Below are 144,179 nucleotides of genomic sequence, written 5' to 3'. Positions count from 1 at the left end.
GCTGTAAATGCTCAGCAATTTTTTCTTCACCGGTTGCTAAACCAAATTGTTTCTAAATACAATTTAAAGGTAACAAGGGATAAAGGGAACAAGAACAACTGTTAAAATTGTGGGCACAAAACCATTTTGGAAATTCCACATTTTCCCTATTCCTTCTTTCACTGCTTTAAAGTTCATAGATTTCATAACTACATGGAGAGTCAAGTTAGGAAACATATTCCTAATGGAAGCATTTTACCTGTTGTAATCTATGACACCTAATGTCACTAAAATTGAGAAAAAAGAACCAGAAAGGGGGAAAAAAGTACAGTTCCCTCCCTCCACATGTATATACATCATGGTGTTAAAATGTTTGTACCATGACCTTAAAACTTCAGCTTTTCTAGTAGAATGGATTTCTTATATAGTTAAATTTCAGGTTACATATATAAGGATAGTTGAGTGTCACCAGTGAACTGTTGGTGTCTTGCTCTTGGCTGGTGAATGTAACAGTTTCAAGACTTCTTTTATTTTTGGAACATTGACAGGTCATTGATTGCATTCCCTTCACCTAATCTGGGAAAATCCATCTTTGTTTTGTAGATGTGATAAAGGGAAAGATTTGTTTAATGTTAAGAAGCAATCTCCAAATCATTTTGGCCCTCTTTTTTTTTTTTTTCCCATGGAAAATCTGCTGGAGATGTTATGGTGTTCTGTTTTCTAGATGTCCTGTTTGTTCCACTCAGAGTGGAAGCCACCTATTCATCCGGACAGCACTTAGGAACCAGCCAGGACTGAACTTTGTTTACCCACAAACATAGGAGAATAAATTACATATAAATAGATCTAGACTGCATGGTGACAAAAAACACTCAGTATGGATTAGTTAAGAGCGAATTATGTCCAAATAAAGGATAAAGTACATTTTTGATTGTGAAGAACCTGCAGAGAGTAAATAATAAATGTACCTGGTAGGCTGAAAATAAATAAATTTCAGTGGAAGATAATGTGAAGGATGGTTTTCTATAGGCAGCCTGAGGAATGTTAGTGTCAATAAATAGTAACATATTTCCATTCTGTACCAGCTATTAATACTCCCCCAGGAAGTTAGGCACAATAGATTAACATTCCCCTTTTCTAGAAAACTCTGAGAGGAATCAGTAAAATCAGATCATCTTATTCCAGTGTCCTTTGTTACATAGTTTCTGTTTCAATTAAAGTAAAAACAATACCCAAGTCTGAATTTTCACTAAATGCATTAACACTTTCTTCAGGTGATCAGGTCACAGGAAGGATAATGGCTGAAGAAATACCATGTATATGAAAAGACACAAAAAGAGCCTGAAATGATAGTATTCTATGGCAAAAATGAACGTAATGAACCAAAACACAACAAATACAATACAGTAAATAAAAAGAAAAAAACAACTCAAAGTTTTATCACTGTTCATAATGAAAGAGTTTATTTAGAATAAAATGGGACTCTGGCTTCTTTGACCATGTATTAGTTTGGGTAATTACATACTGCCTCACCATAGCCCCTAGAATCTGTGTTCACCAGATGGTCGTTCGCTTTTGTATGGAAAAGTTGTTATGTTTTATCCTGCAGGCAGCCACATTTCACCAGGGATGACTAGTACTTGTGTATTGCTCGCAAATAATTTTGAATTTTTAAAGCTTCACAGGGCTACCTGGTCATTTGTTCCTTATAAAAGGTGCAAGGACTATCTATAAGGAAAGATATACTTTCTTTGCTCAGGGATCACATGGGAAATGTCCCTTCCTCAATGACCACTGCTATATAATGGTAAAATAACAAGTTAGTTTTTCATTCTTATAAAGGACTGATGTTAAAGCTGCCAGTTAAATTCTAAAATCCCCCAAATTGGAAAGATTTGGAAACTGTCCAATGTTCTTTGCTTTTTAAAATCATTTCCTCCAACAATCTTGCTAATATAACTTGTGGTAAATTAATACAAATAACAGCCTTAGGACTGCAGTAGTTGCATAACAAACAGTCCATGCCACGTCAGATCACCTGCAGCAAGAGCAAACACATCATCGCAATTTTCTTTTTTACATAAGCCCTTTCTGTTCAACAACAAAAACAGCAAAAAGTTTGCTGTCCTGTTTGCAGAAAGACTGCATTCTGATGCTCTGAGTCCTGCCAAGAGCTCCTTCCTGCACAAACACTGACCCTGACTTAAATGTGGCTATGCAAATCCTTGAACCAGCAGGCAAACTCCGACACTGGCATGTAAAGGAACCCCACTCAAGCTGACTGCTGTTCTTAAAAGCAAGCACAGGCAAAAATTGCTGTTGAATTTTGCTTAAGATGATAGTCAGGACTGAAGAAATTCATTAGAATTTTATTCAGAAGAATATAACCAGCCAGAAGGAAAAAAAAAACCCCACAACCTACTGTTTAACTGTGTTTAAGTTTGATGATGAATAATTTGCTATCCAAAGACAACGCACCTGTGTCTGGTTCTGACAAGACACAATAATATAGATATGAAACCCATTCCCCATCTCTTAACTACCCTTTGAAAATATCACTGTCATTCCAAATTTAAATACTTTCACAAGTTCTACAATGTAATTCTTCTGGAGATAATAGCTCTGGAGGGGAAAACAATAAAATAAAAAACTATGGAGTCTTCCAAAGACTGTTAGTGTAAGTAAGACCACTTGAGCAATGCATTGCTCATACATAATTAATACTTATGCAAAACTCAGGAAAAGTACATGAAAGTAAACAAAGTCTTTGTCTCAAAGGCTATAGAACATGCAAGCTAAAAACTGTATAATTTTATATTAGCAGAATTTCCTTGTGCTCCAGATTTCCCTTATGAACGTGGCATGGTTGATTTATAACTAGTATTTTCATGGAAAATAGGATGAAGCAAGTGCACCCTCCCTTTCAGGCAGGTGCAATGGAAAGGTACACACACACATACACACACACACACCCTCGATCAGGGCAGCCTTCATGCCACTGCAGAATGAGAAGGCAGCCTCAGAGAATGTTCTGACTGACCTCAGGCTGAAGAAGCCAGTCTGAAAACATTTCCAAGGTGGGTGGGTCTACCTTTGTAAAAATTGAAAAGAATAGGCAGCAACAGTAGTCAGTATTTTTATAAGCCAATGTTCTTTTGGTAGCATGATTTTTTTTTTTGAGAGAGAAACACTGCCTTTTTGCCACAGAGGGGGATGGTTAATAAGTCTCAAGAGCTCCACAAGCCCCAGTCTTCCTTGCTTTGCTCAGTGCAGAATAGCCCGTATCTGCCAAATGCTGCCACAGGGAATGCAAGAGAGAAATCACAGGCTTGGTGGCCACTTGCAGTGTCCCAGGGCACAGTGCGACATGAGGCAGGAGAAATTCAGCCCCTACATTTCTGGTTAAGTCCCAAAAGAGGCACTTCCAACTACAGCATCTTTTAAAATGAAGCTATCCCATCCTCTGGCCTTGAGACCTAGCCCAATGGCTTTTGCTTCCCTGCAGTCAGAGCACCCAGCTTCTTATCCCCTTCATGCCTTAAATGCTCCCCCAGCAAACAGCATATACCAAAGGGTCCTTAAGTTCCACAATGCCTGTACTAGCGGCAATACCACAATCAAAGATGATAGTATATGTACTTTGTTTCTGAATCACACATTGTTTCTTTCTCTGAGCTTTGACCTTCAGGCTCCCCATTAAAACTGTTGCTTTTGGCAGAAGCAAAAGCTCTTGACCACAAATTAAGGAGGAGGAGGGAGGGGAGGGAGCAGTGATGAAATGGAAAAAAATCAGGCATCTGACCAGAATTTAGACAGTTGGAAGAATAACATTTCCAAGTTATTTTTCCCACCAGAAATAAGGGAGAGAAAGGCCATGATAGGTTTTGAAACTGTGAACTGCTGGAATGGTGGGATTTGTGGTAAAAAAATAAAACTCGGTGGTATTCATAGTGTGTCCAAAGGTCTCTAAACTTTGCATAAAACAGAGAAGTGTTGCCATTCCCTTGGGGATACTGAGGGGATGAAGTGGTATCATGAAACAAGTCTGCTAGGCATTCCTTTATGCCTTCCCCTTCCTCTCCTTGTCCTGCCGCCCACGTCCAGCTCTTGTCACAGCCAGGTGAACACTTCCAAATCGCACAGAGCCAGCCCAGGTCCCTTCCCCCTGCCTGGTGCCTTCCCTGCTCACCAGGGTTTCCCCTAGCAGGAGGGCCTTCATCTGCAAATAAAATACATAGCTCTAGGTAATGCCTTATTCCACCCTTGTCACTTCCTGACTGCATCTGATTGAACGACAAGCGTCTCAAGGATGATGCTGTAAAGACTGAGTTTTACCTATCGCGGCCCCAATACAAAGGTGGACATCAGTCAGCACCTTGTTATAGTCACAGGGGTTTGTATCAGAGGAGAAAGTCAGGAAAGAGGAAGGGAGGGGGAGAATAGAAGTGTGATTTGAAAAGATGGCTGGTTTACTGCAGCAGTCGTTAGTCTGTTTTGCTCACCTCCTTTGGCTGCTGCTGCTGCTGCCTCGCAGGCAGCTCTGCTCTGGTGCCACCCAGCAGTGCACACCCACAGCTGGGGATGAGGTGTCTGCACGTGTGCGCACCCGTAGCTTCGCCCTTTGCACCATCGGGGCGAGGCACCGCGGCAGAAATCTGTTCTCTCATTTTCAACTGGTGTGGGGCTGGGATACATAGCAAAAAATAATAATAATAAAAAAAAAAAATTAAAAGAAATACTACCAGCTAAGGAGGAGCATCAGAAAGATGCTTTGGAAAGGAACAGGCCACACGCTTCTTTGAGTCTGAAACTGCCTGAAGTTAACAGCTCACATAAGAAGAATAGACTGGCAGTGCTGTAATTGAATTTTTATGGAAATAAACAGGTGGCAGATTTACTATGGCTGCAGGGATAGCAGGGGGTGAAATGCTGCAGCCACATTAACCTGTTTAATTTAATAGCCTCTCTACTCCAAGAGGAAAAAAGAAAAAAAAAAAAAAAAAAAAAAAAGAGAGATACTGTGCAGTTAGTTCAGTCAGCTGGATGCCAAATGTAAATAACTACAATTACCCTACTATGCCCTGTGCTGGATGGGAAAGGGGCTTTGTGCCAACTCTCACTTAGTTGTCATGTATATTAATTAAGCTCCAGGAAATTTAAAACCCCAAAAGTTTTCATGAAAAAAATCCCGACACACAGGAGGAACATGTATATGGCAGCAAGCGCAGGGTTTACCTGGGTCCTCTTTGTAGGGTCTGCCACCCGAACCCAGCCCCGCAGCCCCGCTGTCAGACATGTCACCCGGTCAGTAGCTTCGTGCCAGGCTACCGCCTACTGGGCTATTGAAAACTGGCCAGCATTTAATAGCAACCTTTAATGCTTACAGGGAACCTGCATCAAATTGGCATGGGGAATCCAAAGCCATTATGTACTTATAATCAAGATAATTGTATGGGGAGGGCTCGAAATACTAGATTTAGCTTCTTTCCCCTTAGCTGCTGATGTGAAACAAAAATAGGCTGAAGCATTAGGAGCGCTGTATTTGCATCCTGGCATGTTAGAGGTATACGAAAGAAATGCTGCAATAATATCCAAAGAGGGCTCCGGGGCAGCCCTATAAACTTACACATTAAGGGAATAGGGAAGCTGCACGGTTAGGCAGCCACCAGCCAAAAATCGTTTGCAGGGCCCTGCCTCTTATACATAAGGGTGATGATATAGTCTTTTAAGTGTATGATCAGTCTTTAATGTTGAGATATAATAGCAACACACCTCCTGGCGCCCTGCTCTCACTAAGTTTGTGTAACCTCCTACACCTGTAGGTAAGTAGCCATTAAAATACTTCATACATATTGCTTCTTTTAATTCAAGCAAGTGAATGTACTTCTCCAGAAAATTGCTTTGTTCAAGAAAGGGAGTCACATTCTCTGTTCATGTACAGTGGCGTTGGCTTTAATAAAGCTACAGCGATTTATATGCATTGAAGATCTGGTCCAAGTGATCATGTAATTAAAAACTGCAATGCAATTGCATCTCATTACTGTGGTTGAGGTAAAGCTTTAATTTTGTCACCACCTGCCTTCTGAGCAAAATATCTGGGTTTTTACCATGTTCTCACTGTTAGTCTTCAAGTAATTTCCTGGGTATCTTAAGAAGACTATGACTGAAAACAAGAAGATCCCAGAATCTGAAACACTTCAGCAAGACACGACTGGAAAAACGCACATTGACCCATGTTTCATTCGCTATGCTCTGTGCAATATCAACTGCACTCACAAGAATCCTTCCTTATTCCTCACTAATTGTCAGTAAATTATTGTTGTTTCTCAATCATTCATGGACAAAAAAACTTGCTGTCCCCTTTGACCATTGAACAGTTGCTGCTTAACTTACAGACATATTCAAACCCCCCCCATCACACTGCTTTGCTATACCTGCGGCTTTAAATGACCTAAAAAGGTCAGGCAGATGGCAAACACGGAAAGGAGTTTTTTGAAGAAAAAAGTATTTTAAAACACAACAGGCAACATTTGGTTTGGGAATACCAAAAGAACATCTTGGTTTCTACCACTCGGATGTTTGGGAATAAAAAAACATTTTTCTATTGTTCTAGGTATTCTCTCAATCCCAAGAAGGAAAACAGGAGCTTGCCCTCCTGGCTCCATTTTAAAATTTCACTTTCTGAAAGAATACTGATTTTGAGTAGTTATGGTGATAAAAGTATAAAATGAATGCTGAGCAAGGGCCAGGTTTTCTGTCCCCAGTGACGCATCTAAGAAAACAGTAAATTAGACAAGGGTAAGGGTTGCGTGTTGCAAACTGTAACCGCTAAAATACGGCTTACTCCAAGACGTTATTAATGACCCTCCTCTTAGCTGTAATCTGTCTTAAATATTGCAATGCACAAGCAAGGTATGCAAAAGATACAAGGTAATGAATCTGTAAACTGAGGGTAAAAAAAAATAATCTGTTAGAGGGATCGATCCTTCTTCTACCCTTTAGTTCTCTCAAGTCTGATCTGCGTGAAGTCTCCGCGTGCACATCCCTAGTCCTGGAGCCCGTTCGCCCCCTAATGAATGTCGGGATGACATGTGGGGGGGGACCCCTCCCCAGAAGCATCACGCAGCACGGCAGCACAGGCGGAACAGCCGGTGGCTCCCGCGGAAGGGCCGGGCGCCGCGGCGGGGTCCCCGTGGGCCGGGCTCGGTCTGCGCCCGGGTCGCTGCTGCCACCCAGCGGGTACCGTGGGGACACCGGGCCCGCGCCGGGGGGCGGCCGCAGCCGGTACCCGGGGATGCGCAAACCATTGCAGCTCTCCCGCAAGCCTGCGATCTGACTGAAACCGCAGCGACAAGGCTTAAAATAATAATAATAATAATAATAATAATAATAATAATAATAATAATAATAATAATAATAATAATAATAATAATAATAAATAATAATAATAATAAAAAGGTTACAGGCTAGAAGTCCCCTGGTGGTTGCTCGTTCTCAGGGAGGTGTTCAACGCAGCGGTGAGACTGGCTGGGAAATGTTTTCTTTGAGCAAAAAGCAAGTCAGGACCCTTTCAAAGCAGTCAGGATTCTGTCATCCAGTGATTGCAAAGGATGAGCCACGCTCTGTGTCTTTGGGCTGTGAGAAACAGCCCCAAGCCTGCAAATAGAAAACTCGGTACTTATTAGTATTGAAGATAATCTTCTGTTGCAAAATAAAAGAAGAAAAATAAAAAGCCAATCTACAGATCTGAAACATTATCACTACAATTGCAAATGAAAACAATACAAACTCACTTTATCGTCATCAAATCCGATTTTTAAAATATATATAAATAAATGAATGTTTCTTTTGCTTTTTTCCAGAAGTTCTGTTAAACTTCAGGGGGGTTGCTCTTACTGGAAGAAATATTCCCAGGCTTCCCGGTCCCCCCACAACACCAGGATCCAGCATACAGGGAGAAGACATTTTTATAGGCAAAACATGCAAAACATTGCACTGATGGGGGCCTTCTTCCTCGGAAACCTGTGTCTAAACTGGCCACTATGTGCCATAAATGCAGGAAAATTATGTTGCTCCTCACAGTGGTATAGGATAATGAAAGTGTTGAAACTAGAAAAATATGATACAGGTATATAAGTGTCTTGGGACTCTGAAGATATCATAAACCACTCAAGCTTTTCTCTTTTTACTATCAGAGCCCCGTAATGCCTATATAGTGTTTTATCACCAGTTTTTGCTCAGTTGGTTCTTTATATGTAATGGATACAAATAACTCTTATAGGCAGTGGTGAAGTATTCATTTATGTAGCACTGTAACCTAAATATTCTGATTTTATTTCTTCTTCAGTGGAACTGTTTTTTTAATCCAGGTTACTCCTCAGCACACATGCATGAGAAGTTAATATTCCTCTGAATGAACAAAAAACTTAAAGTAAACCAAATAGCAACTAAAATAAATTTGGAAGGACTTCACCCTGACAGGATGATAAATATTCCAGGGAACCCAGTTCTATATATGTACAGGAATTTTACAGCTGTTCTTAAATGCATTCAACAATGTAAGTGTAAAAACCACTGTGAAAACCAAGGCCAAAGAATTTTTTTTTTTGTATATCTGCTTATCAATGTCCCCAAATCTTTTTACATCTGTTATGCTGTTGTCTTATCTTTTTCTGGATTTTTGTTGTTGTGGTTTCTGTATTTGGTTATTGTCACTCAAGCATCTCATCTTTATTTCCCAGAGCAGTATTTTCAGTCCAGTACAATGTATGCAACTTGTAGTCAGAGCTCCTGATACTGATTGTTGGATTTGGTGTTTTGTTTTTTATTTTGTACTTCTACAATGGCTTCTTTACAGCATTATGCATCAAAACATGCCACAATCTCACTTTCAAAAATACATCATCTTGTTTACAATTTTATAGGTGCATGAGCTCCATAGAATATTCTTCATTATTCCATTGCAGGTGTGCTAAAGTCTGTGCTTTTGGCTTCACAGAGTTTTGGTTTAGTTTCATGGAGTTGTATGTAAAATATTGCTTCAACTCTAATCTGAATAGGTGCGATATCCTTGAATTTTGTTGCTCCCAAACACATAAGGGATCTGAGCCTAATGAAATTCTATCTGAACTTGAGTTTAATCTGAATTCACATTACCTCCATCCAAACTCCATTATTATGTTTTTTCAGATTAGTAGTCCAAATAATAAATCAAGTCAACTCACAGCCAACCTAAAATCAGTGCACAGTCATCTGAAATGTTTGGGAAGCTCTTATAGTGGTGAAACAAGCACAACTTCACTTATACCTGTAAGCTGTATGATAACTTGAACAACCAGCCAGAATAAGTCCCATGGCTCTGAAACTTATTTCACAGTCCAAGTCTGAACCGTCGCAATTGAAGCACCAGTGCAATTTGCATGTTCCCATTTGTTTGCAAATAAATCACATCACTTTTCTATTAAACCAACCCAGGTGTGTGAGTACAGACATGTTAACTCGAAGGGACCAGAATCCCTGCTTATGCAAATCAGTTGACGTTGGTGCAATTGGTTAATTTACCCCCTTTACCATCTGGCCCTCTGGCATTTTCTATCGAATACAACTAGAATAACAGCTGAGTAGCTAAGCATAAACCAACAGATAGTGAATGTATACAAAACAGTTGTGTATTTTGTAACTGGAGAGTAAAGAATAGATTTTCCAGATGAGACTTAGCTCTCAGTCTGGCACTGAAAGTGCCCTCACCTGAAATTTAGATGCTGGAAGTACTGAGCTATAATCTGCCTGTTGGTAATGCACAGAAATATTGCAGGACACACGGAGCTGCCCAGCATCTGTGCCATGCAAACCCCCTGGAGCGCTCACCAGCAGGCATTTCCCTCACCACCTGGGGACATGCGGAATTTCTCCTGCTGCAGTGGCTCCACTTGCAAAAATTGATGGGATATTAAATTGATGAGGAGGCCCAGCCCTATGCTCAGGGAGGCAGCATTTCTCTTTCTCGCAGTAGCGGTAGAAACCAAAGCCCCCCAAGCCCTCGGAGAGCTTGGAGCAACAGTGGTGGCCTCTCCAATGTTTGTTGGACTGTTCTGTTCATTTGCTTGTTTGGAGGGGGGAGGCACTGACCAGCCTTCGCCCTTCCCTCCTAGCCAGCCATCACAGCTCTGCACCCTGGACACGCACAGAGACCTTTCCCTCCCTCATTTCTAAGGCACCTAAACCCTCCTCTTCCTTTCTGCTGGTCAGGATAAACGGTTCCCTACTCAACATGCTTTTATACATCCCTGCCATAGTCCTTTAAGATAAGTCTACAAAGCCGGGCCGTGGTGTCCAGGTCACCTTGGGTAGCAGAAAGCCCCGGCTACGTTAGCACAGCACCCATCGGTAGCTGGGCTGGGCACCGTGTGCCAGGGAGGCTGCTGACCTGGCGCAGCCCAGCTCCCTCCGCTCCTCCATCCAGCCGCCCCAGCAATGCAACCCGCCGCTCCCTCTGCTCCGTCACTGGGCCGGCAAGTCTCACATCGCAGCGCTAAGCTTACTTGGCAATCTAGTCATGGGGGTTTTTCCATGGCTAGAACAGCCTTATTTGCCTCTTGATGTGGCAGTAGGAAAACTGGAATTGTTCTGTTTTGGGGATCCGAATCCAGACCTAAAACCCTTCCTCACACTCCTATCATGCTCCCTAAAATCCATTCCACGTGTCTGCCGAAGCTATTTGCTGTTTGTCTCTGCTTCAGCAATCACACCAAAATAATATGGTCATTGCCCAAGTGCCAGGCGCTGCCATCTTCTCAGTAGGAAAAAAGGGATCTTTGATCTGAGCTAGTTATTCATCCTGCCCCACACCTACTACCACTGTTAAAAAACATAACACACTGGAGGGAGATTGTGCTATATTTCATGAACATTCATTGCTGGCGCTAAGGGACATACCCATCTGTTATTTGCTCTCAGCTTTGCTTACTGATAAAACAGGAAAGACAGCTTGCTGATGGGCACTTTGAAGCAAAAGGCTTCTCTCTTTTTTACAATTAAAGTCTATAAATTATTTTTCAGTAGACAGTATGCAGCCTAGCTCAAATCAAAATTACTTCTACTAAATTGAAATTAAATATTCTGTACTTTTTTTTTTTTTTTGTATCACATGACTTTGATGGAACCTTGCAGCAGCATGATCTCTTTAAAATATATTGAATTGGACTTTTTCCCAGTACAATCTGGCTTTCTGTTATCTGGGTTTCAAACATACGCTCTAGTGTGTTTTTCAGCAACACTGTCATATAAAAATGTGTGAGGGAGTTAGTGCATTCTGGCTGAAGGACCCAAGAGGCAATTAAGGGCAGAGGGCAGGCAGGAGGATGTAGCTGCCTGTAGGATGGAGGCTATGACAGATACCGGGATTCTTTCAGCTCCTTTTTACGGCCAACACAGATCCCAGGAACACCCCAGTGCTGAAGGCAGACAGCCTACTAGCACACTTGGAGTGACCGTAGCTACCCGAGACACCACAGAGACCCCTCGCAGTGGTTACTCCATCCACCAGAACCACCGGGAGTCGTCCACTTACAGGGCAGCCAGGGGCACCGGGACAGAGAAGCTCCTGTTAAAGCAGGTCCGTGCAGGGACTCGGGTCTTGTCACGATGAGCAGGCATGCCTATCCGATCATTTCTAGGTATCTTGCTGACCTTTTCCATGCCACGTTTCTGCTCGAGATCTGCTCAAGATAGTGTAGATCTCTACTGTGCAAAAAGCAAACATAAAGGCATAAAATTGATGCCAGGAACACACCTCCCAAAAAAACCCCACAACCTCCACCCTTGTTTTTGTTGTGCTTCTGCTCTGCACATGCTCAGACACTTCAGTAACCTCACGGTTTTTCAAAAAGGCGATATCTGAAGATTTCAGCTTCTAAACAGGGATGGTTTTTACCTCCAGGAAGATGTAATCAGGGATAAAGCACACCTTATGCAGACAGCAGTTGTGTTTTCAGTGAGAACTGGTCCCTCCTTTGTGTTACTCAGAGCAATCATCACATTGCCAACCATCATCAATCAGTGCCTCAGCTCAGATTTAATACCAAAAGATAATAAAATCCTCTAGAAAGTTTCCAGTTTTGCCAAACAAACCTACAACCTAGCAGCGACCCATCTAACACACAGTACCTGTGCCACCCTTCAAGCCCCACCACTGGGCCACTGGCCAGGCACCGGGTTCCTCTTTGTTCAGCACAGGAACATTTAACAATGACAATCCTGAGGAACAGGAGCTGCTCAATGAAAAGGGACATCAGCAACAGATGATATACAGTTGCTTTTGATGTATAGTTCAAAGCAACATTTAAAGCTTTCTGTGGAAAGTTAATTTTCTGACATTATAATGCCTGCTGGTGTTATACAACTGGGAAGCACAGAGAGCAACCCTCAGTGATTCATAGCCAATGAGTTCTGAGCTTTCCGGATTTAGATGCACTATCTAACCAAATGCAACAGTTAGCAGCATACTCTGTGCACTTTTCAAGATATTTGAGAACAACTCATTGTTCTGACAAGGTCGTTTCTACTGCTCGGACCAATTAAACCTCTTAAAGAGATAAAAATAGATTGTCTGTCAGCACAGAAAATTCAGCTTTAGATTCAAGATATTTCAAAGTGCCTGCATAGTTCAGAATAAATAAACATATAACAGCGGAACACATTTGCTAACACAAACACCTCTGCACAACCATTTTCATTTTGCTAAATGTGGTCAACGTACAGAATGCCTATTGGAGTCCTATGGGTGCGCAACCTCTACAAGATACCCAAGAAAACTAGACCAGCAATGTATCCCCCCATTGTTCACAGCGATATCTCCAACAAAGGAGTAAAATCTGAGGAGGAGTGTTGACTGGTGAATCCCTATTGCTTTGAAGGGTGGGGGTCTGCATAAGCTGTCACTGTGCCACAGGTGTCATCTTGAAATATCCTAGGAAAACATTCAGGAAAGAATACCAGTACTCTCTGGTTTTATTGCTCTTCTACCTTTCCTATACTGACAAGCCCGCAGAGAACGCTGATGACTACTATCTTACTAACACCAGTTGAGCGTTTTGAGACTCTCAATGAAAAACATTGCTGAAGTGCAAGACTTACCAGCAGCGAGAGGTCTGAGCCCCTGGAGGTTGGCCAGCAGAGCAGAGGAGCAAGCACAGCCAGGAAAGCTGGAGCTTGCTGAGGAGCTTTGCTGTGGTTCGTGGAGGGGCAGGTGTCACAACTACAGCACACAGGTTCACCTGGTTTATGCTTAAAAGGTGATTTAAGACAGAAGGCAAATGCAGGCAAAAGGCCATGCCAAGCGGAACCACCCACTCCCTTGTGCACCTCTGGCTACTGGGATCAGTTTACCTGGAACACACTGTACCGGTGGGTCACCTGGGCTCCACTGGACTTTGGGAGATGCATCGATAAGTACAAAGTCAGGGTAATCTTGCAGTGGAAAAATCTCACTGTGTTACTGCTTTGCCTGCAGCAATCATTGTTATCTCTCCTGTAAGCATATCTGTCATTGTTGCAGCTGAACATAATTACAATAGCAATTTGTCTACACTTCCAAAAAACGTGTAGTTTGTAACGGTGTGACCCCGCTGTCATGGACTGCCTTGGGTCTGTTGTTCTCCTTCGTACAGCATGTTTGCCACATCTTTCTTTGGTGTTTTTTGTTGTTGTTGTTGTTTGTTTGATTTGGGGTGAGGTGTGTGTTTGTTTGTTTGTTTTCTGTTGGGCAGACTAAACAAAAAAAGTGTGCAACAAAACCTCCCCCAGCCCCGAGGTTCTTAATCTTTACCCAGGCAAACATGCTATTACAGCTCAGTGGCTATCTGCCTCCAGAGGGACTGGCTCCAAAAGGGCAAACCTGGTTTCTCCCTGTAGACTTCCCTGCTCAGGCCAGCCCTGGACAACGGCCCTCATCTGGGAGCACTGGAAGAAGAGCACAGGTACACTCGCTGGTTATGAAGATGACTGTCACCACTGACCAGGAGCTCTCCTTTCATGCTCCAGGCAATGCGGACCCTCCTCTGGAGAGGTTTTGGGGCCACGGTACACTGCTCCTCCCCCCGGAGACAGAAAGGGCCGCCTTTCTCTCACAGTCCCACAGCATTTCCAAGGAACCGGAGCAGGAATAGGGCTTAGGTAGCATCAGGTCACGAAATCTTGTGTCATGTGGAAAGGGCAATCTCCTATGCCCTTTCCCTTGCTTAAGAAAATTAAAGGAGGGAAAGAAGGAAAGACATGCACATGCATGGTAGAAGTAAAAAAAAAACCAAAACAACAACAAAAAAACCCCACGTAGATAAAAAGTAGGCAGAAATTCCTATGGTTGAGCATTATTTATAATAGATTAAAAAATTCTTTTCATCTCTGGTCATCTAATACATCCAATCCTTGACATATACCTATATGTGTGTGTACATATACATACATACACATATATCTATTTCCTGGTGTAATTAGTACATTTGCTAGCCTGTTTTTATGCTGTCAAGACCCTTCTGGGAGAAATACTAGGGATTTCATGGATAGTCTGAACTTCTCATTCCTTCCTTTCAAACAAGGTCTATGGATTATTTATCTGTTCCCTTCAAGTGTGAACACATTCTGTCATACATTATTGCATGAACCTCCTTAGGGACTACATAATGCAATTAGATCCCTTCTGTCACCTTCTTTCTAGGCCTGGAGATACTGTACTCTCCAAACCTCTTCTCATACATAACACATTCATTCAATTCCCCGCAGTATGCTTTTTGCCCTTCTCTGCACTTCCTACAGTATTTAAGTACCATCTTCAAACTTTTGTTATGAGACTAGCCAACAAAACAGCACACAGGAATTAGTCCAATTTTTGGAGATGCTGTAGAGATGTTTTCTTTTCTTTGACTCATAACAGTGCTCTTCCTGGTCTTCTGGCAGCTCAATCCTTTGAGAAAAGGAGCCTCAAAACCTAGCCATTTCTAAAAGAGAGCTGTAGCTTGCTGCTTTCCCTGGTGCACTTCAGTCATTTTCAGGGCTGTACTGAGTATCCTGGATTATATGATTTCCTTTTGCTCAAGCAGGTCATCAGCATCTCGATTCTGTACTGGTAGTATCACAGTCAGCAGACAAACAGTGCAAGCAATGAATTTCAGAATAGATATTCTGGGAGCTAAAGGGCATTTTCTTCGTTTTCAAAGTGTTGTCACAAAGTGCTAAAACCTTGAATACCTATCAGAAAGAATGAAACATCTGCTTAGGAAAGGAAGGATATAATTTGTAACAGTAAGAGTTTCTATTATAAAAAGAAAAAGAAAAAGAAAAAAAAAAAACCTCAGGGAACAAAATATCAGTCCCTCATCAGGCAGCCCTCTGGAGAAATCAGCTATCTCCTTACAAGCAATACTACTTAGGAGTGAAGCATTCTCCACTTTTCTTGCTCAAATGAATTTTGCGCTCAATAAAAGCATGAACATATGATTACATTATGCTTCTTACAGTTTCCAGTGCCTAACTATATTTTGCCTGCTTCTAAACCCTCTCAAGTTTACATTTTCCCTATTGTTAAACAGACTATTTTGTGCAGCTTCTTTCTTCTGCATAATAATGAGCAGACTGGCATGTGTCACTCCCGTACTGTCATTAAGAGTGGACTGAAACGAGGCCATGCCTTGCTGGAGCAAAGCCAGACCAGAGAATTGTCTTAATAAATGCCAAAAGTTGTCCAAGAGAATACCCCAAATAGAGCGAGTCATAAATTGCCAGCAAAATAATTTTTCATTGAAATGCATCAGGTTCCCTAAAACAAAATGATATTTTTTTAAAAAAATAATAATAATTATCCAAAGCTGTAGGGCTTCTGAATACCTCAAGAGTGTGAAAAGAAATCTCTGCTTTCCACTAGCTCTGTTATCTAATACTGACTTCTTCAAAGAGCTCATAGTAAGTTTGAAATGTCCGTCTACACAGTGCAGCACTTGGGGAGAGCACAGGCTTTAAAACCTAACTGCCTTGGTTTCCCCACGGGTAGAGGAAAAATACACCAATAATGGTGCAGTGTTGCCCACCCTGATGTGTTTCTCATCTTTCTTTCTCTTTTGGTGGAATACACTATATTTCAAATTTTTCACTGGAGTCATCAGCAACACTGTACGGCAAGTAGGCTCCTTGAAGAGTTAGCTTGGACTTAATGGTGGGTTTAATGGTCTAGCTAGCGTGCTTCTCTTCTTAATCTGAGTGTCATTACAACTCGCCTGTGTGAAATGACATGAAGATCCCAACCAGATGAATCGGTACTACATCTGCAAAATGAGTATAGCATTGAACTCTGGTCTTCTCACTAGTGCAGTCCAGCGCAACTGTAGACATGACTTATGAGGCAATTCCTCTGTATTAATTTAGATGACATGCTCTCCCCCTCAAAAATAACTTAGGCATTCTTCTGCTCGCGCTGCAAGTACATTCTGCTGAGTCAGCCTTTAGCTAGCTCTTTATTTCAATGTCATAAATTTCAACAACTGGTGATAAAATATATACTTCTTGCTTAGGAGCACCAGAAGTTTAAGGTCTGCATCACACTAACGCTAGAGCTGGGTTTGCTCATTACAGGGGTGCCTGGGAGTGAAAGTAATTAGCTGTTCCCGACTAATACTTTCCCGTAAAAACAACTAACCTTTTGTATACATAACTATACATGTGTCTGTCTCAGAAAAAAGCTCTTAAGCCAAAAATTCAAGATATGTGAAAATTTCCCTTATAGTCGGGGGCAGGGGTGGTGGTGTTGACAGCCATATTTACAAATAAAACTACACATTCTTTTGGTTTTAAGTTCCAAATTTGCCTTAATGATTCCATCAGCACCTGTGTTTCTTTAGAAGATCACTTATACATGTCAAATCCTGTAAGTAAGTTTTTATTTTACTATTATCCTGAGTCTGATAGGGGCCTGGGTTGCTATTGCTGCCATTTTAATCCTCTTATTTGCTGGCCACGTTTGCCTGGCATGGTGGTGTAATGCCACGTAGCGAGAGGGGTTTGCTTTCCCCTGGAGCACTGCAAACGCTGTCTAAAGGTTCACAGACTCTTAGTGGTAATAATTTCCCCAGCTCCCTGTCCTACTCACACGCCCGATACCAGCCTCTAAGCCAGATTTCATGTCTAGACAGATTTTGTATCCTGTTGGCTTGGCAAGGACAAAATGATGGAGGCTTGGGCTCTCTGTTGGCTGGAGTAAAAAGTGATGCCCAGGCTCAGATGGGTGTTCTGCCTGGTCAAATGCTGTGCCATAGGGACACAGGACACTGGTGTTCATGTACATATATACATACAGACACATATACATAGGACCTAATCTCCATCTTCCTCTGTTTTTACCTCTGGTTTCCCTCCAGTGCTGCTTTCTATAGTCCAGTCCATTATTATTTTTGCCTTTGGTTTACTTAACACAAGTCTTATGTTGATTTTGTGTACCAGAGTGATTTGCTACCTGTGGAGGCTGGTGATGAGTGGAATAGATGTTCTGTAGTCCCTTTTAACCCAGACATCAATAGTACTGTTGTCTGTGATAGTGATCAGATGAGTCCCACATTTCTAACATATTTGAGGAAATGTTAAGTGCATCCTGCCCCTTCCTTCCCTTTGTTCTTCCTCTTAATATGTCACTGGCAGAGTTAGACTTGTAAGACAGAAAAATATCTGAAAATATCTGATTTAAGGCTGAATTTGCCTTTGCTCATTAATATCTACCCTGCAGAGGAAAGGATTGCAGCACCTTGGAGGAAACACTGTAGTGCCTTGGAGGAAAGAGTGAGAATCAAACCACACATTTTGAAGAAGCTACATACCCAGTTTCACATATCTGAAGATGTGGATGAGCATGTTGAATCTTACATTTAACTTCAGGGGGAGACATTATCTTGGTTTTGTCTGTAAATATAAGGAAGGATGGAGCTCAAAGACACTGATTCAGCTCAAAGGTTGCAAACACCCCTCTATGTTGCATCTCAAGCCCTGTAGGTGAGGTTGCTTGCTTGTTCTGAACCCCACTACTGGAAGTATCCCCTAAGAGTAGAAGTCTAGAGTTGGTGTCTAAAGTTAATCTTTATGACTATTCCAAGGTTTCAGCCTGAAGTAGAAGCTTCAAACAATTGCAGATGACTGAAATTAGGATGTTGTACTGGAAACCATTCCTTCATTCAGCATAATGTTTCTTTCTCTCTATTAGTTCCAATTTAATTTATCTCTAAAGTATTCACTTCTCTTCCAGTGTGAGTTATCAGTATGTTCTTGTGGCGATGAAGGTTGACCACAAACTGGGCTGTACTGGTAAGACTGGAGGCAGCAACTCAAGGAGGTAGTTGTTCTCCTCTTTATAGCACTTCTGAGGCCACATCTGGAGTAGCATGCCCACTTTTGGCTCCCCAATGCCAGCAGGACACAGACATACTGCAGCAAGTCCATCAAAGGCCTGTGAAGATGGCTGGGGGTCTGTGAGGAGGGGCTGCGGGAGCCATTCAGCGCGGAGAAGGCAGTGAGTTCTCAGCTGCCCAGTGAGAAGTTTTACAGAAGAGAAAGCCAGAAGCTTCCTGGAGGAAGAACAGTGAAAAGACAAGAGATAAAAGAGACCAGTTGAGCCAAGGAAGAGAATTTCACCACGAGGGTGGTCAACAACTGGAGTAGGCTTGTAGTCCCTTCTGACCTTCTAAGCCCAGAAAGGCTGTGCCATCTCCAGTCTTGGAGGCATTCAGAACTGTACTGGGCATGGCCCTGAGCAGCCTGGTCCACCACTGTAGAAGTTGTCCAGCTTAGATAAGGAGGCTGGACCAAACAACCTGTAGAGGTCCCTTCCAACCCAATTTATTTCTGTGATTCCAATCTACAAATTTAAAAGCCCTACAACAAAATGGAGCAATGTGTGAGCCAACAGGCAGAGGTCTAAGGAAAGGGAGGAAACCAGGGCGGTTTTAATACTGAGATTAATTCCTCTGCCATTTGAGATGGCAAATTATTTTATAAACATCACTAGGAAAATGTCCAGTTCCTAGGCCCATTTATAAAATGCACGGACATTGAAAGAAGTCTTCCAGAGCAACATCCTTCCCCCGCTCGCAAAATGTGCTCGAATTTTTGATGACATTTTGCAGAGGGACAACCAGCCCCGAGAGACCTGATTAATTCCACTCCCTGTTCACTGGGGGTAAGTTAAAAGCTGGAATGCAGGCATCTAACCTAGCAATACCAATTATAATAGTGAGATGACTAATGAAATGAGTAATGAAGGATACCATGGCTTAAAATTTCACCTTTCCCAGAGATGAAAGGTTGAAAGACATAGTTGCATTTATACGCTAATTCCTCCCATATAGGGACCAGATGGCTTTTAGAATTGATTCCATTGATTTTCCTTTTTTTTTTCTTTTTTATTTGACATTCCAGCAAAAGAGCTCTTCTTTCATAGCAGCTGTGTGACTTATCTTTGCATAGTCCTACAACAGTTCTTTCTTCTCTTTCCTTTTCCTAATCTGTGCTTTTTTTGATAATCAAAAAGCCAATTTTGCAAAGTTTAAATGTAGCAGCAGCGCAAGACAGAAACATTATTCTTTTGCTTAACGTGATTTGTCACTTATGCTAAACAAAAATTCCTCCCTCAGAAAAAAAGGTTACACACAAGAGAGATAAATGGTGGTTTACTGCTATAGCATGTTAAAATATTTTACCTCCCACTAGGTCCACAGTCTGTCTGATATTGTCCCTCTAAGTCACACCTGGAAAAGCACTTCAGCGCATACCTACTTGTAGGTGGAAGAAGTAGTTTCCTAACTAGGAATGGACTGCTCAGCTGGGAACTGCATTTGCAAATTGCATATTTATCAGCAAATCTGAGTAGGTATTGTAAGAGGAACCACCTGCATAGCATGCATACAGTGCAGAAATTGCCATACCACCAGAAAGGAAGTATACAGGGTGGTAATGACAGTCACTATTATTAGTATTTTAATCAATGGAATTGATGAGTAACTAGTAATAATGCACCTCCCAGTGTTTGGATTTGAAAGAATTTTCTTAGATTAGGAGTTTCAGAAAAGTTTGCACTCTAAAGGGCAGTATTTCGAGACAGAAGGCAGGCTTAAAGCTGTGTTTTAAAGAGCTCTGAACATCAGGATATTTGAGCAGTTGAGGCTCATCTACGCATGATTTTGCAGGGCATTACGAGGTGGCACTGCTGGATCCCATGCCAAGAGGTCTCCTGCTCCCTGTGAATCCCTGGCTGGTCCTTGCAGCAGTATTGGTTGTGTTCAGGTCTGCTAAGGGTCTTTCCAAGTGGAATGAGGGTGCTGGACAAGCAAGATATTTCACACTCTGCTTTAGGCTCTTCATCTATTGACAGCTATTGAGGGAAAAAGTAGCTTCCAAAGAATTTAGCATCTGTGTCAGCACCAGGGTCTCCTGAAAAAGCAGTATGCTGTTTTACAAGCTTTGCAGCAGAAATTATGCTAATAAACCAGTTTCTTTCACAAGGAAACTCTGGACTTTATATGCCCAGCTTCTCTCTGACAAGAAGACAGCTTGCAAGACTGCAACATCTGCTGCCTTTTAGAAATAGGACAATGGCATTAGCTCAGCTGTATTGCACAGGCAGGATACTTGCATCCATGGAAATGTTGAGATCTGACCACAGGGAGTGCACTGACCTCCTGAGCCACTCAGAAACTTCTGAGAGTCTTGCACGTCGGCTCAGACCCACCGTCTTCTTTTGCCTCAGTGGAAACCGTGACAAACGTGTTCAGTTTTCACTTGACAAAGTGAGACACTGCATGGGGAGTGCCCGTTGTCTTTGCTAGGTGACTCAGAGTCTTCAAATCTCTGTCCAAGAGGTCTATCAGTTTGGAAGGGCTTTTTTATGTTTTCAATTTATTACTCTGAGTTACTTTCAGTTGAATGGGAGACACTCAGTTTAATGACTTGAATTTATAGGCCTTCTGCTAATAATTTCATCTGACTATGGAGTGCAAACAACAATGGTAAAGGCACAGCAAAAGAGCTTTTGAAAAATTGAAGTTGAATTTATGCTAATATAGCTATAAATAAATGGAACTAGTCTATGACATCTCTACAGAGAAAAAATAACACAGCGGGGGTACTTCTTACAGCCTTTCTCACACCTCTTTTTGTGATTATTCAATGACTTCAACTCCATGCACTTCAGAGAGGAAGTGCAGTGATGTCTAGTTGCCATGGCAGTGCTAAAAAACTTTCAAATTCACCACAAGTGTAGTCTGTTGCCCATACCATTTCTTTCTTCTGATATTGTTGACCACGAGAGCCACAGTCCTGATCCATGCATTGCTGATGGGAAATGGGGAGTATTTAACTGGTGTGATTGCAAGGTGTGAAAGCTCATCTAGGCCAAGATCTTGTCTCTATTCCACACCTCCAGGAGCCATTTCTGTTTTCCCTGGTGTGAGGCAGACAGAAAACCACTGGCAGATACTTTGGTGAAAGGGGCTTTTCTCACCGCCCTTCCCTCCCTCCCTGCTTCCATCCACTTACAGGCATTGCTAAAGGCACCTGATTAAAAAACATCATAGAATCACATAACATAGTTTGAGTTGGAAGGGACCTTTAAAGGTCATCTAGTCCAACCCCCTGCAGTGAACAGGGCCATCTTCAAGCAGATCAGGTTGCTCAGAGCCCAGTCCAACCTGACCTTGAATGTTTCCCGAGATGGGACAACCGCAGCCTCCCTGAGCAACCGGTTCCAGCGTTTCACCACTCTCATTGTTGTCACAGCACTCTCAAAGCTAGCCAGCTGCAACAAGGCTTTTACCACCCCATACCAGGTTAGCTTCAATAAGTAGTTCCCACACCTTGCCCCGGCACAGCCACCAATCCCCAACAAGGTTTCAACCGTTCATCTGTCTGTGCTGTTTCTTCATCCTCTTCAGGCCAGTCCACCCTACTTCTTGCCTCTGCTGCATCTGGATTCTTTCTTCTCCGGGCTCCTCTTCCAGCCAGGCTCACCTCATCCCTGCCCTCTGCTTCTCCAAAGCCCTCTCTTTCTCTCCTCCCTCTGCTTCTTCTGGGTCTCTCTTTATCCAGTGCTCTCTTTCCATACCCCTTAGAGCTATTTAACTACTTAGCAGGAACCAGCCACAGCTGCACATTATCCACATCAGCCAACCCACCGCCCCTGAAGCCAGCCCACAGCTGTATATTATCAATGTTAGTTAACCTGCCTTCAGTCCTCTATAATTCTTCTACACATTGTAAAAAACCTTCTTCCTTATCTCTACTCTAAATCTACCCTCTTTTAGTTTAAAACCACTATCCTTTGTCCTGTTGCTACAGACCCTACCAAAAAGTCTGTTCCCATCTTTCCTACAAGCCCCCTTTACGTACTGGAAGGCTGCAATGAGGTCTTCCCAGAACCTTCTCTTCTCCGGGCTGAATAACCCCAACTCTTTCAGCCTGTCTTCATGGGAGTGGTGCTCCATTCCTTTGATCATTTTTGTACAGCAAAGAAGAAAGCACCTTCCTTCCTGACAGAAATTATTTGCAGTTGACATTTATCCTGTCACACCCAGCTATTGCCTTCTTTAGCCGCCTTCCACCCTTTTCTGGAAGCATGAAGCCTTTCTCTTGTATGGCCCTTTCTGACTTGTGGGTGGATGGAGCTTAGACAGCAGCTGAACTTAGAACTAAGTCTCTGTTACCCGTTAACTTTCTCTTTCCATAGCTAGACTGCAGTGCAGCCAACCAAAGTCTGATCCAACTACAGTATCAGGAACTGAAGAACCAAGAGTGTAAATTCAAAGCATCACACAGGCAGCTTCACTGCATAAACATGGACGTGTGTCTGTGGGCACATGTGAGGCGGTACGCGTGCGCACACACCCACACCCCGATTGCTAAATTACATTTTTTTCATAACTTCAGTTTGAAACAAATGAAATCACCCCCAAAAAAATAATGAAAGCCAAATTGATCTCCTAAGTGGATCAATAGAAGCTTAACTGAAATAGATAGAGGAGTTTATCAGACCTGATGTAGTAAAACACTAATAAGATCACTTCCAATTCACACATATAGGACTAAATTTTCTGCACAAATTGATCTCATTGCCAAGGATGAATGGGAACCTTTAGCAATGGATTAGGGCTGTAAAGCATTCTTTTTCTATACAAACAGTAGATTTTCCTCTTATCCTTACTGATTGCATGTTTTTGATGCTGCCTTTCTTCTGCACAAAAAAGTAGATTTCTCTCTGAAGTGTTTATTTGTTTCAGAAAACAATTGGTTCATCAGCTGCACCATTTTGCACTGAACAGTGCCTGAGACAAAGAGTATGGGAGTAAAAATCACTTATGGCCACGAATGCACAAGCGTTCCTCTTAGAGCCCTTGCTGCTACCCCTGCCTGCAGTGACCACACAAGGGGTTTGGATGAAGTGGAGCAACCTCAGAAGGGATGGAGAGAGTCCTCAGCAGCACTGCAGAGAGGGAAGATCTCAACTGCAGGCCCCCATTGCTGGCACTGGCCACTGGGTATTTGGCACTTTCTGCTTTAAATTTTGGGGTTTGAGGTTGTCTGCAAGAAAGAAAAAACCTACTTTTTCCATAACTCCTTGAATATGAAATCTGCAAAAGGCAGGTCACTCCCTCTGTCCCAGTGACAGGCACCAAGACACTTTCTGGAGTGGGGCTGAAGCACCCCTTTCTTTGCAGTCCCCCCAGCTAGTGAGATGCTTTCCTCCCTCAGCACGTTATCCTGGCTGCTTACCCAGGCACATGTACCGCTAGTTGGATGGATAATCTCATTGGGCTTACCACTACTACTTCCAAGAGTGGGATTTACCTCATTTATTTTCATCTGCCCTAAAGTCCGACATGTAGCTTATGTTCTTCCACAGCCTAAGGCTCTTTTCACTGACAAGGGGGGAAAACAGACTCCTCCAGAGGGAGTGATGAGAAACCCCACCACACTCCAACGACTGTGAGCTGAGATGTGTCAGAGGATCGGTGTGAAAGGCAGCAAAGCCCAACAGTACTGGAGAGACAAGAAAGTAGAACTCCATTAAAAGCAGAAGGCAGGCAGATAGAAATTCATCCCGCACACGCCAGAACAGCTCACATCACCTCCTGGCAGGACCAGTTTCTCTCCAGTGACTACAGAGATCTTCAACACTTGCACTGACTAAATGCGTAGTTTTCAGATGGTTAGAGGCAAGTGAAACGAATACAGCTTTGAAGATCCAGCATCCACGGCTGTGAAGTTAGCTCTTAATCTTAAGATCCTATTTTTTCTGGAAGGCTGTTCATTCAGCTGGAATATAACTTGCTTGCTGTAGGTTGATCCATTTAAAGAGGAAAGAAAATATGAAGAGCCAGAGAAAGCACTCCCTTTCCCATTTTTAGTTATGTACCTGTAAATAAATGTATTCAAAGAGGCGACAGCCCTTGCACAACTATACCTTTCTCTGACTCCCAAAATATAAAGAGATAAAATGAAAAAACAAACCTGAGTTTTGACTATGTAAACTGTTGGTCAGTTGAGAGGTACTCTGTGCACCAGCAATTTCGGACCCCGTGCACATAGGATACAGAGCTTTGTTGCAGCCCAGTCTGAAGCTAGTGTGCCGCCTGTGAAGTGATACCAGTCGTTTCAGGCACAGACATTCAGTAAGAAGTTTGGTATGCTCTGGGATTAGAGGATCCGGAAGATTTTCAGCACCACAGAGAGAAGGTGACTGAATATTTATATCCTGAGGTATCACATTTACAACAACTGACAGGAAAAGTAAGGATGAAGTTATAACACAGCACAACAACAGGCCTTTCCTAATGTTTTTGGTTGGGTTTTTTTTTTCATAAAGTGATATTTAACAGGATCGTTCATGCTTTTTAATTGTAGAACCAGCTACATATCTTTAAGAAAATGGAATTCATAGATAAATAAATCTATAAAAGTCTGCTACTGAGGTAATAATCTCTTTGTAAGAAAAACCTGAAGCACTGTACAAGAATGAATGCTGTCTATCAAGGAAAGCAGAACAGCACTGAAGATTTCTGACAGTAAGACAACTGGACAGCAAATGGAGCACCTTTGGCATTACCAATTACAAATAAACTTCATGAAAACCAGACAGAAATGAAGAAAGGTAAGATTTCCTGGACTAGAACTTCTGAACATGAATTGTTGCCTGAAAGAAGCACGCTGAATATGGCATATTATAATAGATGGGGAAACCAACTGAAGTGGAGTTACAATCAATTTTTGAAATAACAGAAACATAAATAAAAGAGCAGCAGTATCATGATACCCATCGGACCTCTATTTTGTTAATGAGGAGTAAAGGATTTCTGCAAAATAGGCTGTTAGTGTAAAATCCATAACTCTGCCTAGACTTCAGCTAGCTGCCTCTGGAATGATAGCTCCTGGTCTGCTCCTAGCATTACCAAGGATACGAGAGCATAAACTGTATCCAGAGCACAGACAACAAAAACAAAACCTTTTTTTTCTTCTTTTTTTTTTTTTTTTTTTAATGAACAAAATCTCGTAGTAATAGACTTGAATTGCAGGCTTTTCAGGCAAATCTTTCGAAGCACTTTTGAGCCCAATGGACAGTATGCACACTGTTCTGAGAAAAAAATTAAATAAATTTACTATTCTAAATTAAGACTCTGGAAGTTCCTCCTAAGTCTGAAAATTAAGCCTAAAATATATCAAATCAGATGCTCCAAAATGCAGACAACCAAAATTTGTTGCTGTCTTTTATATTTTTTATTTTAATATAATATATATATTGTATTTTTTAATTACTTCAAAAGCGCAGTTGTAACTGAAACACTTTGTGCATGTCCTTTCCATTATCATTTGATCTGAAATGTCTGGACTAGGTGCCCTAGCAGAACAGAAACAATATTACATGCCTGCCTTAACCGATCACAATTATTTTATGGATATAATTCCTCAGCTGTAGACTCGAGAATTCAAAACAAGATTTCCCAAATACTCTTGAATATCAGACAACTTCAGGGAACCACAGTTTGTTGACTGATGCGATATTAGCAGAAAAAGGAGATGCAACTGTCAAAACGATCATTAGAAAACGCACTGCCCATGTATTAGTAAGAAACCACATCAAGAAATTAATTTGTATTAGATACATGTGCATTGAGGGCAGAATGGGGAACCACAAATCTCACAAGACTAAATCTTTGTGGTAAGGAAGGGCAGGACAGAAGCAACTTTAAAAAAGCAGTGCTGCAGGGAGATGCACCCCACCAGGGAAGGTGTTTTTAGCAGCGAGGAGAGGCGGTCTGTGCACCGCTTCAGAAGAACCCACAGAGGGATACGGTGGGTGCCTGACCGGCGAACAGCCCGTCCTGGGCTGCGTGTCACCTTTGTCACCTGAACTCAGTGGGATTTGTGTCAGTACCTGCTGAAGGCTCATTTCCACATTGCTTTTTCGTTCACCTCTTGCCTCAATGTTTCACAGAACGAAGCAACTGACTGGTCACGGCTGTGAGCAGAGGGACCTGTTGCTGACAGACATTATGTTTAAGTCCATCTCAGCCATTTCAGAGTCTGAAAAGGAACATTTTGGTGGAAAGATTTCTGTGGGAACTCATTAACTCTTGGTTATTTCTTTAAAGTGCTTTGCATATGGCACAGCTATCCGTGAGGCGTCTCTCCCTTAACCAGGGCCAAAATAGCATCTGTTACACAACTCATTAAAAAAACATTGCTGTCTTTCATGAAACTTGGGAATATGTGGTTTGTCCTAACGATTAGTTCTGACCTGGAAGAAAATTAAAGAAACCAAAACAGAAAAAAAAAAAAACAAACCAACAACCAAAAACCAAAAAAAAACAACCCAAAAAAACAACAAACTCAACAAAAGAATGCAAAACCCCAATCAAGTATTCTTTATATTACAGAGTAACAGCATAAACAAAAAATGGCTTTCTTCCTAGATAGGTTCCAAAAGGGAGAGAAAGCACCCATTTTTTGAGGCTGCGTACCTCCCAGCTATTAAATGCCCTAATCTAGATGCAGTTGCTGGTTCATGGAGTCCTTCTCCCCCAGCTGCACGCCAGGGAAGCGATCTCTGTCCCTTTTCCTGAGACTTTTTTGTTCTCAGAAAAAAAGCCACTGGCAGGGACAGGACACTAGATTACACAGAACTTTGCTGTCAGCCAGTTAGCAACTTTTATATCAACCATTTACACTATATTTTTTTTTTAAAAAAAAGTTAGATTGCACAGAATACAGAGAAACACCTGGGTCTGCATTTCCTGCTTGTTTCAGTCCCATCAGGTGGCTAGAGGCTCTTGGGACAGACACACAGAGCACCCAACGATGCCCCCTAGTAGAGTAGAAGTTACCCATACTCAAATATGTTTGTTGCCTGAACATAAATATGGGAAAAAATACAGAAGGCAAATCAGAAAACTTGAAAGGTTTTTCTGAATGTTCATTCTGTATTTGTACAAATGAATGCCACAACAGCTTGGGCCTCTTTCCATCTCAGTCCTAGCCAATATAACTTGTCCCTGACATCTCTTACCTGCCCTCAGGTTTCATCCATCAGCCATCGGTTTTCTCTGGCAAGGAGAGATAGGTCTGTCTCTCTGACATCCTCCTTTAAGAGGACTTTAAGCCTGTAGTCGGCTTTTCAAGTCACCATGACTTGAAATTTGTGAAGACAAAACTCTGCCCATTCTTTCTTACAGGTGATGACTCTGTCAGTGTATTGCCCTGATCCTCAGTTTAGTCTGTCTCCCTACTGCTAAACTTTCTTTTATCTAGTCTCCTAAAACAAGCCAGCTTTTGCAACTGCCCTCAGGAAATGAGACCTTGTTTGTTTGTTTGTTTGTTTGTTTGTTTGTTTGTTTTTGAGGTGTGCTTGCCTCTCAAGGGAGTTGAATTAATTATCCCTCACGGAGACAGGAGCACAGAAATACTCACAACACTGGCAGCCCTGATACGTTCACTTTTGGGGTCTATTTCTTTCACACAGTCTATTATAGCTCAGCGTAAGAGACTTTACGGATCGCAAGCTTCCAGTAGCTTACATTTGTCACAAACACAGGTTCCTGGGTGGGCTCCCCAAAGCCACCTGTTGTCCCCCAGACTTTGGTCTCGTTAAATTCACCAGCCCCCCAAGTACGGCAAGAGGGGGAACCAAGCAGTGTGGGTCACGGGCCACCACCGCAGGGGGGCTGATGGCTTTCCCAGGTGCCTTGCTCCTGCTGATGCTCTGCTTCCCATTTCTTCCGCGCAGCCAGGGAAAAAACACTCCAGCCAAATTTCTCCACAGTGGCAGGACCTGAAAGGCTGGTGCTGGGGGTGCTCAGGAGGAGAGTTGTGAAGATTGGAGCAGCATCCCAAAATTGCGGCAGCACAGCTCCTTCCCCCCAGCTGGTGGCCGACAGCTCGGTGTTGGTACACAGAGCGTTGCTCTTGTGCACTGCTTCCACCAGAAATGCTTTATTCTCTCTCTCACGCACACAGATACACACCCCCCTATCCACTTTTATTAAAGCAAAAATGTTTTATATATGTCTGGAGGATTGGATTTTATTTTTAAAATGTTTGCAGTAGTACTTCTGAAGCATCCCTATCATCTGGCAAAAAAGGGAATTTAATGCAAAACCATATTTCAGTCTCTCTCCCAACACTGCTGCTTCCCTTACAGAAATTGTTTTATTGAATCTGATCTTTTTGAAATGAATTTGGTATTCATGAAAGAGCTCAGATTGATAGCTCGGAAAGCGATGGCCAGATTTCCACGCAGAACCCAGGTAGCAAAACTGATTTCAGACCCACTGCAATGACTGCTTGAAGCAGCTCAGTTTTTAAAGGGGTTCAGCTGGGGTTGTGGTTGTAATCTGCACAGAAATGTTTCAACCGTGTGCACAGCCTCATGGCAGGCAGTGTTCCCGCTGGCACCCAGACTTCTTCCCAGGCTTGTCACCTGGATTGGGCTCTGTCAGATCGCAGGATCCACGTTTGGTGCCTTTGGGAGGCAGCGCAATGACAGACAGTGACCAATAATACGGTCAGTGATTCAAACAACAGATCCAACATCAAAAAGCTGATTTATTACCTGACAGATTCAATCTTCTCTTTCATCAGTTTAGTTAGAAAGAAACAAAATGGTTGTATTTTAAGAGCAATGTTGAAAAATATGGTACGGATGAAATGCGAAACAGAAAACTTCTCCTTTCCTAGAGTATCGGAAAAGACTGCCCAAAACCTTACACTAGTGGTTACAACCTCCAAAGGCCTTCAAAGTTTACAGCAGCATTTGTGTCTGCCTAAGAGCTATGTTCACATGACCCAAAAATGCACAGCCACTTTAATATGAGTAAACACAGGTGCAGATTTGCATCAATCAAAAAAAAAAAAAAAATCTGTTGTTTTTCCAGTAGCTCCTTTTTATTATCTTTTTCCATTTCCATCTAGCTTTGTTCCAAGCTCAAAAAAACCCAAGCCTTCGCTTCATGCACAGTTGTAGTGTTTGGCAGCCCGGGGGCTGGTGTGATACCTTACCTACAAAGATGTTTCGTGCATAAGGAAAAGAGGGTCCATCTTATTTTGTCTCATCTGTATTGGGGAAAAATAGATTCTGAAGCACTGTAGATTTATAACAGAAAGCTTGAAAGGGCCTCCTAATTGTTATTCACTGCTTTATAGATCATTGTTAAAAGTGTTAATTTCAATTATCTAAATGTTTTTCTGGCTTGTATGTCATCTGCAATAAAATTACTAGGGCCAGATTTACTGGTGTACACCATTTGCTGTGTGCAATTCCAACCTCGGGTTTACGACTGCTTTGTGTTGCTGGAGTAGTGCACTGAGCTTTCTAATGATTCTGGCTTATTGCCTTTTCCCCACACATTCTATATCAATTTATTATTCCATGGTGGATGGTTATACGCTTTCTGCAATTTACTTTAGAAATAGTATTAAAAATGAAGTTGACATGCATTAAATAATACTTTATTGATTTCCTTAAACTTGCAACACAGGAATGCACCTCTGCATCGCTGGCTCTAAATCATACATACATACATATATATGTATATACTGAAAACCACATGGATAATATAAGAGAAAGCCAGATGAAAGCCATACAAGTCGAACATAAATACATCTCAAATGACATCTTGAAAAATTGTGAGGAAGAAAAACCCACCCATCACACTGCACCAGTCTGCGTTTTTTATGCAGGCACATTCATAACATGAATGAAATACAATTTCTCCAAGAGCACAGCTTCCAAACGAGCCACCCTGTTACAATGGCTACACAAACTGCTTGCCAAGAAGCCCAGGTAGGGGAGACAGCCACGTGGCTCTCCCCTCGCCCCCTCTGCCCAGGGAAGCGGTTGGGTTTCAGACTGTGTTTCAAGCACACAGCTCTGGGGCAGACATCCATCGTCAAGAGCCAAACAGCAACAAACCGAACGTGAAGCTGTACGACTAGCTTATTTCTGATACCCAATTAGACAGGGTTTCTTTCTAAAGCAGGATTAAGGGGAGTGTTTGAGTGACCACCTAACCTTTTGACTAACATATAATGATTTCATTTCTAAAAGTAGCAACTCTAAGTGAGCGCGGAGACTAGGTATTTTATTACCCACATGTGTCTGCTTTAGATAAAGGCTTTACATCTCCATTTTGGAAAGGATTTTGAAAACATTTTTTGTTTAAAATATGGGTAAAGGAATAAAAATGGGTCAAGGTGGATTCAACACAAGAGATAATTATTAGCATGAGCTACAGCCTGAAGCATTTTAGAATACACATGCCACTAGATAAATATGACACTGATGCAGCACTGTATGCTATCTTCTAAGCTAGCGTGCTTTTCATCATCCAGATGCCTTTGTATGATCTAAAGTAGGGCTGCATGAGACTTGCAGTCAAATGTAGTGCTGTCAGAAAGGTATGATCAATCATCTCTGCCAAGCTGACAGTACAGAATCTGATTTATCCTGCCGCTGACTTATATATTTATTATAAAATCAAAGGTAGCTAGGGTTTAGCATCAGCACAAAGTGCTGGAGTTTTGTCCAATAGTGAGCTGCTGCACGTGGAACAAGCATCAAATCTCCTGGCATTTAATGATTCATTTTAAATATATCTGGCACATGAATTAGCAAACAGAGCTGTGAAATACTAACAGCAGCCAAAAGTAATTTATGAATATTGAATTGCACTGTGCAGTATGTCAAGTAAAAATACAGCAAGAACTCCCTTGAAAGCTTCTTTGCCTGTCCCAGCTTCCTGGTAATCAGAACACCTGAGAGCCCTGTGCTGAGTGTAATGCTCCAAACCTCCAAATAAAATAAAATATTACCAAAAAAAAGAAAAAAGAAAAAAGAAAAAAGAAAACAAACCCAGGAAAACTGAACTGTTCCCCTAGAAATGGATAACAGATATTTCTTAATGAAGCTGTTGGTAACTGAAAATATGCAAGTAATTAAGTATACATAGATGGGTAATCATAAAATTCACTGCTGTGCACATAGTCTTTCAGTTTGTCCAAATCTATCAATAACCCCACAGAGTTTTCATAATCTCTAGCAGGGTTTGTCGTGTGTCCAGATTTTCTAACACAAGTTGCCCGTGTCGGGACCTCTGATGGGGTGTTGGAATGCAAGTGCAAGGATTCTACTGAAACACTGCAGCACCCCAGAGAGAGTGAGTATTTGATGTGATAAGCTTTAAGATCCCCTGGCTGCAATCTGCAAACAAAACTATACGAGCCTGTAAGGGAGGAGCTGCTTGGAAAGGCTTTAGACACTAATGTGACCGTAAGTCATGATCATGTTACTTTTTAAAGGTACTGTTACAGCCTGAAAAGCTGGTTTTCTATGACAAGACAGTTTTCAGATGAGGAAAAACATGAGGCTTAAAAAAATCCAAAAGTGGATGGGCAAGGATAGCGCCCAGCTTAAAATTAAATACAGTTGTCTCAAAAAGATGGCTTGCAAAGGAGATACTGAAAGGAAATGCTTTCAGTGAAAAGTTATTTGTAACCTTCAGTCAGGGTGAATGTAGCAGAAAGCACGGGGGGAATGGCAAGAATCATCATCTGCCTAGGAGTTCATATTTATACCTCTAAGATTTTCCTCATTTTCTCCCAGGAATTTTGCCAAGTGTGGCAGAACGCACAGATATATCCACAGTCTAAAAAACCTCAGGGTCTGCACACACTGTGTCCTGGGCTGTGTCACAAGCCCTTTGGAAAGCACCCATCCACTCGCTTCAAGCCAGAGATCCTACCTTGATGCTTTTAAACAGCTTGATACATAGGTACCATGAAAGCTCAAGTTCTTGCAAAGACTTTACTCCTCTGTACAAGTCTGACCATGACGCTATGCATAGGCATAGATTAGTAACCTTAGAAATCAGCTAGATGTCGTAATTAAGACAAGCCAGCATTGCTAGCTGTAAATTATTGTGTACCTTAGGTCCAATTACACCGTAATGACTGAGTGGCAAAGAGATACTGGCAGCTAAAACTGCATCAAATGGCGTTCGTGGGGCAGAGCCAACAGCAGGGGCTCTGTCCCATAACAACTGATCTGCTTATAATAAATGCGGGCAGGGTGGGGGCATGGAGACCCACCAAAATTCCTTGGTAACAATTTTATGAAACTTAAGTACGAGTGGTGCTGGCCAAAGCTACTCTATAAAACCTGGGACTCCAGCTTCCCTGGAACAGAACAAGCCCTGGGCTCAGCGAGGCGCCTGTCTGCAGCTGCTGTCACTTGTTAACATCCACAGCACCGACCACAGGTGATGGGGAAGGGATGGTATATCCCTTTCAAAGGAGATCTAGCTGAATTCCTGGGAGCTGAAAAAGGCCTGCAGAAAAGCTTAGCAGTGGGAAAGTTTTGTAGCTTGCGTTGTGAGAAGAGAATGAGCTACAGAAGCATAAAACTGACTGCAGCCACGGTGCTTTTATAACCATGTTGGATCATCATCAGTATCGTATTTAGAGAATATGAAAGCTTTGGTTCAGATCACAACACTGTAGACATTCCTGTTACAGGGAATGTAAAGAGGATCCAAACTCTCTCTCATGATAAAGTCAAGCCTTTGTTGAATGAAGCGTCTTATCCATTTGGGTCTTCGCACTTCAAGGAAAAAATTATTTCAAAAGTTTCTTTGAATAAAAAGGAAACGAGAAAGCAAATGTAAACAGAATAGGTGCATCAATTGTAGAGATGCTCCCCAGAAGTTCCTTGGCAAAAAGACAGTAACAGAAATTAAATTAAACGTGGACTAACATGCAAGAAAAATATAGAGGATTCCGAAGGCAAGCGGGAAATCCACCATCCGTTTGCCAAGTCTCAGTGAGTCACCAGTAGGTGTTTAAGGCAAGGAGATGTCCCTGAGGTACTCGGGACTCATCAGCACAGAGACTGGAGGAAAGAGTGCCGGGGGCATTGTCCAAGTGGGAAAAAAATCACAGCTGCCATTTTCTGCAGACAAGAGCTGTCTGGGCCTGGGGATATCTCCGCCCCACCATCTCCCTTTGGCAACACCAGCCTTCCCTGGGGACTGATCCTGCCAGAGGAGAGAGCCAAGCTGAGTGGGAGTCCACAGCACCTTAGGCAGGATACAAACTGCCATGGGCAGAAGCACACCTTCTGAGGATGGTTGTCCTCTCTACTGCTATGAGGCTTACACAAAAACGCTTTTACAGACTATATATCGAATGTGAGTAAGTTTAGGAGTGCAAGCCGGTTCAGATGGCTAAAGGTCCAGTGATGTTCCTGAACAGGCATTTGTTACTGGCAACACTGGAGTCACTGCAGAAAAGACTCCAGTCTTAGGAAGCAGCCCTATAACCAAAATGGGGTTAACACATTGTCCTGCACATCCCCCAACCGCTTCTTCCTGGGTTCAAAATGCCAGACTTAGTCATTCGCATCTTCCCAGACATAAATATACTTTTTGCACTGGACTTCAGGGTGTTCCCCGCTGCAGGGTCTGCTATACTAGCCATCCGTGCTCTGCTAGTCACTAAACTTGATGTTTGATAGGTAAGTTGGAAAAATGAGAGAACTTCTTCCTCCTGAAGAAAGATCAACATTCAGTTTTCTAAGACCTATATGGATTAAAATCTTTCTGGATCCTCATATACGTCTGATACTTGAATGAAAAATTCTGGAGGTACTGAATGTTGTGGAAGGTCCTTTTCATGCTGTTGCATCAATACAATTAGCTACCTGCCTTGTGGATGTAGGTAACATCTATCTTTTACTGTAGCATAATATTTGGAAAACATTCTTAAATTAAAGGCTGATTTTCCACTGAAAATCAAAAAGCAGGAACATACACATTCATCCAAAGAGTTATTTTCATATATGCATAGTCAAAGGCAGATGAAATTCTGCAAGCAGTTTTTTCATTTGCTTTTCATTCAAATTGGAAAATCTGGAAAATGTAGTGTGTCCTAGTCAGAAGAACCCTCTATTGCAATTCGAATTGAAAATAATTTGTAGGTGTTAATTATGATCCTCAGTACCAATCAGTTGAGAACATTGGGGCTTTTAGCAATTTTATTATACTGGCTGCAACAACTTAAGATTCATTTCACTCCTGCTCAGCTATCCAACATGTTAGGCATGCCTAGACCAGTCATCCCACCTCCTCCTTCAAGAAAAACAGAGCTATGAGCAATTCCAGAGATCGGTTCGTCTCACCTACCTTAAATACCTCTCTTAGCATGGGATGCATTATATCCTGGGGCAGCTCAGTTTTCTCACGCTTGTCTTTTCTCTAAGCCAGCTTGGCTCTTAGCTTATGATGTCAATCAGTTGTATATTTACATCAAATCAGATTAAATGCCTTTGTTACCATACACTAGCATTAAAAGACAACTTCAGAAATGCACAAGTGAAAGTAAAAACAAGCAAGAATTTCTGTATTAAGTAGAAAAATGTGCCAACAGATGAAAAATATGGCATAAAAGTTATGACAGTTGCTTCATTTTGAATGGCGTTTCCAAAAGTACTTAAAGTTATCTCATAAAAATGTAACTTGAACACATGTTATGGCAATATATACAAATACAGATATAGACACCCTCGTATGAGATACTAGGTATTTAGCTGCTGAAGCCACAGCTCTGATCTACCTGCCTCTCTCCACTGTGGAGAGGCTCTAGAGGCAGCTCCTACGACACCGTGATTGATGGCGCAGTATTTCAAGGCAGACCAAAATCAATGCAGGTTACCTTAAAACATTACATGGCAAGCTGCTGCAGCCTGGGACGCGATTGACAGGGCTGGGGACAGGCATCAAGCGTCTCTGCTCCTCGGGCACAGCCAGAGGCCATGGTGTCCCCAGGAAGGTGCTGCCCATCAGCAGCGTGTTGGTACTACTGCTTTGCAAAACCCACACCATCGTGACAAAAAACACCCCTACAACTTTGCAGCTGCCAGTCATATCAATCACTTCAGTGTATTTTGTCTTGTACCAAAAATGTCCACGCACAATGACGCAAAAAGGGCACAGTACCTCTGAAAAGCTCTACAGAGTGGATCTGGGAAGTATTTCACACGACATACACAATCCAGATTTTATCTGGCTGCAGGCACTTAATTTTAAAAATGAGATTCTGTCTCACCTGCTTTGACTCCTGTGTAGAAAAGAGATTGTCTGGAGTAAAAGAAATTGATCATGACATGGAATGTTTTGCTGATGTAGGGAAGGAAGAGGAGACCCTCTGGCTCCCACCCGATCGCCCCTCAAAAGGCACGGCAGGCTCCTGGGCTGGAACCCAGAACGTGGCACCAAAGAAAGTGTCAGCCACGCTGTGCCCATGCAGAGCTGGGAGCAGGCTTCAAAAATCAAAGCATGCCCCTCTGATAAAATTATGCCTTAGGCCACATAGCAGGCTAGATCAGGAGGTGTAAAGATAGGTCAGCATCTTTGGAGCCTTCGGACGCTGAACTGTTTCTCTTAAGAGGCGTTGTACCAAACCTCATCAGTATTTGCTACTCACATAAAATGTTCATTTCTGTTGCCTTTGGTGAAATTTCTGCCTGTACCCCAGAAAAGCAGCAAAACCAAATGAGAAAAACAGCAGCACCCACCTAAAAAAAGAAAGAAATGTTCTCACAGAGACCAATTGATAAAAAGGTGCAAAGGGCAAATTAAAAAAATAATAATAAAAAAAATTAAGGATCACTAAAGTTCTCCACAGAGGTAGTCTCATTGGCCTGACCACCTCAGGCCCTAAAAAAAAAAATTACATATAAATTTTATCCTTTGTTCTAGAGTACTTCTTTTATAAGTCTGAAGACAATAATTTTTTAAAAAGGCTTAAAAATAATTTGATGCTTTAAAAAATTTGTGAGGATATGCTTCACATCCAAGTGTAATAGAAGACCTTAATACTGACTTTTATAACACAGTGGAAACCCAGTTACAATACTCTGTGTTGTGATTGTGTGCACTAAAGAAAATAAACCTAAAATCAGGATCCCTATGCATTTTCAAAAAAAATAGGTTTTTATTTTGCAGTTAATTATTTTTTCTTCCTAAAATATACAACCTCACAATCAATGAGTGACAGGATTTCCCTTGGGACAAATTAACCTCTTACACGAGATAAACCTAGTAAACTGTGGTCATTGAATCAGACTTCAGAAACATTTCTAAAGTCCATGATGGGAAAATAAAGCACCATACAGTCATATTTACAGAGCCCATTTATTTCTACAGGTTAACGCTGGCCTACATTTAAGCTTTCAAGTCATGTGGCACAATAGGAGTGAATACGTGGAAGAAATGACACCGAAAACCTGGCATCCACACTATCGATGTTCAGGTGGTTTTGCTTTGGGTTAGCGCTCGTGGGATCCCATGCACTCAGCAACCATCAGCGGACGAGTCCGTTAGGTGTGCTGCTGGAGGGCATCAGGCAGTTTATTTTTATCAGACAGAAATGCAGTTTGCGTGCCCTGAAGATGCTCCATGATGACACAGACCAAACCCCGGAGAACTAGGATGGCAGCAGATGGCTTCAAAAGCAGGATCCTGACCCAAATGTCAATACTAATTAAACACGTGCACTGCCAACACAAAAATCTCTCTCAAAACATTTGCCTAAAAAAGTTTTGAATAACACTTTAAGTTACTGTAAAGAGAAAACATTTAAAGAAAAAAAAGCGTTTCCAAAGTGTTTTCTGTATCTTAAATTACTACTCTTCTACATAATCATTTACTCTCATTTCCCTACTTCTATGAAATTCCACCATAGAAATACAAGAAAGAAAAACATGTACAAATTCAAGACATTTTACTGTACACCCTTAAAACAGTAGTTGTTCTGGATATATACAATAACATATACAATACACAGTCTCCCTTTACTGTAGTGGTCTGGCTACTAGTTGTGCTTTTCTCCCGATTTAGGAAGCTTAATGTTACTTAGTTCCATAAAAGTTTTCATGAAACATATGACTTGCTGATAGCAAACAGCTAAAAAGTAGTGCATTCAATATTTAAGCATTATATTCTTATCATAGTGATAACAAACCTTAATCTTAAGGTTGAGTAGTCTTCAACTAACAATATAAAACTGAATTTCTAAGGATTAAAAAATTTCTTTATCTACAACTATCTTTCAAAAAAAGGGCAAAACTTCAGCTCACATTGGAGCCAAATCTCAGCTCAAACGTCATTCTCAGGATGCATTTCATTTGATTTTATCAGTTTTGCTGGCCTTTCCCTGTTTCTGCCGAGATAAAACTGGGAAGACAACACTGGCATAGCACCGGTTCCTTGGTGTTTCAAAGCACAGTCAATTGATGAGTGTGCTTGAATGAAAAGCCCACAGATTAGGTGCATATCCTACTCAAATCAACAAATCTGTTGTAGCTTGCCTTACACCTTACAAAAAAGCATTGCTCTTATTGCCATGTCATACATATACAGTATTCCCACCAGTGACTATTCTTTATTTCTCCAACTATTTATTTCACCAACAATAATTTAAAACTTTAAAATCAAGTTTGGCTGACTGAAAACTGCAGGTCCATATGCTTCCAGATAGAAAATACTCATACAGCAACGTAGGCTGCATTCAAATGTTTTGACTCATACGATTACTCATCTGCTGTATTGTCAATACATATGTACACAGAGACACTGGTAAAAACAGTGATCATTTCCAGACTGGTAGAAACTTTAACATGTATGAAATTACTGTCTCCAGGCTAAAATCTTCCTGCCCCACTGGCAGAATGATTAATTCTGGGAAGATGGTCCTATTGGCTAGAGTATAACAACTCTGGAATGAAGAAACCTTGAAAATGCCACCACAAAGGTGTAGAAACCGCTGTGCTTCTGCATCAGTCAGTGTGCTGGTGCTCCCAGCAAGCCCGAAGAAGTCGAATCAGGCTGCCAGACGGCGTGACGGGATGAACATTAGTAAGTGAAACTCAGCAGCTTTATCTCACCCTTTGGTGAGAGTTGGGTTCTTCAGAGACAACAAACAGGATACATTCGTCACCATATACCTGACTATTACTTACACATTGCTTAAGCCTATTTTCAGTGACAATGCAACCAAAATCCTAGTTTGACGAACCTACGGTTTGTTAAAATATGACACTGTAATAAAAGAAAGAGATGAGCACTCTCATCGGATAAGTTCTTGCTTTCTACATATAAACCAACCACATTAAAAAAATGTTGCAACATTCTAAAATACAGTTCTGGTAACCGACTCGCTCGGTATCCATCTCATCTGTAACTTGCTCCTCCAGTTTGCAGAACGTTGGGTAGGGGGACAGATCTCCCTTCCCTCTTCCTCAGGTTGAAATGAAACACCAAGCCAAAAGCCCAAAAGCCGTATATGAAGATCATGATTTCTGGTCTTCCTCTGATGGGACAACTTCCAAGAGGATTTGCAGTGTTACAGTTACCTTGTCTGCAAAGATAAAAGCATACACATGGGAAATTTTTGTGGGGATGGAGAAGGCAGAAGCAGCCAGGAAAATTGTCTTAGCTGCTCTGCAGCCTACTTACACATACAGTGTACAGTGGTTATATATACCAGGTGCCAATATCATTTAAATATCTGATTCAAATTTTTCTTTTTTTAATGTTTTCATTGCCTCTGATCTGAGGCTATGCATATACACTAATAATGGAAGAGTACGGAGGTATAAACTTCTTCACTGCAGAGTTGCATGCATTTAAAGGCTATCTTAAAGCCTAATCACTCTGCACGAGTGCTTAGTTTTAACAAAGTTGTAAAGTTGAAATAAAAAGAGTGATCAAACAAGTTCAGCTGTGCCAAGATCTGCCTAAGCAAAAAAGAAAAAATAATGCAAAATGAAGGAAAACAATGATCACAAAGCTTCATAGGTCTAAGAATGTCACACACCCAAAGCAACCTGACGCCGTCTTTTTGTCACTCTGGAATTCTATTTCTGTCTGGTGTTTTTAGCGGTTTTGTTTTGAGGGTGCAGATTCGTAAATGGCAGTTAATTTACATACAGAACAGTAAAATGGCATTCTTTTACCACTCCTTTCATTTGCCATACTTTTTTAGTAACTCATTTTAAACAAGCAGGAGTTGTTGTAAGAGAAAGTTCTGACTGTCCTTGTCTAGCGGGACATGTCAGCATTTACACCAGCGTGAAGTGAGGCGAGTAAAACAGCTCAACTCACAGAAGATATGACCCAAAACCACTTTGTTCCTCTCCTGTGTAAGGCAGACTCTACCATCTTTTGCTCATCTCTCTGGAGGTCACCAGTTCAGTGCAAAGCCAGGTTGCCCTTGGACTATAAACTGATGGGGTCAGAGAGGCCGAGAGTCGACAAAACTGCATTTTCCTCCCATCTCAGTCCTTTACCTGCACTGGGGACTTCAGAGCCGGGCTGAGCATGGCCAGGGTGAATGGCAGGAGGAAAGCCAGCAGCAGGAAGCCTGCAGGGCTTCGCCCCTGCCATCCCACCCCTTCCAGGCTTGAGGCTGAGCAAAGGAAGGAAGAGCAAAATGGACTTTCTGTCAAGCTGAGCTATGGTGTAACAGCTCGTGGAAAAGGGCATGGCAGCAGAGGGAAATCCTGGGCATCTCGAGAGCTGGCTCTGACTTTGATATCCTGTTTGACAAACTGGGCAGAGCTACCTGCAGCAAGACCTTGTCCTCGCTGTGGCAGGAGGCACCTGCCACAGTTTTGCCCTGTGCTGGGATGGAGCTGTGGAGGAGCAATCAGACAATTATGGAGCACTGTGGTGCTTGCTTGGTTTTTTGATTGCATTAGACTCAGGAAAAGATGGCATAAGGAGTAGTTTCCCCCCCAAAAATGTTCCAATCTGTCTCCAGTCATTATCTCTGTATTGTATGCTTTGAGCAGTGCCTAAGTTACAGGACCAATTTCACATTTGTAACAAGGCAACTTAAAGTACTATGACAGTAAAGACAACTTCCCCCCCAAATTTTAACCCTGATTTTCCCCTTCAAGAGCAGAATTCACTGTAAATGGGTCCCAGGGGACAACCTCTATAAGAAACCTAGACCTGGTATCTACATAAGCACCACGTAAAGCTTGGGTGAGGGAAGAACGCAGTAATTTACTGCATATGTATAAGACTGGATATGAAATCTGCAACAGCACAGTGCCAAGATGATTTCCTGCGGATCCCAACATCATAAACTCGACAAAGAGAAGGAAACTGAGCATATAACACTATGTCCTGAGTGAGCAAGTGTCATCCTCTGGTTATTGTAAATAACCCTGAAAGAGACATTTTGCTATAATCTCAGATCTCTTTTCCAGCATGGGCTCAGGCTGTGAAGAAAGCTGGGTTCATCTTTTAAACTCCCCACCGTTCAACCCACTGTAAATTAACAGGTGTTTGAAATGTGAGTCTAGGGTTGGGTTTTCAACTGAGGAAGTCCAAACAGAAGCATTCTTGTGCTGGTGCTGCATCCTTTTACACACTGATCTGCTTTTGTAGGATTTGCTAGGCTTGACTTCTCTCATTTTCACATTAGTTCTACAAAACGCAAGAAAGCAGAGGTTAAATGAAGCCTGTACTAGCTGAAAATTATTTGTCCCAGCACATCTGGCGCTACAGCAAAATTTCTTTGGAAGAATAGAGAACAAAATGTTATTCTCGCTGCAGAATACCACCAGACCCTATGAAAAACGCTGACTGTGAAGCTACCTTTTATTCAGTATGGTAATTTGGGAAGGAGAACGGGCAATGTAAATGCCATTAAGGACAGTCAAAACACACAGAACAAAGACATTCAGCCTCTGAGAGGACTTCTTGGGTCATCCATTCGAGGGCTCTGCTACTGTAACCAGCCTGAAACCCCTTGCGTAAATATACTCATCTTCAGGCTGGGTCTTATCCCACTACTCATTCTGGCAGTTCAACATCCCTCTCTTCTGAGGGAATATTCTGAATATTTAGTCTAATCTTACATGGGGCGGGTCTGTACCCATGTGTTTTTGCACCGTCGCTTCAAGAGCACATGTTCCACACAGGGTTTGTGAGCAGCAGTCACCTCTCATCTCCAAAGTACATCTGGGTTGTTGAACAAGTCAAGTTCCCCAACAAGGTGACTTTGCGAATGGGTGAAGAGAGCCCACCCCTGCCCCCCCTCAGCCCGCTCACGCGCTGAGCGGTGCAGATGAAGCAGCCTGAGAACAGCCTGGTTAGCAGGGTGCTGCGTTCAGACTAGCAGGCTCTGCCTGCCCCTGTCGTACTAACCAAAATGCTTCGTCGAAGTCTGAGGAGACCGTACCTACCACATTCGCTTTGTCTAGAAAAATCAGTTATATTCTCAGAGAAAGTTACCCAGCTAATCTGCAAAAATCTTCCTCCTAAATGACAATGCCATTTTTTCACTTTGTCCCTTACCTCATGTCTGGAATTAGTCTTTCATGCCTATGTACCCCTAATGTATATTGTTTCAAGGTTAGAATATCAAGCTTGCAGCTGCCCAAAGACTTTTCTATATCTCACAGAGGTACCTTAAGTGAATTTATCCTCATCCAATGCCTGTGAAAAATGCTCTCAGGCTATACAACGGAGCTCCCCGCAACACTCACAAAATAATGCCAGTTTAATGACTCCACACAGGAGGTTTATTGTTTCTTCCGAGTCAAAGAAAAAAACCCCAATCTTTTTATTTAACAAGTAAATCTCCACTCTGCTCCACCCCAAAACTGTCAGCATCAGTTTTCTGTCATTACTGTTGTTATTCTGAGAATAATAATTGCAAAGCAAACAAGCTGTTTCACCCACTGACGGGCATTTGCTGATTTGGCCCCTGAGCCAGCGCACCATGTCCATCCATAGGTATTACACAGGCACCAAGCTTGCTTTCTAGGGGAAGTTTGTGTTATCTGAAAAGCTAGAAGATTCACCTTCATTGTCACAGCTGGCAGAAAAAGCGTCACATCTACCCAGTCTACCTTAAAGAGAATATTTTTTCTCTCACCCATGTAATGTAGTTCAACACTGGCATCCTGTGGCCAGAGATTCAAGTAACTGTATTCCAAAACCTCTGAGACTTCACAGAAAATGCTGAAAATCTCCTGAGTTTGATAAGGGAAAATTTCCTAGTCCCTAAATGTCAAGGCTGAGAAATTATAAACAGATGAAAGCCCATCTATTTAACAGAATGTCCTTTTGCATACAACTGTTTTCATTTTCCCGGGAGCTTTCTACTCATTCCCAGGACATTGCAAGTCATTTATAACTTTTTGGATATAAAATTAAGCAGACCAGAGTGTGCCAGCCTTAAACTAACATCTTTTTCTGTAAATACTTTCTGCCCTACTGTTACGGACTTCCCAGCATGAATTGAGAGGAAAATTCATAGATCCTACAACAGATAGGGTATATCTACATAACCTATATTTATATAGAGAAAATACGTCAGAAAGGTTACAGTATAATAACATATATATAAACCCCCCATTCTTCTATTGTGGGCTAATCCTTTTGAATCATCCCTTAAGTCTGAAGCACAGAAGACAATATGCATTTTTGATTCAGAACCTATACAAATAAACTAATTTTAGTTAAAATCTTTCATGGGTTGAGTTTTTCTTTTGCAGCAGAAGAGATTTTCTTTCCATTTTGCTTAATAAATTATCCATCATGCATCGAACATTTTGCCTATGTTCTTGTTTCATGTTTTGAAAATTACCTCCATTTGGGAAAATTATCATGCTGAGTAACAAAAAAAAAAAAAAGAACAATGGGGAGCTGTAATAAATGATACTGACTTCTCTCTAATTGAAATGCTCCAAATGCTTCTGCAAGACATCAGAACTTCCACAGATGCTTTCAAAAATTTTCAGAAATGCTATTGAAATGATTCTCGGTGTATTTCAGGTGTGAAATACTACAGCCAAGTCACACAGAAGTCATTTTCCATGAAGCACGGACACAATTTCCACAGAGGTTTGTCAGGCATGGTATATTTTGCCATCATTTTGTCGGGAGCCACCGCTAAGGACAATATTCCTATGCCAAGCCTGCCTGAGCCTGTCCCATTCCAAATACTGCTCAGTAGTCCACAGACACATGGTCTCAGCAGGAAGCACCAAGCCCATCCTATCATTACAAGTCCGATGTTTAAGTTTCCAAACCGATTCCCCTAGGAGAGTAACACCGTCTCTATTAGCATAGGCCAACAGCCAGCGCAGGGAGATGGGTGATTTAAAAGGAATCAGATGGTTGTAGGGGAGGGAGGGGAGAAGGCGACTGGGGGAGAGGCATCCAGTCATTTAAAGTCAATCACCAGCTGAAGAATAGGCTTGCTGTACATCTCCTTAGTTAGCGGACATTGATTGTAACCGGCAAAGCAACGCTATAGCATGTGCCGAGCAGAACCTTGCATTGTCAACCCCCGCTCGCAGCAGCTGAGAGGATTGATTGGAAGGATTTCACAATACGGGGAGCCCTGAAGAAATTCCCAGAGTCAGCAGAAAGGACAGAAGCCTCACCAGCACTTACCTAGAAGTTTTCTGAACCATTTTGGCTTCTTGTCCCATACAATAAAGAGGTAGTAGGCAGGAACTCCCGTCAGGGTTATTACAAACCCGATCCCAGTATTCACTGGATCAGAGTAAAGTGACAGTGCAACCATGAAGAGGCAGGTGAAGGAAAACAGCGCTGGAATAAAGAGAGGCACCTGAAACATAACCACACAGAGAACCATTACTTTACATTGACCTTGTTATTGAATGACTATGGCATTTAATGTTCCATGAAATGTAAATTGGATAAAACCCAGCAGTACAGGATAGTTCTGGAGAAATATGGGTACCTAGAACATGCACACAAAATGTCAGGGACTGCAGAAACCAATCTAGGCAGAATGCTGTGCAGTGAGTACTATAGAAGTCCTTTAATTATACACTAAAACACTGTGATGGTTTTTGTCCTTTAAAACATAAGGGCTGTAACTAAGTTACATCGCAAAAGCCCTTTCCCTAATCCCCCAGCAGATAAGCAAGCAGCTCTAACTGCAGTAAAGATTTCCTCTTTGATAATTACCTATTAGAAAACATTTTAAAACACAACCAGGAGTTCAAGTCACCTTTTAAAACTATTAAGAACATATTGATTTTTTTCCTAAGGTAAAAATCAAAATCTAGCAGGAAGAGAGCAAATTAAACACCAATTTGACTAGTAATAAAGATACTTGATAGCATTATGCAACTGCAGCTACTGAAAAAGCACTTTCTGACTGTATGACTGATAGCATTATCAATGTCACTGTTGAAAGTACAAAAAATAGCAATATCAAATTAATTCTCTCAATTTCCAAGAACGCTACAATCGCTATGTTAGCACCTCTCTGAAGGAAATGCCTACAGGCATGGCTTGTGAGATGTTCGGTGTAACGGAGAATTGGAGAATTCCCTGGAGATTATTCTCTTCCTTTCATTCCTTGAAGCATTACTGTTCCTCTTTTGTGCACTGTCAAAGCCTTTTTTTTTAATCAAAGCAAAATAGGTTGTGCTGTTGACCTTCTTACTTAGAGATATACCTACAAGAATGCAACAGCACACATTCTTAGCTTTTCACAAAATAGGCTTCTTGGCGATATATAAATAAGGATAGATTCCTCCAATTTTTTCATGATGGACGTTATCTTTCCAAATACACAATGCGACAACTTATTTTGTAAGATGTTATTTAAAATAAGCAGGAAGAATGGCAGAAACAAGGCCAAAGTCGCTACTGTCCAATGGGCCAGACTATTAGCATTTTCTTCCCGGGTTCACAATAACTTTGTCTGCAAATCCATTGCGAGTCATAAATTCACAACTTATTTGCATATCAAATTGGCAATGAAATAAATGTTTAATATTAATGCTTATGCTTGACATGAATGCTGGTGGCAAAATTATTCAGGCTTTTATCAAAGGAGACGTTAGAGGACTGGCTGAAAATCAGGTGGGCACAGGTAACCCCAATATTTGTAGTTCGAACCCTACGTGACTACACGGGACTAGAGGCATTTTCACACAACTTGCATCACGTTGCCTCAATGCAACAGACTGGCAAAACCCAGCAAACGCCATTGCTTTGGCACAGCAGCTTCAGCCCCCCCGCCCCCAGGCACCGGGGAATAGGCAAGAACTGTCATTCAGGAGGGAACACAGAACTTGCAGGAAAACACTCAGAGACCTTTCAGTGCAAAAGGCTATTTTCTATTAACTGTTTTTTCTCAAAAAAGAGGTTGGCTTTCGACAGAAGAAAATGCTGCTTTACTGTCTGACTGTACAATGGATAAGAGGGAGAAGGATTCACGTAAAACAGTAGAGAGCGGAGGTTACCTTGAACGGACGAGGCATATCAGGACGTTTATATCTGAGATAAATCAACCCAGCAACTACTAGTCCAATAAAAAGCCACCTGGCAAAACTGAGGAAATTCAGGAGGCTGTAGAGATCCCCGTTGAATAACATTATCATTGTGAGAGGATGCTGCAAAAGAAATACAGAGCAAAAAAAGGGTTTAGTGGCTTGATCTATTATTTTACAGCAGCGATGTCAAATTTTTCCACAGGGAGAAGCAGCACAGCCTTTTGCAGACACCCGAGAGCCACAGACTTCGGGACTGCCTTTGTCATACAATCAGGTGTGTGATCAATACCTAGCTGTCCCCTGAGATCACGTTTATCAATATACATCTGTCCCCAGTAGCCACATGCGATAATATATATCTGTCCCCTGTGACGCAGGCAAACACGCAGGCACACAGCCCACTGCATCACCAAACTGCTCGAGCATTGTGGGCACCGTTCTCACAGGACCTGACAAATATATTGGCCCACGGGGGTTTTCCTCACTCATCACTGATGCAAATGGTAAGAGCAGTTAAATTTTGGTCACATCTAATCATATGAAAGCGGAGGTTGCTAGGTGTCTTGTGGAAGGAAAAAGTCTTACAGTCCTCCCGGCTGCAACAAGGGGACTCGGTGAAGAGGGCATGGAAAGGGGTAGCGGCACACCACGGGATGCCAGCTGGGCACACTGGGGTGCCGCCAGCTTGTCTTTGCAGCATGCCTTTCAGGCTTGCAGGGTGTAGACTTATTGCACATCGGAAATGCAAACATTTCAAAGCAGAGAGAAGCATTTAGCTGTCACTCAGGCAGCTACTGAAGAGCAAGGAGAGGGGACGCCAGAATAAATACATTTCCTCATTAAAAGGTTGTTCTGAGGTACAAGGTTTCTGTGAGGCAGGCAAAAGCTTATGTACAAACGAGAGCGTTGTGCCTTGGGTTAGATGATCAGTGTAGACTGAAGGGTAATGCCTGGACAAAAGCAGAATATTTGTAGCTTGGATCAACTCCGCAGGGTAGTCTGCACTTGCCATGTGAGACACCCTACGCCCACAATGACACAGTCCTTGCATTTGGGAATGAAGGAATGAATCAAATGCATTATAGCCTTTGCTGTTCAGCAAGAGGGAAGATCCTGGCAGCGATGGCCTCTCTAGGTTTACAATAAAGCAACAGGTGAAATCAACTGCAGATGCAGTAAAACACCGGGCTAAATCTTTACATAAGGAAAACTAACTTGTATGAGTTATCTAGATTCACAGCCTCTCTCTCCTTTTTTTTTTTCCTTTGTTTTCTTTCTTTTTTTTTTTGTTTTGTTTTGTTGTTTGTTTTTTTTTTCCTCTTTTGAGCAGCGAAGACAGCATGGATTTGAACCAGAAGGATCAGTATTTCAAATGTGGGTCTCTGGCTTCCAACCTCCGATGACTTACAAAGTGGCTCTTCCCACACAGATGTTAAGCAAACTCCTTCTCTGTAAAGGTCAAAGGAAATTTTTTTTCGCCACTGAATTGTATTTTGAGCAAGATCTCTTCTATATAGACTCAGCCCCTAAAAGTTTAAAATCCCAGTTGTAAGCATGACAATGCAAGAAAGGGCCATGGACAGTGAAGGAGAACTACCAAGAGGGAAAAAAAAGTAGGGTTACAATCAGATTGCATGATTTCTTGGACTTCCTACACACACATCTATGAAATGCCAAGATATAAATACATAAAGAGATTTCTTAAATCCTAAAAATATGTTTTTATTTAACAGGCCTCAAACACTGAACATGCTCATTTTTGCAGTTGATCGTCAAGAGCTCTTTCCTTTTTTACAGTGTGCAGACTTTGGCAGGAGAAATAAAATAGGAAAATGTTAAAATGCAGGCTATTGATGCAGAATATATCCTGCAACTACTCCATTTCAAATAAGGCAAGAAAAAAAATTACAGTCTCTGAAGGAAAGCCATCTTCATATGAGAATCTGACTTTTTCAAAGGAAATCAATGTACTGGTGTAACAGGACCAGATGCAATAGCAGAAAACGTCTTTCAGAAAAAATATAATATGTTAATACATTTTGTGCATTTCAGTCCGCAGAAAACCATCAATGCAGTTTACCCAGAAGGTATGAGTACTACACCTGAAGAAATAAAATGCAAAGTAAATGCTTATGTAAAATGAATTCCATTAACTTTTTACTATAAACACATCGCCTAATTTTCAAAATTTGGAAGGCTAAAAATTCAACATTTCAGCTGGCACTTCAGAAGCAAGCTTTTAGGCATCTATGGCAAAAAAAACCCTGATTTAAATTCCAGTACAAGCATCCATTTTTACTAGCGCAGACTCACAGATGCACACGCATCCTCTGCTGTGGCTAGAACTCCCCACAAATGCAGAGGTCTGTCAAGGTACATAATAGTCATCGGTGCCGAAAGATGGGCTGAACACCCATGAATGATATGAAGACTGCAAGTGAAGTGAAAATCTTCCTGGCACTATGCAAACCGAGGTTTGAGGTCACTATTTTGACATTTTGTCCTAACATCTTACCATGCAAATTAGCCTGCAATGGAAACACATGGCCAACATTTAGCTCTGCTGCTATTTTAAAAGGCAGTAATAGGATTTCCACTATAGTACTGGTGGTTTTCCTTAGACAATTCACAGGCTATTGCCCAGGCACACGTTCTCTCATTTTTTAATCACCACTACACTGCACTGCCGAGGGTTCCCCTTCCATTATCTTAGTGTATAATTGTTTGCATTTTTCACTATAAGGTGGTATAATGAGCCTTTAGGGTGCTCCCAGATGCTGGTGTTTAGCTGCACTTTCAGTTAAATGAATCCCTTTTTTGCTTGTTTGTTTAACTGGAATTTGTTTCTCTGAAAGGGAACTAGCTCATCGCTAGCAGGTCCTTAGAAATAAAGGGCAATAAGACATGAATTAGGTTGCAGCAATAGGCAGTCAAGTGCTACCAACAAGATAGCAAGGAGATGATAGAATAAGAACAACTCCCAAATCTCATTCCTCTCTTTGCTGTCCTCTGCCCTGCCCAAAGCCCACGTACACATTAATAAATGGGACTCAAGCAGTGCCCAAATTCTGTTCGAATCCTCCAGAGCAAGCCTGTAATATGAATTCTTTTGCAGGAACATTTGTTTGTATGATTTACCAAAACAATGACAGCTGGCAGAGGAGTGTGCTTGCGGACATGAATCATGGAGAGAATTTCCGGAAGGTGACCCTCGCGGGATGCAACGAAGAACATCCTGGTGGGAAATAAATGTGGACAGACTTTAAATGTGCTCATTACTGTGACTAGGCAAAGCGGCTCATGAAAGTCACAGAGCCCAGCTGCACTTCTTAGGCTTGTTTGAGGGATTCTGAATGAAAAGACTGGCAGGAGAAGCCCATACACAGAAATCAAAGTCATCTCTGAAGGTGTCCTCTCCTTACCTTACACGATGATCAGTGCTTGGATTTAGTTAATATTTTCCCTCCTTCACATGAAACAAAGCAGCCATTAATTAAGGGCTATGCTCAGAGGGATCCCTTTCCAAACCATTCAGAGGGTTTTAACAATAAGGTACAAAACTCAACAGGAACAAAGTGAGAAAAAGCCTCGTGCCTGGTAAACATTTGGTTTTCATTTCCTGCTGAAGGAACAAATCCTACCCTCCCTTCTCCTTGCTTCCTTACTTTCAGTGCATATCCCATGCCCATCACCCCCAGTAATATTAGCAGCGCTCACCTGGAGACTGCAAAAATGCCGCCATTCATAGAGCCAAAGCAGGAGAGAGCAACAAATACTGGTACAGCTAAAGAAAAGTTTCCCATTAGTCGTTCGGCAAAGGTCTGTTAGAGGACAGAGAAACATACAGTGATTTTTCATAAAATGTGAAAGTCATTTTGCTCTATTAACAAATTATTAAGTAAGGTAAGTTTTATTTCATTTAAACCCCTTGTCTGCGTCCCTCACTGAAAGTTGTGCTATGCATTTGTTACCTCTTCTTTTGTGACACCAATGGTACTGCAGATGAGCTCTCCCACCCTTACTCCTGACTGCGTGTGGAAGACTGCCAGTTGAGGCAATGCCGAAGAGGTCGAATCAGGCCCTGATTTATGTCCATTTAGACCATTATGACACCAAAAAAGAAGACCCAGTCTGAATGGATCTGGGTTTGATCTGTACACCCCTTTTTTTTTTTTTTTTTTTCTACAGCCTTCATTTTACTTAGCTGATGCTACCCAGCGGTGTAGTCCATCCACTCACACTATATTGTTCTAGGTTACCAGAAGAGCCTTAACTGGAGTTTGGGGCACCACAGGAGACATGCACACTGTTCTTCAGGTTTGCAAAATGTTTTGTTTCTAAATCTCACATGAGCTACAGAATTTGGTCATTTTTTAAGTGCCGTGTCAATTGAAATAGCCATAGGCAGTGACACTACTGGAAAGTAAACGAAAAATTTTATTTCCTCATTGTGAGTCAGATACCACCAATATAAAAATCAGTGTCATCACCACAATTCAGCAAGAACAATCAAAGCAGTACTTCCAAGCAAGGTTGCCTTGCAACTCCTTCCCAAATGAACTCCAGTATTCAGAGCCACCCCCTTCCTAAATTCTTGGGACGCATGTTGTGCACAGACAGTGTTACTGCTTCTTGCTACAAACAGAATCGTTCAGAGCTCCCCCTTCCACCCTTATCTGTGTTCCCTGCTTCCCAGGAGCTCAGCCTACAATTTAGCACAGAATTTTTCAAGCATGTACTTGGCTATAAAATTTAAGTCCTATTGACTTTGTTATATCAGGTAAATAAATACACTCTAACATTACATTACAAATGCTATCGATGGCCTTAAGTGCAATCCCACTCATCACTCAAAAATCAGATTAATTTCACGGGGATGCTAGTATGTGGTGTAAAAGAGGAGCCATAGAAAAGCCTGACTGGATGTGTCCTCCCAATTTTTTCCCCCTGGAAATAAGAATATATCAACAAACACAACTGCAGCAGGGATACAGCTTTGTGGTTTTTCTTCTGTAACTTACCACTGCTACAGCTTTTGAAAGCAGCAATTCCCCAGCACTGATTGTAGTGAAATAAGCCACGTTTGTTAACACATAGCCAACTGTGACGATAATCATTGAAATGCATATTGCGAGGGGTATGTTTCTGAAATACACAAGGTAGCTCATTATTTTGCAATCTGGTTGCTATTCCCTGAACATGAAACAAATAACATGAGAAGAAGCCACTAATGATGGTGAATGCACATTTGGTGATCCCGAAATATCATAATTAGAAACTACCAGTAAAAAATAACACATTGAAACAAAACCATCTAGACAAAATAAATAGGTTTATAATGGAGAGGTGAGAAACCATTTGAAGGAGGAATCCTTTGGGGATGCCAAGAGGTTGTGGTCCCTGTGCTTCCCACACAGGACTTGTGGCCCATTTGAGCTGCCTACCCACACTGACTTTCAAGCTGAGCCCAACAAGTAGGCAGCAGGCATCAGTGCTTGAACCAGCAATAAGGCAGGTGACAGAGGCAGGTGATCCAGCTCTCTATCAGGAGAGCAATCACAGTGACATCTCCAACACACCTACTGGCACTTGATGACTGCCCACCTGGAGGCTGTTCGACACCTTCCCCTGGATGCCAAAATATGTAGCATGTGATATTCTGCCCTTTCCTCCTCTGTGCAATTCTTCCCTCGCACACCGCACCATATCCCAATTATCTCTCTTGCTATTCAGGGATACATCAGGGCAGGGTATGACACAGAAATAGGAACAGCACAAATTTGTACCGTTAGCACAGCACAAATAGCACTGAACAGTACAAAACCCCTGACAGCTAAAAGACAGCTATAACACACAAATAAACAACAACACCGAACTTTTGTATAGCATGTCCTCCCAGGCAGCAGAGCAGAAAAGCAGAACTACTTCTATTTTAAAGAAGAGGAACAGAGGCACAGTGAATTAGTCGGAAGCCACGCTGCAGGCAAATGTTCTAGTTAGAAAACCCCCTAGATGTTTCAAGCATTATTCTAGTCTCTTTCCACTTGATATCATTCTTGATATCACTGATATCTGCATAACACCAAGAAGAGACTCAGATCTGAAAGGAATATTTGGTCCTTTAATTCCAAGGCTGAGAGTTACAGTTGGGAAGACATGGTACATGCACTCCCTCTGAGGAGAGCTGGGAGCTCCTGCTTCACCACCAGTTCCTTCCAGCGGTCTAAACTGAGATTGCTTTTGAAAAGATGGAAGGGTTGCCATATTTAGAGAACTCTGTTGTGAAGATCACATCATCAGGTGGGAGAGAGGCAGAATGAGGAATTCTGGTTTTCCAGAAGGGACCACAAGCATAGTCCTAAAGGACTATTGCAAAAAAAAAAAAAAGGAAAAGGTGTTTTGAAAGCCAAGACAAAGAACCATTATTATCTGATATTTCTCTCAAACACAAACAGCTGGGACAGAATTTAAGGATCCTCTTCACTACCAGTCCTTATTTCTCAAATAAATCCTTGACATCAGTACGCCTGTATTGAGCTGAAAACAAGCGCTAAACTGATACTTAATGAATAAATAAATAAAGTGGAACGGTATCACTGTTGCGTATCTTGCCCACCTTAGTAGCCATGATGTCAAATATTATCATTAACTCAGACACACAGGCAGGTAGGTGAGAAGATCATGCTGTATTGCAGCACCAACTCTGGGTAGGCTTGACAACACTGCATTAACCCACTACCACCTCACGCACACAGCCTCAGGTCAAAAAGCTGGAAGGAGGGAAGCCGGTCATCTTATAGGATGTGCTTGGTGATGGAGAAGGCAACGGTAAGGACCGTTGAGCAAATAGCACAAAACAGAAGTGCTGTATTGCTGAAAAAAACCTCAAAGGTACTGACTCAAGAAATACTGAAGAACTGTATGTTGATATGTCTGTGCAAAAAATGGTTTTGTAGGTCAGTTGCCAGATATTTTGCATCCGGTTTGGCTAATGTTCTTACCTGACCTGGGTGTAAATTGAATTCAATCCACCTAGCATCTGATTCAAGGTACAGATACATGGTTTCAAAGCCTCTCAGAACAGATATTTTAATTATATCTCCTAGGTCATAGCTGAATGCTTCAACCACCAAGCTATTGGATAAATCAGCACTTACTCCAACCTTAAAAAAAATATTTTCAGCCAAAGATAGCAAATTCATACTGTTTTCACAAACACCATTTGAACGACTGAAACCACACTCTTAAACTTAACAAACTGCCTTTGTTCATTCTAACTCTTACCAAATATCTGCTTGCTGTATTCACTTCTAATTTAAATCCAAATCTAAAACAAAATGGTAGTTCAAAACTAAGGGGAACAAAAAAAAACAAAAACCCAACCAACCAAACATACAAATCATGCTTCCAAACATGACCCTTTTCTTTTCTTAGCACTGCGGGTCCTTCCTTGTTACACTGAAGAGCACTAACCCCCTCCAACAGTAATACCAAGAACAACAACAACAACAAAAAAAAAAACAAAAAACAAACTCAGGAGAAGAATAAAACCCCAAACCCAAGCCAGAACTAGTCAGCAAGCACTATTCATTAAAAAGCCTGCAGATTATAACTCATGCCTGGAGCAGCACAAGGGATGCTGTGACTTCTAAGCTCCCGAGTGCCAGCCTTCTGAGCGAAGCCAGCGCGGAGGTTGGACCTCCGTTTGCCTGCCGGCAGGAGCAACCCTTCAGAGGGCTGCTGCGCGCTCGCACACGGCCCCTCCGAGGGCTGCTTATTAGCTGCTGCATTCAGTGACAGATTTAGACAAAAATGAAAGGCCGGTTTCAAGATTTCAGGGATGAGTAATACAGTATGGTTCATTTCTCACTGACACCTCGGTTCAGATTTACACTCAGTCCTGGAATCACCTGAAAGCACAGACAGACAGGTACGAACCATATGTAAAACCCTAAGTGAGAGCTTTAATCGCGTCTTTTCTATCCATCCAATTTAAGAGGCAGCTCCTGATTTGCAACAGGAACCCATTATCAAACTCTCTGCTACGAACTACAGTCATTGCACTGGAATAAAAGCCGTAATACCATTACCAATAAAGATCACCTCCTTTCCTTGGAGGATCACTGTACCAATTTTCTTGTAATTTAGATATTCTCCTAGACTTCCAAATCTTCTCTCCAAATCAGGAAAAATCACACCTGAGCTCTGTTCTCCATTAAATTGCCTCTGTCGATGCAGATATCACCTTTTCCCTTCTGCATCCCACAAATCAAACGCAACACAGGGTGCTAGCACAGCAGTAAGACATTTCTGATATATTGCAAATTCACAGCTGCCCCACAGCTGGCGGGGGACATTCCGGAGAACAGAGTTACTCTGTGCAATTGGTACCTTTCTAGGTCTCTCAAGTTTTAGCCAAGAGAGTGTGCTGATTCACTTTTTAGGAAAGCCTGCTGGAAAGGGTATTGAAAACATTTGAGAAGTTAATAAATTCTATTGCCCTTCCCAGCACACTTGTAATGCAGTGTGACCCTTTAAAGTCAGCTGGTCACAGAAGACCCCTTTTATGAACTGTAACCAATTATAATCCAAACCAGTGAAGTCAAACACCAGAAAGCAAGCAAGTAATTAGGCACAGCAGCAGCTCTTTTCTTCCCTTGCTAGGTGATACAAAGCAAGCAGGTTTTTAAATGCAGGCTGTCGCCCGATTCCTCGCCCTGTTATGCCAGCATCTTGCTGCTGTCTCTCTGCACGTGTCAGAGGTACAGAACCAATGCATCAAAATGGAGAAGGGATTCCTTTAATGCTCGCTGCAGCAGTAACAGCCATGGAGCATGCGGTGGGGTAAATGACAGCATGGCTTCATAGCTAGTCTTTCCTCTTTTTCATTTCTCCCCTGGAAAATCACAATCAAAAGAAGATGAGAAGAAGTCACGTAATTTAATAGTGTCTGAGCTGCAAGCCCACAAAGAGCAGCTCCAGTCTGGAATATAAAGCTGGAACATATTGGGAAGGATTGAAGGGGGAGAAGCTGTGATCTGCTGAGGAGAAACTTTGCTACAATAAACGAGACAATACTAGCTCATTGCCAAAGTCAGTCATTGCTGAGACACATATAAGTATTTACAAATATGTGTATTTGAAAGGTGCTGTGATGGTTCCCATCCCTTTTGCCTCTCTGTTTTTATTCTGTGTTTTATTCTGTCCTGGGGGGTGGCCTGCTCTTAAATTTTGCATCCTCTTCTCCTAACAGATGGGTGATACTGTAATTTTTTCACACGTTGACTTGGCGAGAACCATTTGATCCCTTCAGTGCAACGGGCTGTCTTGTAGGCTGCTTTCTGCATGAAAAACAGACATCACAGATAAGCAAGTTTATATCAAAACATACTGCTTTGCTCTTCAGGGTTGGGGACTGCCACAGCTCACCTGGGAACAGCAAGAGATATAGGTCAGGCTCCGGAACACAGCACTTAGTAAGCCAAGCCTATATGTCATCAGGTCTTGCACCAAAGTCCTGGGAATATTAAATTCCCAGAACTCTCCCGCTGCTTTCTGTATTGGATTTGGTTATTTTTTCCAATGTCAGGTTATTGGGATAAATTTTGCACTTGTGACTTCTTCTGCCAAGCTTTGGCCCTATGGACAGTGCAATGGATGATTAGGTATTTTTTAAGGGTGCCAAAATCTGGAAACAGTTCATTTGGAAAATTGCTTAACAGATTGCAAATGGTGAATGTTATCATCACACAAGCGAACTTTTGAAAAGGATCTTGAAATGCCCGTGGTGGTAAGTTTTCAACTAAAGAAATACAGCATATACAGGTTCATGCACATGAAAACTAAGCAAATCCTTGCCTGGAAACCGTGTGAAGGAATTCGGACTTTTCCTCTCTCCTTTCTTTTTTTTTTAGTTTTATTTATTTATTTAAATGTAGCAGGGAGTTCCATAGCACACTAAAGGCATGGTTCATCCCACCTAACCTTACCAGTTAATGAACTGATTTGTTTTGTTTCCCGGCTGTGTCCCACTGGAGCAGCTTTTTCCAGGACAGCCAACTCAGACCGAACATTGCAAAACCTGGCTTTAAAACAGAAGCAAGGAAATTATTTTGGCATGGCCTCTAAACAGCAAAGGCCATGGCGACAGTGTCTTTCGTACTTGTGAACTCAGCAGACTCAGTGGGGCATATTTGACTGTGCTTGTTGTTTCACAGAAAGAACAGCCTGCAAATGGTCACAGCCTTTAGTGTTTGCTGTTTGTCATTATAAAAGTTATCATTAAACTGGGATATGAGCTGTAGACTCTGGGAAGGTTCCTCAGCTGATTTACTGTTGTTGTTCCTCTTATGCCCAGGTTCTCTCTCTGGCTTTCTTTCTCTTCTCCCCCACCCCCACTCCCATATTCAGTCTACTCTGTGTTTTTCCTCTCAAAAATATTTGCAGGAGGTACAGCAGTACCAGTGCAGATTATCAGATCTATGATTCTGCAACACCAAAGGTCACATCCAACACCCAGTGGATATCCTGATTAACTGAACCCCATGGTCTAGCTCCGGGGCTCTTTACAGGCTCTAGAAGGAGAAAAATTTCTCTGAAGCCATATACAGTATAGCTTGGCAATGCATTTCAGCCCTGTACAGCCACAGGGTGGACTAGCTGTACTGCTAATGCTGAATTTCTCTGGGATGGCAGACTCCTCATTGACTCTTTCTGGGAAGCCCAAGGTAATTGTGCTTTTTGTGTCAGCTGTTGTGGTTCTCCATCATAATTGCTTTGTCTATAGGGCAGAAGGGGGAAGTCCTGGTTTTGAAGAGCAGCTAGGGATGGGTAAATGTTAAAACACAGATACTCAATTCAATTTTAATCAACATTCAGATGTTTAGAAGCTACACTAATTGTCTCTCATCTGATTTTTTTTTTTTTTTTTACATTTTTTGATTACATTGTTAATATTTTCCTGATTCAGGTTTCCTCAGATTTATTTTTTTTTCTTTTTGATACTGATTTTCTTCAAAGTTCTGAGAGAAAAGATGAATATCGCAAAAGACTTTCCTGGAAGCAGCTTCCGCTTCTACCTGAGGAACAGCCTGCTTGAATATCACCTTGGCAGTAATACACAAGACATTTCCAAACCACTATATAGGTTTGGCACTAATGTCAGCACCTCAAGGTCTACTCAGAAAAACAGCTGATTTGAAAAGGATTTTTCTTGATTTTGAGATCTGTTGAGGTTTCACTCTGAGATGAAATGCAAAAGGAAAGCATTGCCCTGCAGTAACCAGTAGCCATTTCAACGCAAGTTGAAGTCCTGAGCCTACTTCAAGCAAATAAAGCGTTGCAGTCTCCTGTATCTGAGCACACACAATACTATGGTTTTTAAGCCATTGGCCATTCTTAGGTCTTCACCAGATGGACAAGATTTCTGTCTTGGTTCTAAGATATATTTTTTTCCTAAGAAACTTCATACTGAAATGGTCAAGTTTCCCATCAGAAGTTTCAACTTCAATGAATCAAAATCTTAAAGTGGAAAATATCTTTTTCTCAGATTTCCTGACTTGCTCTAGTCCAAAACTCTCTCCTTCTAGGCAAACCCTCCCAGCTGAAGTCCCAAACAGAAGCAGATCCGTTAACAGCCCTTGAGAGACTGAGGATAATTATTATGCTTACAAGGTCATTTGCTTTATTCTAATAGCGATTCAAACCTGGCTGCAGCCACATCATGCACTGATTCAGGCTGGCAAGCCAAACCTTCACCAGAGTGCCATTTTCACTTATGGCATGGCCCGAGCCCTAACTCAACAAGCCAATGCCTTTTATGAAACAGCTTTCTCTGAAAGGCAGAAGGGATTCCTCTGAAACTTGGACTGCTGGCTAGAGAGCCCTCTCATGTTCAAGCAGGATCCTCAATCTTTTTGCATGGAGTAGATAACATCCCTGGCACTCCCAAAGAGAACTAAGCCAACAGAGCAGATATGAAAGGTGACACAAAAGACGTTCAAGGTTACAACACTCATTGTTAGCCACACCGTCTTTGCTTAGTCATGCACATTTCTCATACAGCAAGCGCATTAAATACTGTTAGCAGCCAGAAAGCAAGCACAGAGCTGAAACAATATGAAATGCAAGTAACATAGGGGCTTAATTTTTAAAAAAATCTCTTTAAAAAACAAAATGGAACACAGATTTGAAACATACAATATATATCATCCCCTGTGACTTCTCAGTCAACTCTTGGATAAACCATTTCCACATGTCCATCAAGTGCCAGTATTCAACATCTTCACTTTACCTCATCTGCAAACTTCCTGTACAAAGCTTATGACCATCTCCAAAAGATATATGAATAATCAAACCTGGTTTTTATTTTGCACTGTAACAAGACCCTGAGCCACACCACTCCCGAGGACTTAAATGTCCCAAGGACCTAAGCTGGCTTTTCTTTCCCATTGTTAATGGTCAGGCCCAGGCACCCCTGCACTGAGCTAGGCTTGCCCTGGGGGCTCAGGTCTGCTTGTTATCAGAGAGTTTGGGGGGTTAACTAGGGAACGGTCAGGTGTCTGGAAATGTGGGCAGCAGCTGAGCAGGATCTCTAGAAAACAATCTGCATTAAGCATTTCAGAACCTGAAACAACAGTGAAGAGGCTCAGATGAAAATGTTCATTTATCTAGGGCATTGCAATATAGGTGGTTTAGGCTGGACCTGTAATTAAAAAGGTGTCTGCCACCCTCTTTCACAAAAGCTTGCCTTTTAAAAAGCAGTCTAGTCTAAATTCAAAGGATTCAAATACAAATGTATTGTCACACCAGGTTTTGATTAATGACTTCCATGCTTCTACCTAACATCAGCGTTTTGACATCCTTCCTTTATTTCATTTGTGGGAAACTTTCATCTACTCTAAGACATTTGTGACCTATTCCACCAGAGATGCAAAACCTCAGGTTTTATTTTTATTGCCTAGCTCCAGCTCAACCAGGAGATGAAGGAAGCACCTCTGCTCTTTCACAAGCTCCAGCATTTTATTTTCTTCTGAGGCCTATTTGCTGGAAGTGCTTACAGCACTGCCAGTAGCATAGATTATTGTGAGAAGCAATAGTAAATCACAGTGCTTGCTTAGAGGCAAGGAAGCCATAACCGCAAAACTGACATGGGGTTGTAAAAACAAAACACCTGCCTGCACCAAGCTCATGTATGGAAATGAAGAGGAGTGGGGGCAGAGGCACACTTCAAAGCACTTCCTCCAAGCTGCCTTATCCAGCACAGGATCGCAGATCTAACCTCCTCTTAACTGCGCCATAGGGACACACACCTCACTGCCAAACTTCAAATAAATGGAAGAAGAAGGGTGTGATGTAACTGCGTGTTAAAAGTAACTTTATTTGTTGCAGGAGGTTCTCCTGGAAATTTTAAATTACTAATTCCCTGAGCACCTGATTTATGAACAAGGTCTACTTTCCTCTGGCAGAATCACTGTTTTGTAGGAAAGACAGAGTCTCCTGAAGTTCCCTGCAGAGTTATGACCCAGCAGGGCTGCCATCCTGCATGGCCGCTTTCCCGTGAAGCACAAAGGCAGCCATTGGCAGAGCACTGGCAATAGTTGGGGAGGGGGGGTGAATATTTAGCAGTATAAACAAGGGGATCTGAGGCAGGAAAGGAGCAGACTGGGCCTCACAGCTGAGAAACCTAAGCCAGCAGCTACCACATAACAATAACATCATGGCCAGGCAAAGAGATGATGGTAGTTACAAAAGGAACCCCACTAAAACCCCCTCTGCCTGTCACAGCATCCTTCCCACATCCCCGCCGGTACCCCAGGATTTGCAGCAGCAGGGCTGGGGTGGAAGCAGAGCCCTGCCTTGATCCATAGGTGTTTCTATTGCCTGTGCTGAGGACACATGTTTCTGATTTATGGCATGGCAAATGGCAGTGCGACACTTTGAGTAATGCAAAGGAGCAGGCTGGTGAGGCTGCTATCATTCCCAAAATGAGCCACTCAAGTTCAGAGCCTGGGAACAAGCAGCCTGAATGCAAAATGCCTTGCTCAGCTCCAGCGGAGGGTACGGGAGGGAACGCCGCCCCCTCGGCCCCGCAGCTGAACTTTTTAAGAAGCATCGCTGGTAGCATATTAATGACTCCTTGTGGTAACAAGGGAAGACAAATTCTTAGGTGCATAGGGGGATGGAGGGAGCAGCCACGTGTCTCTGTGTGTGTGTGTGCATAAAAGGAGTCAGGTTTTTCATACTTGTTAAATTCCTTGACATTTAATTTTGAGCTGGAGAGTTTCTACAATGCCAAGGATCATAAAGGAACAATTTGCTGCTGTATGTTACCATTGATATTTCAGCATGAATGAAAATTGCACCATTCGGTGATGAAAAGAGCAGCTACTTGTAACAAGGAGCACCATGGAAACTAAAATATCATTTACCAAGAAAGGCTTTTCTTCTGAAGGAATTCAAGATGAGAAAAATAGTAACTGTGGGTGCCTTGAAAAATTAGCATTTTAAAAGATATAAAAGGGTTTAAATGAAATTAAAAGGAGATGTCTTAACAATACTGCACTGCCATGAAGGCGGCTGTCTGGCAGATAAATAGTTTTCTCTGCAGAAAGCGAGGAAATGAGGCTCTTTCTAAGGACAGCCTAGCAGACTGACTACAGATGTGGGACAGCCCTTATAGCACACTGAAATAACCCTGTAAGAAATTACTAAGTTCTGGCACAGAAGAGGAATCCAGAAAACTCCAAGTGTGAGCTGAAATATGCCTTTGTAGCATGCAGTAACTGGAGGCACTTGAGTGGAGTTCAAATGGGAATATCAACTTTTTCATTTTATTACCTTCAGTGCTTTGAGAAAGGAAGTATCAGTAAGCTGAAATCCTCTCTCACTAAAACTTCATAATACTTCAACGACAATCACATGCATAGAAGAACATATCCTTTTCTTTTTTTCTTTTTTTCTTTTTTTTGAGGCTGACTCACCTTTGCAGTTGCACACCGTTCAGTGTACCTTCTGCCAATGAAGCACTACCTTTCCATGCTAAAATCTTAAAATGAAAGTGGTCATGGAAGTTTATACAGAACTTACTGCACTGTCTCTTATTCTGACTCAAAATCAACCTATTAAAACCCATGCACTTATGCCATCAAAAAGCCCTACATCCTGGCACTCCACAGCACACTGTCCACCACCAGCCTCCCTGACATCTGCACCTGAAAATAAACCTAGCGAAAACACCAGCTCTGTGCAACAGGACAGAGTTATCTGCTGGTTTAGCAAAAGTGCTTGCAAGGCTTGTTTCAGTAACCAAAAGAAGCACAAAGTAGATGGCAGGATTTGGGCCACTCTGGGGGAAATTATTGCTTAGGAGCAGAGAAGATATGTAATTCATTACTGTCCAGGGCAGTTCATCTACAACAGCATCCTGACTGACAACAGCCAACACCGTGCCCAGGTTGGGACCTGCTGGTGTCTGGGATAGCCTGCAGCTACTCTCCTCATGGCCCTCACAAGCACCAAGCAAGAATCCTAAAGCAATCCTTGATTTTTCACATCTATAAAAATACTTTGTTCTCAGACTCACAAGAAGCTCATCCTCTAATAAAGTTTTGCCTAAGGAAAAGAATTTCATGGCCTTCTATGCTCTTGTGGATGAATCTTTACTTTTATCTGGTTTTGTTTAGCAGCTGTTTTTCCCTGTAATAAACAGATAAGACAAAATAGAAGTGCCTGTCATTCCTTTACTGTAGGATGAATCTAATTCTTCTTTTTTCTAAAGTAACTCCACACAGAAGTTAAACCTCTTCTCATACTGGAGTGCTACTGCAGTTCTCTATCCTTTCTCGTGATCTATAGAGGAGGTCTCTCCATGCTGTTAGATCTTTTCAAATAATGATACCAAAACTACTCTTGTAAGGGACATTTCATTCCATCATACTTCAGTCCACTTTTCTGCAATGACCAAAATATAATGACAAGGTGAAGATGCAAACAACAGTACTCCCTCAACAACAAGTGTTAGAAGCAAATGAGGATTGACATAATAGACCACAGCAGTGCAACTTGTAAAATGCAGATTATTCACTTCACAGCTCCTCTGGAGCCACTGTAATCTTATATAAATCCTCTTAGTTTACAGTTCATGGATATAGGCTGTACTGTAATTTAAATGATTGGAAACCCTTATGGGTTGTTAGTTAAGAATTTTCTTTCCTTAAATAAAACATCACTGTCATTATGTATTTAGAATTCCAACACACTCACAGCCAAATATCAAAGTATAAGCTACACTGTAAGCAACTCGCTTCCAAAACATCAGTACACCCATCGGCACAGACATAGAAGAGCTACCACGTGGGGAAGGGGTGTGCAGGGGAACAGGAATCTGATCACTCTTTGGCTGAGAAGAACCTACAGCCTCCTCTGATGGAAATGCTGCGATCACACAGAAAAAGATATGTTAATCTACAGGACAAATGCACAATGCCAAATTGTCTTGTTTTGATATGACTATTATGTATCTTAAATACAGACCAGCAATTTCACTACTTATCAAAGCTGAACAATCAAATAAGACAACCCCATTTGAATGTCTCATCCAAAAAGACTGTGTCAAACTTGAGTAAGTTATTCTGCTAGCTGAACCAAGTGGAATATATTCCTCTTCTTGTGTATGATAATACTATTACTACTGATATTTTGGCCGTGCTGTTCTAAAGGGTAAGTACTCTTGATGACATGGCAGGTGTTAATAACTGTTTGTGCAGTTATGAAACTCCAACCTGATGCACATGAGCACAATAAAGAACATACTAGCCTTGCAAATTTAGTAGTCCATTCTTTCATTTGTGTTTCATCCTCCCATTCTGTATTTTATACCATTAAAAAATGCTATCTCACTTTCTCTGTCAGTTAGTTGCCAGGCGCATTAGCCTGCAGAAGTTGAAATGGTGCTCTAAGGTTACTGATAATGGTATGCAAACTGCTGCTGCTTCTGCTATAACACCGTGATCACCTCACAGTGGCTTAGCACGCTGCACTTTGTAATTTTTGAGGCTCAGCATTGAAGAGAAAAGGAACCAAAAAGAGGCACAAAGAGGGCCCTCCTCTTCTGCAGCCAGGAAAAAATGCGCCATGGTACAGATCAGAACATCACACTGGTAGCCTCTGTCATATATAGCTACCCACAGGTAGCGGGTGTTGGCTTGCTTTTACAAATAACAGGAAAAATGGGTGTGACACCCCTTTTTTTGATATAGAGCATGTCACCGACACTGATGGCATTCATGAGCAAATACTGCTCTACACCTATGCAATTTCATCAGGAATTTCATGGCTTCTGCAGGGTTCTACAGTGGGAGTTCAGTGCTATTTGAAACCCAGATTTAAATTTTGGGCTAAAACGTTAAGGTGAGTGCTCAGAATCACCTCCCCCACAGCCTGTTGGTAAATTAGGAAATAAAAGCACTAGCATCAGAGCAAACCAGGCTCCTGTTTAAAAGTGGGAAGAGGAAAACCCAGAAAGGTCTGCCTACACTGCAAAGCAGCATCAACACAAAAAAATTGTATAAACCACACTTGCTTTCTTTCACCAAGAGTATAACCTGCACAGGGTCTGAGGTGCTCGCTGCGGAGGCTGTGGGTGAGCTGCAGTGGCTGTGCCCTGTACCCAAAGGCAGGCTCCGAGCCACCTCACACGGACACAGCTTTGTCACCTAACCCAGCTGTTAGCCCAAAGGCACAGCCCAACAGCGGTTATCAGCCAGTGCAGCCAGGGGGTTCAGGCACTGGGCTAGCATGCCAAGGGTGCAATACATCATAGTTAAATGAAAAACCGCTTCTCAAGCCAGTAGTTCTTACGCAGACAAAATGTTTGCTGATTTGGCCCTGTATGTTTGGCATGGACTCAGTGCTGTGGCTGACGTAAGTGTACAGGTACAGCTTTATCTGATCCCTACTTGGAATATATATATATATATATGTTTTGCTTTTTTGGCTTGTGTTTGGTTGGGGTTTTTGTTTGGGTTCCTGTTTGGGTGGGTTTTTGGGGGGTTGGATTTTTATTTTTTTTTCCCCCGCCTCATCTGGTTATGACTGATCTGGTGAGTTTAGTGAGTTTACTCACTTTTCTACCTACCACTAATGCACTGCTGTCTCACCTGTTTTCCAGGAAATTCAGTCAGCCCACCTGCTTACGTACCACCTAAAAAGAATGAAAATGTCTAATGGCAGCCTGGGACCTTTGCTGCGGCCAGGAGAAGAGCTAGCTTAGTCCTGAGAGATCCATGATCTCCCCAGTAAAATACAGTGTGTTTTACAGCTCTGGACCTTTAGCTGTACATCAGTCTTGCAAGAGATTTTTATTCCTGCAATGAATATTCTGCTGAGCAGCTCAGGGTTCCCATAAAGAGGATGCCGTCACCCTTCTGTACAGGTACCACTATGTGCCTTAGTGCAAGAGAAATAGACTTTGAAGTCAGCTCACATGTACTTCGGGTGGGGAAAATGAAGGAAAACACAGGGCAGTGGGAACTTCGAAGGTTACATTGTTTTGTTGTTACATTACATTAGCCTGCTGGTAAAGCAGATTAGGCTTTTGCCAGCTCCCCGGAGAGATTATGAATAAACATTTGTTTTACTTCCTTAGCTGGGATGATTCATAGTAACAATGATTCACATAAACAAACAGAAAAAGAAGGGGGGGGTGGGGCAGGGAGAAAAGGAAAGCAAACACACCTTGTGCTCAGCAGGTTATCACATCAGCAAGCAAACTGAGCCACGAGGGCTGGAAAGGAGCGACCCACTCTATAGCCATGCAATGCTGCACAGCCCAAACCGAGCAGCCGCGGCGGCCACCACCCCGAGCTGAAGACAGCATGGAGGCTTGTCGCATCCTTATGCCCCAGAGCCACCAAAGCTCTGTGACACTCTGAGCCAGAGGTGCTGCAAGACTCTGCGACAGCAAGCCAGCTCCTGCAAACCTGCAGGACTCTGGGTGCGCTGGGGAGACTCCGCCACCGCTGCAGAGAGAGAGGGCAGGCAGGATGCTCCAGCTGAGTTCCCTGAACTTTGGTTCCTCAAAAGAGCTGCCACAGGCTTGGCAGAGGATGAGAAACCTGGCTGAGGTTTTGCCTTTTAAGCGCCCACTTCCATGTAGATATTTGCCTCTTCTCTGTGCGCTTCGGGCAATACCTTCACCCACACCTGGTTAGGACACCTTACATCACCTGAGTTAAATTGACAAAGGCGGTCAGTTGTAAAAATCAAACTGTTGAAACATCCTCATCCCCTGCAGAAGAGATTAGCCCAGACCCCCTTTCTCCACTACTCTTGGATCAGAAAACATAAGGCTGTGCATCACGGCAGCCCACACACCTGCCTGTCCACCCACACCACTCACCAGCCCACGGGACCCTCTCCCACCCAGCAGACACCCCTCCCTCAGTGGCAGCCTGCCCGAATGATGCACTGTCAGAACTACAAACAATCTTCAGAAAGTTTCAGTTGCTTCCAGAATTCTGAAGGATTTAATTCATTTTCATTTTAGCTGGGCCCTTTATCTTAAAACCACCAAGTCTACCTAAACAGAAACAAACATACCAAAGCCGGGACTTCTGAAGTATTGCCTTCATGTAGCTGCTGCCATGAGACCATCAGGCAGGCAGCCTGCTCTCCCATCCCGCCTTACCTCCTCCCTCCTAACAGCACGCACAGGACCACTACTAACCCTGTGTCCTGGCATATATCAGCGCGATATGGCCTCTGCTGTTGCAATTTATCTTTTCCCTTCTCTGTTTCCTTCCATCCTCCAGCTATGTTTGCTGAATATCTTTGATTTTTCAGGTAGCTGACTGCCTGTACTAACAGCTCTGTGGTATCTTTATTACATTCTTGAGACACAAAAGGAAATGAAATCAGGTCTTGTATCAGACAATTAGGAGAAAAAGAATACCGATGGCACTATTAATTTTGATACACATACCCACAGTTAAAACCCAGCACAGCGATACTGATCTAACCCTGCACCTATAGCATTCATTTTTGTTCTTCCATTTTTCTACTTATTCTTCCTTAAACAATGCCAGGCATGTGCTATGGGTTAAATTTGACTGTATGAAATAACAAACCATACTACAACAATCAAACAGAACAAATATAGACAACTACTTTTTTTATTACTATAATTATTATTTTTAGTATGTCCTCAGAGCTTAGGTATAAAATCTGCATTTCCTAGTTCTGAATATTTCCATGGCCTTCAGCTCAACTTTTGCATGAGTAGGAGCATTTTATACAAAGAATATAAATGTTAGAAGAGGTAATAATACAAGTGACCTTGCCTTTCTTCATTTGATAGTGAATTATTAGTCTCTTCAATGTGATTTTATGAGACATCCTTATTGTCACCTAATTAATGATCAAGCTATATCTTTGAAACCTTTACAGGTGCTATAGATTACATCAGTCTTTTCTAATTTACACATATTGACTGGCATACCATTTTAAACCCTTTCACAGGTAGGTCTCTATGGCAGTCTATTTCTAAAAAGACATCATATATATATATACATGTATATATATTTTTTTTTACATTAAAATAGAAAGATAGTGAAGTGGAAGTAGGAGATAGAAAGACTGGAAAGCAGCTGAACCGATTCAAATACTAAATTGGTGCTTAGAAAGCAACTGCCAATGACAAAGATACTGGTGCCTGAAAACTGCACCTGAGGATCACCTCTCTCCCTCTCTGGTGGTGTGGGATTGCACCACAGGACTCGGCACTGATATAAGCACCAAAAAAACACAGAGTGGGGAAAGAAAAACGAAACTGCACAAGGGAAAAGGCAAAAGAAATAATAACATACGTTGAATGTGTGTGACGTACACACTCCTGAGCATTATAGACTGTAATAGTATCCATTAGGTCGGTCCTTACCTAAATACGTAAGGATAACATGCAGCCTCTGGAAAGCAGTATGCACACACAGCAGCTACGTCCGACTGCCTGCAGAGGTAAGGAAGAGGCACAGTGCCCCCTGAAACCTGCAGCCTTTTAGTTGTTCCTGCTGCTGAAGCCTTTGCTCCCTGTGATCTCTATTCCAGATGACAGGTGAATTCATGCAGTGAGTCATCTTCCCAGCTCCTCTGCTGCCTGCATATATTGCTCTGCTGAATTCAAAGCACCGCTCAGACACAAAGTGCATGTGTCAAAGACAAGGCAGGGGATTTGGGTTTGCAGAGTGTCTTTCTGCGTACATCTGGATCACTCCAGACCCAAGGCAGCACGGCACACCTTGCTTTCCAGCTGTACTCTCTGCTTCCTCTCTCTCATGACACAGCACTGGTGCTGAGGAGGACCCCACCGCACCTGTGGGGCGAGGGGCACTAAGGTGTGGTAGGAGGGATTTGTGTTCAGCAGCCTAGAACAGGGGAAATAAGAACTAAAGGACCAAATCCGCATCCTTGGTTAATTATGAGATATTATACATGGTAACTAGTGTGCTGGAACTCTCAAAAATTGCACGGCCAAAGAAAAGTCTGTGCTACAAGACCATGGGCTAATCCATATTATCAAATACAAAAACCCAGTTCAATGCAATTTAAGAAAAAGAAACCCAACTTCTTGGATGTCAATTTGGGTTAGCAATTTCAATTCCATCCTGACCTTTGCCATGTTTTAACTGAAGCTGCTAACACACTTAAAATGTTTCCCTTGCTCACTCCAGCTGGTTCGAAATATTTTGTGGACTCAGTGACCCACACCAAATCCTACTACAGACAGGCCCCAAGTATGGCTCACAAGCAAACTGCAGCTCTTGAAACATTTGCATGTCTCACATGTGGCTCGCTTAATTGCATCCATCCTCAGCAGAACCAACAGATTGTCAAAGTTAGGGCATTTACAGCACATCTCACGGGGGCTGGAATGGAGAGGGGAGAGAGAAGGAGAAGCTGGAGCCAGAACTCAACTGAACCTGCCACAGCATCTGCTGCTCCAGCATGGACTTTTCCTTCAAGGTTCTTTTACTTGTGACTCTAAAAGTTCCATTCACTGACATGTAGGATAGTACAGCAGCAAAAGCAGTACATCCTGAAGGATGTCTGGTGGCTTTTTACAAAAGCTTTTTCTTTCTTATTTATTTAGTGGTATCTCCGTTAGGAATTAGGACGCATTGCAAGAAAATCTGCCCGCAATACTACTACGCCTAAGCTGAGATCATAGCTAACCAAAGAGTATTTTCAATACTTCTACCCCCCCAGCTTCATAACTGTTTCTGAATCCAAGCTGCCTTAAACTACCACCAAAAAATCAGCTGAGATCAGGTGCAAAATTAAGTAATAATTACTCCTTCCTACCAGCAAGTTATATTTACGAAGCATATCACATCACAATTAATGCCTGCATTGCCTCCCATGTAATATTTTGTCAAAAAATTCTCAGCCTGATGCTGAGATGGTCTTCTAGTAACACAATTTGGGAAATCCCTGTGTACCAAAGTATATGACAATTAATATCTACTAAACAATGAGTTTTAGTGAAAAAAAAAATTATAAATAAAAGCAAAACAATTCAAAAAATTTAGATCTCACTCATAAGAGAATTTTCAGCTTGCAGCAAGAGAAGCAGCATCCTTTAATTTTTATTTTTTTTTTGTGAAGTGCAAAAAACTAGTTCCTATACTGAGATTTCAGAAATCTGAACACATCCACAAACATGCATCCAAGACTGAAATACTTTGTTTCAGATATGAATTATCAGTCATTTATAAAAAACTATAATGAATGAGTTGACGATGTGAGGTGCATAAGCAGCAAGTAGTTAATAAGGTTAGTGAGAGAGCAAAAGTGAAGGAAAGTTCATTTTAACAAGAACAGTCTCATGCTGGTAAGGCAGCTCCTCTATGAGCTAGTAATTATCTGTTTCTCCCTCAAACACACACAGATACGATGCTTTTTCAAGCAATTTACTAATAGCACAACCCATGTTTGATTTTTAGGTATATTTGACCTAGTAAATTAATTTACTTTCTTTATTTGGCAGTTTCAGCTCCCCATTAAAGGATTTTACAGTTCTGAAGACGTGACTGTGAATCTATCATTTTATCCCTCTCACAGGGTGCAATTAAACTGTAGCCTGTTATGCTGTTAGCTACAGTAAAATTTAGGAAGAATAAGATTTTTATTATTGAAGTGACACAAGAATAGCGGGGTGTGTGTGTATAATTAGAACATCCTCATTCTATGATGGAGAATAAGTATTCAAACAGAAAAATAACCCAAGACACAAATAATATATCAAAGAAAAAAGGCAAATGCTCACTCAACTGACCTGGCTTTCCCTTTAAGGTAATCTGATGAATTCACATGAACAAATGGGCTTTGCAAAATATTTGAAAGATTAGCATTTGTCTGATTATCTTCAGATAAAATATCACAATGTAATCCTATAACTTCTGCACTGAGTATTTGGCAGTTTAGCCTGACACGAAGAAAATTAATTGGAGTCAAATGTATCTTTTATGAGCAAGTGGAACAGAATAATGCAAGGAAGACTTCAAACTCCAGGTACCGAAGCTACTGTGCTTGTATCTAGGCAGGATACCTGCTTCCAGTGTCAGGTTTAAAGGAACTGTATGCATGCCCAGCTACTTCGTGGGAAAGGCTCATCCAATGTTTATTTAAAAATAAGATTGCATCCACATGGGGAACACACCCAGGTGTTAGTTACTCATGTAGGGACCTACACACACTCCTTGTTCCACTGATATTATATGAGACTTTACAGGACTGGGACCTACAGAAGCCACACCCAGGGTGTAGTAAATCTGCTAAAGCTTTCAGTTCAAGGAGTAGGCACACAGATTTTTAAATCCAAAAAAACTTCCTCATAATGCTTCCCTATAGCCCATTACTTATCCCTGATCTTGGAAGGACATGAATGCTCAAAAAAAGGAAGCCAGGAGATGGTAACTCCCATTCCATAAAGTGGATTTAGAAAGGGGAGGAGAGAAAGGAAGGAAAGAGGAGACAAGACGAAGTAACCCACCCTCCATTTCCACAGCAATTTTGTGCCTGAGCCAGTTCTCCTGAGTCCCAGTTCAGTGCTTCAGCTACTCAGTCTGTCTCTCCTGAATAAAAAGGAGTGGTGAAGTGTGTTTGAAATGACAGACAGCGTAGCTGTGGGGGGATAAACTTCTGACTTTATTCCTTTTCTGATGCCTAAGATAATCGATATCTTATTAACATTCCTCTTCAGAGTAAAGCTCATCATCAAATTAAAAATAGCAAAAATTAACAGAGAAGCAGAGAGGCAGAAAAATCAAAGGCTTGTGTCCTCCCAGTTAACATTAAAAATATTTTTCATTGTTATGAGTACTAGGAATAACTAGCCATGGTCTCGACTAGTAGTGAGGAACAGTGCAATTCAAGTTTCTGATTGATTTTGGAGGGAGGGGGCATCCTAACGTGATGTGCCAAAAATCAGATGGCTACAAACAACCAGGGAGCTGGAAGACGTGTCTCAGCCACCGCTCCCCTCCCATCCATCTGCATTTCTATAATGCTTAGACACCCTGAAAAAAAACCCTCTAATACCACATTTCTCTCACTCATAGATGCAAAGTGTGACTTTAAGCTTTAATTAATACAAATGGGTAGTACACGTTAATTGGACATGGCACTTACATTACTTAAACTGAATATAAAACCAGATTATATCAACTATGTTGAAATCCTGATTTTACAAAATGTCTGACGACATCAAACCTTGGTGACTTGCTATACATCTACCGCTTCTCCGTTCCTTAGAAAAGAAGGAATAAATGAAGTGCGAAGAACACTGGAAAAATCTAATAGACAAACTGACTAATCTCAGACCCCAAGGTCACAGCAAAGCAATTCATTTCTTGGCTTTTCAACAGCACAAGACATGATTTATCAATCTGAGAGCAGGCTTATAAACACTATACATCTCAATAATATGTTCTTTGCACTGTGTAACTTTTTAAACAATGATAGATTGCCTGGGCTGGACCAAAGTTATTTTACAAACAGACACAGAATATTTGCAAATGAAATGGCCTGATATGGGATGGGGGGGGGAGGAGAAAAAAAAAAGGGGGAAGAAAGGATTATGCCACATAGTAGCTTTACTTAACTGCAACTGCAGAGGATTCTAAGTTTTTGCTGAAAAATATTTTCAGAATCCACATCCTTTAAAAATCTCCTATCTATCATTTTATACAACTGAAATTGAAGACCACTGAAGGAAAAAATATTTCCGAAGTTCAACAACACTAACAACATCTTACACTGTTGAAGAAATAATATGATTTCGAGTTAGAGAAGGACTGTGAATCAATTTGTAGCCAGCAGGCGCAGGGAGGGGATCCTGCCCCTCGGCTCTGCCCTGGGGAGGCCGCCCCGGGAGTGCTGTGCCCAGCGCTGGGCTCCCCAGTTCCAGAGACAGGGAGCTGCTGGGGAGGGCCCGGCGGGGGCTGCGCAGGGGGTGAGGGGCCTGGGCACCTCCCGGGGGAGGGCAGGCTGGGACACCCGCGGCTGCTCAGCCTGGGGAAGGGAGGGCTGAGAGGGCTCTGATCGATGGCTGCAGACATCTTCAGGGCCAGCGGCAGGAGGACGGGGCCAGGCTCTTTCAGCGGTGCCCAGCGACAGGGCGAGGGGCAACGGGCACACGCTGAGGCACAGGCAGCTCCCTCTGAACGGGAGGAAGAACTTCTTCACCGTGAGGGTGGCAGAGCACTGGGGCAGGCTGCCCAGAGGGGCCGGGGGGTCTCCTTCTCTGGAGACACTCAGAACCCGCCTGGACGTGATCCTGTGCAGCCCGCTCTGGGTGACCCCGCTTTAGCAGGGGTTGGACAGAATGACCTCCAGAGGTGCCACCCAACCCCAACCATTCCATGATTCTGTAACATCTCTAGCTGCCCACTTGATCACAGACTACCTTAGAGTCACCAAGGAATTAAACTCTGTGTTTCCCTTCCCTTAAGGTGAAATAATACTTTCTTTCTATTCAACAAGAGCCTAACCTGTATGATGTGAAGCATTCAGGCTCATCATCTGCTCACACTGAGGACACGGAACATAATTTTTTTAAGCAGGATTCTCTTTGGCCAGCATCTGACACAATCTGGCCCCGACTTTGACAAGGCTCTGAAGACATTGCTGTAATGTAAAACAACTCCTGTGTTATTTTCTCATCTGGAGTCCATCAAAGTTCCTGACAAACCCAAGCACTGATCCTGGACTCTGCTCCGCCTGGGAAGGGAGGAGGGGAGTGCTGTTCAGGCATGAGCTGCTTTTAGGGTCTTGATTGAAAAAACTTGGTCGGTTTCTTGAGAGTACAGAGTGGGTGCTCAAGAATACAGATGAGCTCAAAGACTGTGTATAAGAAATGAGTTTGAAAGTTCAACATGCTTGATTTCCAGTCCTCTAAATTTACTGCTCCAGGCAACATGGCTCCTGTCAATTTTCAGGTGACAAATTCTCTCTCAGAGCCCTGGCTGTTCCTTCATTCACTTATTATTTAAACAATACAATACGACCTTAGTCTGAGTAGGGCTGATCCTTATAATGTAAGAAAATCAAAAAGATCAAAGCTGCACGTGACGTGGCTGCATGAGGTTATTTTGGTGAAGCTCAGCTTCAAGGATTATTCAGATATTTCATTTCAAGCAGCAATCGCTATTGACCACATACGCAAAGCACAGTTTTCAAAAGTAAAAGTAATTTGTTATTACACTTCAACGTTGTTCCACATATTCTTGATAATAAAATTTTCTCAGTCTCTTTTAAAAAGCATCATACATTAAAGCAGCTGAACACTGCAACCACAGCTCCTTGTAAAACAAACATCAACTTCATGTTGCTTCAGGTCCTACTAAGGCTGTATGAGGGAAGCACTTTAACAAAGGGGAATAAAGAAATGAGTCCAGGCTTAAAAATGAGACATCAAAAGGGGGTTTAGCAGGAGACAGAAACAGCTACTTTTACATCTTATGATAATTGGGGTTATAATAATGTCCTTTTTCTTATACAAAAGAAGAGACCGTGACATTTCAAAAGTGAGAATTCAGCAGTACTTCCAAAAATCTGTTCGAAAAGTGATAGCATTCACTTTCAGATATCTTTTTCCCCCTTTTTCCATTCTCCTTTCTATAATTTAAGGGCACTTCCCATCCACTTGGCTCATTTCCACTGTCTCTGTGTCAGCTGTCTCCATCTAGGATTTCACATTGCCTAGGTATCTCAGCACCTCATCCCCATAGTATTTATCCTACTTATAGACCTAAATCTGCAATTTATTGCTCCTAGGCAGGCTGCTGCACCTACACAGCCTCCCACAGCCTCCAGGAGCCCTTTCTGCCTGTACAAACAGCTGCTCCACTGGAGCACAAAGGCAGCTTTCAGCCGGGCAGGATCACGAGCATCCCCCCTTCCCCTGCCTCTCTCCTACATTTCCAATGGCGCTTGCTGTACTCCAGCAAGCTTTCCTGGTGCCGGACATGCTGCAGCAAACAAAGCAATCCTTATCTGGAACAATTTAATATCCAAAAGTAGATGTTTCCACCTTCCCATGCATTTCAGGATGTATTCTAGGGCCCTGACTCATCCCTCTCTGTCGCCCTCCACAATACCACAAGAGCAGAGAGGGAGCCCAGCACTCACCACATAAAAAGGGGTTTAAGGCCAGGTCTCAGCAAATGTGGCCCCTTGGCAGCTCCGCTGTAACTCCTCTCTCTGCTGGAGCAGTTCTGCATCCCCCCTGTTGTAACTGTGCTATCCTCCCCACAACGCTTTCAGTACACTTCACTGTGCCTTTGAGGCAGGCTGGATAACATGGGGACGGTGCTGATCATTCATCTCAGCACCAGCTGTCAGCTACTTTAAAAGCTGCTGCACACCTGGAAATATGCAACTGTGACTGATTCTCAGACAAACATTTGCCTTGGCACGCGCAGCGGAGACGGCATCACCACCGTGCTCACCTCTGTCGCTGTAAGTAATTTGCATCCCTAACCATTGACAAACATTACAAATTGCACACCTGGAGCTGTTACAGACTCTAGGTGGTTCAAGCCTGTACTTCCCTCTTCCCTTTTAAAATCAGCTACATAAGGCATACAACAGGATGAAAGGAAAGACAGCATTTTAGGTACAAAAAAATACTTCTAAAAAAAGCAGCAGTTGAGTTCTAAGAAATGCCTATAGTAGTGCTCACCTGACTTCCGCCCTGAGTTTGGTGGAAGGTGAGACAGTTGACCCTGGGATTAGTCCACACTATTCCCTTGCCCTGTATCTTTGGGAATGGTGGTGGAGCAGGGCCCCGTTCAGCAGGAGGTCTTTCCAATACAGTCATTCATGGGTGCCAACTAGACTAAAAAATATTCCAACTGTTGTGTTGAATTGCTTGGTTTGGGCTAACAGAGTCCAGAATCCCCGTTTACAGGTGGTGCAGAGGCCTCCATCCACACAGCTGGTAGCAATCCACTTGCCCTGCCATCACCTGCTACTTATTTAGCCATGATTAAAATCCCAGTCTCTTCTACTATGTATTCATGTGGAGACTGTGATCCCAGGCACCCTGCTGCAAACACTGGGCATCTTCCCTTCCCATCCTCTCAAATCACAACCTCAAGGAGAAGAGGGATGAAGGGAAGCTTTAACAGCTTTGCAAGAACACTGCACATGTAACATTGAGCTGGTTTTTGGTAGATCCATCCCAGAACATGCTGAACCAGCCAGGCTGTGTGACTCGCCCCCTGGTCCTGCATCCCCACTAGTAGAACAATTAACTTCAGCAGCTCTCCGAGGGTTACATGGAGAACAAAGAAGCTCTCCCAAGATGGAAGAAAACAATGTTTTCCCCTTTCACATCCCAGCTGCAATGAAAAAAACCCCAAAATCTAACCCACACTGCTTTTCTTAACTGTGATACAACATGCTTCAATGGGTACTTGGTCAGAGAAGGAAAAAAAAAAAAAAAAAAGGAACTATGCTTTTCTGTCCCACACAGTAGAGGGCAAAATGTTCAAAAATAAGCACTCCTCTGACTCAAATCACGAGGAAATATAGTCAATATAAACCAAAATAGCTGTAATGAGAATTACAAATCATTTCAGTTAATCACCATACAGTTAAGAGGACTGCAGAAACACATAAATGAAAAGTCCCAAAGGGTGTTAGGCATGTGCATGTTCAAAAATACCACACGATATCAATGGTAACCACATGATAATGTAGAAATTATATTGCCTTTAGCAAACGTTTTTGATCACATCACCAAGACTGGCTCCTAACCCATCTCCCCATAATTTCCTGAAGCAGCAGAAGTCTTGGAACAGAATCACTTCACTCCTTCATTTAGTTTCACATTTCTTTTCAACTCAGTCTGCCATATGATTTTTCAAAAGTAAGAAAAAAAGAAGTGTCTTGGTTTGTGTTTTGTTTTTTTTTTTAAATGTCTGCCTCCTGACTTTATAAGACACACAGATCTTTGGTAGTTAAACGCAGATCTGCTATTGGATCATCTAGCCTGAGTTCCTGTGTGTCCCAGGCTTGGGAAATGTTGGCCAACTGCACTCCACCAAGCCAAACGGCTTGTGTTTTGCTAAAGCACAGCTGCTAAAAAGGTGTTCTGTCTGAACTGAAGACTACCAAAGAAAAACCCAACAGTAAATAGGTATCTGTGTTAATGATTAGCTAACCACCTTGTTAAGTATTAAAGCTGTATTTTCTACCTGCATTTGCCTGGTTTCAGCTTCCAGTTGTACATTCCTCAGTATACGTACCCTGATCACATTAAAGACCCATTAACACCCAAGACCCCTCAGAGGCACTGAAACAGTGGAAGTCTGCCAGTCTTTCTGCTGTCCTCATGTTTCATCATCAATTTATTTAAAATATTTTCAGGTCTCTGAAGGAAATACCAGCACGAGGCTTTGTTCAGACTTTGACGAAACTAACTAAGAACCTTCTGCATGCTCCCCACCAACGGCTCTTTGGGGTTTGTTTGTGGGGTTTTTTTGTTTGTTTCTCTAAACCTCTTAGATATGTACGTTCATATTCTCTGAGTGTACAGTGCTGGGGGTCTTTTTAAACAGTAAGTGATTTGGTATCCAGCCAGGTATCTTATTTTAAAAACCTAAGAAAATGTTATCTACCCATTAATTTTTAATCAAGTAAATTGTTAATTTCCTCAAAGAACTCAATTTGATTTGACAAGGCATGTTTTCTTTAATTTTTAGAAATGTTTAATATTGTTCCATTACTGGCTGCATGTACCAAAACATATCTACCCAAACAGATCTGCCAGATCAAACTCTCCCTAACAGGACAGCTTTTCTTTCCATATTTTACAGACAGGCACTGCAAGAGTGTTTGTCTCTGGTTTGAAACAGACTTCTACCAATATCCTCTGTTCAGCTTAATTGGACCGAATGCTGTGCTATGTGTATTCAAGATCCTGCAACTCTGAGACATCTAAAACAAGTAGAACTAAGTATTTGATTAATATTTAAACACAGTAAAACTGCCAAATATTGCAGCAGATAAGTTTCTTGGGCTAGATTTCCCTGACAGGATACCAGTAACTTCCACTGAAAGGAGCCACCGGATGGTTCCTTGTATCCTGAGGGGGAGAATCAGAGCCCTGGAGATCTACTTAGTTTTCTGCTTTCTGTGCACATAAAATCAGAATACATAACAAGGTCATGACAGGCCAAAAATAGCAAAGTTTCAAGCAGCTGCAATTCAAATAGATACCAGATCTTCTGGAATGCAAGCAACTTGGCCAGCATGCAGAATTTCTGACGATCAGTATTTTTATAGCATTTTAAACTTTAAGACCATTTTTCAAAAGTTAAGAAAAAATTAAGTACATACTTTTCAGGGTTTTCCACTTCTTCAGTTACAAAATTGAGGTAAAACCTAGAAAAGAGTTATAAAATGTATTATAAGGGGTTGATAGATTTTGATTTGGTATTTCTATCCCAAGGAATCAAGAAAATGTTTTTGGTTAAGCACTGCTGTTAATGACAATATACTTTGCAGACCCACATTTGGATTAAGGAGAACATGAGAATTAACCTTCCCTCATCCCCACACTCAGGAAGGTAATTCTTATAAAAGACAGCAAAGCAGAAAAAAGACAAAAGCTAGGTAATGTTGGCATGGATTTTTTATTTTTTTTCCCCCCTGGCACACTAGGCAAATTATGGTCTACCCTAACCCTTTACCCAAATGCACATGCACCCTCAAGCCTCATACTCCAGTTGTGGCTGTAGCCTTTTAGGGTTTCAGGTTGTATTGTGAAAAATTCTCATCAGGGTACTCAGCAAGGTTTCTTAACAATAAAAATAAAAGAAGCCTCGAAATAAACCCTCCTAAAATCCAGATTTGAACACTAGTGTGTCGTATGCAATCACAGACCCAGGCTGCTAATCCTGCCTGCTCTTGCACAGCCTCTGGTACAGACTGCACCCTGTCTCTTGCATGCTGCTAGAGTAGAACCAGCTACGTATGGGAATTCATAGGATCTACTCACTGGGCACGGTCCTGCATACAAAGCAAACTAAGCCTCAAGGTCACTGAACCCTCTGTTCTGCATTTATTAGCACTGGGTCTGTGCATCACTGGATCACACAGATGTGCCTGGCTTAGATGTGGGCACAAAGTCACATCCTGGCTAATTAAACAGAGCAGTCAATGCAGTGCTTATGCTGGCTTTCTACTTTTATACAGGAAGACAAATGATATCTGACCCAACAGTGCTACAGTGAATAAACAAACGGTACCTGACCTGGCAGAAAGTCTGGGAACTTTTCTCCATCCCAAGTCTTGGAGCACATATGGGTTAGCAGAACAAGGTAGCACTGACTCACGGTTTTTAAAAACGTGTGATTTTGTGACCGAGCATGAAATTCTGTAAAACTAGATTTGCCATCTTATACAACTGCCTCAGTCCTTGTTTCTAAACTTGCTAGTGCACAGAGAACAAAAGGGGAGGTTGGGATAGTTCAAAGGAGAGAAGGCTTCTGACGAGTAAGACACTCAGCTACTTCTTTCTGGCCTCAGTCCTGCTTCTAGACAGAAGTAATTTGACCTGCATCAGTCCTTTTCTTGATGCAAAGACATGCTTCCTTGTGTTCTTTTCGCTACTTGTCCTTTTTCACCCAGCATTTTCTATACTAAATAACCTACACTTGCTCTTCGCAGGATGAACCCACACATATGAGATACTACCTTTGGTTTGCTCTTCAAAGCTGTATCGTTAACAGCGAATAGTCTCTTAGGCTATGCATAGAATTCTGCCTGTGTCCTGGGACACAACACCAACACTTGCAACACTCCTTTGCATTCAGTTTATTGGATTGATACAGCCCCATGAAACTGATAGCGCAAGGGTATTGACACTCCACTTAATGGTCTGCTCTCCTGTGCTCTGAGGCAATCGATTTGAGCTGGTGACAAAGACAAATAGGCAGCTGGGAAGAACCACTAGCCAAATCAGGTCTTTTCCTGCTAATTTCTTTTATAAGTGGCAAATAAGGACCTTGAAATAAAAGTCAGAAGGTGTAAAGGAAAAACAGAGATTATTTTTGTTGTAAGAGTTTGGAACGATAGCTGGAAAATGGAAGATGGGAAATAAGCAACAGAATAACAGTATTTTTATGTGGCATTTACAGTACACAAACTCTGCCTTGGTGATTGATATTAATGAGCTTTTAAAACTGCCTTCATACAAAACATACAGTTAGGTTACTATTTTAAAAGTGAGAAACCATCACATGTTATGGCTATGATGGACAGAGGTGGTTATATAAGAGAGAAAGGAGGAGGTAGAGACTGTCGCATGATGAGTTCAACTTCTTTGAGGCTTCAAAAGCCAGGCTCTTTCTCTTCTATATCTATCACAGATAAAGGCTTTGGACTCTCTTGGGTTCCCCCCCTCCACCATTTAATACAAAAGTTCTGTCCGGTACTTCACTTGTGCATGTTTATAAATGCTCCTGCAAGCGGAGAGTTACAGACAGGCAGAGAACTCAAATGCTTGGCGCATTGTGCCTCCGAATTAAATAAAAAACCCCCTTATCTCTCAGCCTTCACCTTTTGTGCAAGGTAAAGAACTTGGCTGTCTGTGAGGCTATGGAAAGGAGAGGGAAGACCTGCAGACAAAGCTATCTCAAAACAAGCCCACTCGGTGCATTGTAGTCATCCCCCTCCCCTGCTGCTGCAAACGCACGCTGGCACTGTGCGGTGGGGGGCCCTCACTAAGCACGAATAAATCGTATGGCAGATTTGAAGAGCGGCAGCACCTTTCAGACGGGCTTCTGTGTACTTTGGTGGGGGAGAGGAAAAGAACTTGAAAGAAAGTTCTGAGCAGGACACATGAAGGCAGATTCTCACACTGCTCACAGTCAATAGCACTTGACTTCTATGGAAGCCAGTAGCTCTTCTTTTTAAGTGAGGCCTAATTGTCTCAGAGCAAGAGGCATAAGAATCTAGTTTTGGCATACAAATCTAGGTTTTTAACTTGTTTTGTGGTCTATACTGATGCTACAGTGGTTTGCTTCTTATTCTTCAAATACTACTTTTACAAAGCAACAGCTGAGGTCCACACAACTTTACAACTGTTCATAGATTAGTTTTTCATGTAATTACTGACCTGTTCAACAAAAGTAAAGCTTCATTATCCCTTTTTATCCTTTTATCAAAATACCTAATGCAAATTTAAGAGCACACCTTTCTTGCTGCCTCTATTTCTCGTCTTAAGAACAGAAACCAAAGTCTGATTTTTTTTAGCGCTCAGTGCATATTTACCTATTGTACACTGGAGAAGAAAAAAATTTCCTTTGTAGAGCTGCTTGCAGTATAACTACTGAGCATATGGAACAGTGGTGAGATCTGCCCTTGCTACATGAAGTAGTTTGGCAAAAGAGGTAGAATGTGATACTCATTTCTTCATATAAATAAATGTCTTTGTTAAAGCGTATTAGTGTTTGTTTTCAGGACAAATACTTAGAGGTTTCAACAACTTACCAGCCTGAATAGGCATACATTCCTGAATAGAAAGCAAGTGGTAATCCCATAACACTGGCATCATTCCCAGCAAAGGCATTTTTAAAGTGCTGCGTTTCTCCTGCAACATCAACAAAAACAATACTGAAAAATAAGCTCTTTGGTCACCTACTATTTTAAAACAAATAAATATATCACACCATGGAACATTTAATCACCCAACAGTTCACTAACTTCAAGTTCTGCCCTTGACCTTAATTTCTGACCCAACCCTTGCAGCTGTTATCTGCCAGCAATTGTAAAAGGTTTCACAGTGGCCCTAGTCATGCAATAGCAGAATTTGACCTATTAGTTTTTTTCAAAGCATTCTTAGCTTGACAACATTCACTGCACTGTCATCTCCAGCAGTGACTTACATCAACATGAAAGAGCAGAATGAGCTCTGCAGTTTTTTCTGTGGAAAATTTCACTTGTTTAACATTTAAATCAGAAGGAACGCTGCTAACATTTCACTCACAAGCTATATTTTCAAGGTAAACAAAGCCAGTATCTTATACATACCACTGAAAAATTAGTAACTCCCTACCACGTTACAGTCAGCATTCTATTAATATCACATTAAGAATTACGTATCTATAAATGCAAACATGTAAGAATTGTGTTATGCTCTTATTCATTTACAAGGCACTCTGGTTTGTAAGACCTCCCTATGATATCCCAATGCTCCCGAGAAGCAATGATCCTCCACAGTAAAGGAGCTGGAAGAAGCAGAATACATTCAGACTTAAATTAGCAATGGGTCAGTTCCTCTACCCTTTTTCCAGTTTTTACTGAGCCCTCAGTCAAAATTCTCACTGAAGCAAAGGCTTGTTGGGTAAGGGAGGAGCTGTGGCCAGAAGAAGGTCCCAGTGGGGAGTCAGGGACACTCTCTGAGCTCCTTAAGGGCAGCAAACACCATCCAAACCCGGGTCTGGCCTGCTGCAAAGGTCGAGGACAAATGGGGCGACTGGGAACAGAGAGAAATTTTGCACATGAAAGGAGGTGCGGGAAGAAGCATTGCAACTGCCAGAAAGGAAGTGAAGAACATGAAAACAGAAAGAGTGAATCAGCAGAGGAAAGCTACGCAAGAAAACTTTCATTTCAGCGTCTCTTGCTAACCATAGAGAGCTGCCTGTCCCTGAGAAACAGCTCACGGCAGAGCCTGATGCCGTGCTGTTGACTCAGATGGGAGTGTTTGTGAGGCATCGTAAAAGAGCATCCCCAGGGACTGAGCCAACAACTGTGAGAATTTTTGTTAGATAAAACCTGCCACCAATTCATTAAAAAGTGCTCCTCATTCGGACCTCTCATGGTGAATGGCTTCTTGTGGTTTGTCTAGTTATTGTCCAGCGTTATTGTAACAGGAGTGAGCTGGGGCTTGTCACCATCTCACACCTGCTGCTGAAAGGGCTGTAATGGAAAAGCCTTTTCAGGTGGCTGAGCGTATGTCACTGAAAAGAGTTTCTCTGCCTGCGTGGCTTTATCCAAACAACCTCCAGGGAGCCAAGGAAAGGCCTGTGCAGCCCTGTCCCTGCTGGGTGCTGCTGGGGAGAGCATAAGGTGTGCTTTCACACTCCTTGCTTATGCAGCAGCATTGGCAAAGTCTGTAGAGTAATTCTGATACCCTCTAAACACTTCCCCTTTCCTTTCCTGCTCTTGGTTTAGCCCCAGACTATTTTTAGCTGTATGCTTTAGTTTTTCACTTGGAAGCAGTAGAGCATGCATGCAGCATGAGCATCCAGTATTTGCAGGCAGGAAGCCCACAAAAGCAACAGCTAACTGCAGTTCCTCTTGCCAGTACAGCACTTTTCACTTCCCAATTTGCATCACCAAAGAGGTAGAACAGAATCCATGACGCTGTCTCTTTCACATATTCCCCAATTCTGAGTCCTCTCTGCCACCACATACCCAGTACTGAACAGGACTAGGCACTAGCCCAGTTAAAGGAGACACATTCTGCCTGGAACAGGCACGTGCTTTGGGTAGGGGTATGCCCGTCTGCCGTTAAAGCCCACCCTGCCCCTTTCACAGGGTTCACACTAAAGGCAAATTCCAGAGAAGAGTAATCCTGTCACTCGTTTGAAAACCAGGTCTGGTCTGAATAGACTCATTGGCATGCTGAAGGAAATACCAGTTCATCCCAGTGTAGTTCCACTTCTAATCAATTACATGACAGTACAGAGCTTCAGTTAAGCAAGCACAGACTAATTAAGAGATTTTGCTGCTGTAAGCATTATTTGGTGGAGGCAGGTGGGGAAAGACCGGGGAGGGTAAAGATAAAAGCACTTTAAAAGCATTTACTTTTCATTTCATACCTTTAATTAGCTGGATAACTCCAGGGACTATAATTATCAGAATCGCTACAAGCTTGCAAAAGGTAAGGAAAATCTGAATGCGGGCACTCCAGCTGACACTCGTGCTATTCAGGACCATCACCAGTGCTGCAAGGGGAAAAAGAAATGTCAGAAAGAAATACACGTGCTGCTGAAATCGCCACAAAACTCTTTGCCAGCAGAGAGGCCACCCACACCACAGATCCTGATGCATTAAAGGACATACACCCTGATAAGCTTCTCCAGCTGCTGCCCTCCCACTTCTCACATTCCCCTTCCAGATGCCACACAAAACGCTCAAGCTGAGCCCCTCCGTCTGCCCCACTGCGCGGCCCATCCATCTCTCCATTCTCTGCCCGGCTGCCTCTGCACCAAGTTACAGCTTCTTTACCCAGAACTGTTGGATGTTGGTAGACGATGGGCTGGCAGGACCCTGCCTTGGAGGAACAAAACTAATTGCCTGACCTTTGTCACTCCAGACTTCTGTATCAGTGCCGGTTTGAGTCGAGATTTGCATTTTCAGAAAACAATAACAATTAATAATCATATTAAACTTTCTCATCCCCATTTAGGCCCTGCATAAATTTGTCACTCACTACCTTATTAGCTCTGCTCCTCTTTGCCACTCTTTCTCCTCCCTTACTGCTGTACCACCAGAGATCCAGGAGGGCCAGAGTGCAAGTAACGTGCCCATCCCTGTTGGGAATTGGTGAAGAAACAGAGACCTTTTAATTCTTGAAAACAAAGCCCAGGTCTGTGCCTCGCCAACACGCAGAGAGATAAGTGAGAAGGGCTTTTACACCCCCTGCTCAGCTCACAACTCCTTCTGGGTCAGGGAGGGCATCTTCTGGCCTTTACTATAGCACTGACTGACAGGAGGATGGTAGGTCTTATCATTTGAGTGCCAGTTGTTCTAGCTTATTTAAACAACTACCCGGCAAAACAAAAATCAATAAAGGAGTTTAGATATTATTTTTTTAAAAATTACCTAAAGAACCGAATATGTGACTCATTTCACTAGATGAAATACCCCTTTCCCCCTCTGCTGCGGGGAAAGGTGAACGTAGTCAAACAAGCCTGCTCACTCATCTTCCCTTTCTTGCCATCGTATGGAGCTAATGAATTACCTCCTCATCACATTCCGCCCAGACTTCAAACTCTCTCAAGAGCACTGGTTTGTGCGTATCATCAGCCATATCACACATCTTGGGATGTGTAAAAATACAAGTTGCTATCTCCCGCCAGGGTCTGGGAGCTCATTTGTATGAGCTGGAATTGTAAATCTGGCATGTACAAGCTTTCTGGCAGCAAAACCCACTGATTTATCCCAAGTCTTTTATACAGATTCTGTTCACCAGCAAAGCGACAAAATCTATCATAAAAAATTCTCCTCTGTTTAAACAAAAAATATTTTTGGTTTAATGGAAAAGGGACAAAATTCCAAGTAATCTGGATTCCAATCTATTTTTTTAGAGATTTTTATTTAAATAAAAATTCCAGAAAAAATATATTTTCTGGAAAATATTTTCTCTGGAAAGAGAAGGCCCCACTCTAAAATGAATGATTTATCAAAGTCAACATAAACTCACAACATCACTTAATGTGAATTTTTCACCAGAAAAAGGTCTTAAAGGTCAAAATGTTTCTCCAGTTCTGCATTTCACCACATTTCAGAAATGAGGCATTCTTTTCTAAGTCACAAAGAAACCACCTGGACTTCTGCAAAGTATCACTGGAGATCCAAATATATATTTTTTGCTTTATTACTTCTGTGTCTGCCTATACTTGGCAGGAAACAGAAAATCCCAGAGGTCTGATTTATTACTCTATTATCTCAATACTAACCTGACACATCTTCACTCCTTTAAGTGTTGAAAGATCCCTTTAGATTGCTGCTGAATATTAACACTGATTGAGGCTCCCCCTCTTTTCCTAGGGCTTGATTACCAGGAAGGTTAACAACTGCCATTTAAGCAAAATATATTTTAAATATTCCTTTGATAATAGTGTTTTGTTAATAAAGAAAATGCAGTGCCATGAACAAGCACTGGCTTATTTCAAATTTCCTAGGAAGTTTAGAATATAATACTTTTCTTTCCCAGGAGATGAAGCCCAGGCAGGGACTAGGCCACAAGAAGATGTCAAGGAAGAGTTCTATGTGTAAGGAAGTGCCTGCAGTTTGACATCCAGCTTATTCAGCGTTCAAGCCGACTGCAGCAATCCATCTGTTTCCTTACACAGGTTAGAATACGTAACGTGAGCATCCTCCCTGCAGAGACCCTTCCTCCAGGTCTTCTAATTCATCCGTTTCACCTTCCTGATGGGCATATGAGAATGTCACCGGATGGCACGCTAGTCCGAACACTAACGTCAGCTCACATAACCTTCCTTGCTGGCCAGCCAAACACAAATCACAAGCCCCAGCTCTGCTAAGAGTTACACCAGCTTGAAAAAAACATGCAGGCTGGTATTTTCATGAAGACAGCCCACTTGCTGCGTTAAAGCAAGCAGGCTGTGTTAAAACCTTCTCCATCCCCAACCGTGAGTCCGAGCCAGCCAAATATTTCATCGGAGGCTTTCGAATTAAATAGAGAAAACAAAACAGATGCGAGGCCCTTCATTTAATTGGGAAGCTGAAAGGACGCTATACCTGCAGCCAGCCCAGTGCACATGCCATTAGTTTTGGTGGTCCTCCATAAGAGTAAGTCCCTTGCAGAGCTGGACGACTACACAAATATAGTAGTTCACGTTGCAGGGCTGAGACTCAAGTTCTTAGAATATCTGAGACAAATCTGGTATTTTTTTTTTGTATTCCTTTTTATTGGACTTAATAGGCTATAAGAATTTACAGTCTTCTTATAATATTTAGTCTTACCAGTTCTGTATGTGTAACAGACAGCATAGGGATGTGGGGCTTTTACTGCTGTCACATATATATATATATATATATATATATATCACATACTGCTGGTGTTAGCGGCTGGATAGTGAAAGGCAACCGAGGAGTCATGAAGAAAGCTGCTAAAGAGCAGCAAAAGAATGACAACTGTGCCAGGATTCAAGAAGGAAATTATACCTTGGGACTAGGTCATTATCCAACACCTCTCTTCTATGAATAGGGCCTTATGGAGATACTTTAAGAAACTGATTGCAGGTGCTTTGATACAGGATCACAGCAAAGATCAGAAGGAAGCAGCAACTCCGCCGAAAAAAGGACAGTGAAAGGAAGACTCACATCTAACTTTGCTAACTAAAAGTCAAGCATCTAATGTGGCTGCATCCTCAATGAAGAGATAGTTACCTCCAGAGAATGAATAATAACACCTCTTTCAGATGCCTATCTCAAATGAGATGAGTTGCCTTCAGGAAGTGTCTCTTTCCCTCTTTCTCCAGCAACTCTATGGGGAGCATAGACAATTACCTTAGACTAAACACCTAACTAAAAGCAAGATGAATCCTAACCAAGGGGAGTATGGAAGGAGAACAAAACGGGGTTCATGAACAATCAAACACAATGGTAACGCCGGTCGTGTTGCTTTTCACAGTCTCTTTCCTTCACACAGCCACAGCTATAGATGGATAACGAAATCTAATGGGAGAAGCAGCAGTAAGCATTACATCCTGGCCTACTTTTTGAGAATATATGTACCATTGCCTCAGCGGGAAACAGAGAAAACTGCCCTCCCCTAACTTGTCAGGCTTTTAGGGTCAAGGCATTCACACAAAGCAAAAAATACCCTCAATTTGCAGATCCTAATGCATCAATTAAAACAAAGTCACCAGAGGCACAAAGCACCCATCAGAGCAGCTTTTGCTATCCCAGCAAGCCAAGAGTTGTCTTCATTCAAACTGCTTGTCTGAAAACTGTCAGCGGTACAGTGACACCTGTAACATCTGCCATGATGGAGGGGAAAAGAAAAAAAAAACCTCAACTGACTATAGATACACATACACACCCAATTTTTGGCAATAAAACTCTGGGCTGGAGTGTTTGCCAGCAAGCACTGATAGATCTGCACAGCTGACCTTGGTTTTCAAGCATAACGTTGTCTTTAACAGCCATAGTTTGGGGTATTGGAGCATTTTTTTGGCAGACCTCCCAAAAAGAGGGGAAATTATACACCATTGTACCATAAAACACCCAAAATATGCTTGAATGAGTGCAAAAACTTTAAAAACATGTGCAAGTTGGCAATCTACTTTCAGTCTCACAGTTTTTAATAGCCAAAACCTGTTTATCTGCTTTTTGATATGGAGGCCAAGTGAAAAGATTCTAACAGGCTCAGTTAAGAGTGTGTATCTGTTCAGGTTACATATTGATAGTACAGTCCAATGCCTTTGCACAGCACAGTATATCCCTCCCTGTTACCAATACATTTAAGTTTACCATTAGGAAAAGAATTAAAAGATTCAAATCAAGCGGTATATGAGTATAGGTGGGTTTTGCACTGTCTATCACTATACTTTGCAATGCTGATGAGCACGGAGATAGGATGTTTCTTTATTGGAAGAAACAATGAATATGGAGGAGTCTACCAGCTTTCCTTTCCAGACAGACATGAATTTTTAACCCTTTCTCCTAAAAAAAAACATCTTCAGCATCAGAACAAAGGCTCACAGCATCCCTTCTGCTTTGTGCCCTGGGGCTGTTTGAAGGCCTTGTCTCCTGTTTGCATCTTCTTCAGCTGTCCCTCCCTATGCCAAGACACATCCAGGTTCTCTCTCCTTTACCTGACCACTTATTTTCATAAAAATTGTAGTAACTAGATATCTTCGAAATCTCTGTTCTTCTCTCAGGTACAGTTAGACCGAGTTGAGAAAAATTTTATGGCAGACTGACAGATAGACTGAGATATGCATACCCAGTATTTGCCAAGGTTTTTCTCCTTGCAAGGATTCACTTGAGAAATATCAAGTGAATTAAAGTGATTTCTAAGTTTGAAATGAACAGGCAGCCTTCGTTTCAGAGGTTCAGAAAGCTGGGGTATCTGAAGAGAACCTCCACACAAGCACCCTTCTCTCTACTGAGCCATTGAAATGTTTGGACTTGAAAGGTTGTTTTTATTTAAAAAAAAAAAAAAATTAAATGAAAGCACCATATTGTGAAACAGAAAATTTCCTTCTGCAGGTGGTTCAAAATTCTTCAAAACAGATGTGATTTTGAGGGGAATTCTGTGCCCAGCAGATGCTTTTTTTCCTATAAGTAATGAACCAAGAGTTAGTTGATTTTTTTCAAAGGTCACCATCTCCAGTAGTTCCATTTTAGCTCTCATGTGATCTCCACGGCACCATCATTCTTTTGTCACCACAGAGGCACTGAGTGGGAATGGTGAGGAGCAGACTGGGCTGTAGCCCCGCTATGAGAAGTACCTCTTTGCAGCTGGGTAGAGGAACAACAGTATTTGCCACTCCCCATCATAATCCTGGTTTCGTGCATCTCACACGACCTTTTAATAATAGGCTTAAATTGCAGAAAGGGAGGTTTAGGTGGGGAAAGAGAGGGAAAAAAGAAAAAAAAAAAAGTGTCTTGTGACAAGGATAGAAAAATCTGGGCTACACTATTAGATGAGGCTGCAGAAACTCCCTCACCAGAGGTTTCATGACCAGTTTAAACAAACATCTGCCAGAAATTGTTTAGATACGCCGACTGCGTTTGGGGGCAGGGGATTACCTGGACATTCTTCAAAATCTCTTCCTGCCCTTTCTAGTATGATCAGAAATGACAAGGTAAAACTACAGCACAAAGTCTCACCCAAGGACAGAACTTCATGGTGCTTCCCACCGCCCTTTCCCACACACAACACAGGCAGATAGGCGGTGAGCGCTCTGTCATCAGGCACAGGAGGGAGAAGGGACCGGGGTGGGTAAGACGACAAAAGGCACGTCAGTTCCCTTTCTGGTTAACTCAACATTTTCACTGGAAGCAAACACTACCGTTGGCACCATTCAAGTGAATTATAAGATCTTCAGGGCTCCAATGTGTCTGTTCAGCTCAACACCACCTTAATCTTACCTGTTACTCTGCTTACGCGCACAACACAAAACATTCATAACAATTACCACCACAACAGCTAATTCTTGCCATACAAGAATTACAGACAAACATTCTGGGAACCCTCGGCTTCAGAGTAGCATGTGATCAAAAACTGCTACAAATAAAGCTCCGCTGTGGAGAATACTGCAAAGAATAAAGATAAAGCCTCCGTCTGACATGTCACTGTTTTCCACAGCATTGTCCCGTCCACCACTACAAACTCTCTATGAGAATCCCTTCTTTCAGTGAAATGACAGCTCATGCTACCTGTGCTGTACAGACCCGCTCTCGCCATAGGAGCAGTCTGCTGCAAACTCCGCTCTGCCTTTAGGCTGTAATTATTTCGGCATAACTCCACCCTCCCACTGCAATACTACTTCTTTGTTTAATTACTTTGTGAAGCCCTGGCTTATCACACAGATTTTCAATTAAACTAAAAGCAATAAAAACCTATTTCAAATTGTTCACTTATTGTGCTTGAATCACACGCACTTAACAAAATGCTTTGATGGAGTCCTCACTTAACACTCCTTCTGTCTCAGTGACCTTGGAGTTACTGAACATCTGTTTCACCCTTATCTCACACTGAAATATTTTAGACAGATGTAGCTATAAAAAGTCATTGACCTCAAAATTCAAGCCCTTAATTCAATTATTTCTATGAAACCTATAGTTTGTGCGTAATTAAGTTAGAAAGAAATGTGGTCACATACTGATATTTTTTAACACTCCTGGCAGAGGGGAACTCTTATCAAGAGAGCTCCTACAAAAAGCCACAGTAACCTGAAGACTGGAAATTTCAATGCCAATCAAACTCCCTACCCCAGAGAAAGAAAAAGCCATCTGAACCTATTATTGTGCAAAACCAAAGGGGTCTCCTGCATGCCTTTGATCATCTGCATGTCTTAATTCCTTTTTCCCATCCTTTTGTTCCTCATAGGTGCACTGGACTAAATTGAAGGGAACAATCTGTTACTAATTACTCAGGTTTACTCTGTGCTCTCCTCCCAGCACAGCTGAAGGGGAATGTGTGTGCAAGGAGCATCATCACAGCGACCAGAAAGAACTGGAAACAAACCTCTAGCACTACAGGCACACTGCTCCCGAGTCCCTTCACATCACCATCCCTGCCTCCCAGTTTCACGCAGCCTCCCACAGCAGCCCAGGCATGGGTAGCCTCCCTCCTTCCACCAGCATCTACTGGTTCTCTGTAGCCCTAAATTGTCCCTTTATGCTAATTGCAAAGTTAGCAAGAGTAGGACAAGCTGCTGGTAACAGACATGTGTTTTCACCAAGCTGGACACCCTGCTCCCGGATTTCATCAGCTGGGTTCCTGCTTCCTGAACCACAAGTGCCTCAATAAGTTTTATTGCTGGGGATGACAGAGTGGGACTAGGGATGATCTCATGTTGCCTGTGCTCCACTCAAGAGAACTACATTTCTTCATGGCATCATACTTGGCACTCAATTGCCTCCTAAAATAGAGGTAGAGCAAAGCACTTAAAATCAGGTAATCATTCTTCCATATCTCTGGCACTGGCTCACCACCTCTTAGGGACTGAAATTGCTTCCACAAAAGTAATGAGAGTTCTGCCATTAATTCAAGTGGCAACAGAATCAGCCTTGGCAATAGATTTTCCCTGCCATTAATAAAGTCAGCTATTCTTTTTACTACCGCGTATGTTCACAAACACACATACTCAGGCAAAAAGTCATGTCGATGCCCTTGGCATTGGATGCACAGTCATTTTGTAATGCTTCACACGAAACAACTACCTGTTCAGTGTGCAGTTGTGCAGTTACTTTTTTTTTTTTTTTTTTTTCAGTTTACATCATCTTTACCCTTTCCTGAAACCTAAAATTGGATACTTACTGATGCCAACAGCTGTAATAAGTTTAATTGCAAGTTCTGGGATTTCACATTGCATAAAGAAAGGTTCCAAAATGTAACGTCCAAATGCCAACGATATCACTGCTGTGGCAGCAGGGCTAGAGTAAAAACAACAACAAAAGTAAATCACAAAATTAATCTGCAATAGTACATAGATAATATTCTCATGGGATCATGCTGCAACTTTACAATAACAGAACTGTGAACCGTACTTAATTTTAATGCCTGCTTGTAACTATGCTGCCATGTGCCATGATTTCTGAATGTGGTAGGAAACCACAAGCAGTTTAACTTTGCTCAGCATTTCTGAACTTGGCAGCAATGCTTCTTACCAGGATCGCTCTTACAAATTCCATGTTGTGAAGCAGCCGTAAACAGAGAGGATAAGTATCAATAGAAATCTTCATTCACTCGCTTGAAGTGGACATGTCCAGAATTAGAATATAAGCGCAAAACCCTGAGGAAATGTTTTTGAAGACTGAATTTTAGTGGCTGGATATCTCTCACCCCTCAGAGAGAGAAGTAAATGAATTTCAATCAAGCTGAGAATTCTGCTTTACTTAAATAAGTATCCAAAACCTACCCATCTGTTATTAAAACCTGAGACAAAGCAAAAAATGAATGAAAATGGGATTTCCTAAAATGCAAACAGACTTTCTTCCTGTTATTGACTAACAACTTCATAGCACTGCAAGTCAGAGCAAAAATCCTCGAAGTACAGAAAGCACCTACCATGAAACCAAGAAATGTGAAGAAGGGCATGCAGGTGTTGGTTGCATTTGCAAACTTGGAACAGTCATAATATTTGTACAGCCTTTCTCTCTGAGACAAGCTAAATGTTTGCCAGAAGCCTTAGCACTGACACACATTTACAGCAAACTGCCCTGTGCCTCAGTTCAGACACTGCCTGCATAGTACAGTTCCAGTGGTCTGTTCACGTTTGGTTTAGGAGGACACTTTCACCCTTCCTAGCACAACTGGTGGCATCTGTGCTTCGTCACATGCTCACTCACAACAAGGACAAAAGGGCATATGACTCTGTCTGAAAGGATTTTTGAGTCAAACAAGAGTCCATGCAAATTTCTTGTGAAAAACTCTACAGCATTCAATAAAATAATGCCTCACCTCACAGAATTTTAATAAAAATGTAGTTGCTAAAAATGCTATGGAACAGCATAAAAATTCCGCAGAGAAGTTATTATTCTCCATCAAATGATAAAAGACTTTTCCACGAGAGAGTTTCACCCTGGAAACAAAACCCACTTTCTTAGCGTTGTGACTCAACCAAAATGTCACACATTGCACTGGGTCCAACTGCAGAACAGTAAAGAACAGAAGCATCTTCCTCAGAAAGTTTCTGTGTGGACAAGTGAGGGCTGCTGCCTGCACGTCCCCCACACATGAGGACTGTTCCTTTCACTGGCCAACAACTGTCTTTGCAACTCTTGCCTTCGCCCAGGGACTGAGCGTCCTCTGCATTGGATATACAGGCATTTACTGACTTTACCTTGGTGCGATATTTCTAATTTTCATAAGATCATCACCAGGCTTCCAGCTTCTAAATGCTGCAGCCTGCCAAAAGTAGTTTGAAGCGTCCTAGATCAGATGAAAGATCAGATCTTTGGAGCTTTCCCAAAGAGTTTTCTTCAATCCCAGCTCCTTGGATTTTTCCCTCGCATTTTAAGAAAGGCCTTTTTAAAGAGGCGGTCTCTGCTATCCACACCACTGTTTTTAAAAGGAACGGTTTATGTTTTTTGAAGGAATGGGGTATTTTCCTTTTGCCTGCAGACAGGCTGGCAGCCCCCTAAAAGCTGTGTGTTCAGGAGCAGGCAGAAAAGCACGTTAGCAGCTTTCATTGAAGGGCAAGGAGCACAAAAATCCCCTGGGAAAGGAGCAGGTACAGTGGCCCAGCACATGCCACAGGCGAGCCAGGCGCGTGGCAGCACAGTCTCACCCAACCTGTGTCTAGCAACTGCCATAGCTGAGCAGTGCAGTGCATTCACACAGCCGTCTTTATTTGTTTGAGAACAAAAAAAGTGGTTTTCTTTTTTTTCCTCTCTCTCTTTTTTTTTTTTTTTTTTTTTTTTTTTTTTTTTACCCGAGGTAGTAATAAACCTGCAACCTGACTTTTGGGGAGAAAAGTTCCTACTTACACCGGATGAGGAGCAGCACAGTGTAAGGCACATCTAAGCAGCACGTGAGGCTGGCACAGTTTCATCAGTATGTGGGCAGAGTTTAAGTGTCTCCTAACTGTAAAATAGTGGCTGAAAAGATATATAAGAGCCAGAAATGTTAATTTTGGTTGCAGCTGCTCCACAAGCCCATGGGTGTGATAATCCTGCAATCATTCAGAGAAAAAAAAACGGCTTCACTGAGAAGCTTATGTGCAACTTCACCTACCAAAAAAACCTCCTAGATACATATTAGGTCTCAGCTTCTTTGATAGCAGCAGCCAATTAGTTTACTGGTGCAGGAGTCCGATATAAAATTCTACACAGAGTTTCGGCAGCACTGCTCTGATCATCGCAAGTTATAACAAGTATGCTTCCCTTGCTGCCTCTCAAATTTGACAATTAAAGAATCCACTGATGTTTCTTCCCGTGCAAGATGATTATTTTCTGGGTGTGGGGCAGATCATGATGACTAAGAGTGTTTTCATGACACTCCTAGGACACTGTCATATGTAAAAAGAAAAAAAAAAAAAAAAAGAAAAAAAAAATTTAGCGAGGAGAGGAACTTACGAAGCCTGGTTTCTTGCGGGTGTCTGTGCCTAGGTCGGTGAGGTCTCCCTGCCTAGCAAGGTGCAGGTTAAGAGGGGGATTTCTAACACTGCTCTGTTCTGTCGATTTTGTGATGTGCAATGATAGAGCTGCGTTTGCAGCACTGCACTTCTCACTGTGAAAACAGAGGTCTAATTTCTCTGTCTGGTCTTCCTTTTTGGTAAAAATTTAATACAGTTAAGACATCTGCTCTTTCATCACATTTGATGGAAATCAAGCAGTTAAAGTTTGCGTATGGGTGGGGAGGATGTAAGGGACCATCTGACCTACACAATTATTTCCTCCGGAAATAATATAAGGATTTATGGATTCATAATGACTCAGCAGTGTCAGTGCTTTTAGACAGTCTATGCTAGAACTTGTCAATATTATGTAAACATAGTTGTGATTTGAAATGAAGCTTGTGCTTTGGTGACTAATTTGCTGATTGCGGAAGAGGGGAAAGGAGTGCTAACTAGCCTGCAGCAGGAATGCAGCATTCCCGAAGTCTTTTTGCATAAGTGAGTTGCCCTGCTGTACATATGAGCAGCTCTCCAGCCTCAGCAATACTCCAAAAAAAAAAAAAAAAAAAAAAAAAAAAGAAAGAAATTTGAAAATTTTAAAGGCCATATTTCAGTTTGATACAAAGATCCATTTACACGATTACACGATGAAAATTTATTTGTGATGGATTTGGCATCTTCATACTGTAATTCACCTCTACGATGTCAAGGGCTGCATAAGTGACAGGCTTACACACCAAAACAATACTTTGGGAATTTTAGATATGTATGGACTTCATGTTGCTTTATTTGGCCAGCTAGTGCTTTTCATAGTAATGAAGAATTAAGTTCTCCAGTACCCTACAAAAACAAAAAATAGGGACCTGAGCTGTCATATAAAGAGTATCTGGCGCCCACAAATCTGAAAACTACTGGGCAATAGCTTCCACCAAGAGTTATTCCTCTATCCACAGACAAGAGCAACCACTCCAAAAGCTAGTGCCAAGGCTGAGAAAATGTAAAGGTAACTTTCCCTCTTCCATGATACTATATATAGGTATGGGTATTAGCATCATTAGTGACATGATTGGATACAGTAAGCTTAGCAAAATTAAAGCAAGGAGCTAAACTTGTGCTGCAGGCAGTTTTCTTAGAATCATTTTTTCCCCCATGCATGCATAGATGTCTTCATGAATGTTTCAATGCTGGCGAGCGAAACAGCACTGTTAAATTCTCTGAAGCAACCATACTAAAAGAACACAGTTAATGGATCAAGGTACATTTGCTTAGTTTTGCCCATCATGTAATGGTGATAATTTTTTTATGATCAAAAAGTGTATTGCCATCAGAAAAGGAATGCAGAAAAGCCGTGATCCACTTACCGAATGATGAGTAATTCAACCCAGACTCTCACAAAAGCAGGTAACGGGCCAAAGGCCTCCAGGATATAGGTGTAGTGGCCACCAGATTTCTTAATGCAGGTTCCTAGTTCAGCATAGCAGAGGGCACCTGTGAGAATTCAACCGTGACATCACAGGAGATATCCAGAAACACCTTTCAAAACACTTATAAGCTAAACAATGGAGCTGCCATGGTATCACAACTACTCGATATATTTGAGCCATTTTTTTTCAAGCAATTTTGTTTTAATTCATTCAGCTAGACTTGCAGTTAACCCAACTGTACATACATACAGTCACATTTACGTGTAAAACCACTGAACAAACTATTAGCTATCAGCACATTTCATTATCCGTCCGTATCCTGTGAACAGGGACAACAAAATGCTGTGTCACGCCAGCTACCCCGGCTCCCCAGCCAGCCTGACTGTGCAGTTAGTTACGTGAAAGCCTTCTGACACGTTTGCTTCTTATCAGATGACGATCAGCTCCTTTCAGCCTTAGAGATGCCTGGCTCAGCCACTAAAGAAAAGCCTGAAAACTGTGTTACCTCTCCTTAGCCACGGGCAAAGCAATCACTGGCCAAAATTTGGAAGCAGGAATTGCAGATTAAGAGTTTTCCTCAATAATACTCCCAACACCTTCAATAAAAAATGCGGAGGATGGCTTAGCCCTGGCTTTTCACCACTGGTGCAGTGTGGCTGTGTACTACCAATACAATGAAAGCTCATTTCTGCATTGCCTTAAATACAGACCACTTCATGCTTTCAATGCATGAGGCTTATTTCATGCTTCGGTGCATTTACACTGACTAAAATAAAACCCAAATTGTCATCATGTTGCTACATTAGTTCATGTAGAAGGGCTTCGGTCCCCTTTGGAGCAAGCACTGGTGGCATTTCCAGCTCTCACAAAGCTCCCCAAGGCTGCTGCCAGCACAACGCCTGGCCTCTGCCACCACGGAGCAGGCAGCAGCACGCTACAGGGATGAGGACCTGCCAGAAGCCTTCTTCACCCGTGCACCATCTGCTACTGATGCTTAATGAGCCATCACCCAGTCACAAAGCCAGGGGATTCTTAGCTCCACAGGTGGGCCCCATCGATAGAGAAGTGTACCACATTCAATAGATGTAGGCAGCCCTTTTAGAAGAGTCTGGGAAGCCAGATGAAAACAGGAATAAAGTTTGTAAATACCACATCACATAAAGTTAAGATCAGCAACATATATGAACTCTTTTCAGCTCTGCTCCCTGCGTGCTTTTATGCTGCAGCACTTTAAAGATGAAAACTACAGTTGTCAAAACCACCTAAACTGTACAAGCCCATTAAAGCTGTACCGCATTACGACAAATTCCATCCTTGTTCATTTGCTTTGTTTGGGGCTTCACAAAAATGTGGCAGCTTTTATCTGCTGTTCTTCAGCTTACCCGAAAATGTACTTCAAGGAATTCTTACAGCCATATTAAAAAAAACCCCAATGATGGGTTTTCTCTTGCCAGCCTCTCCTGTTGAGGTTCAGAATGAAATGAAATTGTGTTTTAATACATGCTAAACACACAGTCTCAGCAAGACCTTAAGTAATCTTTGCATGTGATTTTTACTTTAATTAAGTCACGCAGGGAATTAACACCACCCATGGCATAAAAAAATACAGAAAAAATAACTGTAACAAGTCTATTCAGAGAAAGAGTATCTTTTGCTGGACCAGATTACACAGTTCTTCATGTCCTGAGATCTGGAAAATGACCTAGAAAAGCTGTCTGATAAAAAAGATACTTTTTAAATTTATTTTTTTTTTTTTCTGTATAGACGTTACTTCACAGCTAGAAAACTACTACTATTAAAGTTAAAGCTAAAAATGCAATGCTTAAGCGAATTCGGTTTTGACTACATCTAGAGACCAGGGTCTTCTGACAGGGTTACAAATTGTATCTGAGGTCTTTCTTTGCAGGGGAATTTTGGTTACAGGCAGGACTTCCTTGTCTGTACAACAGATCATGCTGCACATTGTCCCAATGCATTTAACATTTGACCAACACGGGTCCTAACTTGCTTGCACGGTCTGTTGGGCTTGGGTGGGCTCAGCCTGGAAACAGCCCCTGCTCCTTTTAAGCTCAGAGCCAATTCACACAGGGTGTCATTTGCATGTTCCACCTATTAAGCAGACACGTGTTAGCCCGTGTTTGTCCTCTTCACTTCCTGCCAGAAAACAACTTGTTTCTGTTTTAAATAAAGCCAATATTCATGTTAGTTCTTCAGCTTCTTTGAGATTAGTTCATTAAGTAGGTCAATGAACCCTCTGTCCCACAGAGGCCAGGGTGGGGTTTGCCACTCTGAATGGGGGCTTTGTGTACGGAACAAATAAACTGGCATTCTTCAGAAGTTAACACTTCAAAAATACATGAAATTAGTAAAAACTGTAACAATAGGCGGGCCAGCAATAAAACTTGCATTACAGACCTGTTTCCATCACCCTGTGTTTTGCAGCGCAGCCTTTCAAAGCAACATCTTGAACAAGGAACAAAGTAAAGAGCAGTCATACAAGACGGGGGGGGGGGGGGGGGGGGGGGGGGGGGGGGGGGGTGGAGGGGGGGAGGGGGGGGGGTGTTACTGTCATTATTTTGCTCCTGTTCATGCCAATACAGTTTATGTCCGGGGGGAATTGCTCCGCTCAGACCTTGCTCTAGCCTCTTGGGAACTAAATCAAGCTGCCTAAACATTTTGCTGGTGTTTGAGTGAAGCGCCCCAGACCCGCCAGGGGCCTTACAAGCAAACCATAAACTAACTCTTACAGGCAGAAGAAAAACATTATATGTACAGCACATTGTACGGCATAAACCGGACATTTATTAGGGAGCCACATAAAACAATAATTTATGCTTCCGATCTTTACCGAGCAGGCAGCAGGGGGACGGGGGCTGCATACCTCTGCGCCCTCCACACAACCTATCAGACAGCAAAGCCCTTCCATAGCCCCATTGGTCCTGGGCTCCACGCCGTGCCTTGCTATCCAATGGCAAAATCTGACAAATAACAGCAATAATCCACCGGCCACCCCTCTACACCAATTAGAAACTTGTCAGGGACTTACCGAAGAGGGAGAGGATACCACAAGCTGTCCAGACAGTCAAGGACATGCCCACGCTGCCTGTGTTCTTCAGGATGCCTTTGGGAGAGATGAAGATGCCAGCTCCAATGATAGTGCCAATTATGATGGATATCCCCCTCAAAAGTGTCACTTTCTTCTTCAGCACAACTTTTCCCTCCTGGGCTGGCTGCTCGCTGTCCATAGAGGGCAACCTGCCATTAGCTTGCCCCTGCAAGTAGCTCCCATTAGAGACCGTGGTTACAGCAGCTTTCCTAACCATGCTACAGTGCCACCAGCACACCGACAGCAAGCGCAGGCAGAAAAGTTTTCAGCAGAAACTCAAGGGTGGTAGTGGTTTTGGTTTTTTTTCCTCTCTGTGTAGCCAACTACTTAGCCTCCTCCTCTGCCCTCTCTTATCTTTCCAGCTGCTCCTACACACAGGTAGCAAGCTCCTAAAGTGTATTTGAGCCTTTTCTGTGATCTGAGCACTGCTCAGGAACACCTGCGCTTTCACACTGCGAGCTGGTACTGCCCTATCATTGGAAACCAGCTCGGCTTCCGCGTGGACTTGTATTTAAGCTCTTGTCATACCAAGTTACTCCAGCTGAATGATGATGCAAATTCTCCAGGTTTGCATCAGCCATTTGAGAAACCTCTGGCATTACTCAGCATTTCTTTTTTTTTTTTTTTTTTTCCCCCTTTCTTTTTTTCTTTTTAAACAGTAGTGGCATGTTGCACAACTGACCTGGGGGTAGTGGGAAGAACAAAGCACTCGCAAGCAAACCCAGCCAATCAAGCTGAGCACATCACCCTCGGTACCCCGAGACACACTCCCAATTTTTTTTTTTTTTAAAGCAACCAAAAGGAGCCAGAAACAAAAGCCTGTCTAAACACAAAGCTCGTCAGAGCGCAAGGGGAAAAGAAATCAAACAGGATACGTCATCCCTGGGTCTAATCCAATTTCTGTCTTGAAAAACTCTTCTTAACGAAAGTTAAGTTTGCAGGGCTTAGCTTGTGTCGCACTTGATCAGCCTCTCTCCCATCTACGTTACTTACCTGGAAATCTCTATAGGGACCTGTCCCTACCTAAAGAATACATACAACCCCCTCGTTACGCCGAGTTGCCTAGCAACACACCCAAACCAGCCTAATGAAAACCTGGGGTTACTTCCACAGTACAGTAATGTTCATACACGCAGTGTGTTTCTAGGATGTCGGTAAGCAACGCCACAACACTTCCTCTTAAGAAATACTACTAACATTTACAGCCACCTCGCATGTGTGATCTGGCAGAGGGCAGACAACACCCCAGAGCACAAGATCTCCAGCGGCTCAGGAATCAGAAAGGGCTTTTTGTGTTATCCTAGAGCTTCACTGACCAGATAAACAGGTAATCAGATGCATAAATACTTTTGTTTCGTGATCTGATCGTTTCAATTCAAACCTGAGAAATTAAACTGTTAAGAAGAGGAGCATTCGAATAAAACAGCAAAAATCAATCGCCTTCAAGCACTTGTAACTTAATCAAGGGACAGCCTGTGCAATATACGCCAAAGGGGAAAAATCCTTCACAGCATAACTATTGCAGCTGCTCGTGGCTTCAGATTAGATCAGTGCAAAGAGAAATTATTACTGCAGTTACTGCTCTTACAGCTACTGCTTAATTAGGACCTAGGATTGAGGGGGGAAAAAAAGATAGCAGTTAAAGCATTTGATCATTTCACAAGCAGGCACTGAGCTCTGAGCACTACTGTGCTTTCAAATTTATGTGAGAAAGAGGAGATCCTGGAGTATCATCAACACATGGCAGTTGTAAAACTTCAGTGTTTTTAAAGCCTCGTGTTTGCAGTTATAACTCACCTGTAATAATTTGCACTGAGATAAAAGAAGGCATAAAAAAATCTTATCTGGTTTAAATGCACACAGGTAAAACTGAAGTGATTGCAGCTTTTGACTACACGCAGGTAGTGCTTGCCTATTTTCTGAACACATCCTACCCCTCCCTCTGCTGATGTGTGTAGCAGCTGATCCCTCACCTCTCCCTACAGTTCATGCTCCTGTTGTCACTGCATCGTGTGCCCAACATCTCGGGGAAGCGAGTGCTCCTCCAGCTCATGCCATAGGTGACTGCACAGACCGCCCGCGGGCAGGACCTCCTCTGGTCACCGTACAGTCCAAACCAAACCGATTTTCACAGCATCAGTTACGTGCAAAGCCACGAGTAGGTGGTGTGCTATGCAGAATTGTTTTCCCCTGATGTACATTTCATAGGCTGCCCCCCCCCCCCCAAAAAAAAAAAAAAAGATTATAAATGAAGTAACCAACTAGATGAATCAGACCAGGAAAAAGCATTAACCACAGAACTGGGTTGGGCTGATGACCTTTATTTTAATTTTCAAAGGCTATTTAATGAAGAAGCACATGACATCTTAAGACATCTAATACTTTAAGGTAATCACTCTTAACTAATGCTTATCCTTTATTTACACATGAAGATGGTTCCAAGATCAAACCAGAAGCCCAGTAAACCTCCCAGACAATCCTGAGGCAGCTCCCAGCAATCTAGCTGTCCGCATCAGCTGTTCAGTAAAAACACTGGACAGTAGAATAGCTTTCAAATTTCATTTGACCACTAGCCAGAAGGACACATGTTTGCCCCTTGGACATAGTTATTAACACTCCCACACAGTGAAAAGGGTGCTTGCTTTTTCTGTGGTATAGGGATAACATGCACGCAAAGCTTAGGACCATGTGAAATTTCTAAGGTGGGAACTAAGGAAAGCTGGATGCAGAAAATTCTTTTCCTAAATACTCACAGCTTGCTAGTGAGCACGCTATTTGTAGCCTTTCCCATGAGTACTGTTGTATACACTGTTTCTCAATGCTATCCACTAAGAATAAACAAAAAATTAGGAGCACTTTTTCTCCTTTGAGTTCAAGCTTACCTCCAGTTATCACTTCTACCCATCATAAGGAATACTTGTTTGATGTTAGGGGAATATTTGTTATATTCGGAAATTTCACAAGAATCCTCCATCATCTAAGCCCAGTCCCAAGGAGAGCATGAAGCAGGAAAAGGCGCATCACTGCCTGCTTCCCCCATTACACAGCATACTCACAAAATCTGTTCTGATTACCTGTAGCCCACCAACCACTTTCATTTGAATTATTCATCACAGAGCAAGGACTGCGGTATCACTATGCAACCGCAACACACAATGCTCCCTGTCTTTTCAGAGAGCTCTTCTGAAAGCGCAGGGCTTAACCTGTCCAACACTCAGAACAGCCCTGTTCTTCCATAAAAACCCACCCTGAAGACAGAACAAAAAGGTATAAGGTGCAATTTTCTTTACTCCGATGAAATTATTTGAAGCAATATTTCTAAAAATGATGCTCTGAAAATAAACCCTCAGCCTCTAATAGTAGCTGGCACTGTGCACAGCCTTTTATTATTTCTCTCTGGATGTGTGGTTGGGTTTTTTTCCCCCAATTCATAGATGTTTTCTCCGGAACAAACATTTTAGAGCATAACCGACATTGTCACTGTGAAATGGTTTCCTTTTGCATTTCACCATCAGCCTTGGACTACCTATCCACTGCCTGTCCTCCGACACCTACACCCTGCAAAGGGCTAAAGCACTGGCCGAAGGCATCAGCTCCCCGTGCTGGTTGCCCGCTGCCATGGGTGGGCTCTGGCCACCAGGACTGGCTGCGCTGCTGGGACCTTTCATGGTGTGTGTCTAACACAACCTTCACAACATTTCTGCCTGCTGCACTGCACTACTCCAGCAAATTAAAAACGCGAGCATCACGGGGAATAATGATACTACAGGTATCACGTACATACACACACACACATATATACACAACAATGATACAGGCTGAACATGCCTGGTACAGGGGCGCCCCTGCTTTTCCGCACTTGTAGAGCTGGGGCCAAATATCTGGACACAGTTGTATCTCCAAAGCAGCTACAGTTTTGACATTTCCCCTGAAGAATGCTATGAACACACACACACAGCATTCCCCTTTATGGGAACACTACAACACACGCACAGCAAAGTCAAGGATCGAAAACTCAAGCCTGGACTTGAGTTTCAACTTCCCAAGCCCACAAAACCTCCTTAATTTCTACGTGTAGCGAGCATACCTTGACAATCCTTCCAGGCATTTGTATATCAGCTTATGGCATCAAACAAATCCAGAGTCAGAAGCCAAGCCTCCAGGCCACACACTGCCACACTGACTGGAGACGTGGGAATAAAAAGGAAGCATATAAAGACTGAAGAGGCGAGGAAAGCCCCAGACTCTTTTGTGTGGGTGGCATGGCATGAAAAATTGTTTAGAAAATTAAGCTGTCGCCTCTGTATAACGCAGAGTTGTTTGTGAGCCTCGGAAAGTAGCCCAGTAGGAAGGCAGCAGTCTGGTGTCAAATGTCAAAGGAGAACAAAATACTTAAATGTATTTATTTCATATAGATAATCTAGCACTGGAAAGTTTTGACTGGGAATTTTCAGCTCCTTTTGTACTGTTAAGAAATAGTTTAGCTAGCGTTGGGGGGGCGGGGGGGAATAATCTGTAAGCAATTTAAGAACTAAGGTGTCATTGTGAATTAAATGAGAATAGGATCATTGTGAAGTATAGAAAAATCTCAGTAGACAGGGATACTTTTTTAAGTTATAATGCAAACTGAGAACTCTGACAAGTCTAAAACAGTTTGTTGTTGTCTGTACTACAGGTCAAAGCTTTAGTTAAAAACGGAATTACTAAGAATGTTGGGGGAGTGTTATTTTGTAGTCAGAGACTCACAAATTACTTGCTTAATTATTTCGCATTCCGCTTTGTGCCAGATACAAAGAAGATATTTAGAAGAAAAACAAAAAATGAGAAGGAATGAAATACACATCCATCTTAGAGGCTTTAAAAATGAGACAAAATCCTATAAGAAATCCAAAAGCAATTCAAATGTTATTTCTCATATTTTCAGTAAAAACCTTCCAACAAAATGCCTATGCAGTCAACAAACAGAAATCTGGTTCCAAGAAGACCACAGACAATGACAGCAGTTTAGAAGGCAAATACTTCGGAAAGTTTCCTCATCTCCAGTTTGCTGATAGGTGCCAGTCAATTTTCAGCTGAAAAAAAGAAAAAAAAGGGATTTCAGAAATCCCTTCTATTTTTCTCACTATTACAGCTTTATTTCAAAAGGCATGATGATTTCAGCTGAGTGGTTTGACATTTTTATAATATTTTTGATTTTATTTATTTTTTTTTTTAGCAGACAAGAATCATTAACGCCTGGTACCAAGCAAGAAAACTCCACATGAGAGAAAGCCAATTCTTACCGAAGCCCTGTGTATCTGAAAACATGATTGTGTTTTATACTGTCTCATTTTTCATATTCAAGATATATGCAGCTATAACCTAAGCAATGCTGTACATAAATATTATTCTTGAGTTTTCTGTGTGTTTCTCATCAGAAGGATGACACAATTTTCAGTCACTGTTATTGTTCCTCAGCTTTTGGATGCAAACACTGAGATACCCCATGGCTTTCAAGAAAACAAGACCTCAGGGTAAATTTCTGTCAAAGCTGCATGTGCCAGATACCTGGCACAATGGCAAGATTGCTGTCTGCTTCAGGGAGTCAGGATTTTACCTGAGCAGTCTCAGGCTAGGCTGGGCATGTGAACAGAATTAATCAGCACTTCTGAAAAAAATCAGTATTTCTAAAAAAAATCAAGATAAAGACAGAATTAGCACCCAGAATCTGTTTTTTTTCCCTAGCTTATTTCTCCATTTTCCTGATGAATACTCTTCACACTAGATAGAAAGCTTATAATGTGAAGAATCCATACAACAGCTGCCTAGATTATCAAATTTAGGCTTGGCTATTTAATTACTCTTTATTCGTTTTTATTGTAATTTCCATATAACTTATACAGTATCATGTATACAAGAAACAGGACCCTGGGACATTGGCCTTACTCTTCTATTCAGCCAGGTGCTGTACTTTGTGTCAACCATGTTTTACCACCATGAATCAAACCTTTCTTTTTTTTAAAAAGGTTAATGATACTTACCCTAATTCACAGGTGTGACAGATTCAGCCACTGAATTCTGTCACCAAAAATCATCTAACCAAAATTTTGGAAAGGGAAATTTCAAGAACTTAAAGTTTTACTTTTCTGACCACTCTATGGGGAAATCTTTCAGATCACTTGTCATATCTGAATTCCAGTTCCTTATTCTCACCCTTAACAGAACATCACCCTTCTTTCCTGTCAGGTTTAGCAAGCTCATTCCCTTCCCGTTGCATACAACTTAGACTAGATGGAGCATACATTCAAAGTTATTTGGTTTTTTCCTGAAGCAGAAAACTATACTCTTACCCAAGAAAAACTGTAACGGGATTTTTAGTTCCCGTTCTTCTTTCAATTACCAGATGAGCAATAGTTGCATCTATGGATTTCTCTTTTGGTTTATTTAATGTAGCTTTTTGTAACTACATTACACTAACGTAGCTTTTGTTAAAGCTACATTTGTGTAACGCAGTTTCGTAGTCTTGGCTGTGGCCTCTTGCAGGTCATGAATGCAATAAGGTCAGGCTCCAGTCAACAAACTGCCAGGTCGTTAGGGCTTCTTTAGCGTCAGCAGCAACAGCCCAACATATGCATTGAAAGAGATGGACAGAAACATCTCAGTTAAAGGTTGAAGCGGTGACAGAGTTTACCACGAGAAGGGATTAAACTGCAGAAAAAGCAGAAAAGCATGTATGTGCAGAAATACTTCACTGGTGATTGGTGGTCAATCATCCAGACTGTCATAATTCAGCATTGAAATGCAGCCTATGGATCCCACAGGGAATCGTTTTATTGGCATCTAAATGTGCATACTATGTCTTCTTGAGGTATGAAAAACTCCATCAGAATAGGCGCTCATTTGGAGCATCGCCAAGGTGCTTCAGCAGTTTGTGCTAGTGCAGCTCCATATATTTATTATTCCCACACTTCAATTGAGAAGAGCATCTTAGTGCTGAGATTGTGCCTCTGTTTTTTCTTTGAAAGTGAAATTCCTCCTTTCCACATTCACAATATATTCTTCAGAGACGCTGTTTATTCAAGTGTAGTAATTTTATCATGTTTTGTGACTTTTAGTAAGAAGAATATGAAGCCAAGGTACAGCAGACACATGCAGTGCATGGGCACGATGAGGGTATCTCTGTCTTGTCTACTCTAGACTTTAAAATTGTGTGCAGTACAGCTACCACGTCGGAAATCTGCCCTCTTCCCCCTCATGACATTTGCAGGGAGGTACAGGCTATCCAGAGCCTCAGAATTTAAGTCTCTGGGACAATAAGAAAGTAGTGGCATGGATTTCTAAGGACATTTCAAATTCATGCTTCACAGATAAGCTTACAAACAGCCAACAGCTCAACCCCTCTGTGTATAATGCACCAATTCTAGCCTTTTTCCTTCCCTCCCACGTTTAATCTAATCCAAAGATTAAGAGAGAATACCCTTCTACCAAATGCGTCCACTTTTATCATAAACTCTTTTACAACAAAATGGACCCTAACTACAGTGGTTTATTCTTTGTTAGTATCTTGCTTGCACTTCAAGGAGGAGAGTTGAGAGGTCTCTCTAAAAGCACACTTTGAGGACTCCTGCCTTAAAATAAATCGATATAATCAGTATTACTCACACTTTTCCAGAGGGTCCAGGCCCCTCACTGTAGGCAGGGTGGCAGAGAAGTTCACTGGGATGAAAGACTCCCACTCTTCTCTCTAACACATGCTGCTGAAATTAGAGCCAATACATAGAGTAGAAAATGTATACAGCCAGCTGTCTCTGTAGCAAAAACAAATCCTGCCCACTGCATAACCTGTCACACACAGAAGGGACCTTCCCCTTAAGTATACAATCCCGAGTATATAGAGAGAGCTCCACTACAGGGTACCCCATCAGCTTTATGAGTCAAAGAATTGTACCTGAGTAAAAACAGCACATGAAGTTAACTGTGGTCACTTTCCAGTAGCACAATGCCTCCCTGTAAAAGGCACTCCTTCTGCATACAGAAGGCTCGAAGAGGGAGGGCAGAAAGATGCGGCACTGTAAATCATGTGAACGCTTACCGGCGAGGTCAGAGTACCACAGAAGTTTAAGTCAGGGCAAACCTGACCTGCTCCCATATCAATTTCTATTCCAGTTACACAACGCAGGCTTTTACTTATTCTTAATTTAAACAAAAAATTGGAAGAAATGTTTATTTGGACAGCAGTATAGTCTAAGCAGAGAGATCACGCTAATCGTCTGAGTATATCTTTTATTAATAATTAATTAACTTCAATTTATTAAACCCTTTCAGGGAAACTAGGGAAAATATCCCAGTTCAGTTTTCTGAAAACAACATAGATTTAAAGGCACCTCCTCAGACATGACAGTAATGAGGTTGGTACCTGAGGGATATCTTGCCATTTGCTGTTGCTTTATTTCCATTTTTCATCTTTATTTCTCACCTTTTCTCCCACTTAAAGCACACTCTTTAAATTCTGAGTTGAAATAGGAGCTGTTCAGAACTTCCTCTTATTTTTCCATGCCTCTTTCCAGGGGACAAGAAGTGCTCAAATCTCAGTGCACCTCCATGAAAAAGGTAGAATTCACTCTTTGATCTAGGTACACACTGTTATCCCAGATAGCTCAGGCACACCTGCAGCAAGCAAAGCAGTTTAATCCAGAGATTTTTATGGTCCTGCCTGCCCCTTGGCTTATGCCAGCCTTGCACATTGGAGGAGGACTTGACCAGCCAGCTGAGCCAGCCTTGGTGCATCCACGCCAGTGCACAGCCAGGCAGCAACCCCAGGGAGGACACAGAAGTTACCAGATTGCCTTTTGGCATTGGTATCACTTCTGAGGCTGGTCTGGGGGCTACCATGCCTGCTTCCCTCCAGTGCAGAGTCAACTTGGCTCAAGATGCAAAGACAGGAGTTTCTGGGTTTACTCTAGGCAGCACAGCAAGAATGAGCAATATTGTCAAAATAGGAACTATGCTATTACAAGTAATTTGGTAGTAATTCCACTGATTCTCCCCTTCCAAATGAGAAACGCTTCATTGCTCCTTCATCATCAAGGAAGAATAGAAGAGGCACTAACAGTCAAAATACCAAAAAGTGCCGACAGATCCTGTAGCCAGAGTAGAGAGGTTTTTCACGGTCTCGCCTCTTCATATGGACAGCCTTGCTAATCTTCACAGAATGAAGGATGTCACCATGAAGCAGAGTGCGAAGGACTGAAAGGTCAAAGTAGTAAAGAATTTTATTTTATAGAATGTATTTCGCATTACATTTCTAATGTTGCATCTCCTGACCAAAGCTATTCTGAACACACTGGGCGACAAAATAGAAATTCAACCTCCTGACAATTACTCTGTCAGACAACTGGAAATGAGAAACGATGCACCTAGCCACTGTCCATCTTTCTAACTCTCCCTTCATCTCCACAAAAAGGATACGAAGTCCAGTTTTCCTGGAAAAGTTCCCTTTCTCATCTTCTGCACGGGATGCACAGGCAGCCACGTGTTCGGGTACCTATGCACCACCACAGTGGAGTCACAGTAACAGACAAGTCTCTCCAAGAACTGGGAGAGCTTTTTACAAACCCTGTTTTAATTTTATCGCGTAAGCTTATCTGACGCCAGCACTACCTATCCAGATTTACAAAATCCACCTCTATAAGCTTCAGAATCTCCTAATAAGTGAATTCTCTTATTCAATGTGAAAATGAAGTAATCTTCCCACTCCAAACAGTCCAGCGTATCATCTGCTTAGCACGTTTTCTTTTCATTTAAACAAAAAATACAAATACAGCTTTCAATCACTTAGGCTAAAGACTGAAGCTAGAGCTCCTCACCTCACATTCACCAGGGGCAGAACTTCTTCCATCACGTCTTATGCTACACTGAGCATAATAAACTCAAATTACATGAAATCACAGTACGTCTTGTCAAAAAGAAAGCTGCAACTCCCCGGGGTAAAAGACCATACATTTTTATTTCCCCTCGTATGGCCTTGCATTTACTTCCACTTCTGATAATTACTGACTTGGGAGGGCAGAGAGCAGGGTGGGAGAAAAGCCAGGAATTGGGCCAACCTCTGGTTTGAAACGTTGTTTTCTTCTCTATTTTGGCAGTAAAATTTTGCATTCATTTTCTTGCATTCCATAACTATAGCTATCAGTGACTCAGTTTATAAGGGCAGTTGTCAGAGTATGCAAAAGTAATTCTAAAGCTAAAAAGCAGAAGTGCTTCAGCCACCATATTCTGGATTTTCATATGTCTGTTGGCAGTTTCTGTGATTGAAGCAGCAGATTCAAAACTCAACACCACAAAATATATAGTGAGGTGTAACAGTACAAAAGTTTACTGGGTTAAAAGGAAACCTGCAACTATTTTGTTCAGCAAATAAAGCCTGAAAGTAAAAAAACCCAACCAACCAAACAAACAAAAACAAAAAAAACCAACAAAAAAAATCACCACACACAAAAAAACACAAACCAGAAAAGAAAAAAAAAAAGAGAAAAAAAAAAAAGCAAGCTGGGAACAAAACTAAATATACATAAATATGCATTGGTTTGTTTTGTCTTTGAAAATAAATGTCCAGGTGCTTAGCTGTCACCCAGAGAGGGAACATTTTAGCACACCAGAGAGTATGCAAGCATGAATGAAGGGACTTTTGGCTCCTTCCTCTGCAACCAGTTGACAGGCTACTCTCTGTGTGTATTTTAACAGGGCCTGGGGATTATATGCCCTTGTCCCTGCTCAGATATGAAAAAAGCCAACCACACCTGAGGCATTTCTGTAAGGACTGCAAGACCGGAACAGCGACCAAAATGGCAGGCAGACACCACCACCACGCTGGCATGATCAGTGCAGAAGTAAAAAGAAACCTCTATTTCAGTGATCCCCTTGTAGTGTAGCCCATCAACTTCAGATTCAGAATCTGGCCCTGCATGAACATTGACCTACTGGCACTATCTGTCACGTTGAGAAAGGGACGCTTTTTTCCTCCAGACATGACAGATGTGCAGTTTAAACCTCTCAGTTACCAAAATCTCCTTCCTACCTAGCTGCCAGCTAAACTAGTCAGCTTTGCTCAATAACCTGATAATATGAAGTGCCGTACAACATCTCTGGTATTTAAAATTAAGATGCTCCTTGCAGTCATGCTTAGTACTTAACTTTATCTGCATGGCTTTTCTGCTTTTGTACTCCTCTTCTGATTTGAAACTACAGAAATTTATTTGCATTGAGGGCTCCTCACTATATTCTCTTTGATTCTTTTTCTGTTCATCAGAGGATATTTTCATCTTCTAGAGTCTGACACCATCCTGAAGAGCAAAACATTATAAACAGATTACAAGCAGTGTGCGTTCAAATAAATTACATGTTTAAATGTGTCAGTTAAATTATAATGCTCAATTAGACAGCTAATTATGTTGAAAATGCAGTTGTGTGCATAAATTGATGGCCACTCCCCCAGCCTGCCTGGCTGCTTCCATTCATATATTGTCTCTTCATAAGTTTTATTTTTCAAATATCACCTGGTGGAAGGTGCAGCTAAGTGCAGTCATACACTGTTTCACTGTTACTTCATTTTTAAAAAAATCATTTCAAATACAATTCAGCATTCTCACTGAGTTTTACTACCTGCCGTTAGAACTTTAGTGGCAGCTGGTTTGTGGACTAGGTTCCCAGATTTCTCAGGGTCACATTCCCAAAAGGCTTTCCCCCTGTTTACGATGTCTTACTTTCCAGGATACTTTTTAATGACTCTCACTGCATCATTCTACAAGGAAAATATAAATTTCTTTTAAAATTACATGCACATGTGAATTTTACAGATGACCTTTTGAATTAACAAAGTTGTGCATGAAACCACAACGGACAATTGTATTTATAAAATACAGTATTAATATTGCAATTGCACTCCTTAATACTAGCTAGGACCTGAAAATCTAGTAGGAAGAAGAATCTGTCAGCACCAATTAATCAAAATTTGATTTAAGGATAATACCTTGGTATTACAAAATACATCCTCATACGTATTCATGACATCTCATCCCCCAATCATCGTGCAAAATAGCTCTTTTCAGATACATTCATCAAACCATTCATTCAGTTTCTATAGGTTCACAAAGTTTATTGGCGACCAATCTAACTAAAGCATTCATACACAGCAAAATCCAAGGTCTCATAGTTTGTAAGATCTGTGAAGAGCTAAATGAGTTGTTTGGTGTCACCAGACAGTTTGATATCTCATTTCTTACAGTATGAAAGAAATCATCAGTAAAGTTCATCAGTATTGCTGTGTTAAAAACTGAGGCAAAATAAAGACAGTATAATACCACCAAAGAGGTAAAAGTAAATTCCACTCAGGCTCAGCATACAGTATCATTTCAGGCAGTCAGCTGTTCTTTTTAGTCTTACGTTTAGATATTATACACAAATTAATGCTGGGGGGGGGGGGGGGAAACCCAAGCATGATCATTTTCTTTCTTTTCTAGTTTTTTGGTCTTTCTTGTAAATTGTCAAAGGTAAGAGTTTTATTATAAGGTCTAAAACCATTGTTATACAGTTTCTCCATACTGTCAGGCCATATGAGCCATAATTATTTGTGAAAGTGTTCTGTCAGCCTGTATCTCCTAATAATCCTTTTAAGACACCTCCCAGTAAAGAAAAGACAACTGAAATAACCCTGTGTCTGTAGCTCTGGGCATATACAGTAGTAAAATCCAGCTCCTCGAGACATGTAAAATTAATCTGGATAAGTACTGCAAATGACGATGTATGAACCTACTCCAACTCTAACAACACAAGAGACAAAATGATCTATTGTGCTACATCTTTTTTTTTTTTTTTTTTTTTTAATTATTACCTCTATGGTCATTCAAGAGGGAAAGCCTTCATAATTATGCTCTACTTTGTCCTTTCAGGACTTGCAGTAACTCCTCTAAAATATCTCAACAACAGAAATCAGGGAATTCCAGGATATGTTTTTTATGACACATGTTACAAATTATTAAATTCCGCTTTGCAACTAAAAATTCTGTTTGCCTCTTTTAAAAAATGGCATTAACATTCACCCATCAATTTCTGACATGCCATTTTGAACCTCTAGTAATGGTAAAACAGACTATTTGAAATACATAGAAGCAGGGTTAGTATTTATCATTTGGTCCTCGGTCTCTGAGCAGCGCCAGTCTGCCAGCCTACAGAGTCAGAGAGTGACACTGAGAAGGGCTAGAAACTGCTTAGAGATTTTTAAAGGTTCTTATGATTGTCACTAAGCTCACTGCTCCACAACAGATTGAAAAATGCGAGAGGTTTTCCAGCTGAAGTCACGTGTGTATTAAAGAGGATTAACATGAACAGCCAACTAGCAAATGCCAGTTTCTTTCTTTCCATTTTTTTAATCCTCCTTTCTTTCTATCCTACAATAAAACCTTTTTTTTTTCCTCCCCTCCCCCCTGCCCCCCTTCTATATATTTCCCCTCTTTTGGAATAATGCATTAAAGAAGCTGAAAGTCATTTAACAGATGCATCTAGCACAATGAAATTCTGTGCTACAGACTCTGAGGATGCAGACTGCGTAGTAAATCTCACTCAAAGCAAAGAGTATTAAATCATGGAACCATTGGAATGACTCAGGGTCACAACTGTTCATTTACACAATTCAGTTGTTGCATGCTTATCTCTGCATTCTCTTCTGTCCCCAGTGTGTATATCAACAAAACCTGTTCAGTCAGAAAAACACCTTTGGGTTAGCATCCAAAGCCATCGTGGACAGGAATAAAATAGAAATGCTTTGGGTGAATCACACTGAAAGGCAGCCTTCGGAGTGACACCTCTACCAAGGCAGAGCGCAGCACCGCTGCTTTTGGACACTGTGCAGCCTCATCCCATCAGCTGGCCAGCTTTCACCTTCAGCTACATCTCCAAAACATTAATGGCATCACGGTCTGGCCCAGTCCTACAGCTGCTGTTCACACACAGTAGGTTGGCTGAGTACAGCAAGAAAATCAGAGAAACAAACATTGTAATTAACAGATCTCACAATTTTGCCCAGGTTTTAATAGTTTAATCAATTAGCTGCATACTACTTCATGTTGAAGCCTTTCCATGATAACCTGATGTGTTCCCTGGGTGCACTCTCAACTGAAAGTTAAGGGAAAGAAAAAATACAAAGTTGTGGGGGTTTTGGGTTTTTTTTTTTCTAGTGGGAAAAAAAGTGAGATCAGAGGTCTGTGGTTAATACTAAGACAGTATTATCCACTTTCTTTTCTAGGAACATTTTTGTTTTTCACAAGAGAAGTCATTTCTGGTGACATCATTAACTGCTGTATAGCAGCTCAATGCCATAACCAGACAGTCCTTCAAGGCCTGGCAGGCTGGGCTCCCCAGCAAACGCCACCCACCTGCAAGGCCACCAAGAGTTGACTACAGTTGCGGCTCCGAGATTTCTTGATACAAAAGTTGCACCTGAATTATCACTATTTTAACTGCCAGAGCACATCTCCACCACAGATTTGCATAAGCCCTTTTCAGACAACCTTCAACTCTGGAGAAAAAAAGATGTTTTCTCCATTTTTGCTTGAAATTTTTTCTTTTGTTTTAGACCATCCACTCATACTAAAACAAACAAACAAACAAAAAACAAACAAACAAAAAAAAAAACCCCAACAACAAACCACCAACCAAACCACACTGTGCTCTTTAAATTCCTTGCTTTCAGTTTAGAGGTAAGTTTTCCAAGATATATTTTTCAACAATCTTAAGGATACATATGAAAAAAGAAAAAAAATCACCAACAAATCTTGATCCTCACTAATTTCTATTGTAGGAACTTTTTTTTTTCCATTAACATTGCTGAATGTCATTCACAAAGCAATTTGACATCTGTGCGCACTTAAACTATGAACATCTCAACACTTCCCTTTTAAATTCCTCAGGAAGTAGTGGTCAGATTTAAATGCCAAAGATGAGGAAGATAAATTTCTGAATGGGACCTCTGAGAGACAGATTATAGCACATTGTAACTATTACATTAAGTTTTCTCCAGGTGGAAAAAAAAGCCAAAGGTAAAGGAGACCCCTGGGTCTCTTACTCTGTTCATTTAGGTCAGAAACCTTTGTAGCACTTAAATATTTCAAACTAATTCCCCAGAAAAACCTCAAAAAAGTAATATTTCACTTTTTTTAATAAAACTCTCTCAAAGTACAAAATTGGCTAAGCCAATCTGAGCTGTAGCTAGGAAGAAGTGGTACGTTAGTACACTGAGAGATTGATCTCGTTACACTTACAAACCACCAGAATAACGCTTTAGTGCAGTGTCTTTCTCTCATGCCCTTTTGCAAGTGAACTTAATTTCAGCCAACTCTGTTCTCAGATATGGCTCCAAAAATGGGGTAATTTGGGTGTCAGAATAAAATAAGCAGGCTTTTTTCCACTGTAGTTATTTCATTTCTTATAATACATATATTCTTCATTCAATTACCTTACACCAGAGAATCTGTTCATGTTTCAGACCTTAATGAGCACATAATATCCTTCAAGAGATACCTGTTTGCTGTGTTTAAGGCATTAATTCTCTGAATGAACCTTAAACTCCTGCTTATTCAGGTAGAGTTTTCTAGACGTAAAAAGCACCACTTCAGCAGATTATCAGCCATGAACTTTTTCAATATATATCCAATAACATTTTTTTAAAAAAAAGCATTCAGACAGTTTTCATAGATCAAAGTAATTTTGTCATATCCTCAGTTTGAAGAAAATAACATTTGTCCACTGAAACTGGTAACTCTACTATTACTCCCAGTACACGTTACATGTGAAAAACAGAGAAACTAAATTAAAAGGAAGAAAAATTCAGCTTCGTATTCTCTTGGGAGGAGACAAGAATGAAGGTCCATAAGCAGCTTCTTTCATCCAGTTTTTCAAAGAAATGTGCGTTGGCTGCACGACAACCTCTGTCATGAACCATCAAGAAAATGCTGAACCTTGTAATATAAACCACCTCCACTGCAAAAGTAACTCTACCAGCTGGCAGTAGTAATCAGGAACACAGTAAATTTATTTATCTTACTACACAAGCTGCCTGAAAGAAAAAGGGAGACAACTGTTATATTTATTTTCTGCACAGCAGCGCAGAAAGAAATGCATGGCCAAGCCTATGCCATTTAACTATGTTTAATCCAGAATCTCATCCAATGGAATAATCACTGACTAATCTCAGCAGGTAACTGCAGAGACACTGACAGTACTGATCACTTTATTTTTACATGGTTATCAAGTGATTTGTTTCAAAAAGGAAACAGTCCACCCTCCTTTGTCTGTTGGGTTCGGTATACCCATTATTAATGTGTAATTTGCTTCTATTGCTGTTTTCATAACTTTCATCATAATCTTGTGCTTGTGGTATCACTGTTTGCTGTGAAAATCATTAGAGGTTAGTGAACTACAAACAGAAAAAATTATTTATTTTAGTGTACATAAAGCTTTCTAATGTAAAATTTTGGTCATTTTCTCAAAATTTCCCCATGAGAATAACAAACAAGGGATTTTTTCACTCTGCTTTTAAAATCAGGAAAAGAATTTATAGCCTCCAAATGACTGTGGCCCACGGGAGAATCCTGGGACTTCTCTTTTCACCACCTGCCACTTCCCCTTTCTTGTGTCACAGCTAACATCACAAGTCCCACTGCCTACCCAGTGACTCCTGTACTTCACTTTAATCCACTGAGTAGTCCCATGTCGGCTGCAAGTGCTTTAAGGCAGGAATTGGGTCATTGATTTACAAATGTAAACCAATCTACACAACAGAAATTGCTCAGACTAGCCTGTAGACGGGCACACACAGGCATCTTCTCACCCTGGGTATTCATGCTGCTGTGGCTACTCCGGTGCCTCTGTCCATCCACGCCAGTTTACTGACATGGCAAGCACCTCTCCCATTGGCAATATAAACACATCAACAACTCTGTCAGCTCTTGAAACCCAGCTGGACGCAATGCTATGGCAAATAAAGCCACATGGTACAACATGCTTGCTTGCCCAGCTCTGCTGATGTCAACTGCTGTCATGATGTCATGACCAGAACCAAAGACTTCCTCATAACACGGGAAGCTGTGCAAGATCATCGCTGCTTCACTGAAATTGTTGCAATCAGCTACGTAAAGATGAGTGTTTACTAAAGCCTGCGTTAGCCTCTGTCTCTTCACCCAAATATTTAGATGCATGAAAGCAGGTCTTTAGACTGTTGTAATTTCTATACTTTTGAGAGGAACTCCTACTCTTTTGAGAGGACACTGTCTGCACAACAAGGTTTGCCATTGTAACTACGCCCATTGGCAGTAGAGAGGAGAATAAATCACTTTGTCAGCCCAAATAAAGATAAAAAAATGCCTGGTGTAGAAACAGAATCACTAACAGCTGAGTACTTTCGCAGGTTGAGGTTACGTCATTTGTCATTTTTTGTATTATGCAAATACTCAGCACCTCTGCTAGACAGCATGTCCACCTTCACCATGTTAACATCGTGACATACGCTAACGTATGTTACCATAGCCATTCCAGTGCTGGCAAGGTCAGCATGAAAGCATGAATGCTCAGCAACTCTGGCTGTTTGCTGGGGTTTTTTTGTTGTTTTTTTTTTCATTTGCATCTTTTCTATGAGAGATAGAAGCCCTGCCTGAGGAAGGTGGATTCATTACAATACTTACCCTTTTCTTCTTGTAGGTATGGGTCATCAGGGGCAGAAGGAGGTTAGACTGGGCTCATAAAACAACACAGAACATGCAAAGCGTGCTGCAAGAACTGTCTCGTTTTCATCCCTTGCCCTGTTCTAAGATAATATGAAAACTATGCGTGATTAATTTTTTAAAAATTGGAAAAGATGATGCCTAAGGCATCTCTAATCAACTTGCTGGTGAGGTACATACAATTCTGCTGCAGTCCTGCACCGCAAATAAGCTACACAGAATTTTAATACAGCAATTATTGCCTGCCACTTCAAGATAATGACTACCTACCAACCCATTTAAGGTGGGTGTGTGTATGTGCATCAACAAGAGGGATAAATTGCAAGCTTCTTCAAAAAAGGAGGTGGCAGAATGAGATTTTTACTAGATGAACTACCCCATAACGCTCAAGGAGGGTAAAAGGAGTCATCTAGATGAGGAAAACTTACCACAGAGTACATCTACTACAAGGCCCCTTTACAATGCTCCAGAGTCAGATAGTGGCAGCACACCCAGAACAAGAAACAGGATCACCCATCCATGTAACAACACCTAGCGCTAAAGTAAAGCCTGCCAAATATACTGGCATGGACATATTTTTGGGCAGAGAAAATGTTGATAACTGAGGAAACAACAGTGGGAAAAGTAGAAGAGAGTGGAGGGCATGCCTATTACAGGAAAAAGAGGAACTTGAAAAAATTGCATCATTTCCCTCTCCTGTGCTGGACTTTGTGACCTGTCCCTTCGCGCCTTTGCTTTTCAGACACACCCATATAATCCTTCTGGGCCACAAAAGGCTCTCACAACAAAAGGTGGTGTAGTTCCTCTGCTTATCTAGCATTACACAGCCCAGCTTTAAACCAGTGCAGCCAGATGGAGAGTCAAGAGGTCACTGGTTATTTTTAAGCTCCATCTCTAGGAAAAAGCTTTTCCCATGGATGTTAACTATTAGTTGAAGTAATTGTGTGTACCCTAGCGTATGTCAAGACATTATTAGGTTAGATCCAATCTACAGCAAGCTTCTCTCCAGCTACACAAAAGTAACAGTGTGTATTATTATGACATAGTGGTGGACAAAATTTGGAAGAAAATCTTGTTTAGGCAGAAGAATGCAAGAAGCTGCCCTTGGATGGCAAACAAACAAACAAACAAACAAAAAACGAACAAAACCCCAAACATTACCCGTATAAGCATGGATAGGCACAATTTGCTCATACTTGGGTCTAGCAGACCCTGTTAACAGAAAAGGAATCACCCAAGAAACAATTTATTGCTGCCTGCTTCCACCCTAGTCAAACAAGGTAGCAGCTAGCTTTGAAAAACAGCCCAGTTTTCTAACGAGTTTCACAATAACACATAGATGTATCCAGAAAAACAAGAGGTGGGAGTGAGAAACACTGTACTGTATCAAAAAACCTGCAGGGTTTTTACCCCTGTGGGTAGATGCAGAGATAATGAATTTTTTGCAGTTAATCTCCTCTGTGTTTTGTTTTTAGACTATGAACCCAACATGTGCACAAAACTCTACCAAATAGTTTGATTTTTGGTACTTTATGTAGGCTACATACATATATATAAACACACAACTCTACCCTGCTTAAGATTAGTATGCTTACAACCATTTGATCTGTAGACATCATGAAAATGCCAACATGAGAATTTTCACTAGAAATTTCTGAGCATCAGGTTTGTCCTCCTCCTCTAGATAACTGCATGAAATTCCTAAAACAGAAACAGAAGCTGAAAGATAGATTCAGATTCAGAGTTTCAAAAAGATTTTCACAGATTTTTTTGCATTCAATGCAAGAAAGTAAGTTCGGTAATTAAGAAAATAAAAGGAAAGTTCTGTTACGGATTCAAAACTGATGAAGATTGCTTCATAAGGTAGAAGATCTTTGAGTTACAATATACTCAGTGGAATTGTAACACTAATGCTCTTTTCTGTGTTTATTGGCAAAGTGTGAAATGGGGTAAACCAGAAAAATTGCTTATGGCACAGAAGTAGTAAGAATTAAAAGGAAAAAAAAAAATCTCAAGTCATAGCAATACTAAAGTATGGGGCAATACAGTGCCGGATGAAACTGAGTCTATGCAAGGGCCATCACTGAACAGAGATGTCTTATGAATTACTACAGTTGCAACTGAAAAATCATGCAGTTACTGAGAAAAAGCAATAGTGGGGACTTCCACTCAGTGCACAAAAGAGGTCAGCGGAAGAATATTCGATGACATGCTTTAGAATATCCTACTAGAACAACTCTGAAAATACACTTTTTTTTACCATTTTCAGCTTTCTGAAGCTCCTGGAGCTCCATTTCTACTATACATCTAATGTTTTGATCTTGTATACTCCATCACACACTGCCCAGCTCCCAGCTTTGCAGAGTCCTTGGCTCTGTTTCTTTCAACAGTTCTGCTCCTACCAGCCCATTGCCCTGTAAGGTGCCACCAATTACATCGCAAATCAATGCAAACATTGCTGACTTCAGAGAAGTTACAAAAGTACATATAGGGTCTGAGACGACAATGGTATGTGGACATTAAGTAGCACTTAGTTAAACAAACCTGTTGACCATTTTGACCCAAGTCACATCTTCTGAAGTCCCGCCGTTTGTGCAGGGCTAAGCAGGATTTTACATTCACAATGGACCTCTGTTCCATTTTCCCCTAAGGACAGCACATATGCCTCCAAATACCTAACAGAAGCTGAGACAATTCTAGCACTTTACTCCTCAGGTTTTTACAGAATTACTTTGCAGAAAAGATCTTCTGCCTAAAGCTTCTTCTCCCTGTGTTTAAAGACTACTTTAAGACCAACACATAAAACAGGCCAGCAGACAATGTTTTGCATTTAAAGTCTACAGTGCAATGCATATCTTCTATACTGCTCCTCTGCTGAAAACTCTCTACATGAGTAAGTGTAGGAGACAGACATTATATAAGGTTGGAACATAACACGATACATGCCTGCACTCCTCACTCTCCCCTGACAGCTGCCTCATGCTTAGGTCTTCTTTCTGGAAACTGCATACCACTGCATGCCATGAATGTCAGGTCAAAAAGATCTGAGGTCCATGAGGAAGGATTTCTACCTGTTCTGATTCTGCTGTTAGCACTTCTTTGTCCATCACACACTCAAGCACACTTAAAATCTCAATGAGGATTTTATGGAATTATTCATCATCTTTATAGGTAATTAAATAATAGTGTACATGAGGGGTTTATTTTTAGTTTCACCTCCACTTTAAGCTAAGATTAGTATTTTCTTTCTCATAGAAACATCTTCACTAATTTATAGCATAGAAGGAGGAAACCTTAAGAACATTTAATTGTCACAGACACATTCTCAGCTCTTCATCTTTTGGTATTTAAAATTGTCTCCCCAAACCCAGTACCATGCCAAAAGAAAAGAAAAATAATATCAAAATAGAATGCAAAAAAAAGAGATCAGCTTAGGCTGCAAATAAAGTCAAAACATTCAGCAAATCTAAAATTGTAATAACTACAGCAAGAAAAGATATGGAAAAATCCATCGTGCAAGGGAATCTTTAGCTACAAATGAATGACCAGAGCAAAAGGCTAAGCTGTGCAGTCACCCTGCTGCTATGGCAGGGGATGCCAACACTAGGCTTTTTGCCGAATAGGAAACTGCTAAAGCGCAACCTTTGGAATGAGGACATGTCAGTAAGAACTTGTAATCTTGCGTCCTGTGGACAGCTTTTGACCATGAAGTCTCTAATATGCTTGGCTGTGCTTTATTATTTTTTTTTAATTATTATTTTATTTTTTACTATGGCAGGCAGTGATTTTTTTGTGTTAACAGTGATACCAGGCAATACTGGCACCAGTACTTCTACCTGTAGGACAACAGGAGACTGCGAAGCCATCTAACTTCTGCTTCAATGTAGTGTTGAGATTAGTGCTAGACAGTTCACACCAGAAGCTTCATCAAAGCCAAATAATTATACAGTTAGCTTTCCTTTAAAATATATTCCATAGCTACTATAACTTGTTAATAACTTTCTGCAAGGCATGAAGTATCTCTGAAAGTCACACACTAGCCAAAATATGTTTGCTCTCCCTTTAATACCACTGATAAGTTTCAAAAATGTTATAGTTCAATTACATTGTTCTTCTGGTAATACAACAGGAGATGAGGGTGGGTATTAAGTCATTACTTCAGCCTGCAGTTTCACCTCAGTTATAACATGCTTTTTCAGCACTGATGCAAGGGAAAGGTGGTGTCACTTACAATCCAACAAAGATAGATGGAAAAATTCCAATTATTCTCAAATGAACAAAAATAGAGGAGGCTGTACAGATCTGAAGTTTCTATTAGCAGGCTTATAATAGAAGACAAAACCAAAACATAAAAAGCATAAAACTAAATGTAGCTTTATGTGAGTAAAAATTACTGCATAAATATAGCAAAATCCCCGTGGAGAATAAGAATTTTCCCAAAACAAACGTCTCTCACTGGTCTAAATGTATGTGCTAGTCTCATGCCTGCAGAAGAAAAGTAACCTCCATGTATCTTCATTGAAGGTTTGGATTTAACAGCTGAATCCCCATGAGTTTTCATAGTGCCCAGGGATGGTAATTTGGACCCAGCAAGACTGCTGTTCTTACTGCAGATATGAAAGCCTGTTAAAGATGAACAATTACATATACCTTCTTATATTTTGCAAGGTCACAAACATGCTGATTGCAGCACAAAAGCAATTTTTTACAAAAATACTGCCTGAGGGATGTGGTGAGCCAAGGGGTACCTTTCCTGCATTCCATCAACCTGTTGCAGAGTTACCAACACCATCTCTTCACTGTCACACAGGCAGTTTTTTACCATGAAAATAAGATAAATGACAATGTCTTATTAAGAGAGAAAACTGAAGCTGTCTACGGTCTACAGGAGCAATTCAAGATCATCCGATCTTTGAGGAGCATTTCCTCATTCCAAAGCCACCACCAAAAAGCACATTATTCCAAAAAGCACATCACAAGCATTACATAAAACAGCTGGTCTGTCACAGGAACAATAATTTTAGAGTCCAGTTAGGATCAATAAAGATCAGGTAGCAACTTTATAAAATCAACGGTGTCAGTGACAGCACCCTAATTACGTTTCTACCCAGGTAATTGCAGTTCAATGACTGGCAGCTCCTGCAGGGCCCCTGCTCCCCTCCCTTCCTACCTTCTCCATTTCCTCTGTAAAACTTGTCAATGTGATCACACACTTTTAAGAGATTATTGCATTTCAGGGATGGTCAAAGTTAACTTTGTATAGCTCAGTCTTTCCATATGATGTGGAGACTCAGTAAGCTAAAATAAGCACACCAATATAAGGTTTTTCTCTCAGAAGACACTGTAAACACTTGAAGGAATGGCTTTATTATCTTTAGACTGTCCTGGGGACAACTATTCTCTTTCTAAATTCAAAACTTCTCAATAAAAGAAGAAAAATTTCCAGTAGGGTAACTTACATTCAATGTTACTGTATGTTTTTCTTAATATCGCCTATCTTATTATACAAATAGCCTTTCTTGGGCTTCAGGTAGAAGAGTTTATGAGCTTCTAGAACATCCCAGTTCCAGTGGGCTTCAGAGATTATTCATGCCTACACACCCCTTCCTATCTAGCAACTAACCATCACCATAGACACGCTAAAGAAAGATACATAAAGTGAAAAAGTTTACTTGTAGAACCTAAAATCCTGGCTCACTAACACTCTGTTGTTCTGCAGCTGCATTTTTTGTATTTGTTTTGGTCTACACAAGAGGCAAAAGTCCTTCCCTACATCAAAGTTATATTCTGAAGTAAATCCACGGAAACCTGTGTGGACATAGCACCTCCTGATCTGTAATCAGACTTAGGCCCAAATAGGATTTATAAACCTGGCGGTAAAATTTATGGCAGCACTTAAAAATGACACACTTTAATTAAAATGAGAGATGCTAGGGTAGATATTTTTTTCCCCCTTTTTATAGTTTCGTGGCCAGACTGCTGCAGTAATTGAGGACTCATCTTATTATGATCTTCATCATAATTATTTTTCTTTGTTTAATGTTCAAACAAAGTTTCATTTCCATCTTCCATTTCATTTTACAGATTTTGATCTTACTAGCAGCCTGGAGAGCCCTGTTTAATTCTCCTACATGTTAGGACCAAAGAAGAGAACTAATTAAAAAGAAAATCTGGGAAGTATAAAGAAGATTCAGGGGTGGGGTGTTGGGCAGCAGAGGGGGAAGCAGCACAACAACAATTGCCAATAAAGGCACACCTAATCAGCAAGCAGAATTATTGAGGTATTACTCCAAGTAGCATTGTGTTACGTGAGTAATTCTGCCTTTCCTTACTGGGTCTAGAAATGCATTCCCAACTATAATTTCATGAGGCTCTCACAGCTCTAAATTTCCTGCGTGATCACTTTAAGCCACATTGCGCCTTACAGGAGTCCTCACAATAAAAGTTTGTCCAAAACCAGGAATTATTTATGTCACATATTTCCCTCTTTCCGCAATTTTCACTGAAAAGTTTCACCCAGCTTTACAGAGTCTTGCAAAACTAAATCCTTATCATTTAAGGCACTGCTGGAAATTAAGTGATGCATTAGCAGCTCACACCTCCCATTCATTTCTGTATGTGCATCTTGTCCTAAGGGGAAAAATGATGTTGCATCTAGGGAAGTATTATATTTGCTGGGTTTATTTCAATACAAAATCATTTGAAAATAGGCATAAATTTACATGTGTTCTCCCAAAACAAAACCCGAATGGTTTGCTTTGACTACACAAAAGATATAAATGATCGTGTAGGCTACGCACTTAAACCACTACCCCTCTGTGGCAGACAGTAGTTCTTGGTCAGTAGTTAACTACAGTACAGGTTAGTACCTTAGTAAGTAACATATGACCTTTTTTCTGTACCATAGCTTTTACATTTTTATCAGCCATAGCAGCTGTCTTTTTATAGAGCAGACCTGATATACCATGAAACCAAAGAGGTGCTTGTTTAAACCACTTCTGGAAACCTTACTGTGATGTTAATTAATTTATTCACTTACACTCATCTTATGAAAAGCCACAGAACAATTTAAAGAGTGTATAGCCCCTCTATGTGAACCTAAAACCAATACAACATGAAAATCTTACATTTATTACAGAAATTATGAGTTCTGACTATGAATGATGCTACAGTTAAAATATGTTAACCCACCTATCCTTTCCTTATAATGGGGATAGCCAAAATGTTATCCCCAAATTTGGCCTTCCTGACTTTTTAAAACAAGTGCTAGCAAACATAAAGTACTACTCTGTCAGTAAGGGAAGAGGAGATCAAAACCTGTCCATATTAAGGAAATAAATAAAGCAGAAGAAGGGCCAGGAGGTCACTGTTAAATTGTCACCACTTTAAGAGGAATTCACATGCCCAGACACAGACGCCTAGTCCATTTGTTATGCTTTCAGGTATCTTCCTGCCTTAGCTGATGTTCCAGCGGGGCATGAGTATCCCATAGATCCTGTATCACATCTGCCAACCATACAGAGGTTATATCAGCAGGTATAGGTGTCTACCACAGTTGAGTACCTGAATCACTTCTCTTTTCTCTGTCTCTCACTGTCTGCAAACCGCAGTACTACTCCTGATACTGCATCATCCATCACAGTCCACTGGCACTGGGACACTCAATATTTTATCTTAGAAAAAGGTCAGATTTCCTCTTCTTGCTCTTGTGTAATACAATATACGAAAAAGGCATGCAGCATTTAGGCAGATAGAATTAGACCACCCTTGAGACTGAGCATATTTAATTCTCAAATTTATGTATCAAATGAACAGACAAGACAGGAACAGATCACATCGCAAGGTGCTTCAGAACAAGGCATAACCTAAAGAATCAAATTGCAGCTTTCATGCCTATGGTCCAACTGCATCCCAACTCCACCAAAGGGAAATCCAGGCACCTGGAGTAGCCAGAAGCTGTGGCATGTTCCCCCAGGCATCTCAAAAGGGGATCTGTGACTCCAGGGCATGCCGCAAAGTTCCTCTGCAAGTTACCTAGATGCCACTGCTTATAACATTCAAAGTGCATGTCCTCTCTAAAATTAACCCTGACTCCTGTGCTCAGAAGGAATAAGAAGAAAGAAAGATTAGAATTTAGAAAACAAACAGAATTATTCTACCTAACTATTGGGGTTTCAGGAGACTCTGGTAGAAATTACCAGCAAAGACACTGGCTTTGAATTACAAAGAGCTACAGGGAGACAGACTTGTTAAGCTTTCAAAATTGCTTTCATTCCATTTACACCAAAGAAATCACACAGTGCCCAATACTTCTAATTTTCAATCACAGCTAGCCAACCTTGATCCCATGGTCTCTTATTAATTTTTCCTTCTCACAGTCCCTAGCTGCTATATTAGTTCACCATTTTAACGTGCTTTCATCCTGCATGGTTTAGATTCCAATGGCCAAACTGAGAACTTCTATCACAGGTATCACTTCAATTGGATGAAGGGCTTCAGACTCCTTCTGTTAACAGAGAACAGTTGATCACTTACTAGTGATATGTTCTTAGTTTGTATTGGAGCTAACACTGCTGCTGTTTTGCATCTAAAAGCAAAACATCTAAAAGGGAATTCAGTATTTTTAATATTGCCCAGAGCCAAAAGGCCAATACATAAGAGCTGTGTTATAATGTAAATATCACACCGATGCACAGGCACATCCTGAAACAGCATACCCCTCCACCTTTTTCTTTAGGTGGAGCTATTTATGACCAATTCCATACGTGTACTTTCAAAGAAAGTGAAGGGAAAGAGGTACCAAATATTCTTTTAACAGGATAAAGGTACTTTCAGAAACAGCTATTGCAGTAATTAATATCTTATTGTCTTGTGGGTATAGACGGTAACAGACATGAAATCAGGATTAATAGATCAGGTTTTGTACCTTGACAGCCACTGCAAAGAGAGTAAGACTTGTCATACCTTGATGGCCTATTTCTTGTATGACTGTGGCTATAGGCCTGGTTTACCTTATGGAGAGCACAAAATCATTTGCAATTAAAAAGCAATAATCTTATACTTCACAAGATAGTAAACTGAGAAAAGCCAACATTTTTCAACCAAGCCTTGACTTCAAGTAGGTGAATATTCGTATTCACAGCTTTCTGCTCCTCAGGCTACTACTTCTGCTGGGTTTTATGACCATTTTGAATTTCCCCAAAACATATATTTAACTGCAAGCATTGAGGTTTAGGTGACTAAGCTTTGACAGGTCATGTAAGTTAGGCTTCATAGTATTCAACTGTAGATTGCTCCATAGGCTCTGCTAATAGCAGAGAAAAAGGCATTTTTAGGGCCAGGGCCATCTGACTAGTTTCACATATCTACCTTCAGAATGAGATCAGTCACGTCCCAGACATTCATCCTTTTTTCCATTGCCTGCAAATGAAGTCTAGCAGTTTCCTTAGATGGAGACACAACACAGAGGTCTACACCTGAGCAAATGAATCCCAGTGAAAGAGGCAAAGGGTAAACTCCCACTGTCCAGTGGAAAGGCTGGGTGGAGAACCCTGAGCCACTGGTGACCGAGCTGGTATATGGACAGAGAGCAGCAGAGAGCCACACAGCAAAATCAGCGTGGGACCCAGGAGCAGCAGAGTGCTGCACTCAGGACAGTAAGTTCTGCTTTCCAGGCAGCTCTGCTTGCAAAGCCACCTTCACAAGGAATGTTCCTCTGTATCAGGAAATAGTTTCTTAGTCCTATTTGTTGAATATAAATAATCCGATACTATTCACCTTCAAACAAGGCTCGCTAAAGCACTGTTTATAATGACTACTTGCTCTCAGAATGCTTTCAGACGTATTGTCAAGGTTCAATTATATTTTATGTGTCTAGGAAAAAAAATATTATTCATGATACTAAAGAACATGTGACAAGAAAAAGTAAATAAATGCCCTTTGTACTGCAGAATTGGACTTTCTAAAAACTGGTGAAAAGCCTGTATTATGACATCTCTGGAAAGTTAAGGGTAAATTTCATTTTTTTAAATGCCCAATGGCTAACAGTTTGTTAACTTCACAGCTATAGATATAAATAGATGATAGATAGGTAGATATAGAACTCCACTTCTAAAGTAGTGGTCTGCAATCCTACACATCACTTGATGAAAAAAACAGGTCAGTTTGCAAGACCTCATATTTGAAGTTTTCTGGAAGTGAATAAAAATAATAATAATAAAATAATCCTGCAAAAACAAAACCCAAAACAGCCTAAAAACTTGCCTGCAATAGAAATCCCTCTAAAAAAATACTGGAAGGCAGCAAATCACCCTCTAACAATACACAATTACATAAAGTCTTTCAAATGAAAAAAGATTACTTAACCTGTTGATAAGACTGCTGTTATGCTTGGATGTGCTTTAAAAGGGAAACATTTTGTAACCAGTGACTTAATAGAAAAGGTTTTGCTGATCTCTCTTTGGCACTTATGACCTTCATTTCTATCTGCTTTAGGTGCTAGTGGAGGTAGGAACAACAGTAGTTAGGAAGGACTTACTTGAGGACCTTTATTGGAGCAGCATGTGTTTTTCTTTTTTAAAAAAGTACTTGTGTTTAGAAGTTAAAATTATTAATAACTGGTAACCAAAAAGTCTGTTCTCTGTATTTGTTTCCTCTAGTTAGAGTGTGTCCATTTTTAGTGAGTACGTTTTGGATGTGACAATCTAGATGGCATTTACTTTAGGAATGTCTCCAAACTAACAAGTTTATTGCAAGTTAAAATCTCTTCGGGAGTTACTTATGGCTCTAGCAGTTATGTTCAGACTTTATTCAGAAAATTAACTTCAGAAACTGTTGAACTAGAGATCCATGTCAGCAGTTTCCAGAACAAGTCTGATGACTCCACAAACAGCACTACATCTATAGCTAATGTCAGCCCCATAAATTTAGCCTTGGGCATTAGAAATCAAACATGGAAGTCATGTGATGTATATCGTCCCCAGCACAAAACAAAAAAACCCAAAACCCAAACAAACAAACAAAAGGATTGCATATGCCTGTTGTCTCTTGAGGAAGGAGAGAATCACACCCCCATTTTATACCCTCAAGCTCTGACACCACATATTGGCATATAATGCTTCACCCTTTGAATGCCAATTAGGAGTAGCTACTCGTATGTGTAAGGATTAAATTTGAAGAAGTAATAAGAAATAGGAGTGAAAAAAACGGGGTGTCATGAAGAACAGGAAAGTGGATTAAACTTTCTACCTGCAGCCCACAGGCTCATAGGCGGCTGGTTGACTTCTCCCTCATTTTGGTGAGTTCCACCTGCTCTCAAGGAGAAGCCAGGCCTGACCACAGCTACAGACTCACATGCTTTTTTGGAAGTTTGAACCCTTCAGCTATTAAATGCCATAACAAAGTGTAACGTCTGCTCTGGAAAACAACCCTCACCTGGCAGAAGGAGTAACTTAACTGTTTTATAGATCTCCCGCACTTACAATTACCAGAGCTATAGGAAACTAACACATCCCCTACAACAAGTTACACAACACATCAGTGCTCAGCAAAACACTTTGAGCTGGGAACATGATAAATGAATAAATAAATAGTCCTACAGCAGCTCTATCTTAGCTAATTTAGAATTAATCAGACATCAGTCATTTCTTTTGCTGACTACTCAGTCACGGCATTCTCAGGACAGAGCAAATCAGTTTTGCCTATATTTCCATGAGCATCACAAGGAGAGAAATTGGAAGAATATTTTCTATAGAAAAATTAAGCTCATTTAAAACCCGAGATTTTTTTTTAGATAAGAAATGTCACTATATTGCAAGTGTTACACACTTGTAGTTTTCTTTCTTACATGAACAATGTATGACAGAATAGTTGCTGTAAAAATTAATAAATCTATCACTTTGGCCTACATTTCTATGCTCTTATCCATTTCTTTGAAATATGGGTGAACAGCCTAGGATGTAGTTCAAAATGTGCAACATACGGACCATATTTTATAAGAGGATCCATTCAAACCAAGTAAAACTTTTTTTTTTCAAAAAGATAGCAAATATTGAACTCCTCTTACTTCTATGTTAATTTCCTGAACTTACCTTTATGTATATAAAAGGTGAATAGCTAGAAAATATAGCAGGTGACAACTGGAATTTTTCATTATTCATAATAGGAAATATGCCACAGCAAGTCAAGCATTAAGCACTCTCTGTGTTTTCTTTTTCCCTGGGGATTGGCCTGCTCTGGAATGCACAAAGGATTTTCATTTGCTTTTATTTAAAAAGAACAATGGATCCTGCTGTTTGGATCACTGATGACATATTACCAAATCTGATGATTTTGTTATTTTTTATGTACCTGTTACTTGTCCATCAGCATCTTCAAGCAAACAAAGTTTAAACAGTACAACATTTTATCTTAACAGAAAGCAAAAAAACGTGGTTGCCTAATCAGAACTACATAGATACAAACATCTCAGTGAAATATTTCCAAGTTTCCAGAAAAGGGTTAGCTTAGTTTGAAGGATGATCACAGTTTGGTGACATACTTCTCCTTTTACCAGTATGACCATAATAAGGCACATATCAAGACTGCCACCTGAACGACACATTTTTGAGCTGGGCATTGTATCTGCATGCAGAGAAAGCTCTCAGTCACTGACTGACAGCAGCTATTGCAGCCACTCATCCTTAAAGAAAACATATTTTCTGTTAATACCCGCAAGTGCTCTGCTAACAGCAATTTCCAAAATCTGGATTATAATGGCTTCAACATGCTTTATTGATCTATTTTATTTCTTTATTGGAGTGTGGCTAGAAGCAAGATGATCTGTTTTATATAATGTCCTGACCTTCCCTTAAGCTTGGCAAAGTCTCAGGCATAGCTGAAAGTATGGATGTCATGTAAAAAATAGATTTTGAAAAGGCTTTTGAAAAATCATTCTCCAGCTAAAGGTCACTGAACACTAGTTAAATTATATAAGGGGGCTGGGAATTAAGATTATGCACCTTTGGCTGTTTTCCTGTTTCACAGAATGTGAGAACAATTAATAATGCAAACAGCTTGCAGTATTTAATGATGCAGAGTGCTTAGCAGGAACACCCATGCTATTTCCAGCTATTTTCAGACTGAACCATCTGAAGGAGGCATCCTTTTCTGCAGGCACAGGATATCATCTTGTTCCTTCACGATTTTTGAAAGCTCTACCCCACTCACAACTTCTTTCCTGAAGAAGAAACGACAAACGCAATCCAAATTCTTCTTGCTTAATTAACTTTGAATCATAGAAGGGTAGAATAGTTTGGGTTGGAGGGTACCTTTAAAGTTCATCTAGTCCAAACCCCCTGCAATGAACAGGAACATCTTCAACTAAATCAGGTTGCTTAAAGACCTGTTGAACCTGACCTTGAACGTTTCCAGGAGTGGGGCATCTACCACCTCCCTGGGCAACCTGTTCCAGTGTTTTACCACCCTCCTTGTAAAAAATTTCTTCCTTATATCTAATTTAAATTTACCTTCTTTTAGTTTAAAACTACGGCCAGGCCGTGCTAAAAAGTTTGTCCCCATGTTTCTCATAAGCCCCCTTTAAGTACTGGAAGGCCGCTGTAAGGTCTCCCCGGAGCCTTCCCTTCTCCAGGCTGAACAACCCCAGCCCTCCCAGCCTGTCTTCACAGGAGAGGTGCTCCAGCCCTCCGATCATCTTTGTGGCCCTCCTCTGAGCCCAAAGGTTTACAACCTGTCCTCAATTACACCTGAACCTACAGTTAACTTCAAAAAAGGTACCCAGGAGGGAAGGAAAGATCCCTTCCTGGATTCATAACCAGTTAATAACCAGACACGAAAAGAAAGGGCCAGTCCTTGCAGCAGAGGGAGGCTGCCAGCAGGCTCTGTGCTACACCCCATTCTGCAACCCCAGCACTGCATAAATCAATAACCTGAGAAGAGAGAGGACAGCTAAGTTCCAGACTCTGTCCACGGCACAAAATCATTCAGGTGACTCAAACCTAAGTTGGCTACAAAGAATAGCAAAAAAAAAATGTGCATGTTAATGTATTATAACCCTTGATCAGCACTGCATTGCCAAGTGCCTCGTGGTACACACAGCAACAGTAACCCCTCAACATGCATGCGCAGTTTTGTGGCTCTAAATTAGGTAGTACTCACTAGGACATCCTGAAGTCACTGTGGAAAACGTTGGCTTAGCATCACAAGACAGAGAAAATGTTTGAAACCAGGAATTATTAGGAAGGAAATTGAGAACATGATAGAAAAGGCCACCCAAGACCTGAGGTGAGGCAGAGGTGTGCCCTGGGTGACAGCAAGGCAGTGTCCGAGAGCAGGCTCCAGCAGACATGGTTAACAGTCTGAGAAGGGAACCCAGCTCAGCAGCTGTTGGTGTGACAGCTCCATGCTCCCTGCCTGGGTCTCTTACACATGTACCTACTTGTTAGAGAAAGAGGAGAGGCAGAAGCTGCAGAAGTCAATACATTATTTTAATGCTTCCCTGAGGCACATGCTCAGAATAACAGATCTGAATATGAAAAATGATGAAGCATAAGGTAACAGCTTCAAAGGTGATCACGAAAACATTTGGTTGACAACTTCACTTACATCTCCTCGGTAGCAGTTCTTAACAGTGGAAGCTGAAAAACTATAAAGCTGAACATGGGAAAATAGGAGTTGAGGAAGACTGATTAGGAGGAAATGAGTCAGAAATGCTGGAAACTTCAGGACCTGGGACTGGCAACACCTTCTCTCTTCCCCACTCTCCTTCAGAGGCATGTCATAGCTGTGGATTTTAATCCCTCATTATGGTACAATTAGACATGTTGGGATGCGCTGTGTAGTAAGGGTTATGTGGAAAAGAGGTTTGGGAGCATCTGCTAGGGGTCTGGTGCAAGCCTGTCTGTGGCTGTGGCACCTTTTCCACCCCAAACTATTTGCAAGCCCGTGGGAGACACCATCTGTTTTAGCTATCTTCATCCATCAATCTGAGGCAGAACAAGAGAGATCAACCTTGATTGGAAGGAAAGGAGTAAGGAAAGCAATGGAAGGAGCAGAACACACCCAACATCGTACCTGACTAATAAAACCTGGCACTCACTTCAGAGAGATAGAAACAGATTAAATATCTTATGACCTTTATTCACTTCTTGCTCTTTGTACTAAATAAAAATCTAAAACAACATTTTGCACAAACTCATGCCAGCTCCCACATTAAAAAGATACCTTCCTGAGCTATACATATTTACCTAAACAAATCTTTCTTACTCGCTCTAGAAGCAGTGATTCAATAAACTTGGGATGATGGAATATAATCTAGTTAATAGTTTTCATTAAGTGAAAATAAACCATCCCTTATTCATTTAGGGGGTCTGCAAAAGGAAGAAGAGAAAGTGAGCAGGTGAAAATATACAAGGGAAATGTTTTATTTCAGAGAACTAGCAACTCCTTTTAGGGGGTTTCAACAGACCTTTCCCAACCAACATGCAAGCATATTTAGTGTATAACTAATGTAAATCTAGCCCTGTACATCTACAGAGCCAAGTCAATCTTGGCTCATTATCAGCAGACTAAAAATGAGTGAAGAAATAAATCAGGCTGAGTATTCTCCTATTCTAAGGTATACATCTGATTCAGCATCTTAGAAGAATAATCATCTCATAACAGTGAAATAATGGAATGTGGGTCAGCTATAGGAAAAGCATGGGGATTTTGACAGAACAAAGTTTTGGAGAGTATAAGGATGTTTTTCCCTGGTACTACTGATTTCATGTTTTTTTTTTTTTTTTTTTTTTTTTTTTTTTTTTTTTTTTTTACTGTTCTGGGCATCTGCATTTTTATTTTCCCAGTGCTGAGTGAATGGGAGTTGAGAGCAGCTCTAGCCCAGCTTTTACACTTTGGCAGGGGCTGAACACCAGCAGTACTACTCCCGTGTTTCTCACTAACACATATGATTAAGAGGCAATGGGTGAAAAATAATTTTAAAACATATGAAGAGAACCAAGGAGAAAAAATTCAGTTTCTGATGAAACCTTTCATGACATGGCCTGTCCTGCTTAGCCATATACCCTCTGCTTTCTGATGTTCTCCCTCATTATTCGTCTCTGCTGAGTATGTCCTACAGTGAGGTCCCTTCTTTCAGCACCGCTTCCAATGCAACCAGTTTCTTCAGCATAAAAGAGAAGAACAAGTGTCTTCCTTTGCTTTTTAATGGATCACATGCCAGGAAGAAAGGCAGTACTATTTAGCAATGCTATTTTTGTCATCGTAAGCAGAAACAGAAGGCATTTGAGCTACATCTGTATTACAGGGCTTGGCATGCACTCCATGCCAGGGCAGGAGTGCACACCCTCTCCCAGTTCTGCATCTGTGTGTGTCCCAAGCCATCCCTTACTTTTTTACTGTGAAAATGCCCGAGCTTTGTAAAATTAAATGCAGGTATTGACATATCCAGTAAGGTGCAGAAGACGTCAGAAAAGCTGAAAAAGCAGGAGGAAAAGGCAACTGTTGGAGCTTCAAAGTGCAGTCCTCCCTCTCGCCGTGCTGAGGGCTGGAGAAAGCATCAGGCTCATCTGATAGGAAGAGTGCGCTTTTGCAATAGGCCTGTGGCCATATGTCAAGCAAAGCCAGAACCTTTGATCCTGTAAACCTCAATCCCATTGAGAACAACGAGCAGCAACTTTTAGTCTGGGAAGGACATTTAAATCAAGGGCAACCTGTGACCGCAGGGCTCTGACAGACATGCAGCAGCAGATGAAAATTGGACAGCTGAAGCTGCTACCACTCCCTGCCTTCCTCCCCACCTGCCTAACAGATGTTGCTGCCCCCAAGGCAGGGATGTCTGATCTACTCATGAATCAAATCCCAACTCACCCTGCTTTTCAGCCCGGCATTTCAAGTAACCTGACATCAAAGTTGGTTTACCACCGGCGGGGTGGAGCAGACAGCTACGGGCAGTAACAGCTTTAGCCGTCTGATGCTAATTCACTGCTGCATTCCTGATAAAGCCGCCAGCCCTGCTGAGTGTCCAGCCATGCCAGAGGACCGGGATGGCGGTGGTCCCTCCTGGAAGCAAGCCCTGGCGTAGGAGGGTGGTTCTGCTCTCTCTGCCTAAGGACTGATTTGTGTCTTATCGGCAAATCTGCTCCAGGCTTCAAAAAGGACAGCGATTTGGGGAAGCATTTACAGGAGCAGGGAGATTTAAGCTCTACACAGATGCTCAGCCCTTGCTTTAAGCACAAACCCAAACACAACCATGTGTCCTTTTATGCTGCGATTCAGTATTTTGATGGGGAAAGCATCATACTCTTTTGCTCTGCCTATACTGACCACTATCTCTTCCTTCAGCACAGATCCTTCATCAGAATCTTTCCTCTCTAATCCTTGCCCTTGGAGCTATGTTTCTAACTAGCTCCCTTTAGAAGCCAGCCTGGACAGTCAGAGACAGGCTACTGCCAGAAAATAGTCAGTAATAAGATGTAATTAAATTGGCAGTCAGGGCAGTTTAATGTTTAAATCTAACTGACAAAGTAAAAACATGAAGAGACAAAGGTATGGGGATGTTGATCTAACAGTATCCATATAAATCCCAAATAAATCCTTCCATCAGCGTGAAAATATACCCAACAGACAATAATACATAGAAAACAGCTAATGAGAAGCTGTGCTTCATCTCTGGAAAAGTTTTCCAGTGTGGTTTTTGCAACTTTCTCAGAACTCTTTGACACTGGTAGCTCTTGGGACACCACCCTAGGTTAGGCTGGCCACTGACAGGTAAAGCATTTCAACGCCTCACACAGGGTTTATGTGGGTGCAAATAACAACTTCGCTTCTGTCCTGCCTGAAAATTGCCCGCACTCTTAAGCAGGCAGGTTGGTACCATTTGCCCAGAAATTCTGATCCCAGGTCTGAGGAGGTGGCAAGACCTGCGGGCTCTTCACCACTCACTGGCTAGAAGAAAAAGACTGGTCATGGTGGCTATAAAATCACTCAGGACCCACTTCTGTCTCAGTACGAATCCTGTACCGAGCTATGGAGTGCGCTGATACACAAACGTGCTTTCAAATTGTACATGAGCAGTACCAGGAACTCCAACCTATGCACTTATTTCAACAGCCACGTGCTCAGCAGGAAAAGGCCAGATTTCCACATAACTGCACACACAAAATACTATCATTTACACATAAAATTACACGAGTGACTTTACAACTTTGTTCTTCCACCAAAATAATGGAAAAATTGCAGTTTTGCAGCTATCACAGGCACTGTATCTCTGCTTAGTTTAAAACAAATATTCCGAAGGCAATATTTTGTTCTTTAACTATATCAGGGCCAAAGAAGTAACCGTAAAAAAGACAGCCAGCCATTCCAAAAAAAAAAAGGAGGTAAACATTTTTGGAGAAAAAAATCCAAACACAATAAGAATATAGAAGTATGTGAAGCTTAGACACAGGCAGCAAAAACCTGAGCACACTGAACTCAAATTCTGCTCCTTAAAGAGTTCCTGATCTGTTTGCCTGAGGACACAATAATAAGGACAATATTATTTATAACATATAATAAAAGCACAACTTTAGGTCCCTTTAAAAAGTTAGTGATATTGATCTTAGGTTCTTTATACAAGACAATAACTGTTACTTTCCTAAACGTTACTGGATTGCAGCTAAATTTATTTTTTCTTATAAAATGAAAGTGTGTCTGGCACAATTTACTTTTCTTTATTTTTTTTTATAATGCCATATTAAATCAGTCCAGAGACATTGACAACAGAGCAGTAAATATTTAAGATTACATCTTCTTTCCTACAACATTATTCTTTTCCTTCTCCATCAGATCTATTGTCAAATAACTCAGTTCCTCCTTTTATTCTCACTCTTCAGACACTCTAAGCCTCGCAGTTATACTAAGATCATCAGATTTTGTTGGAAAGATGAGCAGACATTGAAAGTCTGAGAGAGCACTTAGGGCATGATCCAAAGTTACTGGAGTCAACAAAAAACAGTCTTCTGTTAGACCAGCTCAACGTTAAGCTCCAAATACTTATTGCTACTTCTAGTGATCTTATGCCAGAGCCTTCAATAATATTCATTACAATGAAGTGTTTATTGGAAAATGGCAAATGTAAAAGAGTGAAAATACATCCAGATAGAAAATTTAATATTCATAACCCTTCTCCTATCTAGGGATTGCTAGACGAGCAAAACAAGTATTTCTTTCCATTTCTCTATCTAAGAAAAAGACTCACAAAGGACTTCAAAGCTCAGGGGAAGCTTTGGGAAAGTAACATCGTCCAGCAGAGCTACAATAATCCTGCAATTATTATTCTGATATGGAATTCCCAGCAGATTGGCAGCTACTTTGTAAGAAACACTGGTGAACATCAGGCAATCATACACTTCCTAAGGAAAAAAAGGAAACCTTAATCCACTGGTTATGCTTAGATATGGCAGCACAAGACAAATGCTAGCTGCCATCGACAAACATTTCTCCAGAGACAGCTTTTGTGTTTGCTTTTCTCTGATCATAAGTTGGGTCAAGCAGGAGGTTGTGTCGGTCAGTTGGTTAGTTGGTTATGGGCTCCTTGCTGCTGTTTTGTTTCTCCCAGATCATGGACTTGCCTTGTTTGAAATTCTGATGCAAACCACAGAACCAAGGCAAAGCTCAACATTTCAGGGATCTGCCTTTAGCCATAATTATACGCTCACCTTTGCGCGCTGCACTTTCAAGGGTGGCAGTTGCTATAAATTACCACAGGTAGAAAAAAACCTCACAAAACAACAACAACAACATTCTTGAAGGGGCACCAAACAAGCTACAAGTTTGTCCACTGACATTTTCCTCCTGGATAACTCAGGCCAGGAGGTCAAAACAATGGCTGACTAACAAGACAGCATGCAGGGAAAAGGTTACCATTAATAATGCAGCAGAAGAGCACTGTGTGGACAAGTAATGTAGGAAAAACATACCAAGATGACGAGTAGGATACAGAGGTCATGCAAAAAATGACTAGACACTAGTCAGAGAAGCGATTTTCTGAAAAGGATGCAATGTTGTTAACTAAACGTTCTCCCAAGTATTCAGTAACTTCTGCTCCCTGTGTATTTCTGTCAGAGGTAGTAAATACAGATCTACTAATATTCTTACTTTATTATTAACATGAGTCACTGCTTTAATGATCTTGCTAGGTGACTTTCCTCAGGGACCCCTGACTTGTGCAGTCAAAACAGGCAACGCAAGAAAAAGCAAAAGAGAAAAGGAAGGGGAGCATGTGAATGGTGCCCTTTGGCTAAATCTGGAGTAGAGGATTCCCTGCCCATGGCAACGGCAACACAAGCAGTGGTAGGTCAGTCAGGTGATGCCACCCATCCCGTGCAGTCATCCTTAACAATTTCTACAGTATAGACACTAATTCAATCTTTGGTCTAAGAGATAGATACTGATATTACCAAAAGTATTCATGAAGGATTTCTGAAGGAAGCTAATGTCCAGTAACCAAGTCAGTTTCAGAGGTAGCTGAGAAAAGACTCCCTAACCCACCATCTCCAGAGCTATGAAGAACTGGGTCCTGTACAAAACACAATTTCACAGCAGCATTTTCATAAGCAATACCAGCAATAACAAATTTGCATCTAATCTGGATATAGCCTGCACATCTGGGTTTCCTTTCCATGAACACTGGGGTGAAAACCTTGGAAATCCACAAGCTCCAAAAGCAAGCAGTACAGGCTGAAAAAAAAAAAAAAGTACTCTTCTCCAGACATCATTGCACTTCAAATCCAATGTGGCAGAGACTTGGAAGATTAGCATTTGAATGATGTGGATTCCCGATTTCCAAAGCAAATTCCATTAACATCGTTCTGACAAAGAAAATGGTTTCCCACAAGACACGTGTAATTTTAAGGTTCTGGGAATGCATAATGCCAGGTACTAGTGAACTGTAAAGCTGTTCCATTTTCCTGAAGCTAAGTATTCTCTGAGTCTTCTCTCAGAGTACTGTAAACCAGGAATAACTTCAGTGAATTCCCGTGAGTTACAGCAGACTAAGGCTTATATAAGTGGGGAGAGAATCATGCTGTCTATGCTTTATAAACTACAAGCAGGGTGAAGAGTTTACATAATGGGTTTATAAACAAAAGCCCTTCATATCTATAATCCATGACCAGAAAATTAATCTGTCCTACATAAAAAAGGAAAGATGGCCCACCTTACAACCCCTTGTATGAATAATAAACATGAGGTAAAAGCCAGTGATTGATAAGAAGGAATTACAAGATAAAACATGAACATTGTTTTCCTTTCTTACAATAGCTTTGGAAATCATTTTGCAGTTTATTTGTATGCAGTCAGTTCTTCTGAACAAGATGGTGTGTGTGTGAGAGTATGTAATTGTAGTGAGAAGATAGAGACAGTGCGTAGGTAAGTTGCCTGTTTAGTAATCTTTATTGCTAAACAACCCCATCTCCTACCAATGGCAAAATGGAAAGCAGTTTCCGAGTGTCCTTGCATCACCTTTTGCCTGCTTAACAAAATATACTTGCAAAGAGACTTTCAATCACAGCCTTCAAGTACAACACCATAAAAATTATTTCAGAACTGCTTTTGGTGAGGTAGGTAGGAAAAGCAGCCTCAGTGTGATATTGTTCTCTTGCGAACTCTGTACAGATAAGTGACATAACATTAAAGTTTCCATTTCCTAATACTCTTTCTAATTCTGATCCCAGTCTTGTGATTTCAGGCAATCCTCATTTCAGGTTACTGACATACTTAAAGGGACTAAGAGTGAGGCTTACTAAAAATAGCTAAGTGTTATCTATTTTGTCCAGAACAAGCATATATGCTGTATTAGGTCAGAAGCCTATCCTGGGTGTAACTGACGATGTCTGGAAGAACAAACCAAGTTTCTTCACTGCAATATGTCTGAGGTGCAAGCATGAAAGCTGAAGAGAGGAATGGAACACAGTTTTTTAAATTAAACCAATTAGAAACACCTATACTTATTTTAAGGATATTACCACTTCAAAAATGATAACAAATTCACATGAATATGACAACGTGCACAAATCAGTAAATTGTATTGCTGCTTTATCTGCAACATCCCTTAGTCGATATGAAGAACAAGCTTTCCTGCATTTTGTACTACTACTTTCTTCTCTGAAATACCAAACATTTTCCCCAGAAGCACAAGGACTATACTACAGAGACTGGCCAGAAGACAGATTTATACTTATATCCCAACTGATTCATTTCTAGAAAAAATAAGCCACATCCTGAGACCTTCAGAACCCCTAATACTCTATATGCCTCATCGGTTTTATACATAGCCCTAAAACCACTGTATCTTAAGCCACAAAATCAGTTATTTGGACTAAGTGTTCTCAACTGGTGACATTCCCACTGCACTCCCTTTCCTGACAGTGCAATATCTGGGGAGAAAAGATGGAGAAAGAAATGGTGCCAGCCAAGGAGCTAGACAACACTAATCCCACCACCCTTCAAGGAGAAGGAATAGTTTTCCATAAAGCTGAGCCTCTTTCTAATCATGTGGATATCTAATCTCTTTATCAGAGACATACTAATGAGAACAAATGAGAGTACAAAGACAATAAGTTATGCGAGACTCTGAATGCATGAACTCCAGCTACCCTGGGGTTAGAAATCCAAAGCAATGGGGGAGCCAAGCAAAAGTAGTTTTCCTGTGACTTAAAGACTCCCTGAAAAGCACAGAGAGACAAAGGCAACAGAGCATCCAAGTCACTGCAAACGGGACATTCTGATTTTGGACTGGCACACTCTTTTCAGCCTTTATTTAATGAACCAGTGAATTCAAGGTACTGTTTAAGCACATTATTTGTGTCTTGAGCGCTCTGTTACACTGTCAGGTTTTAGTCACACCGTCTGAAAAATAAAACTGACAGAAATCAAAGTTTATCTGAGCATAAACATGGAAATGATGCGGTGTCAATTTGTGCAGCAATTCTAATGGGGCCACTTATCCATTTCCTCTTCTCATACAAGCTGATACCCTTAAAAAAGCAAGCAAAAGAGAAGCAGAGAGGATGAGCCAGGGAATGAGTACTGAAGCACCTACCTTTAAAGCAAAGAGTGAGACAGGGCACAAAGGAGGCCTGCACTCCATGAGCGCACAACTGTGCAAGGATGTTCTGTGCTGGGGATCAGGCAGTAGTGGGGGTAAAGGAGGAACGTTTCAGTTCACACGGCAGCAGCCCTCAGAGCTCTTTGGGAAGGGGGAGAGGAGGCCAGGAACAGCCTCAGCTGCCATTCTGATGCACTTCTCTATGAGGATTAAGCCTCCATCTGGACTAAAGTAAAACACCACCAGCACTGGCCTCTCTAAAACTCCCTGCGATGCCAGCAGTGGCTGACGGTGCCTGGACAATCCGCACTGCCAGCAGTGCTGCACATCTGCCAGCCTGGTCCTCCCTCCCCGACATGAGAGCTCAGTTCCTCTCCTCTGGCCACCAACAACCAAACGGAAACAAAACTCTCGTAAAACAATGGACATGATGAGAAGGAGGCAACCAAAGTGACAAAGAGAGTGAGTTCAAAGGAAACAAATGTGTATTACAGAAGGAGTTATCGTCTCCCTTTTATCAAAGGGGAGAAGATACTGCTCCTTTTGCAAACAGTCATCCCACCAGGAACAAAGAGGCACTGAAGAAAATCCAGCTCGTGTCCCTTCCAGTCCATTCCTCCCTGTTCACGCATTCCTGCTGAAGTTTTACAAGCTGGTATATGAGATACAAGGATCAGAAGAGACTGTGGTCATGCCCAGCGCTGTTTTACACAATAGCTAAACCTGAATCAGCCAAGACTCCTGCAAACCTCACATCACATACCTCAGCAAGAATTTTCTTTGAAAGAGAAGCAAAGTAACTTTGCATAAGTGACTGATCAAAGCGGCACATCGAGTTATTGTTCATACGACACCTCCTTTTGTTAAGGTGACCTCCAAATGAAGCACAGGCCCTCAATTGAGCAATCAGAACACCCAGCACACTGCTGAGTGACAAATAATTCAGAATCTAAATGCATCTGTTTAATATCTGAAAGATTATCTTACTTTATAGCACACAAACAATCAGAGGATCAGAGTAATTGTTTCACAAGCACAAGCCCTCTTTGTTCCTGTAATCTACTAACCAGGAAAAGCATCTGACCTGCACAACAAACAGAGCAGATTAAATTGTTAGCTGTCACACACAAGATAAAAGGGAGAAGTCATTTCTGTGCCTCTAGTTGCACAGGCTGAATTCAGTTCCACAACACAGCCAGCCTTGCCAGTTCCTGGCATTATAAATCCATTAATCAGCCTATACCCCTCCTGAAACAATCCCCTACCTCACATGCCTTTTAAAAACATCTTTCTCATGACGGATCCCTTTGTCTTGTGGTGTCTGGACACTGAGGAGAAATTAAGTTCATATTTTCAGGCTTTTCCCTGCAGAGCAGCTGAGCCAAGAGATATAAAACACACACTCCTCTTTTTCTAATAAAGAATGAGGGTATCCCCTCCAGAAGTCAGGGCTTTCAGAAAACTGCAGAGGTCTCTGATGAAACATTGGCACTCATCAACAGGTCATATACTTCCCTGACATGGTGGAGAAAAACCAGTGGTGAAGTTAATTTTGACACAAGAGTATCATTGTGAATGACATTTACAATAAGCCTTAAATTAGGTTATAGTTTTGTAGAGTTTTTATATGAATTCATGATACAATTAAAAGGCAAGAAATTGATTTTTATGTATGACAGAGAACAAGTGGAGAACTGTAGAGAATTGTATCTTTACAAGAGTCTGCATAAACCAGTCAGAACCAGTCACAACAGATTTTTGTCCCAAATCAAGTGCCTCTAATTCAAGCACAAACTATTGGGCCCACTCTAGACACAAAGGGTATATCTCTGCAGCCTGAAATATCAGTTTTAAAAATACAAAAAGCCCAACTGATATTTTCCAGCGAGACTAGCTCAGAAAGTTCCAGCACTAAGACAATATTTCAGCAGAGTTGTCTGATTTACCTTTTCTTTTCTAAATATATATATATAAATATAATTCTATAGCTCACAAATTAACAGGCAAGAAAGTTTTGATTATCTTTAATTGAAATTAAAAGTACAGAGTATCCCTGCCCATCTCCACTCACTAGAAAATTTCAGTTACCTGTAATGCCAACTCGGTCCCCTCTTTTGTGGTTATGGTTCATATCGGTAGGGTACCGGGAACTTCAAAACTTCTCTGAACCTGTACTCTGCAGCTGAGCAAACTCAAAATAACACAGGAAATCTGGGCCACACAAACACATAGAAAAAAAAGTTCTAGAATGAACTTGTAGGATTTCATTTGGGTCTAAGCCATTTTTCATGCATTAAAGAATTTGTACATGTGCACAGAAGCAGCACTTCATCGAGAAACAGCACAAGCTGAGGAAGTTGTGTTTGAGAACTTCAATTTCAAATTAAATTATGGGCCAAACTATTTATTTACTTACCTATTTAGAGGATCTAATTTCCTTCAAAATTAGTGTTATAAGATGCCTCCTGCTCTATTCTGCTCTCCTGTATCAGTGAAAGAAAGCGGTTCATGAAATATGCATGAATGCCACCCAGTAGAGATATTTACTACAGATTTGTGTCATTCCTCTGACAAAGGGAAGGTACCTGCATCTGGTACCCCATACCCTCCTGGAAGAGTCAATGGAAAGAAACAGGGCACAGATCAGAAGGAACTGGACTGGGGGAATCGTGTACTAAAAATACATTTTTCTCTCCTTTGACTACACAGGGAGTTTAGGCAACTGCCTCTAATTCAGGCATCATGCTCAGAGACATGAGATGAAGCCCAGCACAAGCAGTTTCCCGAGAGCACCTGTACGCGCTCCATAAACAGGGACTTCATCTGACTGAGAGGGACAGAGTTGTCAGAGAAGTCTCAGATTCCAACAACCATAAATGTACACACAGAGAACATAACACAAAAGAAAAAATCAAAATAACCGGAGGGAATAGTCTCGCTGAGAGCTCCTAGTCTTGTCAGCTATCATTTGACTCAAAAGACTACTCCAATTTTTTTCCACAAATGCCCTATTATGTTTACACTACATTCAGATTTTGGAGGGACAGGCTCCATTACTAATCAAGTGTTTTACATGTTCTCCAGCTAAGATGTCTTTCCTCCATAAATCTATGTCTATTATTTATCTCCATTTTTCAATGCAAAGTCTGTCCAAACATGTCATTGAAATTCCATGTCCTTATTTTAAATGAAGGATATGTGTTACACGTATCATTTTTAATGAGATCTATACTAAACTGTGTCTATAGAATAATCTCACATAACTAGATTTCCAACCAGCAACCAAGAAGCTATCTTAAATGGCCTCTCTAAAAATGCACTTCAAACTCAGAAGGGTATATAGTTCATAAACTGTGAGTAGCTACTACACTGTTATGCAAATGTCTTTGCAGGATAGGAACTGTAAACCATAAACAGAGCAGGTTTTTTATTCTTTTTTTTATTTTATTCTCCCAGAGATTTGTTAAAAAAAAAAACAAAAACAAAACAAAAAAACCACAACAAACCACATATCAAACCCCCCCATATAACTAGATAATATGCAAGAACTGCCTATTATTCTAAAGTATTCAGAACCCAGGTTTCTGAGAGAATACAGAAAACCTCACATTTGTTTTAATCACCACTACAGATTCTACCTCCTAATAATCTGCCATGAAGAAATGGAAAGTAATTAAAGACAACCTTTAATACGGAGAGAGAAGACAAGAAAATTCAACAAAAGGTAAGCATTCTGAATGAACACTGAAAAGGGAAGAACAAACTTCTCTTCTATTTCAATTTAATTAAAAAGTTTTTTGCTTTTTCCTTGAAAAAGTGAAATAAGAGAAAAATACTTAAAAAATTATTATTCTAACTATAGTTAGTTATAATTAAAAGCGAGCAAAAATCACAGTGTAGTATTTAGCAAACTGCATTTCAGGTAGTGACCGTTCAGCTGGAGATTTATCATACACAAAATTAAACCCCCCCAAATTAACAATAGAACGCATTTTATTGATTAGTTATTAGTTCCAGCCCAGTCTTTGCTGTGATCTCATAAATTCCTGAAAGAAAACCATACCTTTAATTTTTTTCCTGCTGAATGTGCTCTTCCCTGTCATAAGCCATTCATCTCCTGCTGCTGCTATTATCTACTGGAACGGTTTTCACGCAGGTGGTACATGTATTGCCACGCACAGGTCTGGCAGCGGTTTGACATGCAGGGTAGGTATTTCCTACACCTTTCCTTCTTCATTATGGAAGATCTGTAGTAAGGTTTGTTCCCATACTATGAATTACGTGGTCTAGAAAGGAGTTTGACTGTAGGTTTGGGGTGGCCCTATACCACTCTTTACAAGAAAACCTGTTTTAAAAAGCTACTCATGGGACTGTCCGGCTTCCTACATCAATCCCATGAAACCCCCATCTCACCCCCATGCTCCAGGCTGTACCCCCTCATGCAACACACCCTCCCATTTCCTCTCTCCTGAGGTAGGAGGATGTATAAATCTAATCTTAGCACATTAAAGCTTCCAGCTATTTTATCTTCACCAGAACTTGACTCTATTTTCAGTCATTTAAACCACATTTTTCCTAACAAAGACCCAGACCTCTGGGAAACAAGGCCCACATTTGCCCATCACAGCTGTCATTCACTCAGGTACTCAGCACGTACCATCACCAGGGACAGGTCCAGGTCATGAAGGAGAAGTACAGAGAGCAACCTACAAGTGCCAATTAGTGTTCAGATTCAAGCTGACTCAGCTTCAGTGGCGAGACACAGTCCAAATTTTTTGTGTACCAGCAATTTTCTCCTTTCTTGCACCTATCCTCTAGCTATTACCTTGCTTCACTATTAAGATCTTTTTTCTTTCTCAACTCCAAATATAGCTACTGCTTCCTTAGGCTCCTGCTTTTTCTTACTTTTTGTATTACAGGCTAATGATCTGTCAACTAATATTAAATTATTTGCTCTCCTAATTGCCTATTTTCAAATAATAGATTGTGAAGAAAGGTGGCTACCTTAGCACTTTCTCTATATATTTCAAAAGAAGAAAGAATTGATACATTAGAAATGAGAGGCTCAAACCCCAAGAGAACCCTAAGTCCTATTTATTACTCACAAAAATATTTCATCCACAATATTCAAATATTTTACAATATTTCTGTAGCATTTATGTTTTCATCCCCTTCCAGTATCAGTTACTTTCATTCCAAAGTCTATGAGGTTTTCTCATTTTCAGATCAAACATTCAAAGCATCCTGAAAATTTAATATCACCATAATGCTCTATTTTAAAACAAACAGAAAAAATAAAAATGATTGAATCCACTGATACTTTTTCCACCTTGCGAGAATTCTTCCTGTATGCCAATAAAAAAAAAGAAATCCAAACCACAGACAGCTGACCAGGTTACCCATTTGAGATGAGTTCTGCTATACGACACAGGGGCTACACAGATAATATACTCGAGAACTCGAACTTTCCAAAAGTTAAAGAGTGCCAGCTGATGAGGGTCTCCTTTTATTGCAGGGAAAATACAGAAAGCAGAGTGCCAATGGGAACCACACATACAGGTAACAAGGTCCCCTACCTGTCTCCTCCAAATCCTGTAACTATTTTTCTTGGATGGATTTTTGCTCATATTTTCTTCAACTCTTCCTGTACTCTACAATGGATCAATTACACCAGTGGAGTACTCTGGTTACTGTGAACCTCTGAACAGACTATAGGTGGAAAAAGACATGGAAAAACACTGACTAAAGACCTGCTGGCAACTCAATAGAGACACAATGGAGGGAGCCAAATAAAGCTCCTCTCTTTCAGACCTTTCAGA

At 41.4% G+C, this 144,179-nt stretch overlaps 1 protein-coding gene across 1 annotated transcript; it reads right to left on the bottom strand.

Moving 5' to 3' along the window:
* Positions 1-36,577: 36,577 nt before the first annotated feature.
* SLC7A11 (solute carrier family 7 member 11) lies at positions 36,578-98,561 on the bottom strand. The gene is made up of 12 exons (XM_037397702.1): positions 97,465-98,561; positions 94,356-94,482; positions 90,195-90,310; positions 82,270-82,395; positions 79,937-80,036; positions 76,781-76,825; positions 50,902-51,025; positions 49,598-49,701; positions 49,019-49,115; positions 45,851-46,000; positions 44,019-44,196; positions 36,578-38,958 (listed from the first exon to the last, which is right to left on the bottom strand). The coding sequence occupies exons 1-12, from the start codon at positions 97,739-97,741 to the stop codon at positions 38,891-38,893; spliced, it is 1,512 nt and encodes a 503-aa protein (XP_037253599.1). The 5' UTR covers positions 97,742-98,561; the 3' UTR covers positions 36,578-38,890.
* Positions 98,562-144,179: the final 45,618 nt, after the last annotated feature.

The sequence above is a fragment of the Falco rusticolus genome, chromosome 1 (genome assembly GCF_015220075.1).
Source record: "Falco rusticolus isolate bFalRus1 chromosome 1, bFalRus1.pri, whole genome shotgun sequence".
Classification (NCBI taxonomy): domain Eukaryota; kingdom Metazoa; phylum Chordata; class Aves; order Falconiformes; family Falconidae; genus Falco; species Falco rusticolus.
This window is presented reverse-complemented; position numbering and strand designations above follow the sequence as displayed.

Bases quoted from the DNA above. Each gene is read 5' to 3' on its own strand.
- SLC7A11 (XM_037397702.1), bottom strand. From the start codon at position 97,741: ATGGTTAGGAAAGCTGCTGTAACCACGGTCTCTAATGGGAGCTACTTG. The intron at 80,037-82,269 runs GTATGAAATGAA...TTGATGTTGCAG, and splicing joins AGTTATCCAGCTAATTAAAG to GAGAAACGCAGCACTTTAAA. The intron at 76,826-79,936 runs GTAAGTTGTTGA...ACTCTTTTCTAG, and splicing joins ATGTATGCCTATTCAGGCTG to GTTTTACCTCAATTTTGTAA.